This window comes from Sciurus vulgaris, assembly GCF_902686455.1.
Source record: "Sciurus vulgaris genome assembly, chromosome: 8".
Taxonomy (NCBI): domain Eukaryota; kingdom Metazoa; phylum Chordata; class Mammalia; order Rodentia; family Sciuridae; genus Sciurus; species Sciurus vulgaris.
The window spans coordinates 67,664,401-67,781,504 of NC_136468.1; the positions used below are offsets into that span (position 1 = coordinate 67,664,401).

The following is a 117,104-nucleotide window of genomic DNA, read 5'->3' on the forward strand; positions in this document are numbered from 1 at the left end:
CAGTTTGTGCTAATCTGTACTGCCTGGAGCAAACAGTAAAGTTTCAAGTACCGATGTACAATTGCAGCTGCTACCAATTTTTTTGGTTGATGCTAGAATCAACCAGATATTTTCTTTTTTTTGTGGCCTGGGGTCTTGTTATGTTGCCCAAGTGGGCCTCTAACCCCAAGTAATCCTCCTGCCTCAGCCTCAGCTCAAATGATTCTCCTGCCTCAGCCTCCTTAGTAGCAGGGACAATAGGTGCCTACCTATGAGTATTTTTTTTTTTTTAATTGTTATCTATCTAGTTATCACTTATAACATGTAAGCATGAAAATTCTGGAATCAACCCGGTTTTTCTTTTTTAATAAGTACAACAGCTGTCTAGTTATTACTATAACATGAAATCACAAATAAAAACATTGCTAGTATGATCTTGATTATTGACCTAACTTTTCTGAGGAAATAGTTTTTTTTTTTTTTAACTGTGGATTGAATCTAGGAGTGCTTAACCCCAGGCCTTTTAAAATATTTTATTTAGAGACAGGTCTCACTGAGTTGCTAAGTTCCTCACTAACCTGCTCAGACAGGCTTTGAACTCTCGATCCTCCTCCCTCAGCCTCCCAAGCCAGTGGCATTACAGATATGCGCCAACATGCCCAGCAGGAAATAGTTTTAATTATACTAAAAAATAATGTTATTATTATTATTAATTATTATTTATTTTAGGCAATAATTTAGGAAGTTATAATACTTTTATGTTAAGGTTTCTTTCATGTTTTGTAAATTTACCTTGGAGAAACTTCCTCCCATTGTTAAAATGTCCTGAATTCTATGTGAAGGTAAAGACTTATTCCACACTAAGTCCCTTGAGTTAGACAGTATGTCCCTAGTTCTCAAAAAGTCGTGAAGATGGGGATGGAGTTGTAGCTCAGTGGTAGAATGCTTGCCTTGCATGCATGAGGCACTGTTCAATCCTTAGCACCACATAAATAAATAAAATAAAGGCACTGTGTCCATCTACAACTAAAAATGAAAAAAAAATTGAAAAGGGAAGAATTCACTTCAAATTATTACTTTTCCATCAGTGTTTAAGAAAAGACATTCAGAAACTGATAATTGCTAATGTAGCCAGGGAAATTAACTTATTACATGACACCATAACTATTTCCCAGATGAAGAGACCAAGTTTGGTCTCACTTTTTTTTTTTAATGTTAATTTATAAATGCAGGACTGTTGGATACACTTAGCAATAGGAATACTTAGATCCTCTTCATAAATAATTTTCATAATCATTCTGACAAAAGACAGGAACTGATTATTACGAGAAAGCACAGACAGAACCACTATACATTTAATAAACTTGGTTTTTGTAGGACGAGAATTTCTAGAAATTGGTCAGATAAAAGGATAATTTTACCACAGCATTTCCTCCAGTCCTTTAACTTTGGCTGTACAGTGGAGGTCATTAAAAGAAAAAGGCTGGGGCTGGGGATATAGCTCAGTTGGTAGAGTGCTTGCCTTGCAAGCACAAGGCCCTGGGTTCCATCCGCACCACAGCAAAAAAAAAAAAAAAAAAAAAAAAAGGCTGAATGACTATTCTCAATCTTGTTTCCATGGCCAGATATGGACAGATGTAATTCACACTGCATGGAGTGATGTTCCTGGTATAGCAGCTCTTTTCCATTCCTTTCTTTTCCACTCAAGAAAGCACACTGGCAGGTGAGGGAGTGACACTGGAGGGATCTCTTGAGTCCAGTCTAACAGTCACTCAGTCAGTCGGTCATGCCCTCAAGATAGTCTTTTGTTTATTAATTTAAAAAATTGTTTGGTACGATGGACTGAGGCTCTTAACCACTGAGTCACATCCCTAGACCCACTCCCTTTTTCCAAACAAGTTATTTATTTATTTATTTAGTTGTAGAAGGACACAATACCTGTATTTTATTTATTTTTATGTGGTGCTGAGGATCAAACCCAGCGCCTCACATGAGCTAGGCAAGAGCTCTATTACTGAGCTAAAACACCAGCCCCCACCCCCAGTCCTTTTTATATTTTATTTTGAGATAGGATCTCACTAAGTTGCTGAGGCTGGCTTTGAACTCATGATCCTCCTGCCTTAGTCTCCTGAGCTGTTGGGATTACAGGCATGTGCCACCGTGCCAGGCTTGATAGTCTTTTATGTTATTCTCAAACCTCACACCTGATCAAGACACACTTTTGTGTCAACACCATTTCTTGGTTTTCTTTTTTTTTTTTTAAATATATTTTTTTAGTTGTTATTGAACCTTTATTTATTTATATGTGGTGCTGAGAATTGAACCCAGTGCCTCACATGTGCTAGGCAAGTGCTCTACCACTGAGCCATAACCCCAGCCCCTGTCAACACCATTTCTGAGGAGCTTCCATTCACTTAGTTTCTTCCCTTTATTCAGGTACAAAATTCTCATTTTCATTTAGTTTTATGTATTTATTTATTTACATAATCAGTAGAAAGGCGTTTTAAAAAGTATTTATTACATTTGGCTCTAGAAATGACAGGAAATAAATGACAGGATACAATTATGCTACACAACTTTGGAAAGGCATATTTATCCTTTCACACCAGAGAAAAGTTTTATGCAATGCCAGAAATGTAAATACCTAAGCAATTGATGACAAAGGGTAAATGCTGCTGTTAGAAGGAGCCCTTGGAAAATTTAAGTTTTCTTCTCTGCCATTATTTATTTTTGAGCAAATGCCAATCTGGTGAAAGGAATTCTGAACATAAAAAGGCACCTAGAGTAAAAAGTAGACCTTAACCAATAAAAATGAACACATATGTTTATGTTAAGAGAAAGGGCCCTATTACTGCAACTCTTCTGCAAGGAATTGATAATAAATGCAAAAGCCATTGCAAACTAAAAATAATATAAATGCTTACCTGAATCCAGCAAATGAGATGCATAATGAAAATTACTGTATTTATATCCATAAATGGGGACTCAAATTATTTATGGATAATCAAGATTTGTTTTGTTGCATTTGCTCTTAAAATGCATTGTTGTACACTCCATTCAGGATATATTAAAAATTCCTGTTGTCCACATGTATTCAACAAACCTAAAACTGCTACTTTAAACCAAAGTATTATAAAGTCAGTAAAGCTGATATTTTATTATGATTTAAGCACCTAAAGTATATTCTGACCAATTTATATTCTCTGAGCTAAAATTAGGATCCTCAGGATTTGTTCATATGTACAAATATTGCAAGTTATTTCTTTAAGCTAATAAAAACTTTTAAAAATACAAATAATCCTTTACTACAAAGATTCAAAATCCATATCGGGGTCTATATTAAGAGATAAATAAACAGGAAGTCAGTAAGCAAACACTTGTCTGCATTTTCTCATCTACAGATAAGAGACTACTTAGCGGAGCCAGGTTGTATTCATCTGGGTCTGGTTCTTGATGCTGGTGTCCATTTTTAGCACTTCTCGAATAGCCATGGTAGCGTAAGTTGAAGGAGGAAGAGAAAAATCCATTTTCAGAGCCCTGTACTTGCCTTCTGCCAGGCAAGAAGAATAAAACAGTCAGAAAATGACAGTCACTGCAGACAGACTGGATAGAATCATATAATCTCTCTACAAATACACAGATTGTGCTCCTTTCCTTAGATTTCTACTTCCCACAGTGGTGTCAGAGAATGAGACCATGGAAGTTAAGAGATCTGTGAGTATATAAACTAGTTGAAGTGATACAGTAATTCTACCCAGGAACCTTTATTAAAAGGGTAGATTACGGAAGAGCACAAGAGAAAAATGCATGTAAAAAGAACCTAAAAAAGAAAAGAAAACAAAACAAATCCCAATTAGGGCAGGAAGGGGGAGAAAGGGAATAGAAAACAGAACAGAAAGAATTTGACATGACAACCTCTACTTTTCACTCATTTTGCTGCCTCTCTGTGGGAGATGGGGAGGAAAGAGTCTATCACCTAATATCACAACTACCTATAACATTCATTCATTTTCAGGGGGATTGACTATTTTAGTGGCTTGCCTCCAGTTATAATCACGAAATCAAGATGATGAAACACAAAATAGAAATCAGAGTAGATGGGTTGTGCTGATGACTGTAAGAACAATTAAAAAAAAATTTACACTTTCATATGAGAGAACTGAAGTAAAAGTTGATAAAAGAACTGAAGACTGAGTGAACTTACCAGAAGCAAAAACTGGTGGTGGTTTCCCTTCTAGGTTGTCCACATCGGTGTTGAAAAGTGGAATTTTGGGATCATCATATGCAACTACTTCCCTATAAAATATATAATTAAAGATAGGTGTCACTGTGAATGGTCATAAATGGTATTAAGTTGGGGCTCAGTTGGTAGAGTGCTTGCTTTGCATGCACCAGGCCCTGGGTTCAATTCCTGGTACCACCAAAAAAAAAAAAAAAAAAAAGTACTAAGTTGCTCATCACCATTTCTTTTTTGTGGTCCTGGGGTTTGAACCTGGGATGCTCAACCCTCTTTACTTTATTTTGAGACAGGTCTTGCTAAATTGCCTCAGTCTCAAACTTATAATCCTCCTGCCTCAGCCTCCCAAGTTGCTGGGATTACAGGCACACACCACTGAAAGGTTTTCATCATTTGTTTAGCAAGAAAAACACATAAGCCTATAAATAACTATAAGTAGAACTCTTCAATAACAGAATTTAGGGTCAGATTTTATATATAATTATTGTTTCCATATTATATAGTAAGATGACAGATGAGGTCAGCAAATGGCAATGAAACAAAATGCTTCCCTAAATGGAAATTCTTTTATATGATGCTGATACATAGTAAACTTCATTTTGTACAGGGTGCTCCATTTCCTTCAGAGCAGTTACACTACCATCAACACCTTGGGAAAGATACTCTGAAAACTTCATAGCCCACAGACAGAAAAAAGGAAGAAGAATTTCCTGGCAATAGGCAAATAGTTCAGGATTTCATTTTTAAATTACCAAATAAAGTTCTAGATCATACTACTAAAGTATTTTAAAATTAATTAACACAAGTATCCTTGTCTCTCTAGAAACATGATATTACAACAACCAGATTGTTATTTAAAACTCATAGTTAACTGAGTAATTCGCTCAGGGATAGCTCTGTATATGAATCTCAGTTTGTTCAAAATAGTGAAAAAAGTTTATTCTTTACACATTTCTTCAATAATTGAGGATGTCAACAACATGTAAAGGAAGTTGCTTTCAGTATATGATTGCATTCAACACAGCTTCATTTTCTCCCCTTTCTTTATAGTGGTGGAGATTAAACCCAGGGCCTTTGTGCATGCCAGGCAAGTGCTCTACCACTGAGCTATATCACTTGTCCTTCATTAATTTGATGGCTTGAAAAATACCAACTGGTAGCGGTAGTGATAATAGTAGTAAGAACAACAATAACATTAAACATTTATATGCTAGGTTCTAAGCACTGGAAAATGTATAAATGAAGCAAAAACTTTATGTAGTAATTCAGCTCTACTTCATTCCAGACTAATTACTCACCAGCTGACATTTTGAGGACGAATAATGATCTTTCGATAAGCCCCTGATAAGGAATAATCTCGAATTTTGTGTCTCATGTTGTCAATATCAAGATTGTCTGCCGTGAGCATTTCCCTGTAGGCTTCACTAACTTAATACAAAATACAAAAAGTTAGTTAAAATGAATTCTGTCAGCAAGTTAGCGTGACCTAGACTAGAACTAGTGTTAACATGTGAATTCAGCTAGAGTACCCTAATAAAACTAGCATCTCTATTTTATAATCCTAAGTCTGTTCTCTGGAGTCAAAACTTAGTAACTTAGTAATGGGGACTAAATGGCATTTTCAGCCTTGGTTTGCCAACTTGTAGGCTATCTTTGCAACTAGCCACAGTATGTATGGTGTAAGGTTCTCAAGCTCCCTACCAAAGGCCATTTCACACAAAGTTGCTGAATCATAATTTATATGTGCTCAAAGTCAGAAGATACCATATACAGAGACTTCAAACACTCTCTGAAGAGGTACTTATAAATAACTGTATAAAAATAAGAGACCCTGGAAAACCATCTGTCTCACCCTCACACCTGATGGAAAATCTTTTTTAACTCAAAAGAGACAATTTTTCAATGTTCACTTATAAGTTGTCATTTATGTGGAACTACTTCTTTATGAGGTACACAATTATTAGAAAGTTCTTCGTAATTAGAATAAGATATATTCCATGCTTGTATAACGATGTCAAAACGGATTCCACTGTCATGTGTAACTACTGTTCCCTTGTAACTTTTGTTGATTACTTTGGAACACAGTGGATTAACTTCCTTCCAAGTGTTCATAAAAATTGAACCCTGAAGTCACATCTTCATTAGACCAAATAATGGTTTCATCATTGCCCCTCTTTTTATAATTCTATGTTTTCCACCAAATACTTTACCTGCTCCAGAGTAACAGGCTTAAGTTCAACAACTCTACATTACTTTTAACTTTTTATATATAGACTACTATATCAAACAAGGCCTTTTTTATGTTTATTTGATCAGTGGGCATAAATATGAGAATTTACATTTTACCCTACTAAATGCCTTCAGCAGTTCTTAACACTTGCTTCTCATACAACTAATATTAACTTGCACTACTTACAAATATATTTCTTTTTCTAAAAATATATTTTAGTTGTGATGGACACAATGGCTTTATTTATTTATTTTTATGTAGTGCTGAGGATTGAACCCAGTGCCTCACACATGCCAGGTGAGCACATTGCCACTAAGCCACAACCCCAGCCCTATTATCATATTTCTTTATACAAGATATTCATTAAAAATGCTGAATAAAGCTGGGTGATGTGGCACATCCCTGCAATCCCAATGACTTGGGAGGCTAAGGCAGGAAGATTGCAAGTTCAAGATCAGCCTAAGCAACTTTAGCAAGACCCTGTCTCGGAATAAAAAATAAAAAGGCTGGGGATGTAACTCAGAGGTTAAGTGCACCTGTACTTAAAAAAAAAAAAAAAGTTGGCTAGTACAGAGACAAGGAAAGATGCCTCTACCACACAAGACAATAGGGATCCCTAAATAAAGCACCGTTGGATAGTAGGTGTGCATATCTTACATATCCAAATAGTGAAATACCACCCATCTAGTCTTTGAATCCCCATCTTGGCTACAAAGTTTTATGACAAGGTTTTGATGAATGTATGTTCTTATTGGTACCAGTTAAGTTTCTGATCTTGAATTGTAATCATCTTTCTTTTTTTTTAGTTGTCAATGGACCTTTATTTTATTTATATGTGGTGCTGAGAATCAAACCCAGTGAGTCATGCATGCTAGGCAAGCACTGTACCACTGAGCTACAACCCTAGTCCCCACCTTTCTTTTTTAAAAATATTTTTAGTGGTAAATGGACACAATACCCTATTTTTATGTGGTGCTGAGGATCAAATCCAGTGCTTCACATGTGTGAGGCAAGCGCTCCATCGCTGAGTTGCAACCCCAGCCCTATAGCCATTTTTCTTATAATGGCTGATTTGAGGTCTCAATTTGATTAGATTAAGGGATAATTGGGTAGCTGGCGAAGCATTACTTATTCTCAATGTTTCAGTAGGCACTGAACCTGTCCCCCTTCTGCTAAAAAGAAAACCCAGGTGATTTTTGCTTTTGATTAGGCTGATTGGGCTATCCCAAGTGTGTGTGAAGGTGTTTCTGAGGAGAGGCGTGAATCAGAGGACGGACTGGGGAAGACCTGCCCTCACTATGGACATGACCTGGATGAAATAAAAGGGCAGAACAGCAAATAATTTCCTCTCTCTTCTGGAGTTGGGACCCCCTCCCACCCCCTCGCTTTTTCTTTAATGCCTTTGAACTTCAGAACTTCAGGTTCTCTGGCCTGTGTGTTCTAGGACTTGCACCAGCACCCCTATCACCACAGCCCCCAGATTCTTGGCCCTTCAGTCTCTGATTCAGAGTTATATCACTGGCTTCCCTGGTTTTCAAGCCTTTGGACTTAGACTGAACCATGCCTCTTCTGGTTTTCTAGCAAGTAAAGAGCCTATTGTAAGACTTCTCAGCCTCCACAATCAAGTGAACCAATTCTAAGAAATCCTTTTTCTTATCTCTACATATCCTAATGCTTCTGTCTCTCTGGAGGACCCTAACTAAAACAAAGGCAAAGTGTGGCTTTTAGCATTTTATATGCCTTCCTTTCCACTAGTTCCAGGTACTGCTCTAACTTGGTTCCTGATCAGGGCAGACAGATCACACCCCTCCCTTACCCACCTCACTTCTTCCCATCCACTTCTTTCCCTCAGTAAGTCAGCCTGATAAGTATTAAGAGTACAACAATTTGGTTGCTTTAATCAACATAAAAATGAAAGATTCATACTTAAGTTTTAAGAAATATAACATTTGTAAGTAAAATAATTCTGGCCTCTTCTTTGAAAAAAAAAAATTTGTAGTTATAGACGCACAGAATGCCTTTATTTTATTTGTTTATTTTTATGTAGTGCTAAGGATGGAACCCAGTACCTTGCACATGCTAGTAGGCAAGTGCTCGCCACTAAGCTATAGTCCCAGCCCCAATTCTGGCATCTTAAGAGAAAAACTGTATTTTTAAAAAATATTTTTTAGATGTTGATAGGCCTTTGTTCATTTATTTATATGTGATGCTGAGAATTGAACCCAGTGCCTCACACATGCTAGGCAACTACTCTACCACTGAGCCACAACTCCGGCCCTGAGAAAAAATATTTTAATAAGCAGTCACCCCAAGGGTGGAGTTGTAGCTCAGTAGTAGAGCACTTGCCTAGCATGTGTGATGTACTGGGTTCGATCCTCGCACCACATAAAAATATAAAAACGAAAAATAAAAGTATTAAAAAAAAAAAAGTCATCTGGTCCACAGACTAGTCCTGGATAGGAGTAACTTCAAGGGTCAGTTCCACCAAATTGGACCCATGGTCAGAGCTGCTTTTATTCAATTTCTGAATCCCTAAATAATAAAGGTTCCCATTTCCACCCACCCAAATGGTATCCATGAAGGTAAAAAAAGTAATTCTTAGCAGCCTCTGGGGAATAGAAAGCAAAGGTAGAGAATTCTTTGTTTTCCTTTCTTTTTTTTTTTTTTTTTGCACTGAGAATTGAACCTAGGGGCATTTTACCACTGAGCACAGTCCTTTTTATTTTTTGTTTGAGACAGAGTCTCACTAAGTTGCTGAGGACCTTGCTAAGCTGCTGAGGCTGGCTTTGAACTTTCGATCCTTGGGCCTCAGCCTCCTGAGTTACTGGGATTACAGACCTCACCAATCACACCTGGCTAACTTGTCACTTTATAAACTTCTATATTTATTGACTTTTTAAATACCATTAGTGTATGTTACTTAAATTATTTTTTTTTTGTGTGTGGAATTGGGAATTTAACCCAGGGATGCTCTATCACTGAGCTTACACTCCCCATCCCAATTCCATCCCTTTTTAATTTTGAGAGTGTCTCACTAAGTTCAAAGACTCACCTTGAACTTTGTGATCTTCCTGCCTTAGTCTCGTGAATCACTGGGATTACAGGTATGTGCCACCGCACCTGGCTTCACATAATTTTTTTCTCTTGCAGTGCTGAGGATCAAACCCACGGCCTCATGTATGCTATGAGCTTAATCCCCAGTCCCTTACATACTTTTGTTTTATTTTGTTACTGAGGATTTAACCTAGAGGTGCTTTTCCACTGAGCTACATTCCAAGCCCTTTTTATTTCTTTCTTTCTTTATTTATTTTAAGACAGTGTCTCAGTTGCTTAGGGCCTTGATAAATTGCTGAGGTTGGCCTTAACCTTATGATCCTCCTGTCTCAGCCTCAGGAGCCATTGGGATTACAGGCATGTACCATGGGCCTTGGTCCTTATGTAGTTTCTAAAAAGCAATGTTGAGGCAGAATTATCTATCTACTATCTCAATGATTTTTCAGACTCTTCCCATACTTAATATGAATTAGTGAACTTTAGAAATTTAAATAATGCAAACAATAATGGTAATACAACTATTATTACTGTAACCATCTAGTTTCTTTTTATTTGTTTTGTGTTTTTGAGATGGGGTCTTGCTACGTTGCCCAGGCTGGTCTCAAACTTGGGGCTGAGGCAGTCTTCCCACCTCAGCCTCCCTAAGAGCTAGGACTACAGATGTGCAACACCATTCCTGGCTTTAGTTTCTTTAAATTATTCATTTGAATGCAACCCTTTTCAGAGACCTTCATAAATAATCACAGTTTATATGTTTGAAATCTAAATATCTCTTTAAGTGTGATGAAAACAAATCTTTTATATTATATTTAAGGAACTGATTTTTTCTTCTTTTTACTCTTGGCTGCTAGTGGCTTAATTATGTTAGGCTACTTTCCCCATACAGAGAACTTACTTTTATGCTTTGGGTAGATAACATCAAAACCAGGCAAGGGCATTACCACATCATGAATGGAGTAATTATTAACATCTTCATCTTCAATATAGGTGGCTGTGGCTGCAAATCCACAAATAAACAATAAGAAAAGAGGCATTATTTTCATGAATTCCTAAAATTATACACACGTAAGCAAATCAAAAGTGCAACTTTTACATGTTCAGCGGCCTAGGAAGCTTAAAGATACGTAAATATACCCTTGCCATATTTGATCATACCCTTTTGTCTTTTCTATTCTAAGAAATAAAAATCAAATATTTAGTAGAATTCTCAGTGAATATTTCTAAAACACTTTCCAGCTGCATACTCATCATCTGGAAATGCCTACTTTTAAAAATCAGTTACTTGGGCTGGGGTTGTGGCTTGGTGGTAGAGTACTTGCCTAGCATGTGGGAGGCACTGGGTTCAATCCTCAGCACCGCGTAAAAATAAATAAACAAAATAAAGACATTGTGCCCATCTACAACTAAAAATATATTTTTTTAAAAAATCAACTACTTAATCCTTCTTATTTATTTATCTATCTATTTATTTACTTTTACTTTATCTTTCTAAAGCAACATTACAAAATACTTTTTGGAAAGCTATCATACAAATATGCATTCTCCTAAAAGAATAAACAATGTAAAAATCAGCCTGTAGTTAGAGGATGAAATATGGTGGCACATGGGATATTAAAATGCATTGGATGTGAGCAGTACTGCATGAGGAAAAAGGTGATACATCAGGGAAAAACAAGCTAATAGATGGCAGTCAGGTATGCTACTGACCCTGGAATATGGACCTTGAAATCAAACAAACTTGATTTTGGAACCCAGCTTTTTCTGTTTTCAACCAGCTGTGAAACACTGGACAAGAGATTAAACTCCATGAAAAACAGAGTGCTTTTCAGTAGTACTATGAGGTTTAAACTAGAAGATGAAGATAAAGGGCTTAGGGCAAGACCTGGCATACAGCAGGAGCTCCAGAGCAGATAGGACATGAGTGCTGTCTTATGAATGCTTGGGCTCAGTATGCACTATATGCCCATTCTATCAGGGCCCACATGTAAGTTAGCTCCAGTCTGGTGCTGATCTGAAGAAACACTACAAACTGGCTGAGAGGTTGAGACACATCTAGAAGTATTACATGTCTGCTAAGACCAGATTAAGCTTTGGAAAGGAATTTCAGCCATCAGTTTTAAATCTTATTCCATATACTAGTTGAGAAAATGGAGGCCTAGAAAGTCACATGCTTACTTAAACCAGATGTGTATGTGTATATATATATATATATATATATATATATATTTTTTTTTTTTTTTTTTTTTTTTTTTTTTTTGGGTGCTGGGGATCGAACCCAGGGCCTTATGCTTACAAGGTAAGCACTCTACCGACTGAGCTATCTCCCCAGCCCCCCAGATGCATATTTTTTTTAACAGAGATCCATTTCAAACTTACTAAACATCTCTCTCTCTTGTTTTAATGTACTGGGGATTGAACCCAGGAGTGCAACATCCCCAGCCACCCTACCACCATCCTTTTGTTGAGAAGGATCTCGCTAAGTTGCTGAGGGTGGTCCCAAGCTTGCAATTCTGCTGTGCACCACCATGCCCTGCTCTTTTTAATTAGTAGCCAGGCAAGATTTTAAAGCCACTAATTTCAAATACCTGACTTCTTGTTTGAACAATGATATGTGCTGTTTTACCTCCTTTGAGAACAAGGTCCCCTGGAACAGGTTTCAACCCATAATCTTCTATCCTCTTGCTCACCATGTTATTCCACACATAGCTTTGATAGCTATGAATATACATTAAACGATTATTTCTTGGTATCTGGAGGGAAGGAAAAAAATAGTTAAGAAAAAGATATTCTGATTATAGAAAGTACTGCAGTCTTCAAAACACCTTGTTTGTTTAGTGATGATTCTAGTACAAGAAACTCATACTTTAGATTTCTCATTTTTTTAGTAGTCTGTAGAAGCAGTGACTAATACAGAGCATTAAATATTAGAAATGGAAGACCTCGAACTAAAGGGCATTAATAGTCATCACTGGCAGCAGTTCACATTTTACATCCACAATGCATACATACATCTAGGCAACTAAAACAAATGCTATGGAATTTATACCCTAAGCCAAAGATTCAATCTTCAAACTCGAGGAATCTACAAATTAATTATACAGCAAATAGTAGTTTCTCCTCCATAATTCTACAGAAGGAGAACACCTACAATGATTGAATGATAACTAATTTCATACAGAAAGAATTTTGTTTTTCCAATATATTTGGGGGGGAAGTAACTAAGGCTTAAGCTTACGGGCTAAACTTCAAGTGTCCTGGATTATACAAAAATATCAGTAGTACAGGCTGTACTTGCCAAGATGTTATCCACTCTTGATCCACCCTCATGAAACCAGACTAAAATAATTATTTAGACTGTTTACTGTCCAATTCTCTTCCTTAGGCAGTTTACAGTCCTAATGATGATGATCAAGAAATGACAGTACAATGGATTCTGAATTTCTTAAAAAAACACTTAAATTTCCAATGGAGATCAAGTTCTCCACATTAATACTTTTCTTATGCCCTCAAAGTTAGTAAGTACTGTTGAGAATGCCCACATCCTCCTGTTTATCACCATTCAGGGTCTGAACAAGGATCACTCAGTAAAGCACCTCTTGGAGATCACCAAAGGACCCTTCTTTAGTTTCTGTTCTTTCAAAATTTAGTAAAATCTTCCAAGATAAAGTTTAAAAAGCATTAAACCACCTCAAGCCATTGCCTGACTTCACAAATCGCACTCACTATGCCAAATGCAGAGACTATATTCTTCATTCCATATTTTGAAAGTCCTCGAAGCAGCTGCCCTTCCACACACCTTTTGACAGGTAGTTTTCTGAGGGCAGCAGCTGGGTCCTTGGTCTTCGCCCATTCTTCCCTGCATTTCACCAAGTACCCCTTTTCAGCTGTGGGACGAAAAAAGCTATGATTTAAATAACTATTTATCCAAATGGATAAACCTTCACAATTTAACATGCTTCTTGGGGAACACAACATTAGAAAATGCTAGTTGGGGGGCTGGGGAGATAGCTCAGTTGGTAGAGTGCTTGCCTTGTAAGCACAAGGCCCTGGGTTTGATCCCCAGCACCGCCCCCCCCAAAAAAAGAAAATGCTAGTTGTGATGTAGGTGCCACGAAGAGCTCTGCTCACCTGGGGACAGACGCCAGAAAGGGAAAAAACTGCAACTGAGCAAGAGTACAGAATTACGGGCTGGGGCTGTTGTTCAGAGGCAGAGAGCTTGCCTAGCATGTGTGAGGCACTGGCTTTGATCCTTAGCACCACGTAAAAATAAACAAAAAAATAAAGGCATGCTGTCCATCTACAACTACAAAAAAAAAAAAAAAAAAAAAAAGTGCAGAATTACACAACTCTATCAACATACTATTTCCCCCCCAGGGCAACAACAAAAGCTATTGATTCATTATCATCACAGCTAATTCAACAGAAGACAAAAACTTGGTAGTTCTTTCTTCCTCTCCTTTTCCATTGTGCTGTCAAGTTTTGATTTACTTTCCTTAAATTTAGATAATTTAATTTTTTCCTTAGCTCGAAAATAAATACATAAAATTAATACAATTATTTTGACAATTTAAAAAATTCTAGTTAAATCCCTTTTATATAGCAAAGCTTTAGAGATACTTTTGGGAAAATTTTTTGTGCACTCTTTAAAAATTCTTAGTGTTTTGCCATTCCATAATACCATACCTTAACAAAATGGCCACATGTATATGAACCCCACACATTCAGAGATTTAATAGTGAATGAAGGGAAATGAATTTAATTTTTAATATATTCATTGATAAATTAGATAAACTGAAGAACTAAAATCAGGATATAAATTTAAAACTGCAAATATATACATAAAGTTTGTGAAAATATGAAGAAATAAATTGTACATTTATTTTTATTAATTTTTAGTTACAGATGGACATAATACCTTTATTTTATTTATTTTTATGTGGTGCTGAGGATCAAACCCAGTGCCTTAAAAGTGCTAGGCAAGTGCACTATCACTAAGTTACAATCCCAGCCCCTTATCTATGTTCTCAACAAGAATTTTATTCTTACCTCCAGAACGGGGTTTCAGTATTAAATCCATGACTTCTGTCCAGGAATTTTGTAGAATAGCTCTAAAATTAAACAGTATTTACTTTATTTAACTTGCATTAAGATGAAGTTACTATGCCCAAATCTTTGAAGAGTTAACAAATCATACTAACTTTATATTATTTTACTAAATGTTAGCAGAAAAACAATGATTTGATTTCAAATGTAAATGCCAAAAGAACTTTAGAAATAAGGAGAGATTAAAGAACATAATGCTTACTTATAACATTTAAGTTTCAAAAGTTGCAACAGTATAAATACTATCTAGTTGACTTTAAGTCATTGTACATGGTATATCTATGTGAATTAAAGTTAATTCCTTGGAAGTGCCAAAACTTGTTGGTAATTTCTAAAAAAATTTCTCCATGTTAAATACTTTCTTACCTAGGCAAATGGAATAAATACAATTAATCCTTCTTTGTTATTCTTGCCAAAATATAAATATCTTTATTTTTGGAGATTTTAGAAGTTATATTTCTTGTAATTACATTAATAGATTTCCTATTGTTGACCATCCTTAGTCCTGGAACAAGTCATATTACATCAGTCTTTAAATTCACTCCTGGGATGATAAATCACTCAGCTGGACAGGCTTTTAGCAAAATCTACCCCTCCTTTGCTTTTATGGTGCTAAGGATTGAACCCAGGGCCTTGTGCATGTGAGGCAAGTGCTCTACCAATGAGTACACTCCAGCCCACTTTTAGCCACATTTTAATATTTCAATATTTAATTTAATATTTAATACTAACTCAGTACTTGGCACTGGTCTGCCAGATATAACAGAAAGACTTAAATGCTAAAAGCCTTTATTCAGTATCAACTGTGTTATATAAAATTATAACCTGCAGGTCAAATCTGGTTGGTCATCTGACTTTGTAAATAAAGTTTTACTGGAAAACAGCTATGCTCATTCATCTGTATATTGTCTATGGCTGCTTTCACACTATAACACTAGAGTTCACTGGTTGCAACAAACACTGTAGTGTGTCACACAAAGCCTAAAATGTTTACCATCTGGCCCTTTATAGAAAAACTGCCAACACCTGGTATAATATGGTTCTTAACTGCCAAGACTTCTCTATACCTTTAAGATGCTACCATATATTGTGCAGATATCAACTTTCATACTAAATACATACATATCTGATTTATGAAAGGCTATCATATTTGGATCTGTTATACTAGACAGAAAGATGGTTTATTCTTTCCTTCCTCTTTTTTTTTTTTTTTTTGGTACTAGAGATTGAACCCAGAGGTGCTTTACCAATGAACTATATTCCTAGTCCATTTTATTATTTTTTTAAATTTTTTGAGACAGGGTCTTCTTCTTTTTTTGGTACTAGGGATTGAACCTAGGGGTACTTAACCACTGAACCACATCCCCAGTTCTCTCACTCTCCCCTTTTAAATTTTTTATTTAGAGACAGGGTCTTGCTGAATTGCTCTGAGCCTCACTAAGTTACTGAGGTTGGTCTTGAACTTCTGACCCTCTTGCCTCAGACTCCTGAGTCACTGGGATTATAGGGAAGTGCCACTGCACCCCGTTATTTTTCCTTCTTCCACAGTTTTATTTTACTGTGGTAAAATAAACACAAAATTTCTTAACCTATTCATCTACTGATGGGCATACAGGTTGATTCCATAATTTAGCTATTGTGCATTGTGCTGCTCTAAACATTAATATGGCTGTATTGTTGTAATATGCCAATTTTAGATCTTTGGGAAAATGGCAAAGAATGAGAAAGCTGGGTTACATGGTGGTTCCATCCCTAGATTCTTGAGGAGTCTCCATACTGCTTTTTCAGAGTGGCTGTACTCGTCTGCAGTTCCACCAATGTACCATTTCCCCCACAACCTCATCAGCATGTATTGTTGTTCATACCTCTGGTCATTCTGAGTGGAGTGAGATCAAATCTCACTGCAGTTTTGATCTGCATTTCCCTGATTGCTAGAGATGTTGAACGCTTTTCATATATTTGTTGGCCATTTATTTCTTCTTTTGAGAAGATTCTGTTTAGTTCTTTTGCCCAGTTATTGATTGGGTCATTGGTGTGTGTGTTTTGGTATTAAGCTTTTTGAATTCTTTGTATATTCTGGATATTAATTTCCTATCCAAAGAGTAGTTGGCCAGGATTTTTTCCCCATTTTGTGGGTTCTCTCTTCACACTTTTTTTGGGGGGAGGGGTACTAGGGTTTGAACTCTGGGGTACTCAACCACTGAGTGACGACTCCAGTCCTATTTTGTATTTTATTTAGAGACAGGGTCTCACTGAGTAGTTTAATGCCTTGCTGTTGCTGAGGCTGGCTTTGAAGTCATCCTGTCTCAGCCTCCTGAGGTGCTGGGATTACACCATTGTGATCGGCTCTCTTCATTTTTAATCCTTTCCTTTGTTGTGCAGAAGATTTTTAGTTTGATGGCATCCTACTTATTGATTCTTGGTTTTATTTCTTGTGTTTTGTTGGGCTTATTAAGGAGGCTGGTGCCTGCACCTATACGATGGTAGTGTTGACCCTAGGTTTTCTTCTACAGTTGTAAAGTACCTGATATAAATCCTAAGTTCTTTGATCCATTTCAATTTGAGTTTTGTACAGGGTGAGAAAGAGGGGTCTAATTTCATTTATCTACATTTAGTTTTCCCAGCACCATTTGTTGAAAAGGCTGCTTTTTCTCCAACATATATTTTTAGCGTGGATGTCTGTGTGTGTTCCATTGGTCTTCATGTCTATTCTGATGCCAGTGCCATGCTGCTTTTGTCATCACAGTTCTGTAGTACAATTTCAGATTAGGTTTTGTGATGCCTCCTGCTTTGCTTTTCTTGCTTAGTATTGCTTTGGTTATTGTGGGTTACCTATTCTTCCAAATCAATTTAAGAATTTTTTTTCTTCTGTGAAGAATGTCATTGATATGTTGATGGGGACTGCACTGAACCTGTATATTACTTTTGGTTGTAAGGCCATTTTGACAGTATTGATTCTGCCCATCCAAAAACATGGGATGTCTTTCCACCCCCTAAGGTCTTCAATTTCTTTTTCTCAGTGTTCCATAATTTTTATTGTAGAGCTCTTATACTTCCTTAGATTAATTCTCTAGGTTGTTTTTTATTTTATTTTATTTTTTTGTGGTGGTGGGGATTGAATCCAGGGCCTTGTGCTTGCAAGGCAAGGACTCTACCAAATGAGCTATATCCCCAGCCCCCTATTTTTTTTTGAGGTTATTGTGAATGGGATGGTTTTCTTGATTTCTTCCTTGGCTGAATCACTGTTGGGAGTATAGAAAAGCTATTGATTTATGGGTGCTGATCTGGTATCCTACTACTTTGCTAAATTCATTTATAAGCTCTAGAAATCTTCTGGTGGGATTTTTTTGGGTCTTCTAGATATAATATTATATAATGGGCAAACAGACCTAGTTTGACTTCTCCTTTTCCAATGTTATCCCTTTGATTTCCTTTTTTTGCCTTATTGCTCTGGCTAATGTTTCTAGGACTATATTGAAAAGGAGTGGTGAGAGTGCACAGCCTTGTCTTATTTCTGATGTTAGAGAAAATGTTTTTAGTTTTTCTCCATTGACTATGATGTTGGCTTTGGGTTTGTCATAAATGGTCTCTTACAATGTTAAGTTCCGTTGATACCTATCTTCTCCAGTGTTTTTAACATGAATGGATGCTGGATTTTTATCAAAGGTCTTCCCTGCATATATTGAGATGATCATGTGATTTTTGTCCTTAATTCTGTTTAAATGATGAATTACATTTATTGATTTGCTTATGCTGAACCAAACTTAACATCCCTGGAATGAAATCCACTTGATCATTGTGTATTACCATTTTTATGTGTTTTTAAGAGGTAAGGCTATAGAAATGGTTTGGAATTTTGAACTGACTCTGTACTGACCTTTGAGCATGCTATGTAATTTTTGATCCTAGGTAAATTTGATACCATTTTAATTAGCTATTTGTATCAATTATTGTTAGAGTGCAAAAATTACAGGGTATAATGGCTCTCCTTCTGCTGAATTAATTACAAATGTGTAGGTTGATACAGCCTTCCTAAATGTTCTATCTCATAATACAATTAGCATCTTTACCATCGTTACTCATGTCCTATAACCAGGTTTCTTTTTTTTTTTTGGTACTGGGGATTGAACTCCCAGCCCTACTTTGTATCTTATTTAGAGACAGGTCTCATTGAGATGCTTAGTGCCTTGCTTTTGCTGACGCTGGCATTATAGGCATGTGCCACCATGCCCAGCTAATTAGCAAGGTCGAAAACATATTTTTTTCCACTATAGTAATCCCCTTTTCTGTGGTTAGCAAACTTTACTTTTTTTTTTTTTTTTTTTTAAAGTTAAGAGACAGGGTCTATGTAACCCAGGCTGGCCCAGAACTCCTGAGCTCAAGCAATCCTGTACCTCAGCTGCCCAAGTAACAGGAATTATGGGTAAATACCATGTTCAAAAGCTATAATTTTAAAATTTTAGTATCCATTTACTGAGCACTTACTATATACTATGAGTAGAAATAAGTGCTGCATAAGCAACATCTCACTTCATTTCACTATGTAAGGTTGGTATTATCTCCTTTTTACAGATGAATAAGGTTGATAACTCAAGTCTGACTTCCCAACCTGTACTTTGATCTTTCATAACACTGCTTTAAAGAGATAAAGGACCCAACTACTTGGGAGGTTGAGGCAGGTGGTTGGCAAGTTTGAGACCAGTCTCAACATCTTAGCAAGACCCTGTCTCAAAATAAAATAAAAAGGAATGGAGATATAGTTTAGTGGTAGAGCACCCCTGGATTCAATCACCAGAACTAAGTGAGAAAAGGGTAGAGGAACTATATGATAGAATTTATCATTTTGTGCTTCTAAAATCACACAAAGAAATATGCACTTTCATATAGTTAGCTGCTGAAATAAATGTACTAGAATTCAAGAAAGCCCTATTTCCAGAACTATAGCTATCTAACAAATGAGCTTGGGTTGACCTTTCTAAGCCTAAATTTCTTCTTTTCTAAAATGAAGACTTGAAACACAAGGCAGATCAACTCTTGGATCACTTTCAATTTGTAACTATAGTTTTAATTCATATGAATAATTACTTTATGGAACATAATCTCTGGTGGTTAGAAGGATTCCCAAAGTAGATATATGAAGTGATTTCTACCCTTGTTTACCCTAGAAGGGTTTCCTATTATCCAAAAGTTCTTTCTTTAAAAGGTCTGGGGAAAGGCAGGTCACAGTTTAATAAACTGGGAATCATTTGCTAACAAAGATCATAAAGCATACCATTTCAGTCTGGCTACTCTGGTAAGATTTACCCAACTGCTGGGTCACTTACTGAGGCAAGACTTAGCTCTTAAAAATAAAAACAGAATCCCTGGAGGGGCTATCAAGGGTGAGAGAAAAATCTACTACCCAGGTCATGTTCTTTTGAACTCTTAGTTTTTTTTTATCTTACGCAAGAATTATCTTAAAATAGAACAAAAATTAAATTAAAAGAGGCTGTGGATCAGTGGTTTATTTACCCTAAACAAAGAAATCTAAAAATAATTTAAAACACCACCAACAAAAACCTTACTTCTTTTTTTTTTTGTGGTGCTGGGGATCGAAACCAGGGACTTGTGCTTGTAAGGCAAGCACTCTACTGACTGAGCTATCTCCCCAGCCCCTTACTTCTTTTTTATAAGGAACCTCTTTTAGACAAAAGCCACAAAATTAAATACAAACCTCCCAACTTGATATGTAGGGACAGCTGTAGTTCCAAATCTTTGCATTCCATAGTAGTTAATAAATCCAATCTCCTTAAGAGAGTTCATAGCTTGTTGTACTTGGTCATCAGTTCCTGTTATATTTCTGCAGGGGCCCAAATTATCCAGAGAAAAATATTTACAGTCAAACACATTTGAGGATGTGCATTATAAATGACTATGACTCATCTTCCATATATCTCCTTTGATCTTTTGTACTTTCTCTTCCCCTCCTGAGCGCTCTTAATTGTGGAAATATATTTTTAACAGTAAATTTATCATTTTAGTAATTTTTAAATGTATAATTCAATGGCTGTGAGTACACTTACAATGTTGTATATCCTTTACCACTACTACTTCCTGAACTTTTGCATCTTCCCAAACTGAAATTCTGTACCCATTAAATGATAACTCTCCATTCCTCCCTGCCCCCAGTAAACTTTACTTTCTGCAGATCTGCCTCTTCCAGGTATCTTACTGAAATGAAATCATAGGCTATATTTTAACATAGTATTTGAAGACTGTGGTTTTCCAAAGGTTGTGCTAAGCTTTAAAAGGAAGGTGGAGATTATTTGTCAGTACAAATACGATAGAAGCATTTACCTCAGGTCCTCTCAGGCCCAGTACTGCCTTCCCTCTTGCCCATTCCTATTAGTACCAGTTAACTTGCACCTGATTAACAACTATTATGAACAGACTCAAGGTGATTAGGCAAAACATCCTCTGGTTAGCATTCCTACCTTCAGTTCTTTACCTGAGAACAACAGTGAAGTGATTCCCTTGAAGCTCTCCCAATTTCAGAGGGTTTTTCTGATAGCTGAAATTTCCTAGCTTAAAGTTCATCAAGCATTTATTCAGGTGGGCAAGTCTTTGTGCAGTTATTCTTAAAAAAAAAAAAAAAAAAAAGAGAGAGAGAGAGAGAGAGAGAGGGAGAGATAGAGACAAGAGAGAGAAGGAGGATCATGAATTATTGTGTAACTGAAATAATGTAAGATACTTTACTACAGAAAACAAGACTACGCCACAACTGTGACTATTGGAAAAGACAGGCACTGCAGAAGGTGGGACAGCACAATTTTCTTTTCCTTCTGGATTGTTCTTTCAACACAGCAGTGCCTGTTCCTATGGGAATAACATGACTTTGTCCATATTTTATACACTTCAATACTTCTGTAGTTAATATACTGAGTAAGAAAACAATATCTGTGCAATTTTCTGTTTTTCATGGGGGGATGTGAGAAAAGGGATGGTGGCAGAGAACAAACCCATGTAATTATAAATAATGGTATCAAGCATTTTAAAAATGGCCAGTCATATTTTTGTTTATCAGAAAAATACTGTAAATATATTACAGAAAACTTGGAAAACACAAAAAAGTATTGAGAAAATTCAAAGATTTATTCCCTGGAAAAAAATCTGTTCAATCTAACTTTGAATTTCTTCCCATTCTTTTTTTAAACACATGTTAAAGTCACATATATAGCTAGTATCCTCCCACAAATCTGTACCCTGCTGCTACCATTTAATATGAATGTTTTCTACACTATTATAAAAATTTCATTAAAAATTCCTTATTTTCTTCAATAGGAAATCTATGTAGAAAAACAAAACCCTGTACTGAAAAGGCTTTGTCCTATCTCTATCCCCAATGCCCCTTCCCACTCACAGCCAATATAAAGTTTTTTTATATGTTTCCCCAGAAATATTTCCTGTATACATAAACATGTATCTCTACTATCTTCTTTGTTGAGAATTTTTTGTATATATGCATGTTATGTACACAGAAAAATAAATCATAAATGTTCAGATGATAAATTTTCACAAAGTAAGCACACCCATGTTAACAAGTACCTAGGTCCTCCCTTTTAAAAAGAAAATTTTGGTACATAAGATATTGGATTGGAAAAAAAAAAGATATTGGATTGGAGGCTGGAGATATAGTTCAGTTGGTAGAGTGCTTGCCTTGTAAGCACAAGGCCCTGGTTTCAATCCCCAGTACCACAAAAAAAAAAAAAAAAAGATATTGGATTGAGGATGGAGCTCAGTGGTAGAATGCTTGCCTAGATTGCATAAGGCCCTGTATTCAATCCCTAGAACTGAAAAATAAAAATTAAAAAATAGTTCAGCATTTTGCTTGAGGCATTTGAAGAATGCCTCTTAGAGGTTTGCTTTATCCACACAGTACTTCTGAAGCTGCCTCATCTTTGTACAGCTGCACATGGCTGCTGCATTGTCCTTTAATGGATATTCAAGTGCAGGTAATTTTCCCCTGGTGCTGCAGATCAAACCCAGAGCTTTGAGCATGTAAGGCAAACACTGAGCTATACCCCCAGCCCTTCTTTCAAAGAATATTTAAACTGCTACCCATCTTTTGCTATTTACAAACAAATATTTCTATATATAAACAATAGCAAATATCCTCATACACATTTCTTTGTGCACTTATACAGGTGTTTATATGGGATAAATCCCTAGAACTGAAAAGGGCAGATTTAAAATTTAACTCCCATCGCCTTCCAGAGTTTGTACCAATTTATGCTCATAATATTAATATGTAGATATCCATTGCCTCTTCCATGTTTCTAGCTCCTTGCTATGATTTGGATAAGGGGTGGTCCTTAGGTCACTGCAGGGGTGTGTGTGTGTGTGCTGCCCTCAAAAGGGATTAATGAAGTTCTCTGGGATCCTTAGAGAGAATCATAACAATAGCACGTCTGAGACCTGATTTACTCTTCAGCTTGGCAATACCCTTTCTCCCTCTTGCATGTGTTCCTACCACTGCCTTCAGTTCTGAGGTCCTCTTCAGAGCTAAGCTGATGCTGGTGGCATTCCTCTGAACCTCCTAAGCATCTTCAACCCTTTTTATATTTTAAATTTTGCAATGGAGTCTTGCTAAATTGCCCAGACTAGCTGGAATTTGCAATCTTCCTGCTTCACCCTGTAGAGTAGCTGGGTTGACAATTGTGCACCACTGCACCCAGCTGGTTCTGTTGTGTTTAGCTTTTTAAGTTGCTTAAATTCAGGATCCAATCAAAGACCACACATTGTGGTTGTGGTATCTATTTGGTCTCCAAGGAGCAAATGCTGGATCTAGCTAGCCTTCTGTTTTTCAGGACAGCTTTTAGAAGAATCCAGTCAGCTGCTTTATGTCTTTCGATTTGGATTTTTTTTTTTTTCGGTGCTGGGGATTGAACCCAGGGCCTTGTGCTTGCAAGGCAAGCACTCTACCAACTGAGCTATCTCCCCAGCCCCTGGATTTGTTTGTTTTTTTAATGAGTAAAGTCAGGTAAACATACTGGTAGAAATATTACTTAGGTGATACTGTGGCCCTGTTCAGTATGTGTTCAGTATGACATGTCAAAAACAATGATTCGGCAGGGTTCACATGCCTGTAATCCCAGTTACTTGGGAGGCTGAGGCATGTGGATTCAAGTTTGAGGCTAACCTAGGCATGTGGATTCAAGTTTGAGCCCTGTCTCAAAATAAAAAGTGATAGAGCATTCCTGAGTTCAATTCCCAGCACCAAAACCAAAACAAATGATTTAGTTTGTCCATCGCTGATGATAAAATCAATCACTTGATTAGGATGGTGCTTATCAGGTTTTTCAACTGTAAAGATACTTCTCCCTGTTTTTTTATTAGAATCTGTAGAGGCACACTTTTGAAATTATGTAAAAATTCTGTTCTCACATAATTCCCCTACCCCAGCCAACTGTTCAGGCATCCAAGGATATCACAGTGTCAATTGGAAGAGTGTTTTTCTATATCTTACCATTCATCCTACAGTTGATAGCATTCTTCCATAAATAAGGACTAAGTAGAGAAATTTAAGTCAAATTCATGAATTCTTTAAAAAAAAATAGTTCTGGAATTTAAGTCATAAAGGATTTCACTAATCAGAAATTATTGTTATTTTGTGTGTGAGGGGGTGTACCAGGGATTGAACTCAGGAGCACTTGACCAGTAAGTCACATCACCAGTTAAGTTTTGTATTTTATTTAGAGGCAGGGTCTCACTGAATTGCCTTTAACAAGCACCTTGCCTTTAACGAGGCTGGCTTTGAACTTGAAATCCTCCTGTTTTAGCCTCCCAAGCCTCTGGGATTACAAGGGCATGTCACCACACCTGGCTCAGAGATTAATTTTTAACATCCCAGGTTTTAGTAGAATACTTTCACAGTTTTATGTTTATGTTTAAATTTTTGATGCCCCTGGAATTTATCTGGCTTATAGAACTAAGGTAGGTAGTCAACTTCTTTTTTTTTTCAGAAGGCAACCCAGTTTTCCCAGGAACAATGAAGCAATGGTTTTTCTCTGTTATTTTCAGTGCTACTTTGAATACATACTAAATCCTTGAATGTATCTGGGCCTATAATTATTCTGCTCCATCACTTGCCAATATAAAATTGCTTCACCTGCTATATTTCTATGATATCCATTTATACTGAGGCCAATCTTCCTTTATTAGTCACTTTTTTCAGAATTTCATGCCTTGTTTTGCATCTTAACATTTCCACACAAACATACTCAGCTTGATTAGTTAAAAAACTTATACTGGTAATTTTATTAGTGGGGTGTTAGTTTATATATTTTTTCAGTAAGAAGATACGTTTATATGTATCCAAGAACAGGTTATATCGTTTCTTTATTCATGTTTTAGTATTGCAAACTTTTTTATAATTTCAAAGTGTATCTTATAATTTCAAAAAATCTTTGGTCCTAGTGATTTCTTTTCTTTTTCCTTTGTAATAGATTTTATTTTTCCTTTGAAATTTCTAGTTGTATATTCATGTATTAATTTTTCTTATCTTGTATAATTTGCAATCTAATCTTGAGTAGATACAATATCATCCCTAAAACCTGCATATTAGCCACTTTCCTTCTAATTTTTAGACCTCTTACTTTTTTACTTTGTTTGTTTGCATTAGTTACTATGTCCAGACTAATGATAAATGACAACAATAATAGTGTGGTCAGCTTTATCTTCCTCCTGCTATAAATGAAATGTTTCTAGCATGTCAACACTAAGAAATGCCATTTTATTTAACATTTACATATTGTAATGTTAACAGAGCATTCCTTAATCTCTACCTTACTAAAAAGGTTTTTTCCTAATTATAAGGAATAATTTAATATAGAAAAATAATTCCTCAAATTAAGTTTATTTAAGTGTTCATTTTATGTAAGAAGAATCAGCTGGAATTGTTTCTAATTTTCAACATATGAAATAAGCCATATGATACATCACTGTGCATAAAAAAGTGGCTTTAGATTTTATTTTTTTCTAAATTCAGGTTTCCTTTGGAAAGATATCTAGGGGGAAAAAAAAAACAAAACAAAAAACTACATCTCACTCAGACAATCAGCAAAACAAAGGGTGTGTGTGCTTCACTACGCTGAGGAACATACGTCACTCTATCTAGAGTCTATCAGCAGTTCCAGTGTTGGTCTTTGGGCTCACTTCTGCTATAAGGAGCCACATTTCAGCTTTGCCTGGGAATCCTGACCTGGGGAAAGTCTGGATGGGAATTCAGACACTGTGCCTGCATGAGTCCTGTCCCAAAGTAGCTTATCATGAAATAGCCCCACAGAGAAATGCAGCCTGCCCTGCAGCACTCTCGATTTCTAACACTACAGGAAAAAGCAATGGTATGAATTTATTCTACTTCTTGGTTATATAATATATTGTTCTAAGTTAAATAAAATTGTTTAAAATTCATCTATATAATACCAGTTTGCCATCTTATCTCTCAGAATTCTTTCTTTTATTAAATGTCTCATACTTCCTGGAGACAATCCCTTGATAACCTATACATTAGACTCTTGCTTTCTGGTTTGATACATGCAGAACCAGCCTGATTAAGTTTCTTGAGGAAAAATTAAAATGTTAATGCCCCATTAACAGAAAAGGTAGGAAGACAGCCAGAGAAATCCGAAAACGGGCAAATCTTGTATTCCATTTCCCCTAATCCCAAGGCCACACACAATCCAGGACAAGTTCAAACAAGGGTAAAGCAGGCATAGTCCAGTTGTGGACCAGTTGCTAAGAGTTTAGCTGTATGGGGATGACAGTAGAACCCAAGGGTGTAAATTAATCCAGGAAATGTATCCCAAAGAATCCAGAAAGGAAACGGAGGTTCAGTATAAATGGGTTGAGGAACAGGAGGAACAGACTCTTCTTTAGTCAGTCAGCACCACTGTAGGAACTGACAGAACAATTCAGATCAAGAGCAAAAGGAATTCAATTGGCAACTTGGCTGTTTTCTAGAGAGAGAAATCTGGATACTATTCTCCAATAGTGCCTGATAGCAGCTTTAAAATTTATTTTTTTAAATAAAACTGACACAAAATTCACCATTTAAACTATTATACAGTGTGTATTTCAGTGGTTTCTTAGTATATTCACAATCTTGTGCCTAATTCTAGAACACTTTCATGGACTTATGTTTTGGTACAGGAAATCTAACCCTGGGGCAATCTACCAACCCCAGCTACATCCCCAACCCCTTTTAAATTTTAAGACAGGGGGCTGGGGAGATAGCTCAGTTGGTAGAGTGCTTGCCTCATAAGCACAAGGCCCTGGGTTCAATCCCCAGCACCACCACCAAAAAAAAAAAAAAAAAAAAAAAAAAAAAAAAAAAAAAATTCAAGACAGGGTCTCACTAAGTTGCTTAGGACCTCACTAAACTTCTGAGGCTGGCCTTGAACTTGCAATCCTCCTGCCTCAGCTTCCCGAGCTGCTACAGATGTGCCACACCAGCTTCCATGGACTTTTGAAACAGAAACCTCACACCTATTTAGCAGTTACTGCCATTCCCTTCATTCCCTCTCCCTGAAGCTCTTGGCAACCATTAATCTACTTTCTGTCTATAGAAATATCCCCTCCTTGGGATATTTCATATAAATGAGTTATATGTGGCCTTTTGTGCCTGACTTCTTTACTTAGTGTAATATTTTTAAGATTTATGTTATAGCATATATCAGTGCTTTATTCCTGTTTATAGCTTAATAATATTATTTTTTTAATATACAATAGTCATCTACTTCTGAATCCCATCAGTACAGCAAAATCCCATAGCTATACTCAATTTTTATTTATTTATTTATTAAAAAAATTTTTTAGTTGTCAATGAGTCTTTTATTTTATTTATTTACATGTGGCACTGAGTATAAAACCCAGGGCCTCATATATGCAAGCGCTCTACCACTGAACCACAACTCCAGCCCTTATACTCAATTTTTGATGGCCATAGTGCTTTCTGAGAAAATACAGGTGGAGTTGACAATGTTTTCATTATACTGTTCACTATTTTAATTCTGATGATCTTAGATCAAATTCTTTGATTATAAATTTCCTGCAAATTAAATGACTAGAGTATGACAATCTTGTTTTTAAATAGTAGGAGCCAACTTAACTGACATGTTACACAAAAACATTTGTTAACAAAGCTAGGGAAGTATTGGCCCAAGCTCAGAAAGGAGACTGGCAAGAACAGGCAGGAAAAGAAACAAATCACTCTGCATAATGCTGTTCCTGCTTAAGATCCTGTTGAAATTACTAGGAGGATTTAGAGTTACATGAAGCTGAAAAGAAATGCTGCTTATCCTTAGGACTGATCAATTCAGCAATAATTAAAATCCTTGTGTGGCAGAGTGGATTTATCCTGTTCACCATTTCTCACGGAAAAGGTCAATCTGCCTGGACCCACAGATCCATTAAGCAACCTAAGGGTGTAGCCTGTGTCCATGCGATAAGTGTTATGTGCTTTCAAAAGGCCAAAATTTAGGTGTCTAGTATGTTTTTTTTTTTTATGAAGTCAACAGGAAAATGATAAAGGCAGCATAATTCTTTGAGGGCAAAACAATATCCTGATCAAGTATGACATCTGCTGGTTGACCAAGACAAGAAATGTCTTCAATTTTAAATATTCAAGTACTTTACATCATAAAATGCAAAATAAAATGAGATGCCTTTTTTTTTTTTTTTAACTCTCAAATCAATAAGAGACTCCTCATCCCCCATTATAATACTGTGCTGGGGAGGCATTAGAATAAAGGTGGTGGTAAATTGGTGCTGCCTTTCTTCAGGGCAATTAGGCTTGACTATTAAAAACCGTTAGCAAGGCTGGGGTTGTGGCTCAGTGGTAGAGCACTTGCCAAGCACATGTGAGGCACTGGGTTCCATCCTCAGCACCACATTAAAAATAAATAAATGAATACAGTTATTTAAAAAAAACCCATTAGCAGCTCATATTTCCTTTTAGTGAATAATGCCATTGCTAATTTATCTTAAATGAATTTATCACAGATGCACACCAATATTTAGTTACAAATATATGTTACAGAATTGCTTATTATAAGAAGGGAAGATGTAAATCCCATAAAGAAAACTTGTGAACTCAGAATAGTGGAGCTAGGATTCTTTCAGTAGAAATCCTGACAAGTACTCATTACTTACTTAAGAACAGCAATCTCCTGAACTGTTATAGCTCTTTTATCTTTGGTTCCCATATAGGAGAAGATGTTTGGCTTGACTCTGATAAAACAGAAATGAAACAACCCAAAGTCACATATCAAAGGAAATCATATTTCTCATAGTTAAGTTTCAAAATAAGTACATTTAAAATAATAACAGAGAAAAAGGAAAACTTCTTAGCAGTGCTTGATTTAGAACACTGGGGTTATTAGTAACTGATGCTGTTCAAAGACTTGGTTAGCCAGTAAAAAAAGGCAAATGGTGTACTTTCATTGATTATTAACAATTCACCAGATTACATAAAACTGTGCTACCATGTTTAAACTGAGGTAAATTTCCACAGCATACAGATTTGTTGTGGTGCCTACAGCCATTCTATTAAAAACAAAACAAAACAAAGAAAACTTTGGCACTTGTCCCATCCTTAAAGAGCACAATCTCTCCTACATTTGTACTCTATAGAAAAATCTGACTGGTTTCTAGGTTTTCTATCTAGTTAGTCTCCAGGTATTGAGAGCTCCCAGTTTGGTAAAGCCAACCCCTGCAACCACATCAAACTGTGGTTTTTGAGAGAAAGTTAATTTTTATCTTCATCTGATGAATTGGTAACTTTCAATATGTGAATTATTTACTTTCAGAATTTTCTTCTTGAATTATTGGCATGGGAGTTAAAAAAATTAATTCACCTATTGCCTAAGAAAACTATCCTGGTAGGTACATTTACTGTCCACTGCTTCTGCTCTTTTTCCATTAGCATGGAATTATAAACAAAACAAAACAAAAAAACCACTGCTAATGCTTTGATTTTATAGAGGAACAAGAACAAAATACTAACCTTAAATATTTGGAAAGTACATTAATAGCATCCATGGTGTCTTTGTTTTCCTTATATAGAACAAAGTGGCAGTAACTTCCCCTAGATTTTGGCCAAGAATGTTTTCTTGGATCTTAAAAACAAAAAAGTGAATGTTATATATATCATAATAAAAGTCACTTGAGCTTTTTTCTTATGAAACCCTACGTAGCTAATTTTTTTGCTACAGAACCTTTGACTGACAAATCAGATCTGGCCTGACAGGAAATACAGGTTAGTTGGTTATTGTTGTATGGACTATAGGTATTAATATTTTGTGATTGGACATGGATGAGGCCCACAGTTCCTATCAGCACCTGTCTGACCAGGGGCCCAGCTGGCTCCACAATACATGCAGTCCAAAAGGAAAGAGCAGCTACAATGGAATCTACCAGCCTCATTTAAGAGTCACAGTTAGGTGTCCATATATATGGTAGCAGGGACGGAGGTTAAGTTTGTGACAATTTACCTAAGTGACATGAATAGATTTTCCAAAGGTACTTCCATCACCAAAGTTTAGTTAATATCTACAAATGTTCTAAAAATGTCTACTTGAAAAGAAAGAGCAGCTAACATTTGAAACTGTCACTCCTAGGAAAAAGGAAACTATTTTTTTGGTACTGGGGATTGAACTCAGGGTCACTTAACCACTAAGTTATACCCCAGCTCTTTTTTTATATTTTATTTAGAGACAGGGTCTTACTGTGTCGCTTAAGGCCTCACTAAATTGCTTAGGCTGGCTTTGAACTATCTATCCTCCTGTCTCAGTCTCCCAAACCACTGGGATTCCCGGTATGCACAACCACGCCTGGCAGGAAACTTAAAAATTAAGCCATATTAGGTGCTAACTTCTGAGCCAGTGTTACTTCAACTGTTCAACTTTCTGATAAATACTGCATGACCTAGGAGAGTCTGAGTTTTAAGACTGTTCTTTTAACTGAACATTTCAATTATATTATAATACAGAAATATATATTTAAACAATATAAGATTTAGATTTAAGCTGCTTAGAGAGCATTTTGAATACTTGTTACTTTGGGAAAAACACAAGCCACAGCTGCACTTTGTGGACACTGTACAATATTCATAAGACTTAAGTAATTAGAGCTACAGTTATTTGAAAAGACAAATCTAGTTCATTAAACTTCTGTAATTCCAAGAAAGAAAAACCGTGAAATAACATTCTGTATAACCAGAAAGAATCCTTAAAAAAAAAAAAAAAAAAAGTCCTTGTTCCCCAATATTTTCACATGAAACTCATGAATCCTTTCTCTTCAGAGGCTTATGATATTCCTCATACTGAAGCTAACTGCGTATCGGGCTTTATCAAAGCAAAAATGTTGCTTGATAACCAGTTAGTGATCCCAGCTACAGTAAAAAGAACCATAAACCAATGTAAAGAATTAATAAACCATCTCAGAAAACTGCCATGGTATGTATGCCTAGAAAATCAATTTTCCTCCTTGATAAATGAGTTTTTTCTGTCCTGTACAGAAAAGTATTACAAGTATCTCTTTAGAGCTTTTGATGGGAATTAGTCAATTTCCTCAGAAACTTTTGAGTGGGAATATCATTTTTGGTTTTCCTTCCATTTCACTATCAGTTAAGCAAAGTGACAGCACTTGCAACAAAATTGTTGGCATTTCATTTAATCTACATGAAACACCAATTGCTCTTACCTGCTGCAGTTCTGACCTCTGTCCAAATGCACAGCATAAAGAGCACAAGAGAGCAATGTTTAATTTATAATAATATTAAAGTGCTTTAGAGGTGAACATGCAAATGACCGCATGGTAAGTTTATACTGAGAACTTCTATAGCAACTGGTAGTTATGTGGTGGGTCAACAGCCATTCAGACATTAACAATGGGATGTGATGGAGGCAAACATTGAACAATAGAAAACTCACCTACTACAGCCTCCCTGTCTGAATCTTTTCACAATGGGCTATGATGGCTATGATGGTTCTTCCTCAAATCTGCACTGTCTGTACCCGTAGAAATTAGCAAAAAGTTTGACTGGGTATCAAATGCTTCCCCATTTAGAGCTTTGTTTTCTTAAATATGGGAAGATAGTCCCAAAATGCAATAGTTAATTATTGCTTTGCTTTGTGCTTTTCTATGTTTTTTTAATAAGCTGCAGTATACTATAAAGATTTTTTTAAATTTGAAAATATTTAGTACAGAAAATTCTCTCTAAATTCTTCAATTTAAGATTAAAAGAAATTTAAGAGATGATTTGGGAGATTTATCTATTGAGTGAAGTGTTCTATTTTGGGGCGGGGGAGACTGAGGATTGAACCTAGGGATGCTTTACCACTGAGCCACATCACCAACCCTTTTTAGTATTTTATTTAGAGACAAGGTCTTGCCAAGTTATTTAGGGTCACGCTAAGTTGCTGAGGCTGGCTTTGAACTCACAATCCTCCTGCCTCAGCCTCCCAAGATGCTGGGATACAGGTGTGTGCCACCACACCCCCAGCAGAGTGAAGTGTTCTAATCTTGTTTTTATCATTATTTGAAGAAGTCATGTACATAAGAGGCATTTTTTTTTTTTTTTTTTTTTTTGTGGTGCTGGGAATTGAACCCATGGCCTTGTGCTTGCAAGGTAAGCACTTTACCCACTGAGCTATCTCCCCAGCCCCATAAGAGGCATTTTTGAGATACTTTGGGAAAAATTAAATATGCACTGGGTATAATAAGTAAGATATTAAGAAATTATTTTGATTTTCCTGGATATGATGATAATTTGGGTTTTAGTCCTTACTAATAAATACACACTGAAGTATTTATGAGTGAAATGACATGTTATGTAGAATATGCTTTAAAATGCTCCAATAAGAAAAAACAAGGAGAGATGAAACAAAAACAAGAGAATATTGATGACCTTTTTAAATTTTATTTTTACTTATTTACTTATTTATTTATTGGTACATTATAATATACACAATATGGATTTTATTAGAATGTTGATAATCTTGAAGATGGTTGATGAGAACATATAGGTTCCATTCACTACACTTCCTCTATATGTGTGCATGTTTGAGAATGCACATATAATAAAAAATTTTAAAAACAAGTGTGAGAAAAGTTGATAAAGTGTAGCTACATTTTTCCTGCAATACTAGCCCTTCAGTAAATTCACAATTAAGAAATGGTAAGAAATAAATCACATCTATAAGACTGTAAAACTAAATGCTATTATCCCTTAACAGAAACCATGACAACCAAGTATGAGTATGAGTTTTGGCTCAGAAGCGTGCATCCTCTACTAGTGAATCAAAGTACTGAGCATGCATAAAATTATCTCCTCTGACAATAAGAAATGTGAATATTCTTTTTCAAAGTGCACTCAATATACAAAATAGTAAAACACTTGCATTGATTAACTAGGAATATTTTGAATAACAGAAATTGACGAGTTTCAACTTATTGCGGGCAATTTGTTTGACTTTATTAAACACCAATCCCTAAGAATGCTAAGGAGCATATACTTAGCTTTGTAATTTAAACAAATTTAAGGTAGCTTTCAATCATTTTTTAATGCAAAGAAATCTTATGCTGGATAATATATATCTTATTTCCAGAAGGAGGCTTCCACCTTCTGAAGGTCTGACATGGCAGCCCCAGACTAGTAGAAATAGAAACAAACAAACAAACAAACAAACAAAAAAAAAAAAAAAGGGAAGCTATGTTAAGGAAGATTCATGTATTAAGCACAGAAGTCCCCATGAATAAGGAAGAAAAAAATGTAGCTTTGATGACAGGATGGGGTAGCATGCGGAACGTTCTTTCCTTCTTATTCAAGCCCATTCTCACCACTGCAACCCTGAACACCAACCTTGCAGCTTCTTCAGGGAACCTACTCTATCCATTATCCTACTCTATCCATTATCCTATTATTCTCTTCCCTGAGTTTTTGCCCTCCCTTTTCAGAGTCTATTCCCTTCAGTACTTAAATATACTTGGAACTGTTCCATCTAAAATCTCTAATCACCTCTTCTTAAGCACGTTCTCTTCCTTTTCTTTCTCTTTATAGTTTGTTTGAAAAGCCAGTCTGTATAGACTAGATTGTATATACTGCCTTCCATCTCAACCTACAATGTAAACTGGTTTCCAACTTCATCCATCATTCCATTAAACTGCTTTGGCAAAAAGACACCAGTAATTTCCATATTACTAGATGTGTTTCACAATTTCTACTCTACTAGATCTATATGCGGCATTTCCCACTGCTAACCGTGCTCATTATTGGTATTCCCTATTCCTGTGGATTTTGTAATACCATTCTTTCTCAGAGAGCTTCTTCGTACCTTCCAGGCTCTTCCTCCTAAGTCTGTGGATGGCTAGGTCCAAGGATCAATATTTCCTGGGCACCATTCATTTCAGAAAGTACAAAAAACCCTATATATTTATCAAAGCAGAATTTCTTTTTTAATCTTAAACCTTTAAAAACAAGTTCTTAGAAGCATTTGCAATGTATGCTGTCTCAAAATGTAAACTAATTTAACTATTTATGTAATGTTATAATAGTTATATAGTATTTTCAGAAAAATACCATGCTTTGGTAGGTAAAGCAGTGTGTCCTATCAGACTGGCTTAACACACACAAAAATGCCTGAATTTAAATAATTCATTATTTTTGGTATTTGGGAACCAAGATTTAGAAGCTACCACATCTGTTTTAGGAAGTGCTATTCTAGTTGAGAGAAGTTTAGTTTAAGAATATTGCAAATCTGATAATGTATAACCTATCAATAATAATATGTATCAGGGCTTGGTGGTAAATGAGTTTTAGAACATAATAAATGCAAAGTTCTGCAATGAAGTTTTAAAAGCTAATACATTACAATGCTAGGCAAGAAAGTTTAGGAGGATGAGCTGTCATTGGTACTGGGTTTTATTCGCAGGGCCATGAACAACAGTCTCTGGATACCAGGTCTCCCTCCCTTCTGAGTGGTATTTACCTTAGGCTATTCTATCAGCTTGTGGCTGGGAAAGCTGGACCTGAAAAATGTGAATGCAGCCTCCCAAGTGGCTATCTAGACCAGGGAACAACCTTTATGAGGAGGTGGGAGATCAGTGCTCAGAAGGTAGAAACTTAGTCCATCTGCTTCTTTTTTTATTTTGAGACAGGTTGACCTTGAACTAGAGAGCCTCCTGCCACAGCCTCCCAAGTAGCTGGAATTACAGATATGTGCCACCACACTGGACTCATGCTTTTTTTTAAGGTGAGAAATTCATATTTTACTAAGAATGTACATATAAAGGAAGATGGAGAAGAGTGATTAATGTCCTAGAGTTCAGCATTTCAGTTGGAAAATCTTAAGCAAATTTTGTATTAAAAAAATGAAAGGTGTTTTTGGTAGAAGCACAGAAAATTCTGATTTAGATAGAACCTGAGATGTAACACAAGTTACTTAAAGGAATAGAGAGAGAGAAACTGCAATGGCCACCTTGGCCTGCAAACTCCCGCCTCCCCTCACCAAAATCTATCATCCCTTAAGAAATGAAGATCATTTCTAAGAAGCAGTCAGTCAAAAATATGCTTTGCATTTTCTAATCTGCTTCCTCATGACCACACTGAACAGAAAAAGACCTGTGTTCCCTCTCAGCTCACAGAAGTAGTGTGCCTACCTAAGGTCCATTTCCCTAACAGCCTCCTAAACTATTTTCCTTGAGAGGTAAGACTAAATGTCCTAGGGCACTGTTGTATGTAGTAAGTCACCTTCTCTCCTCTATGTCCAAAAGAGTTATTAGCTATATATCATCTTTGGGAGAACTGAAAGATTAAAAAAAAAAAAAAAAAATCACTGAAGCTATTTCCTATGGAGCTACTAAGGTACTACTAAGCAACCCTGGCTACTAAGGTACTATTTTATACCAGACATTAAAGAAACATAAATTAAACAAGCCATTAGTGTGCAGATAAGAAAGTAATAAACAATTCTTGCCCCGAGCACATCTAGAACATATCATCTTACTATTTTTAATATCAACTGAGAAGTGGCCTCTGAACATTACCTCTTCCCTAACTCCTCAAGGTTTCTCATTTCTGTTGATGATTTTCTTAGGCTTAGTTAACCTTATTTCTGCTGCCTTTTTCCCTTATAGCCTTTCATTTCACTAGAACCATGGTTATGCACCATTAAGGCTTCATATATTCATAGTAATATTTTAAGTTAAACTAAGAGATCCCTAACAGATTGAATGACTTTTTTTTTTTTTAATAGTCTTGGGAGTTTTGTTATAATAAATGTATCTTGAAATAACTGATCACTAATAGGGAACTTCACTGGTAGGGGGCAAGGGTGAGGAAATAACTTTTTTGCTATTGTAATTTTCATTAAAATTTATTTGCTGAGTTGTTAGGAAAAAAGAAGAACCATTACCTAATTTTTCTTAAGGTTTTATGCAAACAAAAATTTCATGGCTGTAGGAGATAAATTAGAATATGAATATCAAAGTGATTCACTGACAATAGACCCATTTCAAATAAACACACAATGAAAGATAGGCTCAGGTGAAGTGTCATCTTTTCAAATATTCCATGCTTTTTATGTGTGAGTGAAGATAAACTTTGTTGGAAAGTGGAAGCACAAAATATGCCTTAGGATTGGTGATGCGCATTTCTGTTCATCTGAAATCTTTTTTTCCTCTATTAGGAATACTGAATGAGCAATAACCCTTCCATTTACTTCTTGAAATTGCTCTTCAGCCCACTCTGCTCTTTGGGGAACATACCCAATTCCTAACAATCTCTTGGACATCACTATAATTTCTACCAACTTTTACTAATGCAGAAGACTAAATGCACTCTACCAGAGAGGTTGCAGGCTACTCTGGCATTTGAAGTAACAATATTCACCTCTCTGAAGGTGTGACATGATCAATATCCTTCTCTGAACAACCGTAAAACAGCCCTTGGACACAAACAGACAAGGTAAACAAGAAGCAGGGTCTACATCTCATGTTACCTGGCAGGAGAAAGTGAGTCACTCACACACTTACTTGCCAAAGCCTTTTTTCCAGCTGCGTGGTAGGCTACAATGTATTTCCTCCCTTCTCTATCCTCTGTTTTTGTCTCTAATCCTGGATACAGAGATTTAATAGCTTGATGGATGATAGTTCTTTTCTCTTTGGTGTCCTCAATAACCTATTAAAAACACAGAGTGATACAACTACTTTAACAACATTAAATAGGGAAATCATACAGTGAATTAGTTAAAAACATGGCTCATTAACTATGCAAAATAAGAAAAGTGCCTAAGCACAATTTCAGAAATATTTTAGAGCTTCATAATATGGCAAATCTTAAGGGCCTGCTGATCACGCATGTCCATCTGCCACGCACTGTACTAAGCTCTCTACATTCACTGTCTTCTTTAATCCCCATAATCTCCCTATCACACCACCATTACATTGATTTAGAAATGAGGAAAACAAGACTGAGAGAAGTTGTAGAATGTGTCCAAAGCTAAACAGTTGGGAGGGCAGAGAGCTGATATGAAATTAGGCTGCTAGATTCTGAAGCCACTGACTAGATGCTTCCCCTAAGTGTCTTTGCTAGACAAAGACTTTAGGGCACACAGGTAAAACTGTAGGCATGTTGGGCCTTTGACATGCCAGAAACTCAATCCCTTGGACAGTCCAGTCTACAACTTCCTCATGTTGAATGTTATTCTATAGTAAATTATTTTATACTGAGGTTCTAGTACATTGGTTCACAATAAAGAAAATTCTATAAAAAGAAAAAGAAACTTATTGGTTACACGACTTTTTCAGCTTTGAGGGTATCTCACACTAAGAAATACATTTACTTCTACTTAATAGACAAATGGGTATATAGGGCATATTAAAAAAAAAGATTTCACAAAAAAAGGCTGACATCATATTTAACACAGAGGTATTTTCTATTTTATTTATTTCCTTTAAAAAATGCTGATTTTGAGACATACTAACTTGATTTCACAACCTGCTAATCATCTGTAACCTGTAAGATGAAAAAGACAGACTACAACTGCTACTGGCTGAACTTGACAACGCTTTACAAAATACAAAACATAAAAGAAACTTTGATTAGGCTTAGTAGTGTATGCCTGTAATCTCAGCTACTTGGAAGTTGAGGTAGGAAGATGGTGAATTTAAGACCAGCCTGAGCAACTTAGCATGATAAAAATAAAAGATAAAAAGTCTCAAAATGAAAAAAGTGCTGGGAATGTGGCTTTGTAGAATAGTTGCCTAGCCTGCATGAAGCCCTAGGTTCAATCTCTAATACTACAAACAACAAAAATCCTGCATTCAAATTATAGACCAATAACTTCTTCATTGATATGAAGTAAGTCTAGATTTGAAACTGATAACAGTGAGTTAGAATCAGAGTTTGTGTGTGTGAATATATATTTAGACTTCAAAAATTCAGTATTTCCTCATTTTACAGATGAGAAAACTAGCCCATAATTTATGCCCTTTAAAAGTCAAAACTTAGCAGACTGCAAAAACATAGTTTTTCAAATGAGAATTAATTTTGTCACAGGTGCAGAAAAATGAGTATTATGGAGTTGATATACCACTGTATTATAAAAACAAGGAAAATGTGGAATATTCTCCTGGATTGCTCTTAAAACCTACTCCTAGGGCTGGGGATACAACTCAATAGTAGAGTGCTTAATTAGCAAATGTGAGGTCCTTGATTTCCCAAAACACAAAAACTAACAACCTGTTCCTAGGAATTCTACTTAGCATTGCTGAGGATGTTATCTATGGGTAAATTTAGTAATTGGAGATCTTTAAAGTTGTACTATCACATGCTCTTGGGAATTTTGGTGGGGAGGGACAGGAAGAGTGAGGGCTGGACTCTTACTATGAATTGTGAGAAGCTGCAGTAAACTCTTATTAATTGGAAGTGATGGGAGGGGGAATTTCAAACACCACAAATCCAGCAGGTCAATAAAGTATGGTACAGAGGTTGAGGGTGCAGCTCAGTGGTAGAGCACTTGCTAGTATGCTCAAGGACCTGGGTTCAATTCCTAGCATTTAAAGAAAAAAAAAAAAAAAAAAAAAAAAGTGGTACAAAATGAAACAAACATGAAATTCTAAAAATCTTGTGCTATAAGATTTTTTTGTTTATGTTTTTGTTTTTGTTTTAGATAAGATATTGAGACTATAACCTGAACATTTCCATACTAATTGCTTCTTCTTTCACATATAGGTTCTAACAATCTACAAAATGCTTATATGAATTTTCAATAAGGAAAATTCAAGAAACTCAGAAAACATGAGATAAAACTAATCCATTTAATCTGATATGTCAATCAACTGATGTTTTCTTCCTTCCTTAAACTATTGTAACACATTTACTTTGCTATAGAGACCACCTTCAGTTGGTTACTTAGCACTCCAAATGTATCTGCCTTGAGCTGGGCATGGTACACATGCCTGTAATCCCAGCAATTTAGGAAGCTGAGGCAGGAAGATCACAAGTTTGAGGCCAGCCTGTGCAACCTAGACACTCTCTTAGAATAAACAAAAAAGGCAGCTGGGCTCTTTGCGGCAGCGCAAGTCATGGCTGGACAAGCATTTAGAAAGTTTCTACCACTCTTTGACAGAATATTGGTTGAAAGGGAGTGTGGCTGAAACTGTAAACAAAGGAGGAATTATGCTTCCACAAAAATCTCATGGAAAAGTATTAGAAGCAGTAGTAATTACGGCTACCGTAGTAGCTGTGGGATCAGGCTCTAAAGCAGAGTGGAGAGATTCAGCTAGTTAGCGTGAAAGCTGGAGATCAAATTCTTCTCCCAGAGTATGGAGGCACCAAAGTAGTTCTAGATGACAAGGATTATTTCTTATTCAGAGATGGTGACATTCTTGGAAAGCATGTAGAACGAAACAAATCACTTTTGGAACGGCACCATATGAAGCTGCCCATTCCACTGAAGTTCTGATATCTTTGTTATGTGAGTTATTTCCATGTCTCTTTTATAATGAACTGATGATTATCTAATAATATCCGCTGCCTCTAAAATTTAGTTTTCCTGTATTTGTGTAAACATTTCCAAAGGAAATATGTGAATGAAGGACTAAAAAGGGGTGGGGGTAGCCAGGCATGCCTATAATCCCAGTGGCTCAGTAGGCTGAGGCAAGAGGATTGAGAGTTCAAAGCCAGCCTCAGCGAAAGTGAGGCACTAAGCAACTCAGTGAGACCCTGTCTCTAAATAAAATACAAAATAGGGCTGGGTATGTGGCTCTATGGTAGAGTGTCTGAGTTCAATCCCCAGGTATCCACCTTGCCCCCTCTAATAAAAAAAAAAAAAAAGAAACAAAAAGGGCTAGGGATGTAGCTCAGTGGTAAGTGCCCCTAGGTTCAATCCCCACTACCAAAAAGAGAAAAAAGAAAGAAAGAAATGTGGATTGCTTGAGATGACACTAAAATCTGAAGAGTTAACGGGGAAAAAAGGAAAGTAAAGTATCGCTGTAATTTTAAATATACTGATTACATATTGAAATAATATTTTGAATGTAATAGGGTAAATTAAATATACCATTACAATTAACTTCACTTTTTCTTACTTAAAAAAAAAAAAAAAAAAGGTAGCCAGAAAATTAAAAATTAAAAATATGGGGACTGCGGTTATAGCTCAGTGGTAGAGCATATGTGAGGTCCTGGCCTTGATCCCCAGTTCTACAAAACAACAACAGAACAAAGAAACAAAAAAACTAGCCTCATGATTCTACTGGATAACACTAACCTAAGAGAATAAAATTTCCATAAGAAAAAAGCTTTAAAAATGGCATTTACTATTCTATCTAGTAGTTGAACTCTTTTTCTCTAATAGCAGAAGTGGACCCTGGTTGAAGAAAGTGTGTCCTTGTCTCCTTCACCCAGTTACTCCCTCTCCCTGAGACCCTTTGGAGATCAAGAAGCTGCTGAAACTAAAGCCACCACAGGGGTGGGTGAGAAGTCCAAATGCAGCAATATAACTGTCATTTTCTGATTCTAAGTGATAGATTTCTTTGTTGATTTGTGGTCAAAATTTTTTTTTAACAGAAAGATAACTTTTTCTTTTGTTATAGTTTATAGCATAATCTAATCTTGATAAAGCATTTATTGGTATAAATGCCCTTTTTCATCAAACAGGGCAAGGTCACCCTTTTGTTAAACATTGCATTTTTTAAAATTGATGCTTATTAATATCTGCTGCAAATATTGAAGTAACCAAAACCTTTATAACTTTTCAAAGTGTTTTTGTACTACTTACCTCAATGGCAACACTGGCTTCCTTATTTTTAAAAAGCTGGAGCTCTTCCAGTTGCTGCTTTTCCTCAGATGTCAAAACTGTAAATACATCTTCTGGAGGATCCTTTAAAAGGATCACAGAACTCACAATGAATCATAACAGAATTCAAAGATACTAATGCTCTATATAAGTATGATCTCTAGGAAATTTTATTTTAGTATAGAAGTTGCTAGAGAGCTACAGATACCTCCTCATCCACTGGAATAGACAAGTCATCCAAATGGCTGATCTGACCATCTTTTCCTATTTCATGAACAACAAAGTCGGAATATCTAATAAAATAAAACACAAATATTCAAAGAATTAACATTTCATTTCTTATAATTTTAGAATAAATTTTATCAACAGTAAGTCTTATTGTATAATAGGGATTTTTAAAAAAACACAAAACTTCAGTGTAGTTATATGAAATTTTGGATTTTTTTTGTTTTTTGTTTTTGTAGTACTGGGAATTTGAACTTAGGGGGGCTTTGCCTCTGGGCTACAGTCCTAGTCTTTTTAAATTTTATTTGCCCAGGCTGGCCTCAAACTTGTGATCCTTCTGCCTCAGCATTGAGTTGCTGAGAAAGTGAATGTCAAATCACATCTTAGCTTGGGTTTTATACCAGAAGCTTCTAGAATATTCTTCTAGAACAGAATACTGAGGAATGTATAAACAAAAGTTTATTAACATTATTACTGTTAACCTGTGATTTTACAGACAGATCATACTTAATGGAACCATAAAATACGATAAATGGTTAATTAAATCAGAAGTCAGAAAGTCTACTGGTAAACCATCGAACCACCGTGAAACTTATCTCTTATGTTAAATATCTTACATCTATAACTTACAATCCTCTCAACAACTCTGTCATGATCTGTTTTTTGGAGGACACTGAGGCTAGAGGAGTTAAGTATCTATTAAATGGTGAAGGAGATTCACACCCAGACCCATCTGGTTCCAAAGACTGCCTTCTTGCTACTGCAGATGTGGTATATTCAGGAGAAACGGTTTTAAGATTATAAAATGAATTCAAGGGAAAACACAAAATCTTTTAAAACAATTTAACAAAATGAATAGCACCTATCCACTGATTAACAACGCATATCACTGGGAAATTCTTTTTCTTTACTCCAATAATTCTGGGAAGGATCTTCCTTTGACAAGAACACACCAAGATTTCTATTTAAAATAGAAAATTCAAGACTATTTCCTCATTTAGGAAGCTCTCCTCCATTCTATTCTTTTTTTGAGTATAAATATAAACAATCCTTAGGGTCAGAAAGCTAAATGGAAGACCATATTACTCATTTTTTTCTTTTTCTTTTTTTTTTTTTTGGGTGCTGGGGATCGAACCCAGGGCCTTGTGTTACAAGGCAAGCACTCACTAACTGAGCTATCTCCCCAGCCCCCACTCATTTTTTTCTAAAGAAATAAACTAAAATAACTATATACATAAACTGAACATACCTTTCTTTTAAGATTCCTGAGAATCCTTGATGAGAACTTACAAACTTGGTGATGCCTACATCTAGTTCAGTAAGTCCGTGCTTCATCATGTCTGCAAAACTCTCTGCTTCCTCCTCCTCCTCCCCCTCCTCTGAAAGGCCATCTTCCTCCGCTTCTTCCTCTTCTTCCAACTGATCATCAGAAGTCATTTTGCCTCTCTCAGCACTTGCAGGTTCTGGTGGCCCAGGTTCATTTTCTCTATTGGGTAGGCAGTCATTCTGCAGCTCCCCTTGTCTTTGGGTCAGACAGAATTCGGAGACCTTCTGTTTTTTTGTCTCTTCAGCTGGGGCCACACTGTCATCATCTTCGATAGCAAGGCACCCACGTTTCAGAGACATGCCAGTCATTTCTGTCATTTCCATCTTTAAGACTCCAAGAAAACATTTAAGAGAACCTTTCAGGAAGGAGAAAAGAGTAGTTATTACCCTATAAAGTTAATTTCAGCACACAGGCAGTCAACTTTGTTTACAAGGTCTAAAAACTCATTTATTAAAATAATTCTTCCTGATATTGGCATATATTTTTAGAGAAACAGAAAACAGGCACATTGCTTCTGTGCAGAATTTGACTATGTGCATCAAAAACCTTACATGTATTTTGATCCAGAAAAAAAAAATATTGTTTTTGGTTGTACTGGGAATTGAATACAGGGCCTCACACATGCCAGGAATGCACTCTATCACTGTGCTATAGTTCCACCCTTTTAATTTTTTTACTTTGAGATAGGGTCTTTATAAGTTGCCCAAGCTAGTCCTGCCTCCTGCCTCAGTCTCCCAAGTAGAAATGATCAGGTATATACCACAATGCCAGAAGTAAAACAGTTCTTTGAAAGATTTATCTTTTTTAAAAAATATTTTTTTTAGTTGTTGATGGACCTTTATTTTTGTTTATTTATTTATTTGTATTTGGTGCTGAGAATTGAACCCAGTGCTTCACACATACTAGGAAAGCGCTCTACCATTGAGTTACAACCCCAGCCCTGAAGGATTTATCTTAAAATAATTAAAAAAGTACTTAACGTTTTAGCCATACAGATACTCATTTCAGTGCTTTTTTTTTTTTTTTTTTTGGTACTGGGAATTGAACTCACTTGGGTGGGCACTTGACCACCGAGTCACATCCCCAGCCCTATTTGTATTTTATTTAGAGCCTGTCTCAGTTGCTTAGAGCCTCACTTTTGCTGAGGCTGGCTTTGAACTTGAGATGCTCTTGCCTCAGTACTTTTATATTAACAAAAAATTAAGAAGAGTGAAGCCTGGGTACATAAACTGAACAATAAGTTGACAACTGACTAGAAATGGGAAGGTGATTATTTCTGGGGCAGGGTCTAGGTGGATGGGGAGAGTACTGTGAAACTTGCTGTTTTCACTGAATACCACTGTACTATTTAATTTCAATTGTGTCAAACATGTATTATCCTTTCAAAAACTGATAAAATACAATAGTATATTAAAAACAGTATAAAAGTGCATTTATTGGCCAGGTGTGGTGGTGCACACCTGTAACCCCAGCAACTTGAGAGGGTGAAGCAGGAGAATCGTGAGTTCAAAGCCAGTCTCACCCTTGAGACACTGAGGAACTCAGTGAGACCCTGACTCTAAATAAAATACAAAATAGGGCTGAGGATGTGACTCAGTGGTTGAATACTCCTGAGTTCAATTCCCAGTGCCAAAAAAAAAAAGAAAAAAGAAAATGAAATTCATTTATTGATGAAAGCATATTCACGTCATACCACCATTAAAAATAAAAGAAATGGGGTACTGTTGCACATTGGATAAGAGTTTTAGTTTTACAAGATGAAAAGAATTCTGGATATCGATTAGAAAAACAGTGTGAATATACATAACACTATTAAACTGTACATTTAAGAATGGTAAAGGTGCTGGGCTTGGTGGCTCATGACTGTAATTCTACTAACTAGGGAGGCTAAGGTAGGAGGATTGTAAATTTCAGGCCAGCCTTGGCAACCTGGTTTCAAAATTTAAAAAAAGGGCTGGGGATGTAGCTCAGAGGTAGAGCACCCAGGGTACCTAAAAAATAATTACAAAAAGAATATAGTATCAATGATTACAAATCATTTAATATCTGTTTTGCTAAGTTTGTTTATGGGCCTAGAAACTGAGAACATATTTTCTAGAACAGTTGCACAAACTTCTGGATTAGAAGAACTCAAATTAACCTCATTTTCATAAGCAGAAACTATTACGAATGAAAAAAAAAATGAAATGGAATAAAATTTTTAAATTAGGGGGTGAGTCAGGGAGGTAGGAGAGGTGATCTTAGTGAACATGCAAGAGACCCAAAAGAATTCAACCAGAAAGACTGAACCCTGGCTCTCCCAAGGTAAGAGGCCTAAGGAAATCAGTTCCATTCAGGAAACTCCAAAGATACATATTCAAGTATTCAACCTGGTAGATGTAAAGTGACTGATTTAAAAAAAGGTGGGGTGGGGGGGATTTTATAATATTCCTCCCTTGGTATTAGATCCTGGGTTCATGACAAGCTCTCTACCACTGAGCTACAACCCGGGTCCTTTTTATTTTTTATTTTGAGACAAATTCTTAGCCAGTTGCCCAGGCTGGTCTCAAAGTCCAATCCGGTCTCTCATTCCCACAAGTAGCAGAAATTACAGGGGTATGCCACCATGCCTGGTGTAATATCTTAAAACTGTCAATAAAATCTCTACAGACCAGAAGACCAATTGTATAACCAGGAAGATGCTGATCTACTGATAGTTTTCAAGAATTTACAGTTTTACACATTTCTTTGGAGGTAATACTAAAATGTTTCTCTCTGCACCATAAATGAGCCAAATGAGAATATAAATATTGCAATTTTGTGTGCACACCTGTAATCCCAGCAGCATGGGGGGCTGAAGTTAAAGATCACAAGTTCGAGGCCAGCCTCAGCAACTAGGCAAGGTCCTAAGCAATTTAGTGAGATCCTGTCTTAAAAAAAAAAAAAAAAAAAAAAAAAAAAGGCTTGTGATGTAGTTAAGTGCCTCTGGGTTCAAACTCAGGTAGATGACCCCACCCCCAAAAAAAGAATATAAGTATTATAATTTTACCAGTATTTTAAAATATTTCATTCAAATATTAGATTCACCAAATCTCCAATGTCCTCTACATCCATAACAAAGATAAAGTTCAGCATTTTCCAATATTTAAAACAACACTGACAACGATCCCTTAATGTTATTTCTTCCAAAGTGAATATCTGAAAAAGAGCTATTCTAGCCTTGATCCTATTTCAAAATCCTTATAACTTCCACTTTTTAAATGCACCTATCCTCTATCCCCTGCAAATTAGCTTTCTAGATTTCACAATAAGGAATACTTTCTTTAAGGCACCGCATATACTATATCCTAATATGCAAAATTGTTCAGTCTATCAAAAGTGTTTATTCTACTGATAATTTATTGAGTACATTCTATGTGTAGGATGTAAAATGGTAGGCACTCAAGAAAAATGGAATAATTTCCTGCCCTCAGGAGCTTTTATTCTATTTGAGGACATTAAATTACAAAATAAAAATTAATCTCAGAATAAACAGGCCACAAATAAAAAAAAAAAGGAGAGCAAGGGGACTGAGATTAAGAGCGGTGGTCTTTGGTGAAGTCTAAGGGGGTGAACTCTGGGAAAAGGACTTGAAAGAAGAAATAGACATGAAAGATTTTTGACAGGCAGTTGGTTCATTATATGCTAAGGACCCGAGGCAGGAGTAAATTTAGGTAAAGGTTAGACAAGCTGGATTGTTAGTTCTTCCTCCTTGGGGGCAAAAGCTGAGTTTCATTAATACCTGTATAGCCCCAGCCTTTAAAAAAAAGACATGCTGGGGCCTGGCTGGTTGCAGGGATCTGTAATATCAGACACTTGGGAGGCTGAGGCAGGAGGATAGCATGTTTAAAGCCAGCCTGGGCAACTTAGGGAGATCCTATCTCAAAATAAAATTTTAAAACAGGAGTAGGCATGTAGCTCAGTACAAGCAGGAGGCTCTGGGGTTCAATCCCCAGAACTGGAAAAGTATGTTAAAAAAGACTTGTTAAAATTAATTCAGACAGTTGACTATTTTCTAATGACTGAACATGAATGCCTACCCATTCCTTTTCTTTCTTTTTTTTGGTCATTTCAAAAGACTTTCTTTAATATAGAATATTTTCAAGGACAAGTGAGCCAGCAAACACACATGCACCAATGTGCCTTGGACAAGAGTACACCCTACCCCCACCCTCTACCAAGAGGACATGAGATTGGAGAAATGAATACAGCAGATGGAACAGATAGAAGAAAAAAAAAATCAGTAAAAGAATGGAATATAACTTCGTGCTTGGTTATTTTCCTATGTCACCAAAAAACCAAAACATTTTGGCGCAAACACCCATCCCTTTTCGATACTGGTGTTTAGAGTGATTTTTCTGACAGATCCCTCAATAGTCAAGGCATCCCCCTGCCAGTGGGACATAATATTTCACACATGACTACAGTTTTGAGGACTGGGGATCTCAGTAACCCAGTATGTTCGGAATGGAAAAAAAGTAGCCTGACAATAGGTCCAAATATTTGAAAACTAAGCTCCCTCCAACCCTACTTTTTATTATTTATTTATTTATTTATTTTTTGGTGCGGGGGGATCGAACCCAGGGCCGTGTGCTTACAAAGCAAGCACTCTACCGACTGAGCTATCTCCCCAGCCCCCCAACCCTACTTTTTAGAAGGCGCTAATTAATACCCCAGCAATAACGACGTACTTTTGAACCCCTCGGTGCAGGACTGGCAGTAAGGATTCTGGGCTGAGTTTCAGTCTGCATGACAGCACTTCCCTCCACTCACTGAACAATCGCTGAGTAGGGGGCTGGAGAAGACACTCTGAGCCCCACCCTGCTCGCTCCTACTCTGGGAAATGCACACAGATGGAGAAGTCCCCGAATGCCTGCCTGGCATTTAGTGGACAAGAAACCAGTGCTGAGGCGTGAATACAGGAACGAAAGCACGTGGGCTGGACCTGTAGAAGCTTGGCGGGGCGATGTGAGGGGCTGTGCTGGCTTTCGGGGAGAGGCCGGTTTTCTCTGCTGAGGAAGAACAGGTTAGGGAGTGTGCCGGGCAAGTCAAAGAAAGGAGAGCAGTGGAAGAGGACCCCCGGGCTGCCAGAGCCGCGGCGGGAGGAAAGAGAGCGCGCGTGGTGCCCAAACTACCGGCGGGGCCGCGGGGAGCAGGAGGCCGGCGGCCGGGAGCGGCGCCCGTGGGCCCGAACGCAGAACCTGCAGGGCTGCAGCCGCGCTCCCCCAGGCTCGCCCTGTAATGCAAAGCGCAGCGAGCTGACAACACGGCCGGCAGCCTTCCCAGCCCGCACTGCCTCTTCGGGCGGGGTCATGGTGCCGGGGCGAGGGCTGGCCATGGAGCCCGGGCGAGAAGGCCACGCACTTACCCGGAGCCTGGGAGCGCGGACGCGGTGTGGGCCGAGAGAAGAGGCCGGCGCTGCACTCTGCGCGCAGGAGGGAGGCGGCAGCGAGGGTCACTCGGAGGAGGCGGAGGCAAGGGCGGATCAGCATATGCACAGAGGTCCGCGCCGGGTAGGAGGCGCGCGGGAGAACTCGCCAGAGGCCGGGCTCGCACCCTAGCTGCGCAGCGCCGCGCCACGGCCCACCGGCCCCTCCCTCTGGGTGGAGCCTGATCCCAGCCCCGCCCCGCTCGCCCCGGGGGAGGCCCTGCCCACCTGGAGGTGGCTGCCGGGGAGAGGGAATGCGCCGGCGCCCCGCGGCCAACGCTCCGCCCTTTGACCCCGGCGCCCCACCAACCCCTGTCGTTCGCGCGTATGCGCAGGAGCAAAAAGAGACTTTTTTACAATGCAACAAAGAGAACTTTAGATCTTTAGGACTTCTGAAACAGAGTTTACCCTATTCGTTGGTAATTGTATTCGAATACCAGTTTATTTCACATAGTTGTCGCTCTTTCTTGTTGCACTTCATCACGCAGATAACACATAACAAAGATCATCACATTAGGGACTCATTGTTCTACGAATTCCTCGAGTGTTGCGGTTTAGGAGGGCCATTTCCCCACTTCTTACCCTGTCTGCTTGACAGTTTCCCGAAGGATCCGCTTCAAGAAACCTGATCTTAGCTAGTTTATGCTTCTGTTTATTTTTATTTTTTGGTATTGGGGATTGAACCCAGGGGCGCTTTATCATGGAGTTGTGTAGTGCTATCTCATTGTTTTGATTTGCAAGCACCTAGAGTTGGTGAGGGTGTGGAGAAACAGGAACTCATTAATTGCTAATGGGAATGCAAGATGGTACTGCCACTCTGGAAGACAGTTTGACAGTTTCTTACAAAACTAAGTATGTTCTTACATGATTCAGTAGTTTCTCTTCTGTTTATTTACCCAAAGGAGTTGAATACTTTGGCACTCAAAAATTTGCACGTGGATGTTCATAATTGCCAAAACTTGGAACCAAGATATTCCTCAGTAGGTGAATGGATAAACTGTGGTATATACAGACAATGGACTATTACTTAGTATTGAAAACAAATGAGCTAGCAAACCATGAATAGACATGGAGGAACCACGTATGCATGGTACTAACTGAAAGAAACCAAATCTAAAGAGGCCACATGTTGCATGATTCCAACCTTACGACATTCTAAGAAAGAAAACTATGGAGTCAGTAAAAAAAAAAAAAAAAAAAAAAAAGAGTGTGCATCAGGTTTACGATGGATGAACAGGCAGAACACAGAGAATTTTTAGATGATGGAAACACTTTAGCATAACACAATGGTGGATATGTATACATTTGTTAGAACCCACAGAACCTACAACATGAAGAGTGAATCCTAATGGGAACTATGGATTCTAGGTAGGTTTATCAATTGTAACAAAGGTACTGTAGTGCTCAGTGGGCTGCCCGGTGAGCTGCTGCTGACACAGCACTCTGCCCGCGGGAACCCGCCGGGCGTCGCCTGGCTGTGGCAGGCAGCAGGCTGGTTCTGGGTATGCCCTGCAGTCTGGCTCTCACCTTCCGGCCTCGGGCTGCCAGAACACCCTACGACCTCGTGGGGCTCCTTCCTGGGCATCCGGCGCGGGACACGCCTGCAGGGGAAGGTAAGGAGGCAGGACAGCACCCCCAGCTGTCAGTCTGCCATCCTAGCCAGCCATTGGTCCACCTGTCAGCGTGTGCTCGGCAGCCATTGACTTAATCCGTAGCCAGCGAATTTTAACTGCTCAGCAATTGGCTCCATCATCCTTAGCCCGGGAAATTCAACTACTTAAGCCAAGCTCCCCAGCCATGTTCTCTCTAGCGTGCGCTCTCTCTCTCTCTTCAGGGCAGACACTGTTCGACCGCCTAATAAAATCTTTTGTGTGAGTTCCCGCGTCTGGAGTGGTTTGTCTGGGCGCCTTTTCACTTTTCAGGTACCACTTTGGTAGACAGTGGAGAAAGCTACGCAAGTGTGGAAGCTGGAGGTATATGGGAAATCACTACCTCTAACTCTCAACTGTTTGTTATAAACTAAAACTGATCTAAAAACATGAAGTCTTCTTTAAAATGTCTGAGATTGTGTCCAAACGCCTCATAAATGTGTTTAGGGGAAAAACTTTTTTCATATTTCTTTGGCTATTAGCTGTGTTCATGGTCAAAACTTGAAACCTTTTGCATTTTAGTCAAATCTGCCTTAGATAGGGTACAAATGAAACATACATCTTTAGTTTTCTGTTTTTCAAAATGGGCGACTCCACTGACTTTTTAAAAAAAAATTTTTAGTTGTAGATGGACACAATACCTTTATTTTATTTATTTATATGGAGTGCTGAAGATCAAACCCAGTGCCTCACATGTGCTAGGCAAGTGCTCTACCACTAAGCTACACCACCTGTCCTCCATTGGCTTTTATGGTTAAAATAACTCAGAAGCATTCAAAACCTCTCCCCTACTCTAACACATTTTACCAAACATTTAATAATTAAGTGTTCTCAACTTTAAGGTTTCGTATATATTATATATGACATATAGTATCCTGTTTTTAACTCTACACCAGCACTATATGCATTGCTAAGTTCCTATCATGCACAATATCTCTTCTTTCAACATATACTTGCCTAGTATTCTATCGATCTTAGATGTATTTCTCCACATCCAAAATAGCAATTACTTTTTCTCTGTACTCCCTGAGTCATTACAAACATTTCTGTCATTGAGCCTTATGCTCAATTCTAAATTATTTATTTCCATGTCTATTTCTTATGTGAGAAAGTGATTTTTTTCAGAGACAAAATTTTGAGTTTGTGGAAGTCTCTTTTCTCCTTTAATTTCATTTTTAAATTTTTATCAGACTTATACATGTCTGTGAAACTTTACACGGTTTGCATTGAAACAGCAAACCTGTATCCTTATCCCTTCCCTCTCCTTACCTGTATCCACCTTCTCAAAGGAAGTAATTTTGCTTCTCTTAACTGATGATTTTGTTATTTATCTCCATCTCTATATAACATGCTTGTATTGCTATTTCTGGATTGTTCACTTTTAGGTATTATCTATTGATAATGGCAAAAAAAGACTTAACTCTCCTTCCTTCCCATTTCTCCACCATACTTCCCATCCCTCCATCTGCCTAATACAGTTATATTATACTTTCTTTGGATTGTGTTTACTTCATTATAATGAGGTAACTATCATTCTTATGTTGGGCAAGTAGGAAACTATGATTACTTCTCTTTCTCCTGCACAGCTTTTTGTTTTTCCTGTAGTTAATATTCTCTTGTGTGTTTTTTTTTTTTTTTTTTATTAGTAGTAGTAAACTAAGCCCAGACTCCTTAATAATTGTTTGAATCTCCCTCTTCAGATATTTGGCTAGATGAGGTAGTCTGTCAGTTTCATCTGTCTGAAGGAGCTTGTTATAATCTGGAGTCTTCTGACCTGCAACAATCCTTGCCTAGTACATAACTGATGACAGGGAATCTCACTTCATTTTCCTCCTATGTTATATCTTCTGTTTTCTACATCTATGTGCTATGGTTTGAATGTTTTTACCAAACTCATGTTAACATTTAATCCCTATTTGTGAGGTATTAAGGTGTGGGACTAGAGCTATGGATGTAACTCAGTGGTAGAGAGCTTGCCTAGCATGCAAAAAGCTCTGAGTTTGATTCATGTCAGCACAAAAGGAAAACAAAACAAAACAAAAGAAAATAACAACAACAACAACAACAAAAAAGGAGGTGGGACAAGGATGGCCTTTAAGAGAGTGCTTTTGTTAATAAAGGTTATCTTGTTCTGACTCTTGGCTGAGCTGCTTTTACCACCATGTTATCCTCTGCTGCCTTGGGACTTTTGCAGAGTCCACACTTGCAAGGACTTTACCAGATACTACCCCTTGATTTTGGACTGCTTAGTCTCAGTAACTGTGACTTGAATAAAACCTTTATTCTTTATAAAATATCCAGTCTGTGATATTATAGATACAGAAAACAGACTAAGCACTGTCTTCTTTTTCTCCTAATTATTTTCTCATTTTAGGGGAACACAACCCTCAGTAGTTTCCTGAGAAGGAAAAGGTAAATGAAAGATCAAGTTTTGAGATCTTGAATGTCTGAACATGCCTTTATTCTAATCCCAAACTTGACTGATAGTTTACTAATCAAGTAAAGCATTCTAGTTTTAAATAAATTTCCTTTAGACATTTGATGAAATTACTCTTCTGTTCTCTAGCTTTCTTTGTTGTTCTGAAAAATCCAACCATACTGATTTTTTTTTTTAACTTTAGCCACTGCACTAAATTCCTAGTCCTTTTTATTTTTGGTGGTGCTGGGTTCAAACCTAGGGCCTTGAACATGGTAGGCAAGTGTTTTACTACTGTGCTGTAACCCCATTCCCTTATTTTTTTTCCATTCCCTTATTTTTTATTTTAGACAGGGTCTCACTAAATTGTTGAGGAACTTGCAATCCTCTAGCCTCAGTCTTTTGAATTACTGAAGATACAGGTGTGGGCCATTTTTCCTGGATTGAGTCTGTATTCTTTGTAAATGATCAGTTTTCTTTTTCTTCATTTGTTTATTTATTTTTTCACAGTACCTTTATTTTATTTACTTATTTTTATTTTTATGTGTTGCTGAGGATCGAACCTAGTGCCTCACGCATGCTAGATAAGCACTCTACCACTGAGCTACAAACCCAACCCCTTCTTCTTTTTTGTAAAAAATCAGAACTTTAGGTTATCTATCGTAGTTGGGTTATTGATCAGTTTTTCTCTCTGAAAGTCTTTTTGTTCTCAATGTTCTACAGTTTCAGAGGGATGAGCCATGGAATGGGTCAATTTTTATGAATTGTGCTAGACAGTTGGCACATTTCAATTTGGAAACCCATGATTTTCAGTTTTGGGTAACTTTCTTGAATTATTTTGTTGATGATTCCTCCCTCTTCAATTTTTTTTTTTTTTAATGAAATATTTCCCAACATATATCTTCCAGTCATTGGGCTTTTCATTTCTGTATGTATAGTATGTATGCGTGTGTGTGTGTGTGTGTGTGTGTATAACTGGTCTCTGAATTTTTCTTTTAAGATACATCCTATCCTATTCTTATTTTATGTTGGCAGCGGTAATTCATATCTTAGCATTCTTGATATATGTATTTGAGTTTTTTTCCCTCACTGAAGAGTTTGTTTCCTCCAAGGGTTGATTTTTTGTTTGTTCGTTTTGTTTTTGGTTTTGTTTTTTTGCTTTGATTTTTATGGTACTTGTAGGATATGGAAAAACAATCCACAGAAAGAAATGAAGGACAATGGATCCCAAGGAGAGAAGGAAAACAATGGACTCTGGACTTTCACCATTTCCCAGAAACAGTAGGCTCTGAACTTTCACAATTTCCCCTATCTACAGCTGTTCCCTGTACTGCTTAACCAACACATTCTGTTATGATTCATTCTCACTGACCCCTATAAAACTCAGACCCGTACTGTAACCAGTTGCCATTTTCTCTCTTGAAAATGTGCCCCTCTGTACTTAATAAAGCATCGCTGATCCCTTGAGCTCCGCCTTCATACTTCCATGTTAGGGTATGAGGTTCCTTTACCACGCCTTGCTGCTAGGTAGCTCCCAATCCTCCTGCCTGGCAATTAACAGGTGACTGGGGGCTCTTCACAGGGCAAAATGCATGATAGATGTGGAAGGCTCTTCCTCCGTTCCGCCCTTAGAACGCTTACAACTAGCTCTGCAGCCTTCAGGCAGAAGACTGAAGAGTTATCTCTACAGAATCTGACCAGCCTTAAAAGAAAGATTTAATGATACTAACATTCTTAGGAAATCTCCCAACTAACCAAACCAAATAACCTACATTTACATTTAAGTTCTTAGTCAATAAGCTCACTCACGCTCTCATAACATCTGAATATTGTCTAAAATATAAATTTAAATGATTCGCATAGAAGCTGTGGCGTGAAGTAATGCACACCTTACAGCTTCATTAGCAGCAGCTCGCAGGAAGCAAGGGGCTTTACAGTGGGCGAGAGGGACCGCCCCTTTCCCCCAGAACCTTGCGGGCGAGCGCCCCTTTGGAGCCATCATTTCGACCTTCGGCCAGTAGGCGGTGCCACAGCGCAGGCCGGCAGCTGCGCTGCCAGGGCCTCTCTGGGCTGAGAGGAAGGAACCAGAGAGACAGCAAGAGGAAGTTGAGGTGGCGCTTAGTCCTCCTTAGGACCGAGTCGAAGCTGGTGTTTGTCGCTGGCGGAATCCGGACTCCGCAGGCCACGCTGGCTGCGCATGGAGCCGAGGACTCCGGTGGAGGCAGAATGCTCCCGGCCGGCGAGATACGCGAGGCGCCGACAGCCCCGGTGAGGCGACCCGGGGAGGGGACGCTGGTGGCCCAGTGAGGTGGTACAGATCTCCCAGGGGAGACTGTCTGGGTGAGGTGACCCTGGAAGCTTGTGAAGGTGGTTCCCGCGGCCAGAGATGGAGGTCCTTCCGAGATCCCGTGTGTGCCAGGCGTGGAAGCGCACACCTGTAATCACCGAGACCCGGGAGGCTGAGGCAGGAGGAGCGCAAGTTCAAGGCCAGCCTGGACAACTTAGTGAGCCCCTGTCTCAAAGAAAAAAATAAAAAGGACTGGTGATGTAGTTCAGTCGTAAAGCGCCTCTGGGTTCAAACCCCGTCCCCCCACCCCCAAAAAAAAGACGCCCCGAGGGACTACTCCTAGTTAAGTGGCTCTGGTGGTCCCGGTGAGATGACAGATCTCTTTGGGTGGTGACCTTGGCGACTGGGCAGGAAACTCCTGCACAGACCTTCAGGGAAGGTGGCAGTGGTGGCACCAAGGAGATAGTCCTCTTTCAAACCTATATCTGATTGCTTTGGACCCTCAGGAAGGCCCCAAGGGAGGGAGACTGGGACTTCTCTGTCCTCCAGTGGGTGCCCCTTAGGAGCCCTGTATGAGTTCCATCTTACTTCATTCTTAATTTGTTTGTCACACCTATTTTCCTTCTAGTGCTCCTCTGAACGTGATGATGAAGGGAAGAACATCCAGGAGAAAAGTAAGCAGGCTCCAAACACCTTAGCTCTTTTTGCCCATGCATCTGTCCCAAACTCACCCTTCCAGGTCTGCAGCAGAAAAGTGTTCTTAGCCTGTTATCTTTCAGATCAGCTATTTTCTTTCTGTGTAATATTTTTACATAGTAATAAATACTGATTATCATTTTATGCATATTGTTGTCTAAGGTTGTAAAATGTGGGATGCTTTCAAGAATAGCACTTACTGACCCCCTACCTAGAACAGGAACTGGTATGACTTCATTTGAGGGCTGCCTATTAGATAGGACTCAGAATAATTGGGACTTGCTTGTCATTTTAGTGATGTATCAACTTAAGCATCAGGAGTTTGGAGGGGTTAATGATTTAGGAAACATGATCATCATCATCAATTGGGTTCAAAGAAGGTAAATGGTAATTGTTTAGTTGCACTTTTATCTTCAGTGAATTTGCAATTGAAATTTGCTCTGGTAAGAGCACAGTGGATAACTTGAGTCCTGGATCTTGGACTGGTCAGGGAAGGGGGAAAAGTTGTTACCCGCATTTCATACCTAGGTCAAGAACATGTCAGGATGTTGACATTTGTCATTTTACTTTAATGTGAATTTTTTTAAAGTTAAGGTAGAATCAACTAAGATGCAGCAATCTAAGCATGACAGGTTATTGGAAATCAAGGACTCTTAAGGGGCTTTTGAGATGAACTATTTTTTGCGGGGTAGAGAATATAGCTCTTTCATGGGAGCCAGGAATTGGTTCTTCTGACTATTGGCAACAGTTTGGGAATGAGTAGTGGTAGAAGAAAGGGTACCCACATTACCATTGGCCTTTAGGAGTAAAGTTTACTCTTAATGTTGACTACTGATACAGTACCTCAGAAAGAAAGCTCCAAGCAGTTCATAACTCTTGACAGGCTTTGCTGCCAACAGCTTAACTCCTTTTCATTGAAGGATTTGAGGGTGCCCCATAACTTTTAGTTAAACCCTTCTGTTATGGTTTGGATATGAGGGGTCCCCTGGAAAACTCATGTTAGGCAATGCAGAAATGTTCAGAGGTGAAATGATTAGGTTATGAGAACCGTCACCTTATCAGTGGATTGAGCCCCCTGGATTTATACTTTGAAGGGACTTCTGGGTGTTAACTGTAGGCAGGTGGGGCATGACTGGAGGAAGCAGGTCACTGGGTGCATGCCCTGGGACTGTATATGTCCTTGGCTCTCTTGCACTCTCCTTTTTTAGTTGCCTAGCTGTCATGAGCTGAGAGTCTTCCTCTGCCATGGTGTTCTGTGTTACCACAGGGTCAAAGCAATGGAGTAGGCCAACCATGGACTGAACCTATGAAACCATGAGCCCAAAATAAACTTTTTCTCCTCTAAGTTGTTCTTGTAAGATAATTTACTCACAGCAATGAAAAGCTGATGAACATACCTTTCCTTTTCTACCTTTGCCATGTTCAGATATTTGGGAAGTCTGACACCTATCAATACATCATTTTAGTAACACGATAGACACTGACTGTCATATCAGGGACTTTGTCCTTGTTCCTCCAGTGTTCAGTCAACTACTTTGCAATTAGTAGTGCTCTTTACAGAAAAACAGAAAAGGATTAGTGGTAGGAAGGATAGTAGAATGAATCAGATTATTACCCTTTGTACATATATGACTACACTACCAGTGTGATCCTATATCATGTACACCCAGAAGAATGAGAAGTTATACTCCATTTATGGATGATGTGTCAAAATGCATTCTACTGCCATGTATAACTAATTAGAACAAATAAAAAATAATTGTGTTAAAAAAAAAGCAAAGGACATAAAACATAAAATAAACATAAAATCTCCTAAATCATCAATGTGTCATTTTGAAGAATGTCATTTGATTAAGAATGTACTATGACACAATTGAATAGTTATATTTATAAAAAGGGCATGATTTGTTTTTATTTTTTTTAATCTTTTTTTTTTAATTTTAAGGTAGAATTGGCTACCTAATAGCAACCTGACCTTTCCCAAAGGATTCCCTGTTTATTGTGGATATACCACACAACTCACTTTTTTTATTTATATTAAATGGGGGAGGGGAAAGAAATTGTGAATACATAATGATATTGATATAATTATATTCATAATGAACTTACAATTATATATTAATTTGTAGTAATATATAATGTATTAATATGTACCATAATTAATATATACTGTTATTATATATTAATAAAGTTTGGATGCAGACACAAGCCAATCCTGTTCATATAAGGAGAAGAAAATAAATAGTATTGGATTGAGAACCAGGAAATGATTTTAGAAGTTAAGTAGAACAAAGGGAAATTTTATTTTTTGGTGGTAGAGGGAAGGGTGAGGGAGGAACATACATGATACCAAACACACTGGTATGTATTTTTATTTTGTTAATCTTTACATAAGTAATTGAACAATAGCTGATATTTACATTTTGCATTTAGGTATATATTCAGATATTAATAATTAAAGTGACTGTTGTTTGTAATAAGGGAGATTATACGTTGCTCTGTTTTAGTAGATGTTTAATAAATGTGGCATCTTACCACTGTTCACAAGAAGTGGCTTCAGGGTTCTGAGTTTGTTTCGTTCTCCCAACTTTATCTCTCACATACACTTTTTTAAAACTAGGAATTACTCAAATCTAGAAAGGTTAATTCCTCAATGTGGAATAATTCAAATTGTGGAGGAGTAGAACTGAGCTTGTTTACCAGTGAAATGAAACTACCATTATACTTGAGATTTTTAAAACTTACTCTGGAAGAAGAAACTATAAGTAATGAAAAGAGGATACCTTATGCATGGAAACAGATTCCACAGAGAGAAACTTGATCTCAGCACACTGGGGTGGCCTGGGAGAACTGTTTCTGGCTCCTCTTGCATTCCCCCCGCCCTTTTATTTTGAGGGTGGGGTACTGGGGATTGAACCCAGAGGCACTTAACCACTGAGCCACATCCCCAGCCCTATTTTGTATTTTATCTAGACGCTGAGTTGTTTAGCATATCGCTTTTGCTGAGACTGGCTTCGAATTCACAATCCTCCTGCCTCAGCCTCCTGAGCCACTGGGATTACAGGTGTGTGCCACCGTGCGTGGCTGCCTTTTTCTTTGGTTATGTCACCCCTTAATTCTTTGCCAAGAACTGCTATGAACCTCCAGGTTTCAGAGGTGCAAGCACTGTTCAGAAGGGCACCCTGAGCCAGGCACAGTGGCACACACTTGGATTCAAGCTACTTGAGAGTATATGACAGGAGGATGGAAGTAGTCCAGCCTGGACACCTTAGTGAGACCTTATATCAAAATAAAAAGTGCTAGAGATGTAGCTCAGTGGTAGAGCATTGTCTAGCTTGTGGGAGGCCCTGGTTTCAATTTCCAGTACTGCAAAAAGAGAAAAAAAAGAATGCCACTCTGGCATAGATTGTCAGCAAAGCATAGCAAGAGATACCTGGATAGAAGAGCAGTGCTATTGATCCACAAATTTAGGACAGTTAAAAATAATTTAGTTGACTTTGAAATAAACTTAACTACAAATTTTTTCTCTTAAATATTTTGTTAAGACAGAACTTGGAAATTTTTAGTTTATATATTTAACTTTTGCTTCACTCCACAAAGAATTAAAGGTGACTTTAATTAGCTCTTTTTAAAAAAATTTGTTTTTAGATGTTGATAGACTTTTTTTTTTTTGTGATACTGGGGATCGAACTCAGGGCCTTGTGCTTGTGAGGCAAGCACTCTACCAGCTGAGCTATCTCTCCAGCACTAGACCTTTATTTTATTCATTTATTTATATGTGGTGCTGAGAATCGAACCCAGTGCCTTACACATGCTAGGCCACTGCTCTACCACTGACCCACAATCTTAGCCCACTAATTAGGTCTTAATAAACATCCTGGATAGTCTGGGAAATTTCACATTGGGATGAGATCAAAGGCACACATTGTTTCTTCTTTAACCAGACATTGCTCTGTTTTAGTAGATGTTTCATAAATGTGGCATCTTACCACTATTCACAAGAAATGGCTTCAGGGTTCTGAGTCATCTGCTTTGCCACATTTTTAGTAAGTCCAATGTGAACTGGGCTAAATCTGGTTGTTTGGCATGAAAAGAATCTCACTTTGTACAAAATAGCCATTTTGATGATTTCCTAGTAATTTTGTATTTTCTCTCATGTTTTCTTCTTTTCTTCCTCTTTCTGATATGGACTCCTTGTAACAATGACATTTTAAAATTGTTTAAGAGGTATTTTTTACTTCTTGATCACCTTTTCAGATTTCTTCCTTATACTTGAAATATTTCAATAAACATTTTAAAACTAGAGAACTCCTTTGGAATTCTTCATACCATTGGTTCCTTATAAAATTTGAAAAGGTATTAGTATTGTCATGGCAATATCTGTTGAAACCCCTGGTTACTGTTCAAGACTTTAGGAATTTTTTTCTTCACTCAGAATTTCCTCAGCTCTTAGGTATTTTGTAGTACTTGCTTGATAGACTGCTTTATAGTCATTCATTTGGATATTATGTCTATCTATAATCTATTTAGTGTGTGTGTTTTAAAATTGTTGACGTTTAAAGGTAGACACACTGCCTTGTGTATCTTTTATATTTCCTTTAACGCCATAGTACTTAGTGGTGTTGAGTAGTTCCTTTTTTAATTTTAGGTGACATGAACATTGAATCTATTGTGGGAAGTGAACAGGTCTGCAAAGGTACAGATAATGGTGACCTTCCTTCTTATGTGTCTGCATTCATAGAAAAGGAAGTTGGAAATGACCTTAAATCTTTAAAAAAACTTGATAAACTCATAGAACAAATGACAGAAAGTAAAATACAGGTAGAAGAACAGGTAAGTATTAAAACTCACTGAAATAATATCAATAATATATAGAATATAAACAATCACTATTATTTATAGCACTTTAAAGCATGGATTGTGACAAATATTCTAATCATTTTAAACTATGTAATAGGTTTTTAAGGACCTACAAAGGTGCTACATATTTTATTGATTATTTAAAAGAGAACGTTCCTACTGATTTATGTCTTGAAAGCAATGATAGCTAACATTTTATATTGCTTTTATACAGTGACTTCTAAAGTGCTTTATGAGTAAATAATTTCATGGTTTACAAAAATGTTTAGACACTATCATTCCAATTTTTTATAAATGCACACAGCAAGAAAACACAAATGTGTAACATTGTAATAAATGATTATTTTTGGGTAGTTGACTGAAAATGACTTATTATCCTCATATTTTATGTATTTTCAGGTTCTTTCTTTTTACAATAAACATTACGTAAAATTTTTTTTAAAAACTCGATGAAAGTAATCTTGAGCCCAAAATAACTGTATCTGTATCCTTGGAATAGTCAAAGAAAAAAAATTTATTGCTTAACTACTAAATTAATTATAGTCTGCAGTGTATAGATGTCATCTCTAGGTTTTCAGTTGTTTTATGTTCTCCCATCCCCACCCATTACCTTGGGCCTCCAAGTCTTTCATCTTCCTGTCTTTCTACCATACCTACTGCTAGTCTCTGTATTTAGCCTGGCCCCATCATTTTTTTCTACTCTTGAAGGGCTCTGTTAGAGGTTATCACACAGCTGAGTGGGTTGTGCAGGCCCATTGTGTGCTCTGCCACCATGCCTCACCTGGCAGTACTTCTACAGGAAGATCAGTTCTGCTGCTACCCACTAGACTGCCCTTTCCAATCTCCCTGACACCTACCAGACCTGGACATTCTGCCCTTTTTCTTTTTTTTTTTGTTTTTTTTTTTTTTCTTGGTACTGGAATCAAACCCAGGGACATTTAACTATACTGAGCCACATCCCTAGTCCTTTTTTGTATTTTATTTAGAGACAGGATCTTGCTGAGTTGCTTAGGGCCTGGCTAAGTTGCTGAGGCTGGCTTTGAACTTGCAGTCCTCCTGCCTCAGCCTCCTCAGCAGCTGGGATTATAGGTGTGCACCATTGCACCCAGCTGCCCTTTACTTTCCCAAAACGGATAAAGTTGAGGTCGTCTAGCATGAATCTATTAAACAGTCTACTGCACGTTCCCAAACGTATCTGTAACCAATTTTACCTCTATTTAAAAAATTTTTAAATTTTTTTTTAGTTGTAGATGGACACAATACCTTTATTTTTTATTCATTTTTGTTTTTATGTGGTGCTGAGGATTGAACCCAGGGCCTCACATGTGCCAGGTAAGCGCTCTACCTCTGAGCCACAACCCCAGCCCCCAATTTTACCTCTTAGTTCAATAGAGTCTCAATTTAAGACTGTCCTTACACCCCACAACTTTCTTGCCACATCAGTGAACTTTCTAATTTTATCCTTTATTCCTCAACCAGGCCTATCTCTAGCATTTAGACATACATAGGTCTTTTCCATAAACCCTAAACTAAAACAGAAAAAAAAAAAAAAAAAAACCTTCTTCTCATCTTTTAGTAGGTATTTGTTCTTTCCTTTCGCTGTCAGTCTTCTTCAAAAAGTCATCTTCATTATCTGTCTCCACTTTCAAATTTGCCATTTGCTCTCTACAATAATCAGGCTTGTTTCCCTGATGAGTACTGCATCATTCGCTGAAATCCCTTAATGAATCTGGAGTTCAGCATATCCAAAATTGTACTGATTGATTTCTTAAAAGCTTTATCTTTCTGGAGTAATGGAACCATGCCTGTTGCTCAGGCCTGAAGCATAGACGTTCTCATGAATTTCTTCTCCTCCTCCTCCAACCTCATCATCAAGTCATCTGAGTTCTCCTCAGCATCTCCTTTCCTACTTTCCCACCTGCAGTCATTTATGAGTCCCTCCTCATTTAGGCTGCTCTCTTGCATTTGATTATATCTAACCATTCTTTCATTTTTCTTCATACTGCCATAGAACTTTCTTTTTTTAAATTCCTTACAGAATTTTTATTTTATGTAAATAGGAAATATATAATTAAAATTTTTTCTGTGCACATACAAATACATATATGCTCAAAATATGCATAGCTTAACTTACTGCAATTAATATAATATAGAACTTGTTTTCATATCAGTAAATATAGATCTCTCTTTTTCTCCTTTTACGTTTTATGACGTTCAAATATGGCTATACCACAATTTATTTAACCAGGTATCCTTGTGATGGATGTTTTTGCAGATTCCATTTTTTACTATTACAAATAGTATGTGAATAATATAATGAACATAATGACTTATCACATTTACATCCAGCATTTTATTTTTGGGTTTGAGTGGTAGGGATGAAGACATCAAATCTTTCTTTTGAAAATTTTTTTTTCTTTTTTGTGGTGCTGGGGATTGAACCCAGGGCCTTGTGCTTATAAGGCAAGCACTCTGCCAACTGAGCTATCGCCCCAGCCCACTCTTTTGAAATTTTAATGGACAATTTTCAGTTCTGTTAGAACAAATACGTATTTGGAAGGGAATGAACTAATAAAAAAGGTTATGAAAATTTTATCTGATTGCTGCTATTATCTCTCTCTTATTTATTTATTTTTGGTATGGTTAGGTACTTACCATTTCATCAGAAATTCCTAAAAGAATTCAGAGTGCCTTAAAAAATGCAGAAGAATCAAAGCAATTCCTTAATCGGTTTCTGGAGCAAGAAACTCATCTCTTCAGCTCCATTAACAGCCATTTGCTGACTGCACAGCCCTGGATGGATGATCTCGGGGCCATGATTAACCAAATTGAAGAGATTGAACGGCATCTCGCTTACCTTAAATGGATTTCACAAATTGAAGAACTAAGGTAAAATGGGCCTTTTTGTTCTCATAATTATTATTTTCCTTTGAGGCTCTGTCTTAGAGTGTGCATGCTTGCCATTAAATAATTGAGTTAATTAAAGATTATAATGATGTACTTTTACTAGTTGTTAGGAAAGTAGCATTATGATAATGATTCTTTTCCTTTATTGTGAATGAATATAAACTTTTCAGGGAGTTTAATTTACATTTGAAAGACAGTAAGTATGTTAAAATTTTAAGTCTTATAATTGTGTTATGAACACATGGTAAAAAGTATTGTTTGTAATATGAAATTAGTAAAACAAACCCTCAGTGTGATACTTTAGGTATTACTATTTAATTTTTAGAGATTGTTACAATGGAGATGGATTGCTTCGTCTAGAATTTGAATTTCTTTCAGTGTGAATCATTTACTAACTTTTCTTAGATGAATAACAAAATTCTACTAACTTTGGGTAGGGGGGAGAAAGAAGTTGTTTAAATTGAATATGTACCACTGGTGATTATATCTGGTATTGCTTTTTAAACAGCTGAAGTAACATTTCCACCTAAATGAATAGCTAATTTGGTTTCATGATATGGTGGTCCCCAGCTCTTTAAAATCATATTGTCGCATCCTTGCTTAGTTTTAGCTATTCTTGTTGCATAGCTGTCAGCAGCCATTAATGTTGTCTGGAAAACCAAAGGGAAAGAAATTATCCAAGAGTGTTCCCTTCTCCACAAGTGAACTAGAACCTGCATGCTAGGCCAAGTCCCCTTCCACAGAGCTACATCACCCTGTAACACCACCCACCTCCTGCTTTTTTTTGAGACAGGGAAGTTACTACTCAGGCCATCCTTGAACTTGTTTCAGCCTCCTGAGTAGCTGGGATTATAGGTGTGCCACCACCATGTCTGGTTCCAAGATTCTTAATATTTTCTTTAAAATGTACCATAGTTGATATATTTAATGTTATACATGTTATGAATATGTTATGTATTCTTATGTCCTGCATGTTTCCTAAGATTGTTAAGCATTTTACTTATTAGTTAAGTATGAAAATCCTTATTTTGCATGTATGAGAAGTTTTATGTTTAAAGACTATAGTGTGACTAGTGATTCCAGAAATTGACTTAACCTTTTTAGATCATCTCTTTCTTGTTTAAATTATTTGCAGTGAAGGAATTTTAAACCTTGCTTTATTTTACTTCATTTCTCCTTGCCCCTCTGAAAGAAAATACCAGTAAGAGGTAATATTAATAACCTTATTAAGAAAAATAAATTGTTTAAAGGTCTCCCTCTCATGGTACTACATTAAAATTATTAGATTAAAACTGTTATATTAAGTAGAATAGGACTGTGGTTGATAACCATTTCTGATATCTGAATTGTTTAAAAGAGAAATGTGTCCACAAAATCATATTAGAAATAAGTAGTTTATAATGAAGTACAGAAACAATTATTTCCCTCTTTAATAATGTGTTCTTTCCCTTAGGTCTTTTGTGATAACATCTCGATTTCTAGCTTTCTTTTAAGCTTCTGGGATTTTCCTCATTTCCAGATTTCCCTTTAATGACCTGTTTTTAATTCTGTGATTCTCTCTTTTAACTTAAATAGTTTCTTCTTATTAGGACTAGCAGCTTTATTTTAGTTCTGTTTCATGAATACTACAGTACAGCAGTATACTCCAAATGAAGATTTTTTTCCTAGGCTCTAAAATGTCCTTTATGCTTCAGTGTTATGCAGAGATATAGATCATCCTAGAAGCAATCCTTTTTCCCCCTGCCCCATCTATAGTTATCTATCTCCCTCTCTATCTATCTGATTTAAGTTAAAGCTCTCAGATCCAATAATTTCTTTGGTAATTTTTTTTGCATTGTCTCACAATACCCACCCCTTGGGTACCGGGTATTGAACTCACATGCACTCGACCACTGTTTTTAAGTTCTTGTGTGACATTTGTATGTTTCTTAAGCATAGTAATCTTTTGTTTTAATATAATGAACACATTTAGTTTGCAATATATTTCTTCCAAGTGGGAAATTAAGATCTGTTGGGCAAAGGAAATAAAAATTGAAGATAATGTACTTGACCCTAACAGATGCTATCCTGAACATGAGCTGCTGCTCTTAGAAGGATGCTGAGAAATTTAGGAAGACTCCAGGCTCCAAGGGAGCAATGAGTGTTAGGGTAATAGCCACATCAGGGTGGTGCTTCAGTCTTCCTTGGATGTAACTTTATATAAACATGAGGGAGAAGTCATTTTCTCCTAATTTAAAATTATTCTGAATAAATTGTCCTAAGTTTTATTTTCTTTGCTTTGTTTTGCAGTGATAACATTCAGCAATATCTGATGACCAATAATGTGCCAGAGGCAGCCTCTACCCTGGTGGCTATGACAGAACTTGACATTAAGCTTCAGGAATCAACCTGTATTCATCTTCTAGTTCATGAGAGCCACAGTTAAATTCTGGCATAAGATTCTCAAGGACAAGCTTACAAGGTAGAGAATTTACCCATATTTCATGGTCTTCACTTGCAGATGGATATTTGGTGTTTATTTGATAACTTTGTACTGAATGTTTGTTTCTTTCCATTACAAGCGATTTTGAGGAAGTTTTAGCACAGCTTCATTGGCCATTCATTGTGCCCCCTCAATCTCAAACTGTTGGCTTAAGCCGACCCACCAGTGCTCCTGAGATATACAGTAACCTGGAGACATTGTTTTTGTCAGTTACTGAAACTACAAACCTCGTATCTTATCGAAGTGGAAAACTTAATTAAATTTCTTCTTTATAGAGTGGATTTATGGCTACAGAGTAAAACTTTTTGAAAGTGGTCAAGAACCCAAATGAGAGTCCTGGGTTGGGCTTGATGTGTAAATGGCCATTGAGTAGTGGATTGTTCTTTTGCAAAGTGATCTGTGTATGGGCCAGAGTACTGCAAGGAAGAGTTCTGAGAAAGGGACTGAACCAAGTTTGCATCATATTTGCAATACATATAATAGAATTGAATGAGTAACAAAATGGTAATTTAATCAAATGATAACTTGAATTTCCTTACTAGTATTTTTATTTTAGGAAAGATTTACAGATTAATTCTAATAACAATGTGCTTTTTTTAAATTGCAGTTGTACTTAAAGTTAGATTACTTATTATTTGTATCATAATTTTTACTTAGTATTGATATATTTGTTGGAAAATTGTGTGTATGAGTATATATATGTGCATGTATACATATATACATGTATTTATGTGTGTGTATATATATATATGTTTTTAAAAATTCTTTTTCCTTGACTTGACTATGTCAGAGATGAATTACTTACTGAGCCAAACAACTCCCAGAAAAGTATTCTCTGCCTGCTTCCCCTTCTGTCATCCTGCCCATCCAGATTATGCTGACTCCCCTTCAAAAGAGGTTCAGATATCACTTCAGAGGCAACCGGCAGACTAATGTTATAAGCAAGGTATGCTTTGTCAACTCTTATCTTTGATTCATTAATAGCAAATATTAGATTTCTATACTTTCACCCAGCTTAAGTTAAAATTTACTCTATTCACATTTTTTGTTTTTCTCCTAAAGAACTAAACTCCTGTTTTGTCACTGCCCTCTATGGCTGGGGACTTGAGGTTGATATGTTGCAGGAGTCAGTTTACTCACCGGCATATCATGTGACCAGTTTCTAGGGTTGCTGTGTGTGCTACAGTATTTGCTGTGACAGTTTTTACAATTGGATTCACTGTATTTCATTGTACAAATTGCTCCTTTGGATTTATGAATATACTGAAAAGCGAACGCCAAAAAATAGTAGAGCATTAATTTTAAATAGAGGTGCTAATACTAAAATGATTTATAGCTATGCGAAGAGATTATGGGAATAAATGTAAATAGTTTTAAGGAAATTATCACCAATATTTTAATTGAGGGAACTTACTGGTGTATATTAGGCATGTTTTGAGAAGTTCCTTTATTTTGGCTTGAGAAATAAGTTAAATTATAATCTTAGAAATTACTAGGAGGGCTGGGCATGGTGGTTTATGCCTATAATCCCAGTGACTTGGGAGACAGAGGTCCAGGATTGCATGTTTGAGGCCAACCTCAGCAATTTAATGAGACCCTGCCCCAAAAGAAAAAGTAAAAAGGGGATATGGGTAAGTGGTGAAAGCATTGCTGGGTTCAATCCCCTGTACCTAAAAGGAAAAAGGGGGGAAAAAAGGAAATTATTAGGAGGTGGCTACTACCCTATCTATTGAGTTTTACTACCAGTTGTAGCACATGTAGTTAGGGGTTCAGTAAGTATTTTATTTATTTATTTATTTACTTTTATTAAAATCTTTTTTATTTTTACAGACTGCATTTTGATTCATTGTACACAAATGGGGTACAACTTTTCATTTCTATGGTTATACACAATGAGTATTTTAAGTTAAATGTTACTAAGTGCCAAATCACACCAGGCATTGTACATATCATATAAATGAACTTATAGACTTCATAGAATTTTAAATGAAATCACTAGGCATGGTGTGGTACATGCCCGTAATTCCAGCTATTTAGCAGGCTAAGGCAAGAGAATCTTACTTTGAGCCTGGGCAATTTAGCAAGATTCTGTTTCCAAATAAAAACGGGGCCAGGAATGTAGCTTAGTGGTATATTGTCACTGGGTTCAATCCCTACTACCATTAAAAAAAAATTTTTTTTTTTAAAGAATCCAGTGATAGGTAATTATGTTTGTATGTGTTTGCACAGGAAGGAACAGAGTGGCTGCACTTTATGGTCTCCTTTGTTGGATGTGGTGTTGGTGGGAGGAAGGGCAGAACTACTTAGTTCTGAATAGTAAGACAAAGCAATGAACCTAAAGTTGTAGAGAAGCAGTAATAATTTAATGTAAGAAAATTGTGAGTTGGTTGACTGCTTTTTAAGGTGTGCTCCCAGTGGACCTAGCACTCTGTCACTAAGCCTAACTATGCAACCCTTATTCACATCTTTTATTCCCATCATCTAGCACACAAGAGGATTTATCATTCAGTAAATATTTTTGAATCCTTGTCCAACAAAACTTGGAATGTTTGCAGAATCAACTCTAAGGAAATTTTAAAATACTGCCTATATTCCTTTCTATAATTATACCTGTTTTAAGCCAAAATTTTCCTTAATTTATCATTTGAAAAGAAAAAGAAGAAAATATTTAAAAATTTAAAAAACAAGGCCATTAAGTCTCTGTAACACTCATCATTTTTACCTATTACTGAAATGCTAAGTTTTAAATATATGTGGCTTTTTTTTCCCCCCAGGGGGCTGGGGATTAAGCCCAGGGCCTGGTACATCCTAGGTAAACACTTACCCCAATATGACATTTAAATTTATCAGTTTATTGGCTTATACCACATTATTAGAATTTGTTGGGAGTATATTGAGAAATATTTGGTTATTAAACTTTTTCATGAGTTTGAAGTTCAGAGTAGAAACTGTGTTCTTCCAGATAGGAATTTTCAACTAATTTTTTAAAGTGTTGTATGTTTATAATTAAATAGGGATTATGATTTTCTAGTTGGAACAAATAAAAAATTCTAACTATTTTATCTTCCTCCTTAGCCAGAATGGTACTTGGCTCAGGTACTTATGTGGATTGGAAACCATACTCAATTTCTGGATGAGAAGATTCAGCCAATATTAGACAATGTAGGCTCTGCAGTAAATGCCAGGGTAAGAGCCTCAGTCCTAAGTGTTTCAGTTTTAGAGTTGTACATGTATTTGAATACCTTGTTATCTATTTAACTCATGTTTGTGTATTTCTTTTAGCTTGAATTTTCTCGGGGTCTCATGATGCTGGTTCTTGAGAAGTTAGCTTCAGATATTCCTTGTCTGCTCTATGATGACAATCTCTTCTGTCATTTGGTGGATGAGGTGCTGTTGTTTGAAAGGGAGCTACACAGTGTTCATTGCTATCCTTGCACTTTTGCTAGTTGTATGCATATTCTATCAGAGGAAACCTGTTTTCAGAGATGGTTGACTGTGGAGAGAAAATGTAAGTGCTCATGTGGCCATAGGACAGAGATGTCTGTTTTTGTTTTTGTTTTTCCACTTTTAAAACATTTCTTTTTAGATACACATGATAGTAGAAAGTATTTTGAAATATTATGCATACATGGAGTATAACATTCTAATTAGGATCCCATTCTTGTGATTGTACATGATGTGGAGTTTTAGTGATCATATATATTCATATATGAACATAGGAAAGTTATGTCTTATTTATTCTACTGTGTTTCCTATTCCCATTGAGATATCTTTTTGTGTATATAAATTTTTGGTGTTTTCCTCCTCCTGTCCTTGTTGGAAACTATAGTTCTCAAAATTTTTCTTGGTCAGAGTTTATCAAGTTGCTTTCAGAGATAATCTTATTTTCTTTTCTTCCCATGAAACTTTAGTTTTTTTCTTGAATTACACTGTACATGTTTCTAGAGTGGAACATTCAAACTGGTATAGTATATAGCTGTTTTATAGATTTACCATACAGTATTTCTGTTCTTGGTATAATCTTTTTGGATGTAGTCAGTATAACTTTTTTTTTTTTTGGTACCGGGGATTGAACCTAGGGGTGCTTAACTGCTAAGTCACATCTCCAGCCCTATTTATATTTTCTTTAAAGACAGAGTCTTGATGAGTGGCTTAGGGCCAGTTGTGGAGGCTGGCTTTGAACCCACAATCCTCTAGCCTTAGCCTCCTGAGCTGCTGGGATTATAGGTGTGTACCACTATGCCTGGCAGTGTAACTATTTTGAAGATTTGAAAATAGAGTATTTTAAATATAGCATAACTAGTGGGAGATTGTGGGTTTATTGTATAGAAAAGTCATCATTCCTAAAAAATTGTGGGTTGATTTGCCTGGCACATGTAAATGCCCTGGATTTGATCCTCAGTATCACATACAAAAAAATTACAAGTTGAAAAAATAAGGAATCACTATAAGGAATCACTACTTAATTAATGTAATCCTTTTTTCTTCATATCAGTTGCTCTTCAGAAAATGGACTCAATGCTTTCATCAGAAGCTGCCTGGGTATCCCAATATAAGGATATCACTGATGTAGATGAAATGAAAGTTCCAGACTGTGCAGAAACTTTTATGACTCTACTCTTGGTTATAACTGGTAAGTATAAGTGTTTTAAGTTAGGGCTTTGTTTTAAAAGTACTGACTCACATGATACTTTTTCTGGTAGCTCAAAAATATTAATATATATAGTGATTATTATAATCAAATTCAGTTTATTATTTTAGTTGAATCTAACAAATATTCAAACTTTGCATTTTAAATAATTTAAGTTGGGACTTAAACATTGGTGTACCTGAGGGAAAAATTCTTGAATTGTTATATTAAAACAATAAATGAGAATTTAATTTTATTACCTGAACTGTCTTGCCATTCAGCTTTTTAAATGTCTTCAGCAATGGTAATTGACCTAAATTAAATTAAATTAATTTTTTTCAAGAGACAGAGTCTCTCGCTATGTTGCCTGGACTGGCCATGAACTCCTGGGCTCAAGAGGTTCTTCTACCTTAACCTCCTGAGTAGGTGGGAGATTACAGGCATAGGCCACCATGCGTGACTCAAGCATGAATTTTAAATATTATTTTCTTGACCTTAATTTATCAAGAACTACAGAAGAGAGTAAAATCCAATAATCAATTTGAAGATTGGAATAGGAATTCTTATCACAAAAGGTTTTTCTGGCTGGAGAGTGGCCTAGCAGCTGCTGGTCCTGGTTGGTGTGCAGCATCCATATTGCCCCACTGTAGACCTGCTGGTTCTCCAGGTACCAGAAGGCTCTCATTGCTACCATCCTTAGTCCTTTGCTTCCATCTTTCTTTTGTAGTCCATTTCTTGGTCACATAATATGAAAAAGTGTTATTCCAAACCAATCAGTAAATAGTTTGTATTCTTAATTATAAGAAAAAATGTGAAAAACCCTTAAAAACTTAAGAAAAACTCATGTGTCTTTAAAAAAAAAAAAATATTAGGAAAATTTTCAAACAAACAAAGGTAGCTGGGCACGGCTATAATCACAGCAGTTCTGGAGGCCGAGGCAGGAGGATTGTGAGTTCAAAACCAGCCTTAGCAAAAAGCAAGGTGGTAAGCAACTCAGTGAGACCCTGTCTCTGAATAAAATACAAAATAAGGCTGGGATGTGTCTCAGTAGTTGCGACCCCCTGAGTTTAATCCCTGGTACCCGCCCCCCCCCCCCCCAAAAAAAAACACACAAAGAAAGGAAAACATATTATCCTATGTTACCCATTATCAAGGTTCAAATAATTGTGTTTTCTGTAACATTTTCTACCCAACTTTTTTCCCCAGAGTATTTAAAGCACATTTCAACATCATGTCACCTGTAATTCCTTAAATATGTATTTTATTAATCTCTCTGAGCTTTCTTTTTTTAAAAAAAAAATGCCATTTACTTTTTTGAAGAAATGGAGGCATTTGTTTTGTTTGTTTATATAGAGAGCTCTACTACTGAGCTACATTCCTATCCCCCTTTTTTTTTTTTTTTTTTTTTTTAGCTAGTGGGGTTTGAACTCAGGGGCACTTAACCACTGAGCCATATCCACCCCTTTTTTTGTATTTTATTTAGAGACAGATCTCACTGAGTTGCTTAGGGCCTCACTAAGTTGCTGAGGCTGGCTTTGAACTCATGATCCTCCTGCCTCAGTCTCCAGAGCTGCTGGGATTATAGGTATGTGCTACCACACCCGGCTCCCAGCCCTTTTTATTTTTTATTTTGAGACAGTCTCACTAAGTTGCCTAGGTTGGCCCTGAACTTGAAATCCTCCTGTATCAGCCTCCTAAATAGCTGGGTTACAGGTGTGTTCCACCATGTCCAGCTGGCATTTTTTAATGTAATTTTCTCCTATGGGTTTTTAAAAAATCGAGGCATGATTTACATACAGTGATGCACTATATGTAAATGTGAAGTACATTGCCCAGTTTATTGGTCAATGATTGTTGATAAATATGTATACTTGTGAAACTCCATGTTCTTAGAGAGTTTAGAAATACAACCCCTACTTAAATGGTCGGTCGGTACCAAAAACCTTCATGTCTTACTTTCTCCACAGACAGGTATAAAAATCTCCCCACCGCTTCCCGAAAGCTGCAGTTCCTGGAGTTACAGAAGGATTTAGTAGATGATTTTAGGATACGATTAACACAGGTGATGAAAGAAGAGACTAGAGCCTCCCTTGGCTTTCGATACTGTGCAATTCTTAATGCTGTGAACTACATCTCAACAGTACTAGCAGACTGGGCTGACAATGTTGTGAGTTGATGCACTTTTATATTAAGTAATGTATTAGCAGTTTGAACTATTTTGACTTTTTGAAATATTGAATCTATTGCAAGCAAAATAACATGTTAGACAAAATCACAGTGATGCCAAACTTCAGAGATACGATTAAACTACACCTTTTTCTCAGTCAAATCTCAAATAGCTAAATAATTCAGATATTTTGATGAACTTAGTCATTGGAAGACTGAGAACATATACAACTTAGAATGCTTGCCTAGCATGCAGGAGATCTTTAGTTCAATCCCCAGCGCCACGAAAACCAAAAAAAACAAACAAAAAATTGAAAAAAAAAAAATCCTTTCATGAAATAGTTGCTCATAGAATGAACCTCTTTCATTTTCAACTTTGTCTTCAGGAAATATTCATATATGGTAATTCCTACCACAGAAAATATTATTAACAGTGATATCAAAATAAATAAAATCCAGGACTCTGGGCTGGAGATATAGTTAGTTCAGTGGCAGAGTGCTTGTTTAGCTTGCATGAGGGTCTGGACTCTCTGGGTTTAATTCCTGACACCACCAAAAACTTAAATAAATAAATAAAATCCAGACTTGAAGGAAAACGAAAGAATAATATTTGATACTTCTTGGATATCTTCAAAACAAGACAAATTGTGAAGAATCATTAAAATAGAAACATCTTAAAGTTTGAATTATTTCAGACATTAAAAATTACTTATGCTGGGGAATGTGACTTGAGTAGAATGTTGCCATATATAAGGTTCTGGGTTTGAACCCTAGCACCTTGAATAAACAAATTAATTAATTAAATAACCCCATGTACCACTTTCTTACCCCACTTCTGTTTCATTTCATCTTCTTCAGAAACCCCATCCACATTTGATTATTTTGATGCAGACCTCAAATATCCTATTTCATGGTAAATATTTTAGTATGTATCTCTAAAAGATAAATAGTAAATATAACCACAATATTATGATCACATCCCTAAAACTTTTAATTACTTATATTGGCAGGATTATTTTAAGTAAATCTAAAAATCTAAACCTTAGGTCCAGTTAACAAGTACTATGATGCTTTTTTCCCTTCAAGGATTTTGCTGATCCTTCCCACCTCCTTGCACTTTTTTTTTGCAGTGCTGGGGATTGAACCCAGGGCCTTGTGCTTGTGAGGCAAGCACTCTACCAACTGAGCTATATGCCCAGCACCTCCTTGCACATTTTATATGTTGCCAAATTTGATCTGCCTAACTATAATTATTAAGTAATAATTTATTTTTACTCTTTTTAATAATCCAAGGAATATACTGGCTATCAGGGCTTCTGGTAACCTGATTTTCCAAATGTACTCTAGCCAGAAGTAAAGAAATCTAATTAGCCTTTAGAGCCTTGACACAGATAGATTAATTCCTTTAATTATTTTAGATACAGTATAAAGAAATCTCAGAGGGCTTCCCAGACTTCCTTCTTGGACAGGGTGCACTTGCATGGGAACCACTGTTCTGAGATATCTGAAACACCTATCTATTTCATAAAGTTCATTCATGACAAAACATTAACAGAGAGCTAGATGACCACAGATGGTAAAATATATATTAAACAATGAAAAAACTATGCTGAATAAATAGGTTAGTGAATGTGAAGGTACATTATAAATGTAAAATATTACATAATTCTGTCATAAAACAAAAATAGGAAAGTAAAACAATAAAACAACTATAGTTTTAACTATATTTTAAATTTAAAATATCACCCTTAAAATGTGAAAAGTGGGAATTTAAAACTTATAAAGTCTATAATTAGAAAGACTGAGGTGAGGAAAAGCATAATTTATAAGTGTGTTACAAAGATGGACAAGGTAAATTAATTTAAAATCTATATTATCACATTTTAAAGCAGTAAGACAAAAAAGCAGAAACATGGAGATTTAAAAATATTCAGTGTCTGGATTAGAAAGGAAGTATAGAAATAAGAGAATATATTTTAAAATCTGAATTTGAGACAAAAATTATACTGATAATTCATTAAGTAGTGTATTTTATTCTCCATAAAACTAAAAAATTATGTCATACTGCTAAAGCATTACATAAAAGAAAACTTTCCTCACTATACTTACTTGCCATGAAAGATAAAGCAAAATAAAAAATGTCTTTTTCTTGGGCTGAGACTGTAGCTCAGTGGCAGAGTCCTTGCCTACCTCACACATGTGGGGCACTGGGTTCAATCTTTATCACTACAGAAAAATAAACAAATAAAGGTATGCTGTCTATCTACAACTACAAAAATTTTTTTAAAAAGTCTTTTTCTTAAAAACCAGTAATAAGCCAAAATACACAGGAAACAAAAATAAATTTACCCATAACAGATGTAAATAAGATAAAACCTTGACAATATGATCACAATCAGAGTCACATCCTTTTTTATTCTTTATTTTGAGTAAAAGTCTTGCTAAGTTGCCTGGGCTGACCTTGAACTTGTGATTCTCCTGTCTCAACTTCCTGCACTCCTGAAATTACACCACCATGCCTGGCAATAGTTTATTCTTATTTGAATTTTGGGACTTAGTAATCATTTCAAACGGTTTCTTATAAAAATGTTAACTGAAATCCATGTGCATAATGCCATTTTGCTGAGCAAGGAAAATATTTTATAAAACAAATATAGAGTATAATGATCAGTGCATTTATAAAATCAACTAATCAGCATGCATTCATTCATTTTGCACTTTTGTATGTTGTGTTTCTAATTTCAGTAAGTATTCTTCCAGCCCCACACTGCTCCATTTTCTGCTAAAGCTTTTTCAATAGTATGAAATAAATTGTTATTCTGGATTCTTATGCCAGAGGATCTAATGAGACTCATTCAGGGACAGATTTTTAGCTTCAATGAAATTATTTGTGGAACATCATTAACTAATTTACTTGTGCCATGGTCTATTAACAAAGACAAATTTGCCATCTTCCCTACCCTTAGAAAACTTAAAATCTTGGTCCTGAATTTATTAGGTTCTACCATGGTTTTTATGATGTTAATTGTCTTAGTATCAAAAAATCCTTCAGCCTGTGAATGCTTTAAATAAAAATCATTAAAGCTCTTTATTACATAATTACATAACTAGAAAAAAATGGACAGAGTTCAACTTCTATTCATTTCAGATTCTTTACTGATAACTATCAGCAGATTATGCCAAACCTGAAATATCCAGCCATTCAGAATTAGGAATTTTTGATAGAAACTTGATTTGAATTGGCCTAAGTCATGGGGTAGGGTCGAGGTAAGGAATTTGTGTGTGCCACCTTGCTTCACTTGGTTTTCATTAGTTTGGCATATGGCTGTTCTAAAGTTCATTTCTGGTTTCATTTTTAGGCAGGCTCTGGACAGGTGACTCTAGGTAGCTCCAGACTCACATGTTCCATCCCTAACCTCATAAGGACTGTGATTTTCCCCTGATTGTTTCAGCTGATTTACCAAGGTGGCCTCTTACTCATTCAACCCTGAAAAATCACTGGTATGGCCAGGGCATGATATTACCAAGTTACGTGTGTATCTTTGACAGCAAAGGGTGGAGATAATGCCACCTGAGTTTAGTTGTCTCAGAGGAGAACATCAGAGTGGGGAAGAGGTGATTCCCCAAAGGAAATCTGGGGTACTGGTACTGTTACCAAAGAAAAGGAAAAGATGCTGATCAGGTAAAAGTAGCCATGACACATTACCATGTAAATGGATATGGAGAGAGAGAGAGAGAGACTGAGTAATACTCCAGGTTCATGTTGAGTAATCTAAATTTTACTAGTAAACATTTAAGAAAATTGATCACCAGATTTTTTTTTTTTTTTTTTATCCTCAGTGCTGGGGATTGCTAGTCATGCACTTTACTACTGAGCTATACTCCCAGCCTGGTTATCATACTTATGTATTTTGTTTATCAAGTCTTTGGGAGAATTCTAAATGGCTTTTAGTTTTTTATTGCTTACTAGGGATTGAATTTAGGGGGACTGTACACAGAGTTACATCCTTATCCCTTTTATTTTTTATTTTGAGATACAGTCTTTGCTAAATTTCCCAGGCTGTCTTCAAACTTGGGATCATCCTGCCTCAGGTTCCTGAGTTGCTGGGATTACAGATGTGCACAATCTCACCCATCTTGATTTTTATTAATTTTTCACGAGTTTTATTTCAATAACTTTTTTGCAGTAGTGAGACTGATCCCAGGGATACTCTATCACCAAGCTGAATTCCTAGTCATTTTTAGTTTTGGTACTGGGGATTGAATCTGAGGGGGTACTAGGGTTCTACCAGTGAGCTGTATATCCCCAGGGCCCCCCCGCCCCTTTTTTTTTTGAGGCAGGGTTTCACTAAATTGCCTAGGTTGACCTTGAACTTGTTATCCTTCCAAGTAGCTGGGATTACAGTTGTGTGCCACAACTGGCTTATTTTAGAACTTTAAAACAAAGCAACCAAAAATTCGCAAGGCAGCGTTTCAAGGGTAACCAAATATTTAATGCCTTTAACATAGTTTATCATGACATATTTATTGTTTAATACCATTTGGAGTTTTATTGAAAAAATAACCTTGACAAAATGGTTTATGGAATACTCTATAGTTGTATTTTTGAGAAAATAAATTTCAAATCTTCATGGTCAATCTTACTCTTAAATGCTTATTAATAGTGCTATTTTTTCTGTTTAGTTAAGTACATGATTATCGTAGAAAGGAGTAAAAGAGAAAAAATTATGACTATGTAAACCATGTCATACAAAATTCAAAAGACACAAAATGGCGTATAGTGAAAATAGTTCTTACTACTAACCTTCCCTAGTTTTATTAATTTCTATGTATCCTACCAAAGCTACTCATAAAAATACAGTGTGGAGGGTGGGCATGGTGGCATAGGTAATCCTTGTGGTTCTGGAGGCTGAGGCAAGAATATTGAAAGTTCAAAGACAGTCTGGTAACTTGTTGAGACTCTGTCTCAAAATAAAAAGGGTTGAAGATGTTGCTCAGTGGTAGAGCACCCAGGGTTTAATCCCCAGTATAACAAAAAAACAAGTGTGTGTGTATATGAATGATAACATACTGCATATCTCTTTGGATTTGCTCTTTCCAGTTAACAACATACCATAGTTATTCAATTTCAGAACATAAAAGAGTTGTCTAATTCTTTTTAACTATAAGCTACATAACATTCTATTGTGGAGAATATTAACCATCCCTCAGTCAATGGATATTTAAATCATTTTTAATCTTTTGCATTAGCCACAGCATTTTTTTTTTTTTACCTGAAGGGAAAAAAGGATAATGTTAATTTCACCTGAAATAGCACTATAAAAATGACATTTTAATTTTCTTAAATTTCATGTATTCCAAGTTTACTACAATTCTCAGTTTGTATCTAGAAAAATGAATACTTAAAAGGGCATGTTCCCTATCAGGAAAATGCAAAATACTGCAAGTGAAAATATATGACAATAAGAAAGAACAAAAATTACTAGGTAAATATGGAGAAGTTTGAACCTTCATCCATGGCTGGTGGGAATGTAAGATGATACAGTTGCTGTAGGAAACAACCTGGCAATTCTTTCAACTGTAAAACGTAGAAATACCATTTGATCTGGCAATTCCACTCCTATAGTTTTATGCTAAGAGAGGTGAAAACACATGTCTGCATAAAAACTTGTGCACAATTGTTCATAGAAGCATTATTCATACATAATAGACAGGAAGAGGGAATAATCCAAATGTTTATCAGCTAGTGAATGCATAGGTAAAATGTAGTGTGTCTGTACATTAATGTACATACTAGTACTAATGTTACAACATGGACAGAACTTCAAAACATTATAATAAGTGAAGGAAGCCAATCACAAAAACCACACATTAAAATGTCTAGGGTAGGCAATCAAAGAGAGAAAGTAGATTAGTGGTGCCTAGGACTGGAGGGAGTGAGGAGAGAATTGAGGGATAAGGCTAGGAATGAGGGATTTTGGATATCAAGATGGTAATGACAATGTCCTAAAATTGTGATGGATACACAATTCTAAATGTACGATAACAACTGAACGGTACACTTTAGATGGGTGAATTGTATGATACATAAATTCTATTTCAAGACACTGAAGTATGTTAATAAACGTGTTAATGCATTTTTGGTTTCAGTTCTTTCTACAACTTCAACAAGCAGCCCTAGAGGTTTTTGCAGAGAATAATACCCTCAGTAAACTGCAGCTGGGACAACTAGCCTCTATGGAGAGTTCTGTCTTTGATGACATGATTAACCTCTTAGAGCGTTTGAAGCATGATATGTTGACCCGTCAAGTAGACCATGTTTTTAGAGAAGTTAAAGATGCTGCAAAATTTTATAAGAAAGAAAGGTAGGTACTTAGTATAAGTTAACCCTTTACACTAGTTTAGTAAAAGCTGAAAGATGGTACATGCAGCCAAATTTTCAAAGTGTCTAGATAGAACAGGGTTTTGCCTTTTGCACTCTAAACTTTAGGGGCTTTTCTTATTGTTTTTGCATTGTTGAGGACCAAATGCAGGGCCTTATGCATACCAGGCCCAAACTTTAACTGTTTTTGATGGAAATCTTTTATTCCTCAGCTATTTTGTAAATACAGAGAGCTAGGGTATGATCTGGGGTCGAATAGCCCAGCCTGTCACTCATTTTACAAAGCAAGGTACTCTTATAGCACCCTGTGCATCTTTGCATTGTACAATTTATTTCACTACCATAATTCCCTGAGGGTATCTGTTACCTCCATTGGAACATGAGCTGCTTTAGAACAAGCAATATGTATTTGACATATTGTAGTCCCTGCCACACAGAGGATCTCAATCAGTTTGAAAGTATTATTCGTCACTGTTGGTTTTGCTGAAAATTAGTGCATAAAAGTAGCTGATGCCTTAAATGATAAAAATACATATGAAATTTTTTCCCCTAGTACTGGGAATTAAACCCAGGTTCTTGCACATGATAAGCAAGTATTCTACCACTGAGCTATATTTCCAGCCCTTTTAATCTTGAGATAGCGTCCTAATAAGTTGCTCAGGCCAACCTGGAACTTGTGATCTTTTTGTCTCAGCCTCCAGAGTAGCTGGGATTACAGATGTGTGTCACCATGCCCAGCTTAATTTTTTTTTAACTTTTATATTAATAAGTCAAATATTAAAATTTTGGGATTTAAAAAATATGTATCATTCTGTTATTAAATAAAGGTATTTCACTGACAGCTAAAATAAAAACATAGATACATCTGCTTTCTGATAGAGGTTTTAATATTGTACCCATTTCTCATCCAAAATTCCGCAGGACAGTAAACTTTTCCAAATATAACATGATTTGTTAAAACTTTAAACATATAATTATAAGCCAGGCATGGTGATGCCCACCTATGATCCCAGTTACTCAGGAGGCTGAGACAAGAGGATTACAAGTTCAAGGCCAGCCTCAGCAATGCAACTTATGAAGACCCTGTCTTAAAATAAAAAAGGGCCAGGGGTATAGCTCAGTGGTGGTAGAGCATACCTGGGTTAAATCTCCAGTACTACCCCCACAAAAAAAGTGAAAAATTTTAGGGTAAAAATGTGTGTTTTTGTTTTTGTTTTTGTTTTTTTTACAGATGGTTATCCTTGCCATCTCAATCAGAACAGGCAGTAATGTCCCTATCCAGTTCAGCCTGCCCGTTATTGCTTACATTACGAGACCGTTTACTTCAACTGGAGCAGCAGCTTTGTTTCTCCTTATTTAAAATTTTCTGGCAAATGCTTGTGGAAAAGCTGGACGTATACATATATCAAGAAGTAAGTAGGGGCTGGGGATGTAGCTCAGTTGGTAGAGTGCTCGCCTCGCAAGCACAAGGCCCTGGGTTCGATCCCCAGTACCCAAAAAAAAAAAAAAAAAAAAAAGTAAGTAAGTAACAGTAGAAAGTATTTTGGGGCTGTGATAATTAAAGGCAGCTGTTACATGAATTATTCTGTGTTTCAGATAATTCTTGCTAATCACTTCAATGAAGGAGGAGCAGCCCAGTTGCAGTTTGATATGACTCGGAACCTTTTCCCTTTGTTTTCTCATTATTGCAAGAGACCAGAAAATTATTTTAAACAGTAAGCTTAATATTTAACAATTAATATTGATGTGTCAAATTGTTAGAGAAGGTTGATTTGTTTTTAACAGCTTTAAGAGTTCTGATGTTTGGTGGAATAAGCTTAATTAAAATCTTTTTTTGGGGGAGGGTACTGGGGATTGAACTCAGGAGCACTCAGTCACTGAGTTGCTTAGTGCCCTGCTTTTGCTGAGGCTGGCTTTGAACTCACGATCCTCCTGCCTCAGCCTCCTGAGCCATAAAATCTTTTTTTTAAAATTGGTTCTTTTTAGTTACACATGACAGTAGAGTTTTTTGATAAAATTATACATGCATGGAATATATTTTATCCTAATTAGGATATTAAATTAAAATCTTAAAACATTCATTGTATAGTTACTATATGTTCAGAGCACAATAGGAAAACCAAAATCACTTATAAGATATGACCCATGACCTCAGAAAATTGACCAGAACTGGATATAAATTATCCAGTTGGACTTTGTTTTCTAAGCATTTGGTTTAATGTTCTTAATTGCTTATAGAGAATAAAAACAATGGCAGTTTCTGCCATATTCAGTAAATGTAAGTAATTACAGATATGTTTAATACCTAACAATACGCCAGGCCTGAAGAAAATTTTTTCTTACACCTTTGATATTAATTGTGATTGTAAGTATAATTATAAATGTATGTGAGAATAATTGTTAGAAATATTTTCAGATTTTATTGATTTAAAATTTGTATTATACATAGGGCTTGTATGATTATAAAACATTCCTTTAAAACTTCTAAAATCAAAGTTTATACTTGCTTGTCTCAGTAAGATAAACTGTTTGTTTTTTAATTTATCTTAGTTTTTTACCTATTTTCTGCTTTCATTTTTCATCTCTTAATTTTCTGTTTTCCTATATCCTTAGGGACCTAAAGTGGTAGCTATATTTAATAGACTATTAATACCAATTATTGTATTTAGAGAACTAATGTCTATATATTGAAAGCAATGATTCTAGTACCTTATGAACTTATAAATTCTAGTGAACTTACAAATTCTATGCACCTGTGTAGTCCCAACATATTTACAATAATAATCCATAAATAATTTTAATAGAGAGGACATTTGACCAGCAGTGCAAGGAAACTTTAGTTTCTCAAAATGAAATTATTAGGGGCTGGGGAGATAGCTCAGTCGGTAGAGTGCTTGCCTTGTAAGCACAAGGCACTGGGTTTGATCCCCAGCACCCCCCCCCCCCAAAAAAAAGAAATTATTACAATATGGATGACAGCGATAATAAAAAAAAAAATCTCAATTTTCCTCCTTTCTTTCCCCTGCCCCCCAAACAGTGTAAAAGAAGCCTGTATTGTTTTGAATTTGAACATTGGTTCTGCATTGCTCCTGAAAGATGTACTACAGTCAGCTTCAGGTCAGCTTACTGCCACAGCAGCATTAAATGAAGTTGGAATTTACAAACTGGCTCAACAAGATGTTGAAATTCTGCTTAATTTGAGGACAAACTGGCCTAACACTGGAAAATAATTCATCTTTCAGAAAAAGTTGTGTGTTTTTTTTAAACAAAAGGGAAGGTAGTTGGATTTAAAGTTATGAAGATGTTCTGAATTAATGAAACTGGACAAGTGACAGCTTTACTGAATCATTTATTATCTTGAATTTATGGTGTTACTAAAATGACGACCATATTTCCTGAGTCCTCTTGTTCCTAAGAAAACCAAAAACAGAAAACTCTGTGGAAACTCAGAATAATTCCATTTACAAATATAAATGCTGAATATATATGTTGAATAACATACAAGAGCAAATAAATTATAACTTTCAACTTCCTATGCTAAAGGAAACTTTTGTGGATAATCAAACATAGCCAATAAATTTTTAAAAAATCACTTAAGAATGCATGTTTATCTTTGAGGTTCCTGTACCCAGTTTGGGAATTCACTGTATTTCCATAAGAAAACACATTATGAGATGGTGAATACGCTAGGGTTGTTCTTCATATTCCATAACTATCTTTCCATTTAAAATATTCCTAGAGCAAGTGCAAGGTTCTGGGTTCATTCCCCAGTCACAAAATAAATAAATAAAATACTTCCTAGTTCCAGTCTGTATGACAGTGGAAACCTTTTCTGTCTGGATGAAACATCAGGCTAGAGCACCCTGCCTCAGTCTTTCCCCCATGGGAGGGGTTGTAATTAAACATTTTTGTTTAATATTTATGTAACTGATGTGACAAAAATCTTGTACTTTCTTTTTCCTTCTGACTTTTCCTTGGCTTTGGGCTACACTAAAGAATGGTTTCTTGATTAATAAATCCTCAGTAAAACTTTTAAACAAATTAGCTAAATTAGCTAGAGGCTTTCTACACGTATCCAATTTTATTCCAGTAGTTTTTTCCTGACACAGCATTTAGTACTTTCAGTGCTGTAATATCCCAAATCCAAAACTATCAGGCCAGCGTGTACTATACTACTGATAAACATTTACCTTGCAATAAGTAATTTTGAAGTTTTTGAGATAAATTCTATTACTGTATACAGAAACTTTTCAACTAGTGTGTTAAGCTGAAAGCTTTTCTAATAGTTTCAGCAGACTGGGTTTCTTTACTTCATCCTTTGAGAATTGCTGAGGTTTCCTTGAGAAAAGAATGAAGCTGCTTCTGGAACTTACTAACTCCACAACATTTCCCTTTCTCTTTCCAGAGGGAGTATTCCCTTATTCCCTGCCTGTCTTCACTTAACTTCCTTCTTTTTGCTTTTTTTTTTTTTTTTTTTGGTACCAGGAATTGAAGCCAGGGGCAGGCACTTAACCACTGAGCCACGTCCCAGCCCTTTTTTTTATTTTTTGAGACAGGGCCTTGTTACATTGCTGAGGCTGGCTTTGAACTTGTGATCCTACTGCATCGGCCTCCTGAGTTGCTAGGAGTATAGGCATGTGCCATCGTGCTGGCCTCTGTCATTACTTCTAGTTGCTCAGAGTTTCAGGAAAATGAAAGTTTTATCTCAAAAGGGAGGAACCCGGGCTGGGGATGTAGCTCAAGTCAGTAGAGTGCTTGCTTTGCAAGCACAAGGCCCTGGGTTTGATCCCCAGCACCAAAAAAAAAAAAAAAAAAAAGGGGGGGGGGTGGAGGAACCCATTTGCAACTGAATAACTTGAAAATTATGCCACATTATTAAAATCATTATTTAAAAGACTTACACTTCCTTCTTGAACTTAGGCAGATTTATTATATGTCCGTCATCACTTAAAACTTCATCTGCATCACATAGACCCAGGGTTTTTAGGGCTGTAAAAGTCAGAATGAGAAGAAATGAAAATTCAAAATGAGAATTCTGTTCTCTAGAGAAAGTTATGAAATGATCATAAACTATTTCAATTTGTAGGAAATACTAACCTTCTTTATACTGTAAAAACGATATGGTGCCTTTGCCTGAGTTATCCAGCATCTCAAACATGGCTGTGATGTTAGAGTTATCCATAAAGTAAGGAAAAGGTACATTTGTTTCCTTAGCAATTTTCATACATTCCAACACAGAAATTAAATATTCTCTTGGATTTCCTGCAAAAGAACAGTTTCAACTCTTTCTGATACAAAATTATAATATCTCAAAAGGAAACAGCCATTTAACAACTATTAAATTATTGTACCAGGCACTAGGGATACAGGCCTTGCTTCATGAAACATACAGTCCAACAGGAAACAAAACATTAAACAAACAATCACATACATAAGTGCTCTACTTCAGATGACTGAATAGTAAAATCTAGAACCTGAAACTGGGCATTTAAAAGAAAAAAAATTCCCAGGCAATCTAACTTCCCAAAAGAGTTGAGAACCAAAAAGAGAGGGAACAGCAAGATGTAGGAAAGAAGGAATGATACATAGGTAAAAAAAGAAGGAATTCTTAGATATAGTCCTCTAATTAGAAAGTATAAATATTTATTTTTAACATTTTGAATAAATAAGCTATCTTTCATTAAAGCAATTTCAGAAATGAAAATAAAGATCAATCTACTTTCCAGAAATAATGCAGGGTAATCATGACAAAAATAAGTAACCAGGCGTGGTTATGCAGGTCTATAATCCCAGCTCCTCAGGAGGCTGAGGCAGGAGGATCCCAAGTTCCAGATCAGCCTGGGCTACTAAATTAGCAAGATCCTGTCTCAAAAAGAAAAACAAAAAGGACCGGGATGTAGCTCAGTGAGGGATCAACCCTGGATTCTATCCCTGATCAGAAGTTTAAAAAAAAAAAATCCAAAGTAAAGAAGGAACAACTGGTAAACCCATCTACTACACCATCATTTTATTTCAATCCTAGATTTTGCCCTTATGTTTTTTAAGAAATCTTTTAAAAGAGCTATTTATTGTTAAGAATTGGGCTGGGGTTGTAACTCAGTGGTAAAGTGTCTAGCAAGTGTGAGGCACTGTGTTCCATCCTCAGCACCACATAAAAATAAATTTAAAAAGTATTATGTCCATCTACAACTAAAAATATATATAATATATATTAAATATACATATAAATATATATAAAATATATATTAAATTTATATATATACATTTAAAAATAGGGCTGGGGTCATGGCTCATTGGTAGAGTGCTTGCCTAGCATGTGTGAAGCACTTGGTTTGATTCTCAACACCACAAAAAGAAAAAAAGATACTGTGTGATCTACAACTAAAAATATCTTTTTTTTTGCGGTGCTGGGGATCAAACCCAGGGCCTTGTGCTTGCAAGGCAAGCACTCTACCAACTGAGCTATCTCCCCAGCCCCTAAAAATATCTTAAAAATAAATAAATAAAGAATTTGTAAAAGTAGAAAAGTACAATGAACCCACCACCAACTTCGACTGTTAAAATTTGTGGCCAACTTTTTACTATAACCCCATCTATTTCCCACTGTTTACCTGTTACTTCAGAGAAAATCATAGCAATCATGTCTTATTAATATTTGAATTATATATCTCTAAAAGATAAGGTCTCCTTTTTCATATCACCACAATATTATTATAGTACCATTCATACATTTAAAAAATCTTTGTAGTATCCTCAGATGGTAGTCAAGTTTCTAGTTGGTTCACAAAAGCTATAAATTTTAAACATTTTTTTAAAAATCAATATTCAGGGGCTGGGGTTTAATTTAGTCGTAGAGTGCTTGCCTCATAGATACAAAGCCCTGGATTTGATCCCCAGCACTGCCCAGGGCGGAAAAAAAAATCAGTATTCAAATAGGGTTCCCTATTGTGATAGATTATTTATCTATTTATTTTGAATATAGAAAGGCAGAATTTTTCATGTTTATTTTTGATAGGTAAAAATTAGATATAGTATACAACATGGTGTGTATATATAGTTGCATACATTGTGGGCTAAATCAAGATACTTAACATGTGCTACCTCACTTTTTTTTGGTGGTGAGTACACTTAAAATCTATTTGCAATTTTTAAGATACAATATATTGTTATTAACTGTGGTTGCCATTATGTACATTATATCTTTTAAACTTATTCCTCATCTAACTGAAATTTTGGGACCAATATTTTCTCAATACCTAAACCCCCAGTCTCTGGGAACCACAATTTTGCTCTATTTCTGTGTTCTTTTTGTTCTCCCTTTAGATTTAGCATATTATTGAGTATTGAGAGTATGTGCTATTGTCTTTCTATGCCTGGGTTATTTTACTTAGCACACTGTCTTTGACTTTCATCCATGATGTCATAAATGACAGGATTTTCTTTTTAAAGAAGAAGAGTATTCCATTGTGAATATATACCACATTTTCTTCACTCATCTGTTGATGGACACAAAGTTGTTTCCTTTTCTTGGCTATTGTAAATAATGCTGTGATGAACATGGGAATTCAGATATCTCTTCCACAGACTGCTTTCATTTCTCTTGGATATATACTCAGTAGTGGGATTGCTGGATCACATAGTATATCTATTTTTTAACTTTTTGAGATCCTCCATACTGTTTTCCATTATGGTCATACTAATCTGCATTTCTCCCAACAGTGTACAGGTTTCCCTTTTCTCTACATCCTTGACAACACCTGTTATTCATCTTTTCAATAAGTCATTCTAACAAGTGTGAGGTGATATTGCATTATGGTTTTAATTTGCATTTCCCTGATGATTAATGATGGTGAATATTTTTTTCATACACCTGTCGCCTATTTGTATGTCTGTCTTCTTTTGAGAAATGTCTTTGGATCCTTGGCTTTATTCTTCTTTCTTTCCTTTTTGTGTGTGGTGCTAAGGATCAGCCTGACTCCTTAACTCATTTTAAAAATTGCAGTGTTTTCTTACTATTGTGTTGAGTTACTTATTTTTTTTTAAATTCTCTCTTATCGGCTATATGGTTTGCAAATAAATTCTCCCACACATATTTGTCTCTTCTCTCAGATTATGTTTTTAGTCTATTGATTTCCTCTTGTCCTTTTTTTTTTTTTAAATTTTTATTTTTTTTATTGTAAACAAATGGGATACATGTTGTTTCTCTGTTTGTACATGGCACAAAGGCATACCATTTTGTAATCATAAATTTACATAGAGTAATGTTGTTTGATTCATTCTGTTATTTTTTCCCTTCCCCCCACCCCTCCCACCCCTCTTTACCCTCTATACAGTCCTTCCTTCCTCCATACTTGCCCCCCTCCCTAACCCTAACTCTAACCCTAACACTAACCCTTCCCTCCCCCCCATTATGTGTCATCCTCCACTTATTAGCGATATCATTCGTCCCTTGGCTTTTTGAGATTGGCTTATCTCACTTAGCATGATATTCTCCAATTTCATCCATTTGCCGGCAAATGCCATAATTTTATCATTCTTTATGGCTGAGTAATATTCCATTGTATATATATACCACAGTTTCTTTATCCACTCATCAATTGAAGGGCATCTAGGTTGGTTCCACAGTCTGGCTATTGTGAATTGAGCAGCTATGAACATTGATGTGGCTGTATCTCTGTAGTATGCTGATTTTAAGTCCTTTGGGTATAGGCCAAGGAGTGGGATAGCTGGGTCAAATGGAGGGTCCATTCCAAGTTTTCTAAGGAATCTCCACACTGCTTTCCAGAGTGGCTGCACTAATTTGCAGCCCCACCAGCAATGTAAGAGTGTACCTTTCTCCCCCCATCCTCGCCAACACCTGTTGTTGCTTGTATTCTTGATAATCGCCATTCTAATTGGGGTGAGATGGAATCTTAGGGTAGTTTTGATTTGCATTTCTCTTATTACTAGAGATGTTGAACATTTTTCCATATGTTTGTTGATTGCTTGTAGATCTTCTTCTGTGAAGTGTCTATTCATTTCCTTAGCCCATTTGTTGATTGGGTTATTTGTATTCTTCGTGTAGAGTTTTTTGAGTTCTTTATAGATTCTGGAGATTAGTGCTCTATCTGAAGTATGATTGGCAAAGATATTCTCCCACTCTGTAGGCTCTTTCTTCGCATTGCTGATAGTTTCCTTTGCTGAGAGAAAGCTTTTTAGTTTGAATCTATCCCAGTGGTTGATTCTAGCTTTTATTTCTTGTGCTATGGGAGTCCTGTTAAGGAAGTCTGGTCCTAGACCAACAAGGTGAAGATTTGGACCTACTTTTTCTTCTATAAGATGCAGGGTCTCTGGTCTGATTCCGAGGTCCTTAATCCATTTTGAGTTTAGTTTCGTGCATGGTGAGAGATATGGGTTTAGTTTCATTCTGTTGCATATGGATTTCCAATTCTCCCAGCACCATTTGTTGAAGAGGCTATCTTTTCTCCATTGCATATTTTTGGCCCCTTTGTCTAGTATGAGAAAATTGTATTTATTTGGGTTTGTGTCCGTGTCCTCTATTCTGTACCATTGATCTACCTTTCTATTTTGGTACCAATACCATGCCGTTTTTGTTACTATTGCTTTGTAGTTGAGTTGAAGATCTGGTATTGCAATACCCCCTGTTTCACTCTTCCTGCTGAGGATTGCTTTAGCTATTCTGGGTTTCTTATTCTTCCAGATGAATTTCATGATTGCTTGCTCTATTTCTGTAAGGTACATCATTGGGATTTTAATTGGAATTGCATTGAATTTGTATAGCACTTTAGGTAGTATGGCCATTTTGACAATATTAATTCTTCCTATCCAAGAACATGGAAGATCTTTCCATCTTCTAAGGTGTTCTTTAATTTCTTTCTTTAGTGTTGTATAGTTCTCATTGTAGAGGTCTTTCACCTCTTTTGTGAGATTGATTCCCAAGTATTTTATTTTTTTCGAGGCTATAGTGAATGGGGTAGTTTTCCTAATTTCTCTTTCTGAAGATTCATCACTTATGTATAAAAATGCGTTGGATTTATGGGCATTGATCTTGTAACCTGCTACTTTACTGAATTCACTTATGAGTTCTAAGAGTTTTCTGGTGGAATTTCCAGGTTCCTCTAAATATATAATCATGTCATCAGCGAACAGGGATAGTTTGAGTTCTTCTTTTCCAATTCGTATCCCTTTAATTTCTTTGGTTTGTCTAATTGCTCTGGCCAGAGTCTCAAGAACGATGTTGAATAGAAGTGGTGAAAGAGGGCATCCCTGCCTTGTTCCAGTTTTTAGGGGGAATGCTTTCAGTTTTTCACCATTTAGAATGATATTAGCCATGGGCTTAGCATAGATGGCCTTTACAATGTTAAGGAATGTTCCCACTATCCCTATTTTTTCTAGTGTTTTGAGCATGAAGGGGTGCTGTATTTTATCAAATGCTTTTTCTGCATCTATTGAAATAATCATGTGATTCTTGACTTTAAGTCTATTGATATGGTGAATTACGTTTATTGATTTCCTGATGTTGAACCAACCTTGCATACCTGGGATGAAGCCCACTTGATCATGGTGCACTATCTTTTTAATATGTTTTTGTATGCGATTTGCTAAAATTTTGTTGAGAATTTTTGCGTCGATGTTCATTAAGGATATTGGTCTGAAATTTTCTTTCCTTGATGAGTCTTTGTCTGGTTTAGGTATCAGGGTGATATTGGCTTCATAGAATGAGTTTGGGAGGGTTCCCTCCTCTTCTATTTTATGAAATACTTTGAGAAGTATTGGAATGAGCTCTTCTTTAAAGGTTTTGTAGAACTCGGCTGAGAACCCATCAGGTCCCGGACTTTTCTTTGTTGGAAGGCTTTTGATGACTTCTTCTATTTCAGTACTTGAAATTGGTCTATTTAAATTGTTTATGTCCTCCTCGTTCAGTTTAGGCAATTCATATGTCTCTAGAAACCTGTTGATGTCTTCGAAATTTTCTATTTTGTTGGAGTATAGATTTTCAAAATAGCTTCTAATTATGTTTTGTATTTCAATCCTGTCTGTTGTGATATTTCCTTGTTCATTCCGAATTTTAGTGATTTGGGTTTTCTCTCGTCTTCTCTTTGTTAGTGTGGCTAAAGGTTTATCAATTTTGTTTATTTTTTTGAAGAACCAACTATTTATTTTGTCAATTTTTTGTATTGTTTCTTTTGTTTCAATTTCATTGATTTCGGCTCTGAGTTTAACTATTTCCTGTCTTCTACTACTTTTGGTGTTGGTCTGTTCTTCTTTTTCTAGGGCTTTGAGCTGTAGTGTTAGGTCGTTTATTTGTTGAGTTTTACTTCTTTTATTAAATGCGCTCCATGAAATAAATTTCCCTCTAAGTACTGCTTTCATAGTGTCCCAGAGATTTTGATATGATGTTTCTTTGTTCTCATTTACCTCTAAGAATTTTTAAATTTCCTTCCTAATATCTTCTGTTATCCATTCATCATATAATAGCATATTGTTTAATCTCCAGATGTTGGAATAGTTTGTGTTTTACTCTTTCATTTATTTCTAACTTCAATCCATTATGATCTGATAGAATACATGCTAGTGTCTCTATTTTCTTGTATTTGCTAACATTAGCTTTGTGGCATAATATATGGTCTATTTTAGAGAAGGATCCATGTGCTGCTGAGAAGAAAGTGTATTCGCTCTTGGTTGGATGGTATATTCTATAAATGTCCGTTAAGTCTAAATTATTGATTGTGTTATTGAGATCTATGGTTTCTTTGTTCAATTTTTGTCTGGAAGATCTGTCCAGTGGTGAGAGAGGCGTGTTAAAATCACCTAGTATTATTGTGTTATGGTCTATTCGGTTTCTGAAATTGAGAAGGATTTGTTTGACATACATGGATGAGCCACTGTTTGGGGCATAGATGTTTATGATTGTTATATCTTGCTGATTTATGCTTCCCTTAAGCAGTATGAAATGACCTTCTTTATCCCTTCTGACTAACTTTGGCTTGAAGTCCACACTATCGGAAATGAGGATGGATACTCCAGCTTTTTTGCTGAGTCCATGCGCATGGTATGTTTTTCCCCATCCTTTCACCTTTAGTCTATGGGTATCTTTTTCTATGAGGTGAGTCTCTTGCAGGCAACATATTGTTGGATCTTTCTTTTTAATCCAATCTGCCAGTCTATGTCTTTTGATTGATGAATTCAGGCCATTAACATTCAGGGTTATTATAGAGATATGATTTGGTTTCCCGGTCATTTGGTTCATTTTTTAAATTCTATTTATTTATTTCTTGACACAACTTGTTTCCTCCTTTATTTGACAATTCCTTTAGGATAATTCCTCCCTTTGCTGATTTGCTTCTTTGTTTTTCATCTCTTCCTCATGGAATATTTTGCTGAGAATGTTCTGTAATGCTGGCTTTCTTTTTGTAAATTCTTTTAGCTTTTGTTTATCATGGAAGGATTTTATTTCATCGTCAAATTTGAAGGTAAGTTTTGCTGGGTATAAGATTCTTGGTTGGCATCCATTTTCTTTCAGGGCTTGAAAAATGTTGTTCCAGGCCCTTCTAGCTTTTAGGGTCTGGATTGAAAAGTCTGCTGATATCCGTATTGGTTTCCCCCTGAATGTAATTTGGTTCTTTTCTCTCACAGCCTTTAAAATTCTGTCTTTATTTTGTATGTTAGGTATTTTCATTATAATGTGCCTTGGTGTGGGTCTGTTGTAATTTTGTGTATTTGGAGTCCTATAAGCCTCTTGAACTTGATTTTCCATTTCATTCTTCAGATTTGGGAAATTTTCTGATATTATTTCATTGAATAAATTGTTCATTCCTTTGGCTTGTTTCTCTAGGCCTTCCTCAATCCCAATAATTCTTAAATTTGGCCTTTTCATGATATCCCATAGTTCTTGTAGATTCTGTTCATGATTTCTTACCATCTTCTCTGTTTGTTCAACTTTGTTTTCAAGGTTAAATATTTTGTCTTCAATGTCTGAGGTTCTGTCTTCCAGGTGTTCTATCCTATTGGATATGCTTTCTATGGAGTTCTTAATTTGGTTTATTGTTTCCTTCATGTCAAGGATTTCTGTTTGGTTTTTTTTTCAATATCTCTAACTCTTTATTGAAATGATCTTTTGCTTCCTGTATTTGCTCTTTTAACTGTCGATTGGTGCGATCATTCAATGCTTGCATTTGCTCTTTCATCTCATCGTTTGCTTCTCTGATCATTTTAATTATGTACATTCTGAACTCCTTTTCTGTCATTTCTTCTGCCATGCTGTCATTGGGTTTTATTGATGTAACATCTAGATTTGTTTGCAGCATTTTCTTTCCTTGTTTTCTCATATTGTTCAGGTATCAGTTGACCGCTGAGATATTGCAGATTTCCTCTATTGACTTACAATGTCCCTGAAGATTTCTATATATATCCCCCCTTAGCCTTCAGTAGGCTGAAGTCTTGGAGGAAGTTGATAATGCGGTACTCCACAAGGAAGCTGCCTCTCTAGGAGTGGTGGCCTTCAGGAGGGGTATAATCCCTGCTAGTGGGCAGAGGTGCCTCCACTTGTTGACCAATGGTCATCCAAAGGGGACCTAGGCTGCGGGCTGAGGCAAGGCCTGTTTGGGCCTGAGTCTCTAGTTTTACCGTCCTTGTGGGGAAACCTCACACGGCAGGGAAGACTCACCCGGTGGGGAGGTCTCGCTGGTCAGTACCCTCCTAGAGGTTCCCCTCAATTACAGCTACCGCCTGGGCTGGGCTGCCTTCCTCTGCAAAGTTCTCAGGGGCCCGGCCCTACCTCCTGGGCCTGGGAGCCTCACCCTTCGCAGATGAATCTCCTTAGGCTGCCCCTCCTCAGAGAATATGCCCTCAGGCCTGGAACCTTTGCTCCGCCCTAAGCCTGTCTCTGTGCGCCTCTTCCACCCAGAAGCCTCCTAGATCCTGGGACCCTGCTCTGCCCCTAATTGCCTGGCTATGCGGCCCCTCCTCTGAGCAGCCACCTGGGGCCCCGTACAATCTCTCTGAGTCCCAGAGACCCGCCACACGCCTCTTCCTCCAGACAGCTGCCCAGTATGCCGGTGCGGTCACTAGGAGTCCAAGAAACTCACTGCGTGCCTCCACCTCCCACCAACCACCCGTAGCCCTGGGCAATCAATCACTCCGAGTCGAAGTGACCCTCCCCGTTCCTCCTCCTCCTCCAGATAACCCCCCGAGTGTTCAGTAGTGGTCGCTCTGGGTGGCTCTGAATCCACGTGACCCGCTGCACGGGTCCTATGGGCAACCGCCCGGAGCTCTTGGTGCGGCCACTCAAGACCAAGCGACCCACCACGCTTCCTCTCCAGGCAGCCCCCCTGTGTTCAGGCGCTGTCCCTTTAAGACCAAACAACTCACCACTCGCCTTCTCCTCTGAGCAGCCGCCTGGAGCGCCAATGCAGTCACTGCGAGTCCAAAGGACCTGCCACTCTTCTCCTCCTCCTCCGAGCAGGCCCCGGGGTTCAGAAGTGGTCCGAGTCCAAACAGCCCGCCACGCAGCCTCTCCTCTGGCAACCGCCTGAAGCTCTGGTGTAGTCACCCCGAATCCAAGCGGCCGCGTTCCTCTTCCTCCTCCTCGTCCTCAGGGCAGGCCCCGGGGTTCAGAAGCGTCGTTCTGAGTCCAAACAGCTCACCGCGGAGTTTCTCTTCTGGCAACCGCCTGTAGCTCTGGTGCAGTCTCTCCGAATCCAAGTGGCCACGCTCCTCCTCCTCCTCCTCAGGGCAGGCCCCGGTGTCCTGAGTCCACACAGCTCTCCTCGCCACTCCTCCCCTGGGCAGCCGCCGGATCCCCAGTGGTTGCTCCGAGTCCCAGCGCTGTGCCGAGTGGCCTCCTTTTCGGCGCTCCTAGTTGTCCGAGTTCACTGCTCCAGCGGGGGGAGGGGCGTCTCACTGGCAGCTCTACTTCACAAAGTTTCCTGCGTTCCGGGACCACTGTCCCATCCGGGACGCCTCCCCAATGGGAGAGACTCACCCGGCTGCTTTGAGTTGGTCCCAAGTGTCTCAATATCTCCTCTTTTGAATCCTGAGTCCTGGAGCAACATGAAATGCAGCCACCCTCTAGGCCGCCATCTTGAAAACCCTCTTGTCCTTTTTTTAAGATACATTTTTTATTCTTATTTGACACATAGTAATTATACATTTATGGAGTACAGTGTGATATTTAAATACATGTATACAAGTGTAGTATTCAGATCAGGGTAATTGGCATATTTATCACCTCAGATATTTATAATTTCTTTGTATTGGGAACACTGAAATGCTATCAAGAGTAACAGTTGTGTAGTCACACACACTGCTGCATTGAACAGCAGAATACTTTTCAACGTTACAGTACCAAGCACCAGTAAGAGACAAGTCACTTTTACAAAGCACGTTTACGTTTTAAAAATTAGTTTGAAATCAAGTTTATCTCAGAGCATTAAAAAACAAAAAAAGAATAAGGGCATTCCTTTGTCTTTATTTCTTTTCACTTTCTTATTCGTTGCAGAGTGTTTTTTAATGCTTTACTGCTGTAAAACAACTAGAAATAATTTTATTCACAGTTAACATGATCATACTGGTTGAGTGTTTTTTGGCAGTGTTGGAATGTGTAGTATTTAAGGAAATGGACAATTTTGGCATTTTGGACACTCTACATGGAAGCTGGCAAGCTCCAATTCTGCTGCCTGGTGGGGACATAAAATCATTTTTACTTTATTTCCCAGTACTGCAGTTTGGACCTACAGGTCATCTACCACTGAGCTACATCCCCTTTTTATTCTTTATTTTGAGATGGTCTAAGTTGCCCAGGCTGGCCTCAAACTTGGAATCCTCCTGCCTCACCTCCCAAGTAGCTGGGATCACAGGCATGTTCCATCACACCCGGTTTAACAAAACTTCTTAATTATACACCACAGAAAAATTATGAAAGATCCAAACCGTTAAGGGGCTCAGATGTGTAAAAATGTCAGGAAAAGCTGCTCCCCAAGAACACCTTATCAATTGTTTTTTTGCGGTGCTGAGGATTGAACCCAGGGCTTTGTGCTTTCGAGACAGGCACTCTGCCAACTGAGCCACATCCCCAGACCCCCTCTTTTTTTTCACCTTATCAATTGTTGAGTGCTCTTACTGTATTAAAAACTTCATGAGCAGGGTAGCAACGGAAACATCCGTTGCTCGCCAAGCACAGGCTGTTTTCTACAAGAATCTCCCCCGCAAGATCGGTTCTATCGTCCCCACTTTTCAGAGCAAGAAATAAGTTCGGAGTCTTGCCATAAACCAATAGTAGGAAGGGGTGGAGCGAGAAGCCTCTCTCCACCAGCCTAAATCTGCCGCAATAGCGACTGGCACAGAGGTCGTCCACTGGGCACTTGTTTAATGGAAGATCACAGAGCTCATGATCAGCAACAGGACTCCGGTGGCCTGGAGAGCGTGGCGGGAGGAAAGCGCCCGCTGGGGACTCGGGCCGCACTCGCGCCCCTGCGGACGGCTTCGCGTGGGGAGGCGGGTAGAACAGAAAGCCACTGGGAGGCAAGACCCTTACCTGGCCTGACAAAGAGAAGCACGCTAGTGAGGTGGTCCAGCAGCTCCATGATCCGGTGTGTTTTCAAGTAATCCCTGGCTTGCTGCTCCCTGCTACGTGGGGCCTCCATCGTTTTGCCGAGGGCTGTTGCTAAGCAACCAGGCAGCGTCTAGGCCTTTTGACTCCGCCTGCCTCCGCCCGCGCGGTCACGTGACGCGCTCCCCACGCTGCGAGCTGGGCCTGGAGTTCTGTTCCCAGCCCAGCCTAGGCGTGTGGTGTGTGGCGCGCCAAGGCGAGGTGCCCGCCCCGCGCTGAGAGCAGGGTCTTGTTTCCTTTTCCCGCTTCTGTCTCTAGTCCATAGTTAAGTGCTTGAGGTGTTGGTAGCCAGGATGGACCAATAACAGAACCTGTGTAATTCTGGGGTGTCGGGTGGAGAGTCCCACTTAGCATTTTAGGTGTGAGCCGCCTGCTGACTTCCCACTGGTGCGACTGGATCCTGAGCTTCAGAGTCTTATTTGCTGCTTGACCAGACTGCCTAAACACTGGTCTTAGAGACCATCTGACAGTCATTTTGCCAGAGGGGCAGTGAGTAAGATGGGATGCAGGTGGCCATCGTGGGAGCACTTAAGAAACTGGATTCTAGGCTGACACTTCTGTCTTTGAGTGTTTAACCTCTGAAACCTGTGCCATTATCTTTTACCAAAGAACTCAAAACAGGAGCTTGAAGAAAAGACAAATGGCCAATGAACATATGAAAGTATTCTCAACCTCTTTGGCAATCCTGCATATAAAATTACAAGATAATACCTTTTTTACATAACAGACTAATAAAAACTAGGAAGTTGGGCAATATCAAGTTCTGGCAAAGATGTAGTATGATAAGACTGTCAGTGATCGTGGAAGTGTACATTGGAACATCCGTTTTGGAAGATGGTTTGGAATTATCTTGCTAATTTAAACATGTTTTACTATGACTCAGAAATTCCACTCCTAAAGCAACTTGTAAATGTGCACCAAGAGACACGTAAAAGAATGTTCACAGCAGCACTGTTCTTAATAGAAATCACTGACAACAACCCAAATGTCATCAAGAGTAGAATGGATTTTTAAAAACCCAGTATATTACACAACGGGAATACCATTAAGCATTGCAACAATGAATTGCAGCTACTGTGATCATAGAGGTGAATCTCAAAAACATAATAGTGTCTCAAAGGAATATATACAGTATTAATCAATTGATAGGAAGTTTAAAAACATTCCAGACTAAACAATATGATTTATAGATTCAAACATATGTAGGAAATGTTTCCAGAAATTCAAGGGAATGATAAACCCAACTTTCAACATAGGGTTTGCCTTGGAGCTAAGAGGAAAGGGAGTAGGTTTAGGGAAGAGGAATATCCTTGGGATTGTAGGGTGCATGCTAATGTGATTTTTCTTGACCTGAGTGGTGGGTACACAGGTGTTTAATAAGTTAAGATTCTCTTTTTTTTTGGGGGGGAGGGGGGTGTACTGAGCATTTAACCCAGGAGCACTTTACCACTGAGCCACATGCCCAGCCCTTTGTATTTTTTGTTTTGAGACATGTTGAGGCTGGCTTTGAACTTGAAATCCTTCTGTCTCAGCCTCACAAGTCACTGGGATTACAGGGGTGCATGACTGTGCCCTGCTCAAGTTAGGATTCTTTATACTTTGTATGTGTTTTATTGATTTTTAAAATCTCAGCACTTTATAAAAACAATTTCTCCACTATTAAAAAAACAGTTGGAAAAGAAGCTACAACATCAATGCCAGGAGACCGATCCAAATCTGAAATGGAAAGTACCCAAGGTGCCAGGGACATGGTGAGGATGAGACCTTCAGAAGACTGGCCTGCCTTTAGAAGTTTGAGAGATCTGGCAAGCCAGAAAAACCCGATTTCGATGAGTGCCCTGAGCATCAGAGAGAACTAGATGTTCAACTGATTATTGGTTCCTTGACTCTATCTTAAGCAAAGAGGGATAACCTTTTCATCCTCAAAATCTGGAGAAGGTACTCCAAGGAGGGAAGCTAGCTAACTCTTTTAAAAGACTAGAAGACTGGGTGCCCAAATCTGCAAAACTGGCTTGGGTGTGTGAGAAGGAGTGCCTCGGAGAGGATGTAGGACAGTGCTTTGCAAACTTTCTACCAGCAGAAACTTTTAAAGAAATTCCATGTGGAATCCCTTATGCATGCATGTAAACAGATACAAGAGGGCACGATATTGAAATTCACTTAGAATGACAGAATCATATTATCTATTTTTAGAGAAAAAAAATTTTATGGTTATACATGGACAGAATACCTTTATTTTACTTGTTTATTTTTATGTGGTACTAAGGATGGAACCCAGTGCCTCTCATGTGCTAGGCAACTGCTCTGCTCTGCCCCTGGGCTACAGCCCCAGTCCACATTACCTTTTCTACATTTGTACTCTTCTCTGAGATATGACTGGCCAACTGAGTGATCCTTGTGATACAAGTAGCTGGAACCCGGGAAGCCCTTACTCAGGGGTAGACCTACACTACCTAAACTGACAAAGCAGATGCATTATTTCAACACCTGGTTCTTGATGGATTCTGGGGAGAATTTGAAAACCTCTGGTGTGGGTGTTATTCATCAGTGTTTTTTTGTTTTGTTTTGTTTTTATTATTTTAGTTGTAGATGGACACAATACTTTTATTTTATTTATTTATTTTTATGTGGTGCTGAGGACTGAACCCAGGGCCTCACACATGCTAGGCAAATGCTGTACCACTGAACCATGATCATAGCCCCTCTTCAGTGGTTTTTGATCAAATTCTTTGGGGACTCACTTTATGTTCCATGGTAGAAGGGACAGTAAATCACAAACCAGATGACTGTTCTCCTCCTCCAAATCATGGCCACACATGGTGTGTAACCCTTCAGGATTGATCTAAGATGTGTGATCTCTTGGGGAAAGTGGCTCTGGATCTGCTTAGGCATCAGTGTCAACAGGGATGAGAAGTGAGAGGGAGTCCTGCCAAGGGGACAGTGACTGTGAGAAGCAGAAGACAATAGGCTTGGTGTGGGGAGGACTTGAGTCACAGTAACATGGGGCCTGGTTGCAGTCTTTTGTCCTGGAGTCCTTTGACTGACTGGTCCAAGACCAGTGTGGCCTGGGGAAAGCAAAGTAAAAAAGACGAGGAACATCCTAAATGGAGGGAGAGAAGATTGAGTGCTGAGTCACTGGGTGCAGTGATTTCTGCTTAATGCTACAACTTAAGACGTTTGGTTTCTTCTGGGGAATTCATTGATTTACCCTCTGCTCCAGAGTACAAACTCCAGAATGTGCAATAACACTGACATTGCAATTATCTAATTTCCTCTGCTTGCGAAGTCAAGCTGAGGAGAGCAGTGGGCCCTGCTCACATCCTCCCCAGTTGCTGGTTGTTTTCTTTGTCAAGAAATCTGAATGCTTTTCTCCACCAAAGGAACAATGAGGGCTACTCAGTGCTCTCCCTCTCTCACAACATGTCTGGGAATCTCCATTTCCCCTGGAAATGACACTACAAGAGAAGTGTTCAGATGCCACCTAGTGGAGTCAGCTATTTTCTGTCATTGCCACTATCTCTTCGACCAAACTGGACTTCATTAATTATCATCATCGATGTTATCATAGCACTTTTTCTTCTTTGACTTCTTGTCCTCCACCTCCTTAATATTGTTTCTAATCCTATTACCACTTTGAGAAAGTAACTCTGGATAAAAAATATGCATGCCATAGTTCTCAGCCAGGGTTGCACATTATAGCCCCCTGGGGACCTTTACAGAGTACTGATGCTTAGACCCCATTCTGAACCCATGGGATTGAATCTTTTGGGATGGGGCCTGGGCATTGGGGATTTTGTTGTTGTTGCTGATGTAACAGAATTTTTTAAAATTAAATGTTTTTAGACATTCTATTCTTTAAAAAAAAATCCTTTTTCAAAAAATTAGTTTAGAGACAGAGTCTCACTGAGTTGCTTAGCACCTTGCTGTTGCTGAGGCTGACTTTGAACTCGTGATCCTCCTGTCTCAGCATCCTGAGCCATGGGGATTATGGGCATGTGCCATCAGGCCTGGCAAATATCCTTATTTTATTTATTTATTTTATGTGGTGTTGAGACTCAAACCCAGTGCCTCACACACACTAGGCAAGCACTCTACCACTGAGCCACAACCCCAACCCTTATATAACAGATTTTGACATTTAATTAACATTTACTAAACTCCACATTTTTAATGTTACATTTTGATGTAGCATGGAAATCACCACAGCAAGATAACAAATATAACCCTGCTTCCAGACAACCACTGACCTACTCTCTGTAACTGTAGATTAGCTTAGATTCTGTACAATTTTATATAAATGGGACCATATAGTATGTTTTATTTGGCTTTTTTCATTCAACATATTTTGTTGAGATTCACTTATGTGGTTACATATATCAATATTTTATTCATTTAAAAAAATTTTTAGTTGTCAATGAACCTTTATTTTATTTATTTATATGTGGTGCTGAGAATCAAACCCAGGGCTTCACACATGCCAGGCAAGTGCTCTACCACTGAGCCACAACCCCAGCCCCAATATTTCATTGATTTTTGTTACTGAGTAGGATTCCATTGTATCATTGTATGGATATATCACAATTTGTAAATCTATTCATCTCTCTCTCCTTCTCTCTCTCTCTCTTTTTTTTTTTTTTATTTCTCATACCAAGGATTGAACTCAGGGGCACTTAACCACTGAGCCACATCCCAAGCCCCATTTTTTGTATTTTATTTAGATATAGGGTCTTGCTGAGTTGCTTAGCGCCTCACTTTTCCTGAGGCTGGCTTCGAACTGGAGACCCTCTTGCCTCAGCCTCCTGAGCAGTTGGGATTGCAGGCGTGCGCCATGGCACCCAGCCCCATTCATCTCTTGATAGACATTTGGGTTGTTTCAGTTTGGGACTACTACAAATAAAGCTGCTGTGAACATTTATGTACAGATCTTTGGGTGGATATATGATTTAATTTCTCTTGGATAAATACCTAGAAATGGAATGGCTAGATCATATGGTAGGTGTATGGTTAACTTTTAATAAACTGCCAAACTGTTTTTCAGTGTGGTGATATCATTTTATATTCTCAAACTGAAGGTATTAGAGGCTTCCCAGGTGATTCCAGTGGACAGCCGGGACTGAGACTTGCATAATAGTAAGCTGTGCAGGTGAGAAGAGCTGGGGAATGTGAATCAGGAGTCTTCCAGCATCTGGGAGGATCTAGTTCATGCTTGGTATAATCCTATTGTGATTCTCTGACCCAGGCCACACAACGCAATCTCCTGGGGAGCCATTTGTAAATATGTCTGCCCTTCTTCCCACTTACAGAGTCTGATAAAATTGTTCTGGAATCCATAGTGCAGGACTTGTCTCAGGCATCACAATTTATTAACAGCTCCCCAGAGGGATGAACCACCTGTTTGTTCAGGAAACTTTCAGTGATAAAATTGGAAAATTTTCAGGTAAACTAGAAGAGTTGGTCACCCTGTTTGTGGATCACCAACATAAAGACTTTGGGCTTTGGTATCAGGTAGACTTGTAAATCTTCCTGTCAGTAGGTCAGTGTGTGTGTGTGTGTGTGTGTGTGTTGGGGATAGGGAGATGAGATTGTATAAAAGGAAAAATGAGGAGACAAGAGTGTCCAAATGGACTGTGGGTTTATTTCCTCTCTGTGTTTTCTGTTTCTAGTGGGGGCAAGACAGAGAGATTCCTCAGCTCAGAGTTTTGGTTGCTGCTAAAAGAGAGGGAAGGGCCTGGGGATGTAGCTCAGTGGTATAACACTTGTCTAGCACATACAAGGCCTCAAATTCAGTCCCCAGCCGCGCAAGGGAATGGGGGGAAAAGGGGAGAAAATATAAAGGGCAGATTTTCGGAGAAAATGTATAGTGATGCAGTGTTGTGTAGTAGTCTCTGGAACCACACTGCCTCAATCAAATCCCAGTCTTACCACTGACCACTGTTAACTGTATGACCATGGGCAAAAAGCCTGAATTCTCTGTCTTGCTTGCCTCATGGATATAATTTGCCTCACAGGGATGCGTTAAGGCCAGAACAAATACATACAACTCTGAAAATGTTTCCAGGCATGTACTAAGTGTTTGCTGTTAAGGGAAAAATTGGTGATAGATATAATTTCTATAACCTATGTCTATAGGCTGTCCTACTTGATTTCCTATGAAAGTTTTTTTTTCGTTTTGTTTTGTTTTGTTTTGTTTTGGGGGGGCAGGGGCAGAGGGAAGGATGTAGTATTTCAGATTTTGTGTGGCATCTTTTGAAAACTACAGACTCTTGGTTCTATGTGGCAAGGTGGGAAGAAGAAAAGATATTTTTATATGCTTAACATTCATATGGAGACAGAAGGTTGACATCTAATAATTTTATTTTTAACAAGTTGTTTTGTTGGTGAGCTGCATTTCTAGAGTTTTATTTTGTTAAACAGAACGCAGCCTAATAGTGGCACCATGTTAGTTTTTGTGTTAGGTAGGGCTCAGCAGCCTGTTTTAAGCTTTGCAACCAGGATTTGACAGGTACATAGATTTCTGTGGAACTCAAGTCTCAAAAGTTCCCTCTCAGTTTTTGTAAAACAGCAACATTCAATTTCTGAGGAAGTGCCAGATCTATTCGGAAGGAATGTCAAGCTTTCCTTCATCCTTCATGGACCTAAAAAGACAAAATGCTGAAAACCGGTTTTGTTTTGTTTTTGGTTTTGGTACTGAGATGAACCCAGGGTCTGGCACAGGTTAGGCAAGCACTGTATCCCTGAGCTACCTCCCCAGGCCTGAAAACATTTTGAAATTCTAATTTAAATTCCCATAATAAAACACAACAGTGTAGAGAATATCTACTGAGTAGCTGTACTACAAAGGATCGCAGGCCAAGGTTGGGAAGATGGTACCATGGCACCTGCTTTATAACCCATGATAATCTTTCCTTTTAGATTCTGAAATAGTTTGACAGGAAGTCAGAGAACTCTGTGTGACCTCTCTCCAGCTTTTCCGAATGCCAGTATGTAACCATAGACTCAGGAGATTGGCTCTCGTACAATGCTGTTAACTCAGCACTAGGACTTATTTGGATTTCACCAGTTTTAACCTCCCCCCCACTTCTGTCCCTTTTTTTAGACAACTTCTATATTTCAGAATATCAAACTATAAATGGAGCCTTAATTTAACTCCCATAACACCAACTAGGTCTGTTTAAGCTTTAGTTAGGTTCACCAAATTGAAGTCCAGGACAAAATTCTTGAATACTAATACTCAGTTGAGTGCAGTGGCACATACCTGCAATCTCAGCGATTTAAGAGGCTGAGACAGGAGGATCAGAAATTTGAGGCCAGCCTCAGCAACTTAGCAAGAATTTGTCTTAAAAAAAAAAAAAATTACAAAGGGCTGGAGATGTAGCTCAGTGGTAAAGCACCCCTGGGTTCAATCCCCAGTACCACAAAAAAACAAATGACAACAAAACCCCCCAAATAAAACAAATCAATACTCTTTGGTCTTCTAAATTATTTGTATGAAGGATAACCTCAAATGTTCTCCTATTTACACAGGAAACTTTTCCCAACGGGCTTCTCCCTTGATAGCTGTGTGATCTTGAACGAATTACTTGACCTCTCTAAACTTCAATTTTCTCATCTATAAAATGGGGATAATAATCTTACATATCTCATAGAGTCATTGAGAGGATTAAATTAGAAAAAATGAGGAGGCAGGCATGGTGGTACACACCTGTAGTCTCAGCTACTTAGGGGGCTGAGGTAGGCGGATCATAAGTTAGATCTGTAGGCAATTTAGAGAGACCCTGTCTCAAAAACAAAACAAAACAAAACAAAACACACACACACACACAGAGTGGGGAAGTAGCTCAGTGGTAAAGCATCCCTGAGTTCAATCCCAGTACTAAAAAAAAAAAGAAAGCGAAAAAGAAAAGCTGTGAGATATATGACAATGTTAGTTACTATTTACTCCTGCTGTCCACTAGCACCATTACTAGCACCACCTGGGAATCCATGTAATTCCCTGTATATTTCTTTTCTTTTTTTTTTTTTAACATTTTAAAAAATATTAGTTGTAGATGGACACAATACCGTTAGTTTATTTATTTGATTTTTATGTGGTGCTGAGGATTGAATTCAGTGCCTCACACATGCGGGGTAAGTGTTTCACCACTGAGCGATAGGCCCCCCCACCCGCGTCCTTTCCTTGATGTCAGAGCAGTACAGGTGTGGATTAGAGCTGGAGTCTGCTCCAGGGGCAGCGGGAAGTCTTCGCCTCTGGCAGATGGCAGATGGTGAGGTGGAAGGGTGCACTTTCTTGCTGCTGGGACAGTGGCCAGGTGGCATACAATCTTGTCTTCCCTGGCTGAAACTGAGAATACATTTCCCAAAATAATACTACTGAATCAATATTAAGACTTCAGGTGCATTGTGGGCTGCAAGGGTTTTTGTGAGCTGCCCTGCAACCTGATTACCCTTGACTGCCTTTAGTGGAAGACTATGTTAGGTTCCAATGAAACATTTGGCGCCCAGCTCACAGAATGGGGATTGCTCATACCAGAGAGAGAATTACTTTTATATTATTTTAAAAAAGAAAACAATCAGTTTGCCCAAGTACCCTTTTCAAGCAGAAAAAATAGGGAAAATTATTGACTGGGAAAGTTGGTCATTTCTAAGTGATAGCAAAGTTCTCATTGTTGGCCTTTTGGGATAAATGATTTCCTAAATTAACAGAGCATTGCTGGTCGTACCACTTGTGTTGTGGCCTTGGCGAATCAGCAGTGTGTTGCAGCTGGCTTGCATAGCCTCCAAAGGGCCAGTCCGTGGAGTCTCTTCCCAGCTGTGGGTTCTGTGAGGTATGCTGCCAGATTGGTGTTGGCCATGGTGATGTATTTACATCACGGAAATTAGCAAATGCTTTCCTCTCCCTCCCCAGGCCCATCAGTCTACATTTACCAGCACTCCACTGGTTTCTCTGCCATACAGTTATTGTACATTAGCTATATGCCAGATGCTATTTAGGAACTGAACAATACTTAACCAGCCAGCTCAGGTCCTGCTCCCTTAGAAATTTAAGGGGATCCCCAAAGAAGAATTTTGAGTTCAAGTAGACATAAAATATACATGCTTCTGGAATGAAAAAGCAACACAATGTCAGTGAAACCCATGGTAATCTATGCCAAGTTTTACAATATAAAATCTCCTTTGGAAAAGTTCTTCTAGGAAGCAGAATTTTTTTTTTTTTTTTTTTTTTTTTTTTTTTTTTTTTTTTTTTTTTTGTGCTGGGGATCAAACCTAGTCTTGTGCATGCTGGCAGGTGCTCTATCACTTGCTATACCATAGCCCTAAAGATTACTTTCGAAGTCATGTGAGAGTCAAATGCTGTGCCTGGATAAAAAGGAAGGTGAGATCACCTTAATGTCTCTCATATATTCTTTTTCTTTTCCTTACCTTTCTCCTTCCTTCCTTTTTTTCTTTCTGCAGTGCTGGGAATAGAATCCAGGGTCTTGTGCATACTAGGAACGTGCTCTACCACTGAGTTATACCCCCAGCTCCATTTCCCACTGTACTTCATTTTTATTTTAGGCATCCCGATATTATGCTTACCTAAGTTAAAACAGACAAACTCCAAGTACTATTTGCAAACTGTAAATCCTATAGATGAATTTAGGATGAAAAGAGACAATCTCATGCTTCCTCCCCACCTTTCACCCCCAACCCTGAGGTAACTTTCTCTGCTGGGCCTCGTATCCTTCAGTCCTGAACTTCTCAGCATTTCATTTAATTTCTCCAGAAATCAACCCTCTAGTGGCCACAGCAGGGAGAGTTGGTTGCATATGGGAGATGAAGGGAGGCCCAACAATCTCATATGAGATTATTTCTTTCTTTCATGCCTCCTCCTCCTCCTCCTCCTTCTTTTTGTGGTGGTGGTACTGGAGATTGAACTCAGGGGTGCTCCTTTTTATTTTTTTATTTGTGACAGAGTCTCAGGCTGGCCTGGAACTTTTCATCCTCCTGCCTCAGCCTCTCAGGTTGCTGGGATTACAAGGTGTGCACACCTATGCCCAACTCATATGAGATGTTTCACCCTCACTCCTACCCCTATTCCCATTTTCAGGCCCATTGTTGCCCTGCCACCATACCTACTGGTCCCTGGAGGGATGAGCTTCTCATCAGTATTCTCCAACTGTGTTGTAATTTCTTCTTTTGCTGACACTTATCACTTCAAGTCTACCAATATATCTTGTGTGGTGTGTGTGTGTGTGTATAAACGTTTAAATTTAAGAACCAAAGTAAAATGAACATATCTTAAGTATACAATATGATAAATATTGTAAAAATGATTAGATTCATTTACAAACTCTCAGCTCAAGATTGCAGCACTCCAGAAATCGCCCTTGGGCCACAAAGGTAACAGTTATTCTATAAATCAGTGTGTTGTATTCATGGTTTTAATTCACCAAGGTTACTTTGAATGCCAATTCATTAATTAAAATGTTAAACAATGCTGGGCTCAGCGTGGACCTGGCAGGAACAACCTCACGGTGCTTGAAGGTGAGCCGCGGCCTGGAGGTGCCCTCTGTGGGTAATCCCGCCTGGTCAGTCCTCTGCTCAATGTGGGAGTATGTCCACAGAAAAACATTCTCAATTTGTTGAGTTGGACAGAACCAAAAGGCTGGTAAAAACTGAAAAACAAAAACACGCTATCTGATTCTTTCTAGTAGAAAAACCCCAGAATCCCCATTATTGTTTCCTGCCCATTCTCTTCCTTTCTGTGACACTCTGCCTTTGCCCTATCTCAGAACGTGCTGGAATCATTAGCCTCTCTCCCCATCTCCCAGCACTGGGTCTGGATTATTCAGGGACAGGGAGAGCTTTTTCTGGCGAGGGAGGCTGTCCATGATAAGATAGGCTGGATATCAGCCAGGGAAGTGAAGAAGCTGGGAGAAATGAAAATCCTAATACTGACTGTGGAAGCTCCTATTTCAACAGCAGCCTCCATGGTTCTTGCTCAGGTTGCAGAGGAAGCCAAATGCTTCATGATGATGCTGTTTGATTAACATTCACTAAATATTTGTAGGCTAAAGGGGAAACCCAGAAAAGAGTTCCCACAATTTTTTAAATTAAAGAGAGCCTTCCCAATGTTACATGACCTCAGATCAGATTGTGATTTGAATTCTCAATAAGTGCAGCACCTCCAAAGCTGTTGGCAGGCTTCCCACAGTGATTTTGCAAAGATTCAGACTTGGCATGGATTGAATTTGATGTTTGAGCATTCAACTCTTTTGGCATCTTCTCATTTACTTTTCTAGTTGAATAGCTTATGAAGATGTAATGATAGAAAATAAACATTAAAATACATTTCTGGGTCCTGAGTCCTGGGTACTTTGCTCTGAAGCATGGATACATAAAACCTATTGCTCTGGAGTAGCCCCAACCAGATCAGAAAGCAAGAAATAATCTAGTAGGCAAGTAGTTATTGCCTAATGGGAAAAACCAAAAAGGAGAAAAGTATTCAAGTACAGTAGAATAAATTACAGAAACCTGAGAAAACCAACTAGGAGACAGAATTTTAAAACAGTTCCATGAAAATATTCACAGTGGTTTATGAAGGAAAGCCTCTAGGTAGAGTTTATTTCTACAGAAAGTAGTGAGGACAGTGGAGAGAGTGCTGGATTGAAGGGAGAACAAATAAGCTGCACGTTCTTAATACCCCATTTCACCTCTGTGTGCCTGTTTCCTCACCTGTGATGAAGGCTCTTAAGATCAAGCCAGGCACAGTGGTGCTCACCAGTAATTTTAGCTACTTGGGAGGCTGAGGCAGGAGGATGGCAAGTTCAAGATCAACCTAGACAACTTAGTGAGACCCCTTCTCAAAATACAAAATCAAAGGGCTAGGGATGGAGCTCAGTGGTAGAGTGCCAATGGGTTCCATCCCCAGTACTATTAAAAAAAAAAATCAATCGATCCAGTTTTCATATGGATTTTCCAAGCAAGTCTCACTAATTTTTAAAAAAAATTTTTTTTTATTGTAAACAAATGGGATACATGTTGTTTCTCTGTTTGTACATGGTGTAAAGGCATACCATTTGTGTAATCATAAATTTACATAGAGTAATGTTGTTTGATTCATTCTGTTATTTTTTCCCTTCCCCCCACCACTCCCACCCCTCTTTACCCTCTATACAGTGCTTCCTTCCTCCATACTTGCCCCCCTCCCTAACCCTAACTCTAACCCTGACACTAACCCTTCCCTCCCCCCCATTATGTGTCATCCTCCACTTATTAGCGATATCATTCATCCTTTGGCTTTTTGAGATTGGCTTATCTCACGTAGCATGATATTTTCCAATTTCATCCATTTGCCTGCAAATGCCATAATTTTATCATTCTTTATGGCTGAGTAATATTCCATTGTATATATATACCACAGTTTCTTTATCCACTCATCAATTGAAGGGCATCTAGGTTGGTTCCACAGTCTGGCTATTGTGAATTGAGCAGCTATGAACATTGATGTGGCTGTATCTCTGTAGTATGCTGATTTTTAAGTCCGTTGGGTATAGGCCAAGGAGTGGGATAGCTGGGTCAAATGGAGGGTCCATTCCAAGTTTTCTAAGGAATCTCCACACTGCTTTCCAGAGTGGCTGCACTAATTTGCAGCCCCACCAGCAATGTATGAGTGTACCTTTTTCCCCACATCCTCGCCAACACCTGTTGTTGCTCGTATTCTTGATAATCACCATTCTAATTGGGGTGAGATGGAATCTTAGGGTGGTTTTGATTTGCATTTCTCTTATTACTAGAGATGTTGAACATTTTTCCATATGTTTGTTGATTGCTTGTAGATCTTCTTCTGTGAAGTGTCTATTCATTTCCTTAGCCCATTTATCGACTGGATTATTTGAATTCTTGGAGTAAAGTTTTTGAGTTCTTTATAGATTCTGGAGATTAGTGCTCTATCTGAAGTATGATTGGCAAAGATATTCTCCCACTCTGTAGGCTCTTTCTTCGCATTGCTGATAGTTTCCTTTGCTGAGAGAAAGCTTTTTAGTTTGAATCTATCCCAGTGGTTGATTCTAGCTTTTATTTCTTGTGCTATGGGAGTCCTGTTAAGGAAGTCTGATCCTAGACCAACAAGGTGAAGATTTGGACCTACTTTTTCTTCTATAATCTGCAGGGTCTCTGGTCTGATTCCGAGGTCCTTAATCCATTTTGAGTTTAGTTTCGTGCATGGTGAGAGATATGGGTTTAGTTTCATTCTGTTGCATATGGATTTCCAATTCTCCCAGCACCATTTGTTGAAGAGGCTATCTTTTCTCCATTGCATATTTTGGGCACCTTTGTCTAGTATGAGAAAATTGTATTTATTTGGGTTTGTGTCCGTGTCCTCTATTCTGTACCATTGATCTACCTTTCTATTTTGGTACCAATACCATGCCGTTTTTGTTACTATTGCTTTGTAGTTGAGTTGAAGATCTGGTATTGCAATACCCCCTGTTTCACTCTTCCTGCTAAGGATTGCTTTAGCTATTCTGGGTTTCTTATTCTTCCAGATGAATTTCATAATTGCTTGCTCTATTTCTGTAAGGTACACAATTGGGATTTTAATTGGAATTGCATTGAATTTGTATAGCACTTTAGGTAGTATGGCCATTTTGACAATATTAATTCTTCCTATCCAAGAACATGGAAGATCTTTCCATCTTCTAAGGTGTTCTTTAATTTCTTTCTTTAGTGTTATATAGTTCTCATTGTAGAGGTCTTTCACCTCTTTTGTGAGATTGATTCCCAAGTATTTTATTTTTTTCGAGGCTATTTTGAATGGGGTAGTTTTCCTAATTTCTCTTTCTGAAGATTCATCACTTATGTATAAAAATGCGTTGGATTTATGAGCATTGCTACTTTACTGAATTTATGCTACTTTACTGAATTCACTTATGAGTTCTAAGAGTTTTCTGGTGGAATTTCCAGGTTCCTCTAAATATATAATCATGTCATCAGCGAACAGGGATAGTTTGAGTTCTTCTTTTCCAATTCGTATCCCTTTAATTTCTTTGGTTTGTCTAATTGCTCTGGCCAGAGTCTCAAGAACGATGTTGAATAGAAGTGGTGAAAGAGGGCATCCTTGCCTTGTTCCAGTTTTTAGGGGGAATGCTTTCAGTTTTTCACCATTTAGAATGATATTAGCCATGGGCTTAGCATAAATGGCCTTTACAAAGTTAAGGAATGTTCCCACTATCCCTATTTTTTCTAGTGTTTTGAGCATGAAGGGGTGCTGTATTTTATCAAATGCTTTTTCTGCATCTATTGAAATAATCATGTGATTCTTGACTTTAAGTCTATTAATATGGTGAATTACGTTTATTGATTTCCTGATGTTGAACCAACCTTGCATACCTGGGATGAAGCCCACTTGATCATGGTGCACTATCTTTTTAATATGTTTTTGTATGCGATTTGCTAAAATTTTGTTGAGAATTTTTGCATCAATGTTCATTAAGGATATTGGTCTGAAATTTTCTTTCCTTGATGAGTCTCTGTCTGGTTTAGGTATCAGTGTGATATTGGCTTCATAGAATGAGTTTGGGAGGGTTCCCTCCTCTTCTATTTTATGGAATACTTTGAGAAGTATTGGAATGAGCTCTTCTTTAAAGGTTTTGTAGAACTCAGCTGAGAACCCATCTGGTCCCGGACTTTTCTTTGTTGGTAGGCTTTTGATGACTTCTTCTATTTCAGTACTTGAAATTGGTCTATTTAAATTGTGTATGTCCTCCTCGTTCAGTTTAGGCAATTCATATGTCTCTAGAAACCTGTTGATGTCTTCGAAATTTTCTATTTTGTTGGAGTATAGATTTTCAAAATAGCTTCTAATTATTTTTGTATTTCAATCCTGTCTGTTGTGATATTTCCTTGTTCGTTCTGAATTTTAGTGATTTGGGTTTTCTCTCGTCTTCTCTTTGTTAGTGTGGCTAAAGGTTTATCAATTTTGTTTATTTTTTTGAAGAACCAACTATTTATTTTGTCAATTTTTTGTATTGTTTCTTTTGTTTCAATTTCATTGATTTCGGCTCTGAGTTTAACTATTTCCTGTCTTCTACTACTTTTGGTGCTGTTCTGTTCTTCTTTTTCTAGGGCTTTGAGCTGTAGTGTTAGGTCGTTTATTTGTTGAGTTTTACTTCTTTTATTAAATGCGCTCCATGAAATAAATTTCCCTCTAAGTACTGCTTTCATAGTGTCCCAGAGATTTTGATATGATGTTTCTTTGTTCTCATTTACCTCTAAGAATTTTTTAATTTCCTTCCTAATATCTTCTGTTATCCATTCATTATATAATAGCATATTGTTTAATCTCCAGATGTTGGAATAGTTTCTGTGTTTTACTCTTTCATTTATTTCTAACTTCAATCCATTATGATCTGATAGAATACATGGTAGTGTCTCTATCTTCTTGTATTTGCTAACATTAGCTTTGTGGCATAATATATGGTCTATTTTAGAGAAGGATCCATGTGCTGCTGAGAAGAAAGTGTATTCGCTCTTGGTTGGATGGTATATTCTATAAATGTCCGTTAAGTCTAAATTATTGATTGTGTTATTGAGATCTATGGTTTCTTTGTTCAATTTTTGTCTGGAAGATCAATCCAGTGGTGAGAGAGGCGTGTTAAAATCACCTAGTATTATTGTGTTATGGTCTATTTGGTTTCTGAGATTGAGAAGGATTTGTTTGACATACATGGATGAGCCACTGTTTGGGGCATAGATGTTTATGATTGTTATATCTTGCTGATTTATGCTTCCCTTAAGCAGTATTGAAATGACCTTCTTTATCCCTTCTGACTAACTTGGCTTGAAGTTCACACTTATCGGAAATGAGGATGGATACTCCAGCTTTTTTGCCTGAGTCCAGTTGCATGGTATGTTTTTTCCCTCATCTCTTCACCTTTAGTCTATGGGTATCTTTTTCTATGAGGTGAGTCTCTTGTAGGCAACATATTGTTGGATCTTCTTTTTAATCCAATCTGCCATGTCTATGTCTTCTGATTGATGAATTCAGGCCATTAACATTCAGGGTTATTATATGAAGATATGATTGGTTTCCGGTCATTTGGTTCATTTTTAAATTTTATTATTTTATTGTTTGACACAACTTGTTTCCTCCTTTATTGACAATTCCTTTAGGATATTCCCTCCCTTTGCTGATTTGCTTCTTTGTTTTTCATCTCTTCCTCATGGAATATTTTTGCTGGAGAATGTTCTGTAATGCTGGCTTTCTTTTTGTAACATTCTCTTTTAGCTTTTTGTTATCATGGAAGGATTTATTTCATCGTCAAATTTTGAAGGTAAGTTTTGCTGGGTATAAGATTCTTGGTTGGCATCCATTTTCTTTTCAGGGGCTTGAAAATTGTTGTTCCAGGCCCTTCTAGCTTTTAGGTCTTGGATTGAAAGTCTGCTGATATCCGTATGGTTTCCCCCTGAATGTAATTTGGTTCTTTTCTCTCACAGCCTTTAAAATTCTGTCTTTATGTTGTATGTTAGGTTATTTTTCATTATAATGTGCCTTGGTGGGGGTCTGTTGTAATTTTGTATATTTGGAGTGTCCTATTAAGCCTCTTGAACTTGATTTTCCATTTTCATATTCAGATTTGGGAAATTTTCTGATATTATTTCCTTGAATAAATTGTTTCATTCCTTTTGGCTTGTTTCGCTAGGCCTTTCCCAATCCCACTAATTCTTAAATTTTGGCCTTTTCATGATATCCCATAGTTCTGGTAGATTCGTTCATGATTTTCTTACCATCTTCTCTGTTTGTTCAACTTTGTTTTCAAGGTTAAATATTTTGTCTTCAATGTCTGAGGTTCTGTCTTCCAGGTGTTCTATCCTATTGGATATGCTTTCTATGGAGTTCTTAATTTGGTTTATTGTTTCCTTCATGTCAAGGATTTCTGTTTGGTTTTTTTTCAATGTCTCTAACTCTTTATTGAAATGATCTTTTGCTTCCTGTATTTGCTCTTTTAACTGTCGACTGGTGCGATCATTCAATGCTTGCATTTGCTCTTTCATCTCATCATTCAGTGCATGCATTTGCTCTTTCATCTCATCGTTTGCTTCTCTGATCATTTTAATTATGTACATTCTGAACTCCTTTTCTGTCATTTCTTCTGCCATGCTGTCATTGGGTTTTATTGATGTAACATCTAGATTTGTTTGCAGCATTTTCTTTCCTTGTTTTCTCATATTGTTCAGGTATCAGTGGACCGCTGAGATATTGCAGATTTCCTCTATTGACTTACAATGTCCCTGAAGATTTCTATATATATCCCCCCTTAGCCTTCAGTAGGCTGAAGTCTTGGAGGAAGTTGATAATGCGGTACTCCACAAGGAAGCTGCCTCTCTAGGAGTGGTGGCCTTCAGGAGGGGTATAATCCCTGCTAGTGGGCAGAGGTGCCTCCACTTGTTGACCAATGGTCATCCAAAGGGGACCTAGGCTGCGGGCTGAGGCAAGGCCTGTTTGGGCCTGAGTCTCTGGTTTTACCGTCCTTGTGGGGAAACCTCACCCGGCAGGGAAGACTCACCCGGTGGGGAGGTGTCGCTGGTCAGTTCCCTCCTAGAGGTTCCCCTCAATTTACAGCTACTGCCTGGGCTGGGCTGCCTTCCTCTGCAAAGTTCCCAGGGGCCCGGCCCTACCTCCTGGGCCTGGGAGCCTCACCCTTCGCAGATGAATCTCCTTAGGCTGTCCCTCCTCAGAGAATCTGCCTGCAGGCCTGGAACCTTCACTCCGCCCTAAGCCTGTCTCTGTGCGGCTCTTCCACCCAGAAGCCCTCCTAGGATCCTGGGACCCTGCTCTGCACCTAATCGCCTGGCTATGCGGCCCCTCCTCTGAGCAGCTACTGGGGCCCCCGTACCAATCGCTCTGAGACCCAGAGACCCGACCACACGCCCTCTTCTCCAGACAGCCGCCAGTATTCCGGTGCAGGTCACTAGGGTCCAAGAAACTCCCTGCGTGCCTCCACCTCCCACCAACCACCCGTAGCCTGGGCAATCAATCACTCCGAGTCGAAGTGACCCTCCGCGTTCCTCCTCCTTCTCCAGATAACCCCCCGGGTGTCAGGAGCGGTCGCTCTGAGTGGCTCTGAATCACGTGACCGCGCACGGGTCCTCTGGGCAACCGCCCAGGAGCTCTGGTGCGGCCACTCAAGACACAAGCGACCCACCACGCTTCTCCTCCAGGCAGCCCCCCTGTGTTCAGGAGCTGTCACTTCAAGTCCAAACAACTCACCACTCGCTTCTCCTCTGAGCAACCGCCTGGAGCGCTAATGCAGTCACTGCGAGTCCAAACGACCCACCGCGCTCCTCCTCCTCCTCCTCCTACTCCTCCGGGCAGGCCCCGGCGTTCAGAAGTGGTCCGAGTCCAAACAGCTCGCCACGCAGCCCCTCCTCTGGCAACCGCCTGTAGCTCTGGTGTAGTCACTCTGAATCCAAGCGGCCGCGCTCCTCTTCCTCCTCCTCGTCCTCAGGGCAGGCTCCAGTGTTCAGAAGCGTCGTTCTGAGTCCAAACAGCTCCCCGCGCAGCTTCTCCTCTGGCAACTGCCTGTAGTTCTGGTGCAGTCACTCCGAATCCAAGCGGCCACATTCCTCCTCCTCCTCCTCAGGGCAGGCCCCGGTGTTCTGAGTCCACACAGCTCTCCTCGCCGCTCCTCCCCTGGGCAGCCGCCGGAGCCCCAGTGGTTGCTCCGAGTCCCAGCGCTGTGCCGAGCGGCCTCCTTTACGGCGCTCCCAGTTGTCCGAGTCACTGCTCCAGCGGGGGGAGGGGCGTCTCGCCGGCAGCTCTACTTATCACAAAGGTTTCCTGGCGTTCCCCGGGGACCCACCGTGCCATCACGGGTGCCGGCACCTCTCCTCCCAATGGGTGACGAGCTCACCCGGCCTGCGTTGAGTGGGCTCCCAAGCTGTCTCAACTATCTCCTCTTTTGGAATTCCTGAGCTCCTGGCGCAACAATGAAATTTGCAAGCCACCCCTCTGAGCCCGCCAACCTCTTGGAAACCCCCAAGTCCCTCACTAATTTTGAAGAAGTTTCTCAGAGTCCTGAGTTTGGAAAAAAACAGGAATGCACCAGGTCTCTTTTCAGAAATGGCATTACAGGTCACCCCAGGCCAATGCAGTAATGGGCAGCCAGTCACAAACAACCTGATGGACAAAGGAAGTTGTTGATGCTAACAGTGCTATGCTGATGTTGTTGTGACTTGAACAACCAAATTTTTGCATGTATTCAATGTGGCCTACTGTGGTACCAAGCATAGAATCTGCTTCCTTTGGTTTTCTGTTCTGCACAGTAGTGAAAATATTTTCTGGGCCTGAGACAAAAATGACAAGAAATTGCCTTAATTGCTCAAGAGCTTTGGCTCCACCTGTCCTTGTTCGTGCTCTTGTGTACTTAAACCACTGTCCAAGACCGTCTGCTCCATGTCAGGATTCGTCTTCGATCACAGATTGCAAATGTGCTTTCATGTTCTCTGATAATCCAGGTTTATTTATTTTTATTTTTTAAATTTGTTTTAGTTGTAGGTGGACACAATAGCTTTATTTATTTTTTTGTGGTGCTGAGGATCAAACCCAGGCCTCATGTCTGCTAGGAGAGTGCTCTACCACTGAGCCACAACCCCAGTTCCACAATCCAGTTTCTTTAGTAACCATTCACTCTTTCTTTACTCCTCTCAACTTCTCCAGGTTCTCATGAACATTCAACCTGCCTCATGGTCACTGAGAAAATGGAAGCCATCAGATGGAAAATTCCTTACCTCCCCAACATCAAATCCACACAAGCAGACTTCTTCCTCATTACCCCAAAGAAGAGTCCCTCTTCCTACAGAGGTCAATACCTCCCTCTGTCTTCCAGGGGACTCCTCTGGGGTTTGTCCCAAATCTTCCCTCTCCAGTTACCCCTGCCTTGAGGATGGCATCTGGATCTTGGTGAGGTATCTGGGTCATAGTCTGGCCTCTCCTTCCTTGAAAACAAATAACAACCATTCAACCAACCAAACCAACCAACCAACCCAACAAACAAGAAAAATCCATCCCAAACCACTTTGTTCCTTCTAATAGTTTTGGGTTTGTCTATACTTATTGAATTCCCTTGCTTAGTTTTCATTCATTCTTCAGAACACTCCAGTCCAGCTTGGCCATCCTTGCCTCCCAAACTCCACACACATACACACACACACGTGCACACACACACACACGCACATATATAAAATATATATACACACACATATACATATTTTCAAGTCCCAACCCCAGAAACTATAACTATGACCTTATTGGAAAAGGGAATTTGCAGATGTAATTGAATTAAGCATCTAGGGATCACCAGGATTTAAGATGGGCTAAGTCCAATGACAGGTGTCCCTATAGAGAATGACAGTGGGAGATGTAAGACACAGGGGACACCAGGGGGGAAAGCTGAGAAGATGGAGGACAGAGACTGGAGTGATATGTCTCTAATCTGAAGATTGCCAAAGAATGTTAGCAGTCACCAGAAAGCTGAAAAGAGGCGAGGGAGGATTCTCCACAGTCTTTGGAAGGTCTAGAGACTTCTGGTCTTCAGAACTGTGAGAGAATACAATTTTATAATTTTAAGCACCAAAGTTGTGATCATTTCTGTGGTAGTTGCAATGACCTCCATGTTGCGAAACCCCAGAGGTGTTCCATCTCTCTCCTACTTTGCAGTAGTATTTGATTTAGTTGACTGCTCCTTGAACATCCTGCAGTCTTGGCTTTCCATGGAACCACTTTCTGTTGTGTTCTCTTGTCTCTGTGAGTGCTTCTTCCTTGCCAGTTTTTGGTTCTACTCCATCTCTCCATGTCTGCTTGTGTCCCTTTACATTCTTTTCCGCATCTCAAACCATACCTATGGTTCTAAATAACCATGGACCTGCATCCCAAATCATAGCCTCGGTCATTCGTGCACCACGCCTTTCTGGCACAGCAGCACTTGTGACAGTTACACCTTTTTCAGTCATCTCCTACACCGTCAACATTTAAGTACAAAACAAACTTTCTTACTCCTATTTACATTTATTTTATGTTGAATGTATCCCCTCCACCCAGGGCTGGGGATTAAACCCAGGGCCTCCCTCATGTTGACCAACTCCCAGTTCTCTTTGGTTTCTTCTGGGACAGTTTTTTCTTCTGTGCAACCTCCTTTGCTGGTTTAGGAATAACTTTTTTTTCTTCAGTGGGGATCATCTCATTGTGGGAGGGGGACCTCGTTTGGGTTAGCCTGAGTGTGGGCTCTGAGAGTATCATGCACATCCTGGGGACTTTGTTCACCTGGAGGTGCTCAGTAGCTACCGAATCTACCTCTAAACCTTCAAGTTCAGAAGCACCCTCTACCTTATCAAGCATGTGCAGCAAAAATTCAGTCCTTTTTTCAGGGGGACCATTGATCCTTTGTACAGCCTCAAGGTTTGGCCGGTACGCACCTCCCAATCCACCTTTGTAATAATGGAATGTACACATGGCTTCTATTAAGTGACACCTTTTAGATACTTTGTAACTTTTTGGGTAGGCATACCCTTGAGAGACTGGGCAGTTTCACTGAACTCCTGAGGTGAATATGAAGACTTAACCTCTTCATTTGCATGATTTTTGTAGTTTTTTCTGGGTCAAGTTTAACATTGAACCATTTTCAGAGATTACCTTGGGAAGCTCAAGTGAAGAGCACACAATGGGGACTTCTGACCTTCACTAAACACTATTCCTGCGGTCCCCTAAGAAAAATCTCTACCTGCCTTGGTTTTTCACATCTTCACCTAACACCATTGCTCTACTAGAAACCTGGGAGTCATTCTTTCCCTAGATAAGTCCTGTCAATTTAATATCTAAACTATATCTTGAATTATTTATTTATTTATTATTTATTTTGGTACTGGGGATTGAACCCAGGGGTGCTTAACCACTGAGCCACATCCCTACCCATTTTTATTTTTTATTTTGAAACAAGGTCTCACTAAATTGCTGAGGGCCTCAGTAAGTTGCTGAGGCTGGTCTGGAACTTGCAATCCTCCTGTCTCAGCCTCAGAAGTTGCTAGGATTACAGGCGTGGGCCACCA

The 117,104-nt window shown here is 37.9% G+C and overlaps 3 protein-coding genes across 5 annotated transcripts; 1 reads left to right on the top strand and 2 right to left on the bottom strand.

Annotated features, from left to right (window-relative positions):
• Positions 1-2,388: 2,388 nt before the first annotated feature.
• PUS7 (pseudouridine synthase 7) lies at positions 2,389-48,110 on the bottom strand. 2 transcript variants are annotated; one of them, XM_079150023.1, is made up of 16 exons: positions 47,878-48,109; positions 42,414-42,846; positions 41,148-41,232; positions 40,922-41,023; positions 36,675-36,819; positions 29,647-29,758; positions 28,794-28,871; positions 21,091-21,219; positions 20,317-20,442; positions 14,547-14,608; positions 13,224-13,384; positions 12,124-12,250; positions 10,396-10,497; positions 5,515-5,644; positions 4,184-4,275; positions 2,389-3,529 (listed from the first exon to the last, which is right to left on the bottom strand). In XM_079150023.1, exons 1-16 carry the CDS (start codon positions 47,999-48,001, stop codon positions 3,393-3,395), a joined length of 2,145 nt encoding a protein of 714 aa, XP_079006149.1. In that variant the 5' UTR covers positions 48,002-48,109; the 3' UTR covers positions 2,389-3,392. The 2 variants fall into 2 exon arrangements, with proteins under 2 accessions (XP_079006149.1, XP_079006150.1); XM_079150024.1 differs by lacking the exon at positions 20,317-20,442 and having other exon boundaries at positions 47,878-48,110.
• Positions 48,111-54,084: 5,974 nt separating this feature from the next.
• RINT1 (RAD50 interactor 1) lies at positions 54,085-81,846 on the top strand. The gene is given in 18 exon segments (XM_079150010.1): positions 54,085-54,270; positions 54,918-54,963; positions 59,634-59,818; positions 62,493-62,734; positions 65,042-65,155; positions 65,157-65,213; positions 65,314-65,434; positions 65,436-65,464; positions 66,025-66,041; positions 66,044-66,180; positions 68,310-68,420; positions 68,517-68,742; positions 69,730-69,867; positions 71,832-72,031; positions 78,181-78,395; positions 79,644-79,824; positions 80,009-80,127; positions 81,450-81,846. Coding segments are annotated over 18 exon segments (2,373 nt in total). The 5' UTR covers positions 54,085-54,228; the 3' UTR covers positions 81,643-81,846.
• EFCAB10 (EF-hand calcium binding domain 10) lies at positions 54,277-95,087 on the bottom strand. 2 transcript variants are annotated; one of them, XM_079150045.1, is made up of 4 exons: positions 94,947-95,087; positions 83,510-83,674; positions 83,314-83,401; positions 54,277-54,514 (listed from the first exon to the last, which is right to left on the bottom strand). In XM_079150045.1, the coding sequence occupies exons 1-4, from the start codon at positions 95,053-95,055 to the stop codon at positions 54,484-54,486; spliced, it is 393 nt and encodes a 130-aa protein (XP_079006171.1). In that variant the 5' UTR covers positions 95,056-95,087; the 3' UTR covers positions 54,277-54,483. The 2 variants fall into 2 exon arrangements, with proteins under 2 accessions (XP_079006171.1, XP_079006170.1); XM_079150044.1 differs by lacking the exon at positions 54,277-54,514 and adding an exon at positions 81,744-81,823.
• Between the last annotated feature and the right edge of the window lie 22,017 nt (positions 95,088-117,104).

What these genes read in the sequence shown, in the direction of transcription:
- PUS7 (XM_079150023.1), bottom strand. Translation starts at nt 48,001, where the DNA reads ATGCTGATCCGCCCTTGCCTCCGCCTCCTCCGAGTGACCCTCGCTGCC. An exon ending in TCCGCGCTCCCAGGCTCCGG is followed by an intron (nt 42,847 to 47,877) that starts GTAAGTGCGTGG and finishes CCTTCCTGAAAG; the next exon opens with GTTCTCTTAAATGTTTTCTT. An exon ending in CTATTCCAGTGGATGAGGAG is followed by an intron (nt 41,024 to 41,147) that starts GTATCTGTAGCT and finishes ATCCTTTTAAAG; the next exon opens with GATCCTCCAGAAGATGTATT.
- EFCAB10 (XM_079150044.1), bottom strand. Translation starts at nt 95,055, where the DNA reads ATGGAGGCCCCACGTAGCAGGGAGCAGCAAGCCAGGGATTACTTGAAA. An exon ending in GCTTCTCTTTGTCAGGCCAG is followed by an intron (nt 83,675 to 94,946) that starts GTAAGGGTCTTG and finishes GTTCTTTTGCAG; the next exon opens with GAAATCCAAGAGAATATTTA. An exon ending in GTTTTTACAGTATAAAGAAG is followed by an intron (nt 83,402 to 83,509) that starts GTTAGTATTTCC and finishes TGACTTTTACAG; the next exon opens with CCCTAAAAACCCTGGGTCTA.